The following is a 127,896-nucleotide window of genomic DNA, read 5'->3' as shown; positions in this document are numbered from 1 at the left end:
ATTGTATGGATAGACCACATTTTATTTATCCATCCATCATTTGTTGAACATTTGGGTTGTTTCTATATTTGGCTATAATTGATAATGTTACTATAAACCTAGTGTACATGTTTTTGTGTGGATATACATTTTCCATATGCCTGGGAGTGAAATTGCTGGATCATCTGGTAATGCTGTTTAACATTTTGAGGAACTGCCAGACTGTATTCCAAAGTGGCTGTACCATTTTTTTTTTTTTCCAATCCCACCAGCCATGTCTGAGCCTCTCCCAATCCTTACTTTTGCTGTGTGACTCTGGCAAGTTATTTCAATTCTCTGGGCCTTATTTTCCCATATCTGAAATGGGGATTCTCTGTTGTGAGGATTTAAAAGAAATCATGCATGTGAGATGTGGGCCACATCTGAGTTCTTGGCCTCAGTTCTCATCTGTGAAAGGGGGATAGCAAAAGCATTTCCCTCACAGAGTTTTGAGGGTGAAAGGGAACTCTGTGCCCCCGCCCCTCCAGAGGACAAACTCAATCAAAGATGGCTGTAGACCTAGTTATAATGTGATTCTCCTCTTTTCAAATGAACAAAACTTGCGTGAACATTTGTGTGCTATGCACCGACTGTGTCACATGTATTAATGCTCCCTTGGTTTTCAAGTTGGAATTCCTTTGCCTTGTGAAATTAAGGGAGAATAGTGGTCAAATTTTATGATGATCAGCTGACCCACAGTGTGGATCAGTGGTGTGACCTAATCTGCTGATGAATGACACATTCGCTGAAATGGGGAAACTGTGCCAAGCTTTAAGCAAGAGGGTGTGAAAACCCCATGACTGAGTCATGATCCTAAGGGAGTGGATGGGGGTGGGGAGAAGAGTTGGATAAAATCACAATTCCCTAAAGGCATCCTGACTTGCTCTCTGACCTCAATACTTCCTCTCCCTCCTTCTACAGGACCCATTCATTAGTCGAGTAAATCACTTGCATTTTCTGGAACAAGTAATGCTCTCTAGACCTTTGTACATGCTGTTCTCTCTGCTGGGAGCACCCTTTCTACTCACACTCTCCCTGTCACCTGGCATAGTCCAGTTCATCATCCTTGAGATTTCCACTTAGAGGTCAACTTCTCCAGGAAGCTTTCTCTAGTGGGGATCTTTTACCTGGCGTGTGCAACTCTTATTTCCTCTGGATCAGAAAACAGCGTCTTTGTTTTCCATTGGTGAACCACTGCCTCCCCCATTCTTATCCATGGGGTTCAGGTATGGGCTCCTGGCTTCATAGGTGAGCTTGGCCAATCAGCATATTCCATTATCCTGGCCACAGTGATTGTTTTTTGATGGGCGTGTTATTCCAGAGAGGCCAATGAGACTCATTCCTGGGACTTTGGTTGGAATTGTTGGGAAAGAGGATCTCCCTTACCACTGGGGTTGCCAGTTACAAAAACAAAGCAAACCTCGAGTGGCTGCTGGCCATTTTTGCCACTATGTGCAAAAAGCCTGTCTGAAAGGAAATCCAAAACAGAGGAAAGCAGAGCTGAAAGATAGATCGATAGATAGATTGACAGGTAGAAGAGAAGAGAAGAGAAGAGAAGAGAAGAGAAGAGAAGAGAAGAGAAGAGAAGGGAAGGGAAGGGAAGGGAAGGGAAGGGAAGGGAAGGGAAGGGAAGGGAAGGGAAGGGAAGGGAAGGGACGAGAAGAGAAGAGAAGAGAAGAGAAGAGAAGAGAAGAGAAGAGAAGAGAAGAGACAAATATTTCTTTTTTTTAAAAAAAAAATATGGAACGCTTCACGAATTTGCGTGTCATCCTTGCGCAGGGGCCATGCTAATCTTCTCTGTATCGTTCCAATTTTAGTATATGTGCTGCCGAAGCGAGCACGAGACAAATATTTCTTGACATCGGGATTCAGTCATGCCCGAAGGCAGTTTTACATGATTTTTCATAAACCATTAATCCCCCTACCCCTCTTTATTTATTTGGTGGGCATTCTATCACTTACAACCTAAATAAACCTAACTAATACTCCTTGACCATGGGCTGGGGTGGGTATCCTTTTTGGAATCTCACACAGCCCCTTTTCCTCTGTTTTTGTTACACTTACTGGATTGTATCATAATGATCTTTTGTTTGGTCATATCTCCCATTAAAGTCAAGGAGTAGTTGTACCTTGTTTACTGCTGTATCTCTAGCACTTAGACATGCCTGGCACATAATAGCACCTCAATAAATTCAATTTTAATTGCTTTTTAAAAAATTACAAATGAGCCCTAGCTGATCTGGCTCAGTGAATGGAGCATCGGCCTGTGGACTGAGGGGTCCCGGGTTCCATTCTGTTTAGAAGTGTGTGTCTGGGTTGCAGGCTCAGTCCCTGGTGGGGGGTTTGCAGGAGGCGGCCGATCAGTGGTTCTTTCTTGTCATTGATGTTTCTATCACTCCCTCTCCCTTCCACTCTGAAATAAATAAAAATATATTTTAAAAAATTACAAACTGATCCATGAAAGCATATATACAAATACACACAAAACAATTCTATAGCTTTTCAATACGTCCATATGGAAACATGCAAATACAGCCTGGAAAGATAGCACCTATGCATCATGGTGTACATTACCTTGCATCATGGTGGTTACAAGAAGAATGTGCCTATGTATCAGTCATTATTAAAAATTAGTTTAAAATGAAGCTTAACAAAAGCATCAGATGTGCTTTGTAATAGTGAATGTATACAGTTAAAAAAGTATAGTCACACATGAGCTAACTTGCCCCTTCCAATAAAGATTTGTTGATTGAAGAAATAAAAATCTTAAGTATAGTTGATGAATGATTGAATAAGAAAACAGTTTTATCCAAAGAGATCTCAATTTAAGGTAACCCTCTTCGCCCCATCCCTTCCCAGGGGCGAGCTGGTTTCCCAGAAAGCTTAGGTTTGGGCCAAGGTTTTATTCTTTCTGGGATCGGCCCCTATCTGGGAATCCTTTTTCCCTGGAGCCACAGAGAATGACTCACAGGGTTTTGCTTTGACAACGAGTCCCCTAGTGACCAGAGTGTCACCTCCTGTTCCTCAAACAGGTGGGTTCCATGTAGATTCCCCAGGGTTAGGGTGGGGAATGGAGGGCTCCTGTGTGGCTGTGTGGCCAGTGGCTGATAGCTGATTCCCAAGACACAGCCTTCAGTAGACACGCAGTCCCTAATTGTAACAGTGTGGAGAGTCTGTTGGCTCAGACAGTGGGCTCAAGGTCTGATCCTGCCTACTAACTTGCTGTGGGATCTCTCTCACCTATAAAATGAAAGAAGTCTGAAGCAGACCCTGCTGTTTGCTTACCTAACTAAGGTTCTTGTTTACAGAACCTTAGTTGTGGGCAAGGGGTGCATTGGAAGGCCATATGTTTAAGGGAAAGGTGGGCCTCTCCCCAACCCCAATGTTTCTGTGTCTAAGTGAGTACACACACGTGTGTATCTGTCTGTATACACATACACACACACACTCACACAAGTACACACACACACACACACACATACACACACACACACTCGCAATAACTCCAAAACATTCACTTGCCAGTAATGGGTTTAGGCATGTGATAACACTCTTCTCCCCTCCTATGTAGGTTGGGCAAGTCATTTAATCTCTTTGTGCCTCAGTTTATTCTTTAAAATGGGAATGATTCTTACATCCCAATGTTTGGGTCAGGATTGAGGCTGGGGCCTCTGTTCACAAGGGCCCCAGTGGATTTTATCAGCTAAACAAATTGGGAATGACCAGTTTGGGAGATTAATTCTAATCCCTGATTTTGCCCTTTGCCATCTGGGCAAGTTCTTCTACTTCCACAGCTCTAATTTCCTCATCTATGAAATGATGATATTACCAAACTCAGTAGATTGTAGCATGAATTAACAATGGTTCCCAACTGTGGGTGATTTTGTCCCTCAGAGGACATATGGCAATGTCTGGACCAGTGTTCCCAGCATCGGGCATGCCCCCCTCCACAGGGGGGCAGTTTGACTTTTAAGGGGGGCAATTCGAGAATGAGTTATTAACAGTGAATTTTTTGCATTTCTTATGGTTCTAGGGGCCTCATATACAGTATATAAATATATATTGTGACATATTTATGCATTTCAGTTCTCTAGTATATGTTTTGAAATTTTATTTGCTACTTTTTATATCACTTCATATTATTATTATTTTTTTAAACAATTTTCTTAGTGATTTCTTCCTCGGTACTTCAGCTGTCCTTTTATTCTTTTATTTTCCTCTTTCATGGATGCCATGTTCTTTGGAAGCTTGTTTAGATCAAGTTAATGGCCTTTTAGGCTTCCTCCACATGAATAGGAGTTCACTTTTTGAATAATAAGAATTATATGTCACAGGGGGCATCAGGATTTTAGAGATGCTTAGGTGGGGCATGGCACAAAAAAGGTTGGGAACCACTAGTCTAGACATTTTTGGCTGTTATAACTGGGGGCTGGACGTGAAAGGAGGGTGCTACTGTCGTTTAGTGAGTAGAGGCCAGAGATGCTGCTAAATATCCTACAGTGCACAGGATGGACCCCACTGTAGATAATTTATCTGGCCCCAAATGTCACTAGTGCCAAGATTGAAAAACTCAGGTTAAAGGTATTAACGTGTTATGTGTTCTAAGGAAGGTGGAAGGCAAGGATACTTTCCTACAAAGTTGCCCAAGACTAAAAGAGTTAAGTGAGGTGGTATGGAGAAGGTTGGAGAGTCAGAGAGAGGTATACTGTTCTGTGTAAGGGTGTAGGGAGAGTGGCCAGAATCTCTGTGTGACCCACTGGGAGAAGCCAACTGGGCTAACCCTGACAACCCCATTGGTCAGACAATAGTCACATGGTCACACCTAGTGTCCAGGGAGGCTGGGAAATGTAGTCTTTATTCTGGGTGCCCATGTGCCCAGGTAAACTTGGGGTTTCTATTACTCATGAAGAAGAAAATGGATTAGAGGGATGGGTAACTGGCAGTGTCTGCCACAATCAGCTACCATTTATTGAGCTACTGCTGTGTACCAGATGCTTAACATCCTTTGTTCATTTAATCCTCACAAGACTTATGACAAATAAGTTATGATCCCCATCTTATAGATGAGGAAGCCAAAGTTTGAAGAGGACAAAGGTCTACCCCAAAATTACAAAGCTAGGTATGCCCACACAAGATTGCAACTCAAGTTTCTGTATGTTACTCTGCCAATGCTTGGTTGATGGGCTCAGATTGAGTTGGCCACCCAGGTGGCTCCCTAGACGAACAACTCTTTGTTTGGTCTGCCTAACATCAGTGCATTCTTCTTATTACAGGGCCCCAGTTTTCTTTTGGAGAATATAGAAGATGCTAGCAGTGCCCTGGCCATTGTCATAATCTTCAATGCACACTGGCCCAACCTTTATCTCTTCGAGGACTTTCTTAGGTCACCAGAGAGCAGTTTGTTTTTGCATGCTGGAAGTTATGGGCAATTAACACTTCTGAGAGCAAGACAACTGACAGGAATTGGTAGATAAATACCTCAGTACCCCAATCCTAAAATGGGATAACTCTGAGGTGCCTGTTCTACACTGGCTCCCAGAGCTCCCTGATGGGAGTTAGCTCCAATGGCCTGCAGTGGTCACTTACTCAATTACACACCCTCTGTTCACTACCTTCCCTTTCCCGTCTCATTCCCTCAAGTCCCTAATGGTGCTGCCTGGGATCATCACCCAAATAATCTACTTGTATCTCAAGTCCTTGTTTGGGGTCTTCTTCTTGGCCAGCCCAAGCTAAGAGAGGAAACTATCCTTCCCATTCTCTGGTCTCTTTCTATGTAGTTAAAGTGGTTCTAACCCCACCCCCAACTCCAGGGATGGGCATGTGACTCAGATATGACCAACCACACCACCATAACTCTTTAACCACTGTGATTGGTTCAGAGATTTCCAAGTGACTCCAAGCAGGCCAATGACAACTTCTTCTTGGATTTCTGTTGGAACAATTGAGAAAGAGAATATTTTTCAGTTATGGTCCCTAAACTTTAGGATGTTGGCTTGGGGGGTCCACATTCTCTGAGAGTGAAGCCACCTCAGAGGATAGCAGTGTGGAGATGAAAAAGGGTAATCAGATCCTGATGGCTTTAAGTGCATCCCTGGTTCCAGGCAGTATATACATAATTTTAAATGTCATTTTTTAGGCTGAGACGTCCAGAGCTCTCCTGTTCGCCACAGGCAGGACTACTTCCTATTTATTGCCTCCCTACCTGACCCTTCAAAGCCACAGAATTTACAGTCTCTGGGTTTGGCTAGAAAAGAGTTCTTGCGTAAGTATCACAAGTTGCTTTAGAAACCTTGTGGAGCAAGGAGAGTTACCAAAGTTTAACGTTACCTTGCCGGTATTCGATTGAGAAATGAACTGCTTTCATTTCCTCAACTCAGTCATTAAGAAAGAATGAAAGGTATTTCCCTGAGTCCTTGCCAAGCAGCTAGCTGAAACTTGGTGATGGAAAGGTCTGAGTTTCTTTTACCTCCAGGTGCAATTAACTGGCACTTTTTCCCCCAAGGTCGCAGAGTCTTGTTGGGGTAAGCAAGACATTGTACTGGGGGACCTGGAGGGAAAGTTCCTGGAGGAGCCCAGGTGACTCAATCACAATCTTTGGGGACCAGACCTGGGAATTTGCCTTTCAAATATGCTTCTCCAAAAGTTGAGAAACTTGGGATTCTTTTATTTGTAAATGACAGAAAACTCATTTGAAACTGGTTTATGCAAAAAGGGTAATTTATTGGCTCTAGTAACTGAACACCCCGGCCGTGACTTAAATAACTGAAGAGTTCTGTCTGGCTTTAGGCCTGGCTGGATCCAGGAACCCAAATGAGGTTGCCAGACACTGTCTTGCCATCTCCTGGCTTTGCTCTTCAGTGAGTCGGCTCCATTCTCAGTCTCCACTTAACAAGATGGCAACCAGTAGCTCCATACCTGCATCCTACCAGGTACAGTAGTTCTCTCTTATCCACAGGGAATATGTTCTAAGACTCTCAGTGGGTGCCTGAAACCTTGGATTATACCAAACCCTATATACACTATGTTTTTTTTCCCCTCTACATGCATACCTTTTCATTTAAAGGAAGCAGTTTATGGATGGCACAACATTTAAATGACTCTCAGAATGGTACACAATTTAAAACTTAGAAAATGTTTCTTTCTGGAAATTTCCATTTAATATTTTTGGGCCACAGTTGACTGCAGGTAACTGAAACTGTGGAAAGCAAACCGCAGATAAGAGGGTACTAATTGTACAAGTCTGGTGGGAAAGAGAGAGTCATTTCCTGGAAACTCTGCTGAAGTTCTAGCATTTACTCTGATTGAACTAACTTAAGTCATCGTCCATCTCTGAACCAATCAATTGTCACTCAAGGTAGGCAATGCTCTGATGGTCCAGGCCTGGACACATACCTGTTGGAGTAGGAACAGCCTCACCTGAACTTCAGGGACTAAAAGTCAGTGAGGTGAAGTTCCCCTAGTATATACTGGGTGCTGTGAGTAAACATGGGGAATGAATGCTGGGCCGGCAAGGACAACTGATGTCCAGTGTAGAGTACCTGGTCTAGGCCATAAACCTGAGGGGCTCTGGGCTTCTTGGCACCCTTTTTGGGTCTTTGGTCCAGATCACAAAAGGAGAACCAAGGTCCCCACTCAAGAGACCACCAGAGCCATAAAGCAGACTCTGTTGATTGCTTAATTCCCCTTTTCCTTGCCAATGGAACCTAATTTTGGGTGGTAAGGAACAATATGCCAGGCCCAGGGAATGAATTCTGATTGGTAAAAGTCAGTTATGGCAAGCTTGTCTCCCTTTGTCTTCTTGTTGGGGTAACATGGGACCCAGTTCTGGCCCATTAGGTAGCTGGGGTAGTCTGCTGAGGGCTTCTGGGAAGCATTCTTCTCCCTGTTCAAAGAAAGAGAAGATTTCTCTGCCAAGCCCTTTTCTGTTGCACACACATTCTTCCACCCTTTGTAAAGACTGCTTCTGTTGTTTTAGGATGTGACATTTGGAGCTACAGCAGTCATTTTGAGACCATGAGGGAAAGGCCAAGGAATCCTTGAGAAACTAATATTAAGATGGTAAAATATCTGAAAAAGCCTACCTATTGATTTTTTTGTTACCTGAGATAAGAAGTGTCCTAGTCACTTAAGGCCCTCTTAAATGAGTACACAGTTACCTGCAGCCCAAAGCACCCTAACGGATCCACTCCAGACTGTAAAAGTTGAAGGCAGAGAGGGCAGAACAAAAAAGGCCGCCGCTTCTCAGAAATTATTCTGATTCTGAAGCTTGTCAGACCTCTTCTACTTTGCTCTGTGAATGTTCTATTATGAAGCTCTTGCACATGATAAACATTAATTATTCATCAGGACCCTACGACCATGGATTGAGCTTTGCAAACTCCCTTGTAAGTCAGAAAGTTGCCTGAAGCCCTGTGCAATCATTTACAACCCACAGGGTAAGGGGGGCTGGCCTAGGAGTCTGGTCTTGAAAATCTGTACCTTTGTTTTTTAAATGTTTTATTTGTTGATATCAAACTTACAGAAAAGTTGGACAAATAAAAAGAGGACAAAAAACACACACACACACACACAAACACACACACAAAACAACAACACACCTATATACCCTTCACCAGATGTATCTATAGTTAATATTTTATTTGATGTTATCATTCTGTATGTGTTTAATTTTGAACCGCTTGTGCATAAGTTACATATATCATGTCTCCTTACTATTAAATAGTTCAGTATGTATTTGCTAAGAATAGGAATATTACCTTATATGCCCCCAGTAGAGTTGCCAACCTCAGTACCTTTAACACTGATAAAATTATTTAATCTACCATTTCTACCACAGTATTCCAATTTTGTTAAATGATCCAATAATGTCCTAAAGTTGTTTTTTTTTTTTTTTCCTCAGGTACAGGATCCAGTTTAGGGTCAGACACTGCATTTAGTTGTCATGTCTCTTTAGTCTCCTATAATCTGGAATATTTTACAGCCTTTCTTTGTCTTTTATGACATTGACATGTTTGAATAGTACTCCCCCCTCCCACACCACCCCTTGTCTTTTTTTTTTTTATTTGAAATCACTGTTTCTCAGTTTGGATTTGTCTTCTATTTTCTCATGAGCAGGTTCAGTGTAGGCATTCTCAACCTGGCCACCGATTTTGATTCTAATAGAACTTAGCCATATGACCCTGAGTAAATTACACCTCCTCTTTGAGCCTCAGTTTCCCTATCTATAACAAAAAAAGGTTGGATTAAATGATTAAACTTTTCATATGTCACTAATCCTCTAATTTTTTTTCTTTTTTCTAAAAGGAAAAAATGAATAAAAGAAAGTAATAACAGAAGTAAAGCCCTAACTGGTTTGGCTTAGTGGATAGAGCGTCGGCCTGTGAACTGAAAGGTCCCAGGTTCGATGCCAGTCAAGGGCATGTACCTTGGTTGTGGGCACATCCCCAGTAGAAGGTGTGCAGGAGGCAGCTGATCGATGTTTCTCTCTCATCGATGTTTCTAACTCTCTATCTCTCTCCCTTCCTCTCTGTAAAAAATGAATAAAATATATTTAAAAAAAACACACAGAAGTAAAGTGCCACTGCCAGTTTTGGATCCATTCATTCAACAGGTATTTACTGTTCACCCATAGCAACCAGGATACTTTCAATAGGAAGGTCCAAAAATCCAACTCATACTCACTTGAGCTACAACAAGGAAAAGCCCAGAAGTAGGTTTAGCTTCAGGACAAGCTGGATGCAGATGCTCAAGTGATGTTACATGGACCCTGTGCCTCTCCTTTTCTTCTGCTTTCCTCCCTGTTGGCTTTCTTCTCAGGCAGGCCCATTACATATTGTGGCAAGATAATCTTCAGCAGTATCAGCAATACCAGTAGAAAGATTGCTTCTGTTTTCCTTTGTTCCAGCAAAAATCCTGGCTCAGTCTCCACCCCCAAAGCCAGGAGGTGGTGTCTGCTCCTGGACTGTGTACTGGTTAGGGCAGCAGTGTCACTGTGAATGACTATCCCACAGGGTAAGGGATTTATTATAGGAAGTAGACTTCCCACAATTATGGGAGGAGGGGGGAAGTGAAGGCTCGTAAGAGAACTTGGAAGAGCAGAGAAGAATCACCAGTCAAACTGAGAAACAAACTGTGCCCAGCTACAGAAATGAAACTGCAAAAGGGAATTGGTTCATGGAGAGTTCTATAGGAGCAGTTGCTTCTGTAAGTGTACAGACAAGCATCTGGTCAGGAGCCCAAGGCAGCTTTTGGTCAGCAGGGCCACTGGTTAAAAAAAAAGAGCTGGAAGTGGAATAGTTGAGAGCAAAGACAAATTCACCAGTCATGAAAAAGACAGACAATTACAATCTAGTTTGATAAGCATTTTAATAGAAACAAGCAAAAGGTGCAATGGGAGTCCCAAGGGTTAATTGAATCCAGTCTAGAAATCAAGGAAGGCTTCCTGGAGGAGACATTTGAACAGATCTAAAAAATGAAGAGAGAGCCAGATGAAATGAGGGAAGAAGAGAGGAGAGGAAATAGCACTGCAAAAATCTAGAGGTGAGACAGGGTATGTGAGAACTAGAAGTTCAGTCTGGTTGGGGGTCTAAGTAAGGATGGTCAGGGTTGATGCAAGGGGCCAGCAAGGGCCAGATTTCAGGTCTTTATAACAAGGAGTTTGGACCCTGCCCTAAGAGCAATGGGGAATCTTAGAAGGATGTGAAGCAAGGGAGAGGTAAGTGTTGTATTTAAGTGTTGACAATTTGGAGGTGGGTGGATTTTCTAAATGTCTCCCTTCTAGGAAAAGTCCAAATACTTCCACTGGACCAACAAAAAGACTGGAGGTTGGCAGCTTCAAAGTTGTTGCAATGGTTCATAGTTCTCAAGGACCCGGGCTCTTCTCATCTTTCCGCTCTGTCATCTCCAGCAGTCGGATTTTGGCCTCAGACTCAACACTTGTGACAGCTGCTTCAGTGCCACATATCATATGATCACAGAGTATTGATCAAAGAAAGAAGGAAGGGGCATGAGAAAAGGGCTTTCACCACATGAAGCTCTATGTATCTTATTAATAAAGTGAATCCGAGGGAGGAGAAACCAAGATGGTGGCATAGGTAAACACCTGAACTGCTGTCTCGCACAACAATTTCAAAACTACAACTAAAAGACAAAACAGACATCATCCAGAACCACAGGAAGGCTGGCTGAGTGGAAATTCTACAACTAGAAGGAAAGAGAAAAGCACACTGAGACTCACAGGAGCTGTGGAAGGCAGAGGTACAAAGGCGCGCACGTGGAGAGGCTGGCAACTGAGTACGTGGCTGGCTTTCTCAATCGGGAGGGAGACAAAAGCTCCTGACTGCTCTGAACTCCAGTTCCGGGCAAGACTCTGGGGACCCAGACTCATACGGGGAGAAACTGGACTGTCTGGCAGTGGGCGAAACTCGAGGGCGGCTTTCTCTCAGAGGTGCTTGCAGCAATTACCATGGGACACTGAGACCCAGGGGCTGCTTAGGGCAGGGCTGACGGGAAGCCATTGCTGTTTGCTCCACCCTGAGACTCCGCCCCATCCAAGCTGAGCGCAGAGGCTTTTGCATATGAATGGCCTGGTCCTTTGAATTCTAAACTTACCTAACAAACTGCAGCTGGGTCAGTGAGACCCAGAACATCCAAAAGAAGGCCCAAGGCCCCATAGCACCTTGCATTGTGTCACAGCTGGGCCTCATCTGGGCACCTCCAAACCCAAACAAAGAAGAGGAATCTGCAGATCTCTCCATAGCCCCTGCTGGGTGGCCTCAGGCAGAGGCTAAATTAGCACCTCCTTGGAGATCCAAGAGCCAGTGTACGCAGGGGTCAGAGTGGGACCATCCAGATTACAACTCCTCAGATCCATAAGGGACACACTCAGGGGGCAGACTCAGTGAGTAGCAAAGCCCCACTGAAGCAAGTCTTGCCCCATAAGGTGTCTCCAGCACGGAAGTTCTCCCAGCGTAGACACAGCTGATCCTCACAGCCAATGGGCCTGGAGGTCAATTCCTCCCAGTGATACCAACAACAATCAAGGCTTAAATACAACAAGACTGTGCACACAGCTCACAAAGGGGTGCACCAAGAGTGTCCACCTCAGGTAACTGGGGAGGCCGACCCACTGGGCCCTATAGGACACCTAGCACACAAAGCTACCCTACCAACTCAGGGAAGCAGCCAAAATGGTGGACACAAAGAAACAGGTCACAAATGAAAGAAATGGAGGAAAGCAAACTACTGGATATAGAGTTCAAAACCATGGTTATAAGGTTTTTCAAGAATTTTCTAGAAAAGGCCGATAAATTTAGTGAGACCCTCGAGGATATGAAAAAGGACAACTAGAAATTAAACATACACTGACTGAAATAAAAAAATAATATACAGAGATCCAACAGCAGACTAGAGGATCACAAGAATCAAGTCAAAGATTTGAAATACGAAGAAGCAAAAAACACCCAACCGGAAAAGCAAAAAGAAAAAGGAATCCAAAAATATGAAGATAGTGTAAGGAGCCTCTGGGGCAACTTCAAGCGTACCAACATCCGAATTATGGGGGTGCCAGAAGAAGAGAGAGAGCAAGATACTGAAAACCTATTTGAAGAAATAATGACTGAAAACTTCCCCCACCTGGTGAAAGAAATAGACTTACAAGTCCAGGAAGCGCACAGAACCCCAAACAAAAGGAATCCAAAGAGGACCACACCAAGACACATCATAATTAAAATGCCAAGAGCAAAAGACAAAGAGAGAATATTAAAAGCAGCAAGAGAAAAACAGTTAGTTACCTATAGGGGAGCACCCATATGATTGTCAGCTGATTTCTCAACAGATACTATGCAGGCCAGACGGGAGTGGCAAGAAATATTCAAAGTGATGAATAGCAAGAACCTACAACCAAGATTACTCTACCCAGCAAAGCTATCATTCAGAATTGAAGGGCAGATAAAGAGATTCACAGATAAGAAAAAGCTAAAGGAGTTCATCACCGCCAAACCAGTATTATATGAAATGCTGAAAGGTATTCTTTAAGAAGAGGAAGAAGAAGAAAAAGCTAAAGATAAAAATTATGAACAACAAAATGACAACAAATACATACCTACCAACAAGTGAATCTAAAAATCAAGTGAATAAAAAATCTGATAAACAGAATGGACTGATGAGTATAATAGAATCAGGGACATAGAAAGGGAGTGCACTGACAATTCTCAGGGGGGAGGGGGTTTGAGGGGTGGGAGAAGAGATTGGACAAAAATCTTACACCTATGGATGAAGACAGTGGCGGGAGTTAAGGGCATGAGGTCGGGTAGGGAATCAGGTGGAGGGGAGCTATGGGGGGAAAAAAAGAGGAACACCTATAATAATCTGAACAATAAAGATGTATTTTAAAAAAAAGAATAAAAGAAGCCACTTGTAGCATTCAAAAAAAAAATCGTACACCTATGGATGAGGACAGTGGTGGTGGGGGGGGGGGGCGGGTAAGGGGTGGGAACCGGGTGGAGGGGAGCTATGGGGGAAAAAAGAGGAACAATTGTAATAATCTGAACAATAAAGATTTATTAAAAAAAAAAATAAAGTGAACCCCCTGACTTCTCCTGACCTTTCATTGGATCATGTGCCCATTATGGACCAATCATTGCTGAAGGGGAATGGATTACTGCTCCTATGTAAGAGAGATCATTATTTATCTACTGGGACTGGAGAAAAATCCACCCTTAAAGGTCAAGGGATTTCTACCCCGTAAGCTGAGCCCTAAATCAAGGCTCTTTGGAGTGTTATGTTTGTGAAAAATATGGGAGGAAGCCAAATTGCTCAAGGAAGCCTTGGGCGGGAGTGCAGCTCTGACAAAGTCTTGATCAAGTCAATGCGGAGCTACCACAACATAGACTGTCCCTAACCCCCACTGTACTCAGTCATTGGCTGGAGGCTACTCAGGAAGACCGTGGTCTTGGCTTGAAAGTTGAGATAGATCTCAAAGATGCTGTAGCTGGAGGCTGTCAGCTAACAGCACTCTGCACAGGAGAATAGCAAGTTCTTCCTGGAAGCTGTGCCCCTCCAGGGCTGGCCAGTATCTGGCCATACGTGCCCAAGGGGGTCAACCTTGAGGTGACATATCCATTTTTGCCCTGACCAGCATCGGGTTTCACGGAAGGAGTCAGAAAACCTATTGAGAGACTAGGCTCAATTCAGAAATTCAGTTTCTTTCTTTCTTTTTTTTTTTAACACCCTCCCCCCCCCCACACACACATACACACAGAATATTTTTATTATAGTAAAATTAGAATAATTTTCCACCACTGAAAAGATGATATTAGCGCCAGCCGGTTTGGCTCAGCAGATAGAGCGTCAGCCTGTGGACCAAAAGGTCCCAGGTTTGATTCTGATCAAGGGCACGTATCTCAGTTGCAGGCTCCTCCCCAGCCTGAGCCCTGCTTGGGGCTCATGCAGGAGGCAATCAATCGATGTGTTTCTCTCACATCGATATTCCTCTCTGTCTTTCCCTCTCATTTCCACTCTCTCTAAAAATCAATGGAAAATTATCCTTGAATGAGGATATAAAAAAGAAAGAAACAAAAGATGATATTAATAAGATCATGATAGCTAACATTTATGGAGTGGTGATTGTGTGCTAGGCACTGTTATAGACAACTCATATCCATTACCTCATTTAATCCCAACACTACTGCTTTAGGAAGTTACTTAGTTCCTCTATGTTCTGGTTTGCTCGTATGCCTAATGGGGAGACACAATAAATTAACCACATGGGGTTGTTCTATGGATTCAAAGAGTTAATCCATGTGAGGTGCTTGGAACATTGCCTGGTTCAAATAAATGCTTAATAGAAAGTAACTTTTTTTGTTGTTGTTAATCCTCACCAGAGGATATTTTTTTCATTGCTTTTTAGAGAGAGTGGAAGAAGGGAGAGGGGAGGGAGGGAAAGACAGAGAAAGAAAGAAAAAAAAACATTGATGTGAAAAACACATTGATTGGTTGCCTCCTGAAGTCACCCGACAGGGCCGAGGATCAAACCTGCAACCCAGGTATGTTGCCCTTGACGAGGAATCAAACCAGTGACCCTTCCGTGCGGACCGATGCTCTAACAACTGAGCACACCTGCTAGGGCAAGAGTAACTATTATTTTCATTACATGTTTTCATTTCTTTATCTGCAATTTATTTTTAAAAGCTATGAAAACCAACAATTTCCCAAAAGTCTGGCACCAAAACTTATTTGGGAGCAAACCTTCACCTTTTCTGAGGCTCTTTATTGTCTTGTTGAACCCACTTAGTGTGAATATTCCTGTTTCATACCAATGTGTTTGATTATGAGATGCTATAACATATATGGCATATATCCCACATTACTTTTCTAAAATCTAAACATTTCTAAATTTGGAAACACTGATTCCTGATAAGAGACTGTGGACTCATGGCAACTCTCAGGTGGGTGCTGTTAAAATCCTTATTTTATTGAAGAGGAAACTGAAGCTCAGAGTCATTTTACCCTTAGTGCAGGGCCACCTAGCTAAGGGGTGGGAGAGAGAGGTTGTGAGCCCAAGGCAGACAGATTCCAGAGCTGCTGTTGTGGGGGAAATTTGTTCTTAAAATAGTTTCCTTTATTGCAAGACTTTCCAGAGCCTCTAACCTGCTAACATGCTCTGTAAATCTCCGGGAGGGGGTTAGAAAATGCAGCACTCTCCAGACTTACAGACTGTGGATGTCAAGGTCGTTTTCCAGAGGGGATCTTCCAGTGCTAACACCGAGAACCAGGGAGGCCCCTTGGAGGAGATAAGGACCCCTGGGCAGACCAGGAGCATAACCGGGCCAAACTAAGCACACACAGGCAGACAGGGAAATCCCTGGCGACTCCCACCCTGTCACCAATCGACTTCATGTGACTTTGAAAAAAATCCTACCTCCAGACTTGTAAAACAAATGGCAAAACCATCTTTGAGGTCCCTTAGCTCGCCAACAGCATTTTGAAGAAAAGCAGGCAGGCTGACACATCTGAAGTAGACATTCAGAGAAACTTCAAGAGGGTGCAGCTGGTGCCAGGTTCCTGGAAGTCCTTTGAAATGTCCCGGGGCTGGCTGATGGGAAACGTCAGGCGGGGCTGTTCAGTGGCGGGAAAACAGGCTGGAAAAATTCTGACTGTCCCTCAAGCTCTACAATGCTGTCCCAGATCACCTTCCAACTCTTTAGTAACCAAACTTATCAACAACCTTTCTTTTTTCTCTGTCCCAACAGCCTCTCTGAGACTTTCAGCAAGGGCCAGGCTTGCCATATTCAATTTATTTCATGCACTTAAAAGAAATGTAAAACTCAATTATTCCGCTGACTTTGGAAATCTTGCCTTCTAATTTTTGAAATGGTGAAAGCTGATCCAAGATAAGCAAAATTCAGACAAAATAGAAATATCCAGAAAACATAAGTCTTCCTCTCATTATTACTAGTTTTGCATCTCTCCTTCCAGGTGAACTTTAGACATACATCAGCATATACTGTTGTATCTGTTGCAATGCTTTTGGCTGCAAGTAAACAATAGCCAATCTACACATATGACTTACATAGAAGATATTTGCATGTAGCCTTTTCAACGTTGGTTCATTTAAGGGAGCAGTATCATCAAGGGTCCAGATTCTTCCCCTCTCTCTATTCTGGTCTCCATGACCTCTGAGCCTTCACCTTTGTGTCTCAATATTGGGTCAGTCAGTAGTGTAGGCAGGAGAAATATCCAGGAAGCCACTCCCATGCCAGGATAGCAGGCAGCACCTTCACTGGGCAGAGAAGAGATTGTGAGTGCCATGGTGACAGCCACTAAGCCCAAAATGAATGGATTCCCCAATTTAGCTTCTCTTTAGCTCTTGCCCTGGCTTCCCAATGCTACCTGCTGCCAGGGCAGGGAATGCGGGGAGTTGATGTTTTTGGTGGTTGCAATTAAAATACCTTAATATTGCTGTTCTAGTCAAGTAATCATGTGACTCTGTGGGCATATTCAAAAGTCTGGACAATTGAGGAGCCCTGAACTCTTGTTTCATTCTTGTCACAGTAGAGCTACCTCCAGATTTAAGGAAAGCAGGACCAGACTGGGCCATGGAATGGATGTGAAAAGTGAGTTTAAGAGAGAAGTCGAGAGTGATTCTAATGAGCTTTTGGGCTTGAGCAACCAAGGGTTCAGTAAGGAAGAAAAGATTCTGGGGCAGGAATCCCAAGTTCAATTCTTTTTTTTTTTTTTTTTTTAAATATATGTTATTTATTTTTTTAGAGAGGAAGAGAGAGGGATAGAGAGTTAGAAACATCGATGAGAGAGAAACATCAATCAGCTGCCTCCTGCACACCTTCTACTGGGGATGTGCCCGCAACCAAGGTACATGCCCTTGACCGGAATCGAACCTGGGACCCTTCAGTCCACAGGCTGACGCTCTATCCACTGAGCAAAACCGGCTAGGGCCCAAGGTCAGTTCTAACCATGTTAAAATTGAGATTTCTATTAGACATCAATAAGTAACAGGCATTTATTACCTCCAGAATTCTTGATGAATAATTCATACATTTGTAAGTTGTTGTACCTATAGCTAAAAGTACCCCAACAGATACACTATGCATATATATATATATATATATATATATATATATATATATATATATATATTATGCATATATATATATGTATCTATCTATCTACCTACCTATTTATCTGTGATGCATGCATTCAGGGGATGGAGAGACTAGCAGCTGTGGAATGGGAGTGGGGGAAACTGAAAGACTTACTTTTTCTGGATAATTTTATTTTACTTAAACAAGGAAATGGAGGCTCAGATGTAAGTTGCCTGAGATCATACAGTGAGTGGGTGACAGAGCTGCCATTTGAAAGGAGGTTGGCCTGGCCTCAGAGTCCAACTCCTGTTCTAACAGACTCTCCTAATGGAGCTAGAAAGGGAAATTAGTTCTTCCAGGAAAAGCGCTGGTCTTCTCGCAGGTCTCTCCCTGGGCTGGCTCCTCAGAGTGCTCACTGTGGCATCTCCTGTGGTTGAACATCAATAACTGCCTGAAGGGATTCCTGTCTGTGGCTAGAAAAGGCTGTGTGTACTCTCCTTCCCTCTAATATAAAACCCGCAAAGACTGTGGCTACAGCTGCAGTGAAATTGGTCCCGGAAGGTCCCCAGACTACCCACCTGTCCCAGAATGGATGGATTTCTCCTGCCTTCCTTTACTTAAGGATTAGAGCTGCTTGGGATTCCTGTTGGAGAAGCCCAGTTCTATCAACACCGATGGAGCTATGTGTTCTTGGACGAGTTACTTGCCTTCTCTGTGCCTCAGTTTCCTCATCTGCAAAGTAATATTAAAAGCAGTAGCTGTCTCAAAGGATTGTCATGAAGGTTCAGTGAGTCAGCAGATGGAAAGTATGGGGTTCTCTATCTACCTGGCTCATCATTAGTCTACCTGCATCGCTCCTATTTACACATTCCCTCCCTCTAGAAGGTCTTAGCACATGCTGGTCCCTCTACCTGGAATGTTTTTCAGGTCTTCCAGAAACAGCACCTTGATTTCCCCTCTCTCCTACTTTCTGTCCATGGTGCTCAGCAAAGCTGATTCCATCTCCAGCTGGCTCTTTGCCAGCCCAACCACAGCATTTTACGGTATATTCTGAGCGTGATAAGTGATTGGTTCAGAAATGGACACATGACCCTGTTAGAACCAATGGGACTTCATTCTACGATGTTTTGTTGACAGCAGTGAGAAGAGATTCTCTTTGCCCTGTAGTTGCTGAGAGGGCTGGAACCACTGGTGCCATCTTGTCCCCAGAAGGAGAGAATCACTGCTGAGAGAGAGAGAGAGAGAATGTATCTGGGGCAGTATTTTAGCCCTTGGATCCAGCTATGCTTGAAGCAGAGACCTGAAGCTATTCTTTTCAATTAAATTAGCCAATCAACTTTTTTTGCTTAAACCAATTTTAGTTGGCTTTCTGTCACTACGCTCTTATTAATACTCCTCACAGTGAGATCCTCCTTTTCACTTGAGCAAGTTTGAATGGGTTCTGTCACTTATGATCTAAAGATCTTGGACTAGAATTAAGGATTGAGCCTCTGTTCTGAAGACCACACTTCCACTCAATTTCCAATGACTATGTAGGTTCCAAGTTTTTGGCTTTACTTCCTTTTCCTGACTTGCTCTTTTGAGAACTTGCCTGAGAAAACGAGAAGTGGAACCTCCCATTCATCAAGTGATTACAATACGAATAATCACAGCTGTCCTGTGAGGAAGTTAATATAATCAGCAAGAAGTGAAAAGAGGATCAATGAAGGTAAGGCTGTACAGATGAGGAAACTGAGGCCCAAGTCACTGGTAAAGTGACTTGCCCAATATTATCCACCTAGTAAATCAGTGAGCTGGGATTTGAACGCTGATCTGTATGACTTCAAACTGGCCTTTAACCACCACCTCGACTGCTCAGCAACTAAAGCTTGCCTAGGCACAACCACCTGTCTAAATGATAAGCATCTAATGTCCCCAAGTTTACGTTCTTCAACCTGCAAATTCCAGGTCTAGGTGTTTATCTTAAGAAGCTGAAGTTGTGCTTCACAACATGGAAAGTGAAAAACTGGAGACAACCTAAATGTCTTTAAATGGGGATTAGATAAAGTATGATATGGTAAATTGTGCTAGGAAAAGCTATATATGTTACAGGTTAATGGTGAAAGTCATAGGCTCTAAAATCAGACTGTCTTGAGTTCAAATTCTGACTCTGCTGTTTACTAGCTGTATGCTCTTAGTTATTTACTTGACCACTATGAACTCTACTTTCTTCTTCTGTAAAATGGGCATAATATTAGTCCCCACCACAGAACATTCTTAGGAATATTAAATGAGTGAAAACATAAAGTGCTTAAAAATATCACATGAGCCCTAGCCGGTATGGGTCAGTGGATAGGGACTGAAGGGTCTTCGGTTCAATTCCGGTCAAGGGCACAAGCCCAAGTTGTCGGCTCCATCCCCAGTAGGGGGCGTGCAGGAGGCAGCCGATCAATGATGCTCTCTCATCATTGATGTTTCTATCGCTCTCTCCCTCTACCTTCCTCTCTGAAATTAATAAAAAATATATATTAAATAACATATAGAGCCCTGACTGGTTTGGCTCAGTGCATAGAGCGTCGGCCTGCGGACTGAAAGGTCCCAGGTTCGATTTCGGTCAAGGGCATGTACCTTGGTAGTGGGCACATCCCCTGTAGGGGGTGTGCGGGAGGCAGCTGATTGATGTTTCTCTCTCATTGATATTTCTAACTCTCTATCCCTCTCCCTTCCTCTCTCTGTAAAAAAAATAAAAAATATATATATATATAAAAAAGACTCAGAGTCCCTTAAAGGTGGCTTAAAAAAAAACACACCATATATAGAGGAAGGGAGAGAGATAGAAACATCAGTGATGAGAGAGCATCATTGATTGGCTGCCTCGTGCATGCCCCCTACTGGGAATCGAGCCCGAAACCCCAGCATGTGCCCTTGAATGGAATCGAGCCAGGGACCCTTCAGTCTGTAGGCCAAAGCTCTATCCACTGAGCCAAATTGGCTAGACTCTCGATTCCAATAATTATGGGCTGTTGTTTTTCCTTGTGATTAAGCCCCTATCCTAGTGGTCGGCAAACTCATTAGTCAACAGAGCGGCAAACCGCGGCTCGCGAGCCGCACTTTGCCGACCACTGGGCTAGGGCAATAAAAATATATTTTTTAAAAATCACATGAGTGGTAGTAAATGTGGGCTCTGGAATTAGATTCTCTGGGTGAGGGTCCTCTTCCTGCTGTTTACTTAACCTCTCTCTGCCTTTTCTTTCCTTATCTGTAAAATGCGCTTAAGAATAGGATTATTGTGATCAGTTAACACATACATACAAATAAAGTGCTTAGGACAGGGTCTGGCACATAGCAAGGACTTAATAAATGTTAGTTTTTATTATTTAAGCTGCTGAAATCTTACGGGGTCACTCAATTATCCTAACCTTTTTCCAAATTCTGTGAGTTTTCTTCAATATGAAAATTGCTAATGGTTTAGAGCTCATATATGAGCAAGGTATTGTGCTAAGCCCACTGGTTCTATTTTGTTTTTGTTTTTACCTTGGGAGATTCATATTTTATTTTTCCAGTGACATTTCTACAGTTGAATATAAATTAAAAGCTTGTTTGCATACCAAAGCCAGGTCCCTTGGGTGAACACCACCTTGTATGGATGGCTCTCAGGCTAAGACTGTTTTTTACATTTGTAAATAAATGGTTTTTTAAAAATCGAAGAATGATACTTTGTGACATGCAAAAATTATATGAAATTCAGATTTCAGTGCACAAAAAATAGTTTTATTGGCACATGGCCACATTGATTTATTTTTGTTTTGTTTTTTTGTTGTTGTTAATCCTCACCTGAGGATATTTTTTCCATTGATTTTTAGAGAGAGTGGAAGGGAGGGAAGGAGAGGAGGAGAGAGAGAGGGGGAGAGAGAGGGAGAGAGAGAGGGAGAGAGAGAAAAACATCAATGTGAAAGAGACACATCGATTGGTTGCCTCCTACAGGCACCCGACTGGGGCCGGGGATCAAACCTGCAACCCTTCAGTGCTCTACTACTGAGCAACACCAACCAGGGTTCAACTTGTTTTCTTATTGAATCTGGTTGCTTTGGCCTATAACAGCAGAGTTGAATTGTGACAGAGACCCTATGGCCCACAAAGGCTAGGCTATTTGCAAGGTTTGTGAACCCCTGTCTTATTTAATTTTTATAACATTTTTATCCCTTTGTACTAATGAGAAGACTGGGAGGTTATGCCACACCCAGGGTCACACAGCAGGAAAAGCTTGTCTTGAAATCCATGTATCCTGGCTTCTGAATTCGAGGCATGACCCTCCTTGCTAGCTATCTCTGTTCCTGGGAATCCCCTAGCTTATGGCCCATCAGCCCTGTTACAGCAGAGGCCGGTCCAGTGTGAGAGTGGTAATGTCTCCTCAGATGGCCTTGCAGGGCAACTTGCCAGGCCCTTTCTTTCCTCTGGAGCCCAGCCTAGCTCACACAGGCCACTCTGTGAGGCTGTGGGCAGGAGGCCTCTCTCGCCAGCAGTGTTCAGTTACCCCAGTGACATTCAATTGTTCCTAAGAGAGGAGGCCCATTTTTGGCAGCTAGTAGACCTGGATTCCAGGAAGCTCTGCCTGACTCCTTTTCTGTTTGTTTCCAATCAGCCAGTCCCTCTGTATCACTTTCCACTGGGTTGCATAAATCCGCCTGCTGCTCTCTCTCACTATCTATCTTGCTGTCATCTCTATACCACTCTGAACTCATCATCGGCCAGGGAGGAAGACATGTGACCTACAAGGGAAAGGGGCAAGATAGAGGGCATGTCAGCAGGCGTTTATTGCTGCCCACATAGACCCAAAGGGCCGCTTGGCCCAGCTCCAAAGTTCCCAGGGATGGGTGTCTTACACTAGACTTAGGCTCCCAGGGTCTCAGCCCTGTGGATGAAAGACCCATGTCTGTGTGTATGTATACACACACACACACACACACACACACACACGCGCGCGCGCGCGCACACACACACACACACACACACACACACACACACACACACTGGCATAACCTCCTGACCCTCTGCAGCGTAGTTCGGCAGGAGCTAGGAAAATTGAAATTAAACAAGCAACTCTGGAGGCAACTGCCTGAGTTCAAATCCTGACTCTGCCCCTTACTGGCTGTGTGATTTGGGGCAAATTACTGAGTCTCTGTGTGCCTCAGTTTCTGCATTCGTACTATAGAGATAATAATAAAACTTCCCTTATTAGACTGTAATAAGAATGGAATCATTGTAAAAGGCATAGTACAATGTCTGGCACATAATAAAGGCTCAATAAATATAAGTGATTATGATTCTAATAATAACTTTATTATTGATATTCACCAGAGAGAAAAGGTCATATATGTGTCCAAGAAGATGTGAATAGTAATATTCATTATAGCACTATTTTCAATAGTGACAGGTTGAAAGCCATCTAAATGTCTCTCAATAGAGAATAGCTAAGCAAATTATGGCATATCTACACCATGGAATTCCAGGCAGCAGTTATAAAGGATGAAGCAGATCTACCTGGCCTGATATAAAAAGACTTCCAAAATACAGTGTTCAGTGAAAAATAAGCAAGAAGCAGAAGCATACACAAAGCATGAAAATTTATGTAAAACATAAAAATGCAAAACAGTCTCTGAGTAATGTATACAGCACCGTCGGATACAGCTGTCACATTTAAATGTAAATTAATTGAAATGAAATAAAAATTAAAATCCAGCTTCTTGGTGGCATCAGCCATACTTCAGGTGTCCAATAGCCACACATGGCTGGTGGCTAGTGGGTGGACAGTGCAGATATAGAGTCTCTTCATCACTGTGGAACTTTTTACTGGGTGGTGCTGGTGCAGATGGATAAAAATGCCAAATGATAAAAAGCACTTATTCTGTTTCAGGAACTATCTTCACACTGGGACCACAATTATGAATAAAAAATGGCACAAATCCCTGCCCTGTTAGCGTTCTGCATCCAGTGGGTGGTGTGTCAAGTGGAAACGAGTGCTTTGGTGAAAAATAGAGCCAGGGCTATGGGTAAAGAATGTTGGCAGATGGCACAAGGGTGATCATTAAAGACATTTTTTTCACTTACCTGTATATTTTTTTATTTTTATTTTTTATGAAGAGACTGCCTTTCTTGTGTAATTAAACATTTATAGAAGGAAATAGAAATACCTCAACCCTAGAGAGAGAAAACCTGGATTCCTGCCCCGGTTCTGTCCCTAACTCGTGTGCCCTGTGCCTTAACCTTTCTGGTCCCCCATTTATTTATCCCAACGTGCATTAGACATGGGCTCTGGGGCCCCTCTGTCCTGTGGTTGGACGCTTCCACAAGTCTCTGCACCTGTCCAGGAAGCCCAGGGATCATTGGAGCCCTCTGGGGGTGTTAACAGGTAAAGGTTCTGCAGAGGGGCATGGGGGGAGGAGAGGTGGTGGGGAGAACCCCTCTCCCCTAGTCAGCAAAGACTGGAATTTCCAGCAAAGTTTGCCTGAGGGCTCTCTGTGCACCCAGGCGAAACCAACACAGAATTCCTGAGAAATTCCTGTTAACAGTAGTGCAGATAGACACTTTGTAATAATAAGTAGTATTGAGTGGGTATTCTTTCTGTGGAATAATTCATTTAATGCTCATGACAACTCTATGGAGGTGGGTATAATTTATCAAGTCCATTTTACAGATGATTAAAACCCTGAGATTCCAACAAACTAAATAACCAGATTATTAGGTAAAGAGGCTGGGCTACAACCCAGAGGCCAGCCTCCAGAGCCCTCGGTCTTTCCACCATGCTTCAGTGCCTGCTGTTTACAGTCAATTAGAATATAAACAGATGACATAAAGGCTCGTGCTTGTTTAAATCAGTCCATGCATGAGTTCTGGGTTGTGAGTGTCCCCCCACGTCCCGCATGGTTCAGGGTTCAGGTTCAGGGTTCGGGCTCTGGAGGAGGCCGCACACAAATGAAAGAGACTAGAAAATATTAATTTGGAAATATTGGGGGCCAGGCGGGAGCCCAGCTCAAGAGGAAGGACTCCGCTTTGCTCTGGCCTTGCGATCCCTTTTATTCGGGTTTGGGATCCACCCATAGCTCTTGGCAGGCAATTCCAGTAATAGCTCCATGATAGCCCAACAGCAAGGATTTACATAAGACTAAAAAGTGGAAGTTGCTTCAGCTCCCTTTGTCTCAACTAGACAGTGGGTGCTTGGCTCTGACCTTTCAGAGCCTTCAAGGTTAACCAGCCTTCCGGGTTCCTTGGCCACACCTCTCTGCTAGTGAAGGCAATGGGCGGCTTCCGACACTGGGTGCACAGGCCAAGTGAGGATTAATTGTGATTGAGGATGTTGGGTTTTCTTGCTTCTGTCCTATTCAGCTACTCCCCAGAAACCAAAAGAATCCTCAGTCAGACCAAAAACCTGCTCCTGGCTCCAAGCTCATTCTTTGTAATAGCCTTACTAGAATCAACAAAGCTGTCTGTGATGGCCACCACCCACTTACCTCTGCTCTCCTTCCTCCTACTCCCTCTCACTCCCCTACAGCCAATTGTTCACCCAGCTGCTCCACCTTGACAGCTCAGAACCTCCCCGGGGTGCTTATGTGAGCTGTAACCCAGACGACTGAAGCTTCCTGGTGGAGGTGAGGTCTGAGTGAGTGGGAAATGTCTCATTCAAGGGACATAAAGGATAGCAGTGAGGTGCATACTCCCGAGAAAAGGAACTGAGTGGAAAATGGTGAGGAAGAGTGAGAGAGGTGGGCAGAGATCACTTCATGCAGGGCCTGGAGCACAACATGTAAGGATATCTGGATTTTTTCTTGAGAGCAATAGGGACCCATGGAAGAGTGTTGAGCAAAGGAAGGACATGTTTGGATATGCTTTTTCCCAGCCCACTCTTGTCTTTTCTGGGTGCACTTTGCTGGTCATGGATTGCGATTTGTTTTAGTTATAGGTGACCCTCAGTCTCAACTCCATCACTAATTCACCCAATAATTTAAAAAGATGTTTTTATTTATTTTAGAGAGAGAGAGAGGATGTGCGCAGGAGAGAGAGATAGAGACATCGATAAGAGAGAAACATCAACATTGACAGGCTGCCACCCACACGCTCCCCATCAGGGATCAAGTCAGCAACCCAGGTTTGTGCTCTGACCAGAAATCAAACTGGTGACCTCCTGGTGCATGGGTCAGCACTCAGTCACTGAGCCACACTGGCCAGACCCAATAATTTTTTTTAAAAATTACTAAGTTGTCCCTCTTGAGGTGTGTGTGTTTAGAGCAATTTTAGGTTTACAACAAAATTCAGAGGAAGGTATAGAGATTTCCCCCATATTCCTTGTCCTACACCTCCACAGTCTCCCTCATTATCAACATGTACCATTCCTCATGGTACATTTTTTACTGAGGATGAACCTATGTTGACACATCATTATCACCCAAAGTCTATAGTTTGCCTTAGGGTTGTACATTCATTCTTGGTTGTACATTCTATAGGTTTTTTTTTCTTTTGTTTGTTTTTTTGCTATTATGTCCCATGCAAAAATTAATTGCATACAAATGTCATCCCACACATATACAGGGTTATTCTAAGGACAAATTTTCAGAAAAGGAATATGTATTTATCATTTTGATAGATTTTGCCAAACTGCCACTAGAAAGGTTGGGGCAATTTATACCCCTCCAGGAATTGTGAAGGTGCCCATTGCCTCAAACTCATATCACCCAGCATGTTATCAAGCTTCTAGGACTTTGCCAATGTGATGGCTAGACGGGACATGTTGGTTCCTGTAATTTTCATTTCTTAGAATTACAGAGGCTGCACAACTCAACTTTACATATGCTTAGCAGCCAGTTGATTTCCCTTTTCTATGAACTGTCTGTTTGCATCCTTTGTTCATTTTTCTATTGGGTTGCTGTCCATTTTCCTCATCTGTCTCTCAGAGCTCTTCCTGCATGAGGAAGAGTAGCTAGCTCTTTGTGGTATGAATTACAAGAATTTTTTCCTTGTTTGTCATTTTGTGTTTTGACTTTGCACAGGGTGGTTTTTCTCTCCATCTCCTCTCACACGCTCTCTTTTTGCCATTATTTTTTGTTAAGGTAGTCAAATATATCAATCTTTTATGGCTTGTGGACTTTGAATCATAGAAAGTCTTCTTTCATATTTTCTTATAATTTCATTGTTTGTATGTTTCACAATACAGCCAAGTGTTAGCCTACGTTGTGTCTCATGCTGTTGCTTGCTGTTAACTACTGCATCCTATGACATCATGTGACTGATAAAAACCCATTTGATTAGCCTGTTCCTCTCACAATGGAATTGAGGCTGCTTGTAACTTTTCCCTGTTATACTCAGTGCTGCAATGATCAGCCTAATGAATATCTCCTTCTGCTCACTTGCCAGAATTTCTTTGGAGCACACATCCAGAAGTAGGATTTCTGTCCATCTCTGAATGTAAAACAGCATCTGATTCTGGTCTTAATTTGCATTTTCTTGATTAATCGTGAGACTGGGGTTTTTTCCACTTGTTTATGGACCCTCTGGGTTTTCTCTTCTCACAGAAATGCTTTTTTAAACCGTTTAGTCCCTTTTCATTGGGGTGATTGTCATTTTCTTTCCTTATTGGTCTATGAGAGTTCTTTATAAATCCTGGGTTTAATTCCTTGTATATTGGTTGTGAATATATTCTCAGCTTGTCACTTGTCTTTTCATTTTGTGGGGTCTTTTGTCATATAGGATTATTCAATTTTGATATAGTTCAATATATTAATAACTGCCTTTATAGTTTATGCTTTTTGTGCCTGGCTTAGGAAACCCTTTTCTCTCCAAGGTCATAAAGATATTCTTTTATATGTTCCTTTAATCATTTAAGAGTTTTTGAAGAAAAATTCTTTTGAAATCTAAAGTAGTGCCAAAGTAGACAGAAATGCTTTTATGTTCATTGAAATGGGGTATGGGTTAAGAAAATTGAGAAACATAGCTATAACCTCTGCCATTCTGTGCCCTGTAGCTCAAGGCAATATTACATTTGCTGTCACGTGGGTTGATTCATTATGTCTGGGTTTTGGGATGTTAAGACCCTAGACTCAGATTTTCTCCCATCTCCTTTGATCAACACTCCTGCCTGTGGCCCTGGGGCTTAGCTGTGGCTACAGCTCTTCTCTGGCCCCCATTACTCTGCTTAAAGTAATGCTGCTGGCTCAAAGCCCTCCCCTGGGACTCAGGGGATGCATGCAGGATGAGAGGAGGGAGAAGCAGAAACAGCTGTTTTTCTTTTTTGAGATCATGACAATATCTGATTCCTCCAGACACCTGCCACAACATAATGTCCTTGGCTAATTGGCCTTCCCAGTTGCCGACATGGGCAGCCTTCCTTCCAATCAGTGGGTGATATTTGGAGCCCTGTCCGTCTTTGGGAGTTGGAATATTTTCTCATCCCAACAGTGAATGAACTGAGCCCAGCTTTGGAATGCCAGCTTTCTGTTCAGGAGCTGGACTGGATGGGAGCAACATGGGCTTGGATATGAGAGTTCTCTGACCTACCCATGGGAACTTTCCAGTTTCCAGGGCCTTTTAAAAAATCTTCCTGGGCCTCTAGCATTGTAACTTTTAAATACATATATTTTTATTGATTTCAGAGAGGAAGGGAGAGGGATAAAAACATCAATGATGAGGCCATCTCCTGCATGCCCCCTACGGGGCATCGAGCCCACAACCCAGGCATGTGCCCTAACCAGGAATTGAAACGTGATTTTCTGGTTCATAGGTCAACGCTCAACCACAGAGCCATGCAAGCTGGGCATATATTTGTAGACATTTTTATTAAACATTGATTAATTTCAATTTTTGCAGCTTCCGTTTTATATTTTGGAGTAATTATTTTTAAAGTGTCAACTATCTTTATGTGCACTTGAAATATTTGGAGACTCTGGGCTCTGCTCTATGGTGTCCATTGCTAAAACTGTCACCCAGTCCCCAAGTTTCCTTCATAGACCAGATTTGCCAAGCTACAACTCACAGACTCTTCACACACTTGCCAAGCACCTTCCTGTGCATTAAATCAAGACCTGCTTTAAAATCTTCATCTAATATGTGACATTGAGGGATATTTACAGAGAATTTTGGTTCTGTCGGCAGAATCAAGGAGTATTTGCTGGACCCCTTCATCTGTGTGAAATCTGGAGTGTATTCTGAATCCTCTACATATAAAATCACAAGATATTTGCAGAATACCATATTGTGTGTATAGTCACGGCCTGTTTGTACTGTCCCCTCCTCTGTGTAAAATCAAGGAATATTTATAGAACACCTTTCTATCTGTAGACTCATAAACTGACAGTTTCCCATGTTTAGTACCATGGAATATTTATAAAGCACCCCTGTTCTAGGTAGAATCAAGGTAATGAATACCTTCCTCTGAGTAGGATCATTAATTGTTTGCAGTGCCCTCCCTAGGATCACCAACTGTTTGCACAGCACATTGAAAAACCAAGGAAGATCTACACAGCCCTTTTCTATCTATAGAATTATATAGTATCTGTCAAGTCTTCTCCTAGGTGTAAAACAAAATGTTTACAGGATATTCCCTGTGTATAGAATTTTAGGGTGTATGAACAACTGTATAAAGAATTATGAACTGTTTGTGAGGAACACTATCATATATACAGAATCATGGAGTGTTTTCAGAACCCTTCTTGTGGCCAGAATTTTGCACCATTTGCAGAACGCCTGTATATAAAACAATTAAATGTTTGCAGAGCCTCTTTGCTTATCAATATGGAATATCTACAAAGCTTCCTCATCTGGAAGAATTTTACATTCAAGGAATGTTAGCTGAACACCTTCTTCTGTGTAATTGACTGAGCTCCCTATCCTATATAATAAAGAGGTAATATGCAAATTGACCCTCACACCCTCACAAGATGGCTGCCTACAACCAGGCCGGCAGGGGGGTTAGTGAGGGACGACCAAACGACTGAACAGCAGGCTGCGTGGGGCGACCAGGCTGGCAGGGGGGTTAGTGAGGGACAACCAAACAAATGAACAAGCAGGCTGCATGGGGCGACCAGGCCAGCAGGGGGCCAGTTAGGGATGACCATTCCAGTGGGGGGTTGCAGTTGGGGGGCAACCAGGCCGGCGGGGGGGGGGGGGCAGTTGGGGGTGATCAGGCTGGCAGGGGGAGGCAGTTAGGGGCAATCAGGCCAGCAGAGGGGAGCAGTTAAGAGTGACCAGGTCGGCAGGGAGGGGGCAGTTGGGGGTGAACTGGCTGGCAGCGGGGGGCAGTTAGGGGCAATCAGGCCAGCACACAGAGGCAGTGAGGGGCAATCAGGCCAGCTGGGGGGGGGTAGTTAGGGGCAACCAGGCAGGCAGGTAGGTGAGCAATTAGAAGCCAGCAGTCCGGGATTGTGAGAGGGTTGTCTGACTGCCGGTTTAGGCCCAATCCCCAGGATAGGGCCTAAACTGGCAGTCGGACATCCCCCAAGGGGTCCAGGATTGGAGAGGGTGCGGGCTGGGCTGAGGGGACTCCCCGCCTGTGCACGAATTTTGTGTACTGGGCCTCTAGTGTATAGAATAATGAGATATTGGCTGTATGGAATCATAAAATGTTAATTAGCCTCCTGTGGTATAGAATCATGGAATGTTGGCTGTATGGACTCATGGAATGCTGACTGAGCCCCTGCTGGAATAGAATCATGGAATGTTGGCTGTATGGACCAGGAATCAAACCTAAGACCCTTCTGTGCTCAGGTTGACACTCTGACCATTGAACAACACTGGCCAGGGCCTGACCTGAACCTCTTTAATGTCAAAACTGGACCTTGGTAGACAGAAAGCTATCTGTAATCTTTGCTGCACTTATTGTGAATATACATAAGCTGGAGAAAATATTCAGATTTTTTGCTTACAGAGTGTTCCATCCTTCTCAAGGAGTGTTTTGTAAATATTCAATGTGTGTACCATATTATCTGCAAAATTCTGAGATTTTCTAAATTTCAAAACACATCTGGCCCTAAGGGGTTTGGATAAGGATAGTGGCCCAGTACAAACTATCTGCAATAGTTCACTGCAGTGAACACTGGTGGCAGAATCTTTTCCCACATTGGCTCCTGGTCAAGAGCACGTATCTGGGTTTCAGGTTTGATCCCTGCCCCGGTCAGGGTGTGTGCAGGAGGCAACCGGTTGTTGTGAGAGAGACACATGCTCTGGAGAAACTCTTGCCCCAATGCAAAGGATACACACAGAAGGGCGCTGTTCCAGTTATTATTGTTGTGTAACATCCGCTCTGAACTAAGTGGTATAAACCATAACCATTTTGTTATGCTCATGGATTTGGAGAGGGCGCAGTGGAGACAGCTGCTCTGGACCTTTTGCTGTGGAGACTTGAAGGCTGAGGATGACTTGGCAGTTGGGATCTCTGCTGGGGCCACTGACCAGAGCACCTGGGCTTCCTCACAGCATGGTGGCTAAAGGACTATCAACAAGTCAGAAGCTGCATTACTTCAGAATGTGTGTAGTGCCATTTCCACTTCTTTTTATTGACTATGAGTGATTCGCAATCCCACCCAGATTCAAATGTAGGGACATTAAAGAAAGTTCTAGAAGAGCATGGAGTTGGGAAATATTGTTGAGGCCAACGTGGGAAAAGATTCTGCCACAGGTGTTCATTGCAGTGAACTACTGCAGATAGTTTGTACTGGGCCACCATCCCTGTATCCAAACCCCTTAGGTTTGACACTAAAGAGGTTCAGGTCAGGCCCTGACCGGTGTTGCTCAATGGTCAGAATGAGCACAGAAGGGTCTTAGGTTTGATTCCTGGTCAAGAGCACATTTCTGGGTTTCGGGTTTGATCCCTGCCCCCAGTCAGGGTGTGTGCAGGAGGCAACCAGTTGATGTGAGAGAGACACATAGGTGTTTTTCTCTCTCTCTCTTTCTCTCCCCGCCTCCCTACATTCTACTCTCTCTGAAAAGCCCTGGAAAAAATATCCTCATGTGAGGATTAACAACAACAACAACAAAAAGTTCAGGTCAGGTCAGGTCAGGTCTTAGTGCCAAATAAATTATGAAAAAACTTTTAGGTTTCAGATTTTTTAGATTTCAAATTGTGGCTAAGGATCTATGTAGCAGTAGTAGTGAAATATTGGATATAACCTAATTAGACATCATCAGGAGAAAAGGAATTTAAAAAGTATGGCCTAATTATATGCTGAAGTACTATCCAGGAGGGAAAATGAATAAACTTAAGCTACATGTTTTATTGTGGATATATCTTATAAAAATAATGTCAAGCCGAAACCGGTTTGGCTCAGTGGATAGAGCGTCGGCCTGCGGACTGAAAGGTCCCGGGTTCGATTCCGGTCAAGGGCATGTGCCTTGGTTGCGGGCACATCCCAGTGGGAGGTGTGCAGGAGGCAGCTGATCGATGTTTCTAGCTCTCTATCCCTCTCCCTTCCTCTCTGTGAAATATCAATAAAATATATTTTAAAAAAAATAATGTCAAGAGAAAGCAAGTTGCAGAAGAGTATATTTGTGATCAGTCAGGATAAGCCAGGTTATGCAGTATTGACAAACAGCCCCTATATCTTAGAGGCTTAAAACAGAACATACTACATGTTCATCACTGGCCAGATAGAGTTGGGCGAGTTTCCTCTCACTCTGGAACCCAGCAGTTGAGGCAGCTGCTCTTCAGGAAATTGATGATTATCATGGTCGAGAGAAAAGAATGGCAAAGGACACACTGGTTCTTTTCTTTCTTTCTTTCTTTCTTTCTTTTTTTTTTTTTTTTTGGACACACTGGTTTTTAAAGCTGCTGGCAGATAGTGATGCCTGTCACTTCCGCTCTGAGCATCAGTTTCCTCGGCGGTGCTTAACCACTGCCTGCCTGGAGGTTAGAAGGATGAACCTCATAGTCAATGCACAGTCAATTGGCATTTCTGGCATGGAAGCACTTAATGCTAAGTAAGGCTCCTGGGACCTGGAGAGCAGTTATACTCATGTCAATGATCTTTATCTGCTGACTGCCTCTGGGAGTTTGAACTGAGGTAGTCATTGCTCTGTGATGTTATCACACTACTGGTGATTAGTATTTATGGATTGTGCAATGGCTTCCTCAAGACCGGTGCCTGGAAACTTCTCCAGTAGAGTTTGAAAGGGTGGGCAGGACACACAAGGCCCAACTTGTGCTCTCCTGGCATTTCTCCAAGGGACCTCTTGGACTTGCTTTAGACTACTCCCCTCCTCTAAAACCTTTAAGTGCTCCCTGTGGTTCACAGGAATATGTGTCAGAATAGAGAAAGCTCCCATTGATTGAGCACCTGTTACATGGCGGACACTTTATAGATACTATCTCAAATCCTCACAGCAATCCCAGGAGAAAGGAAGTGTATGATCCCTATTTTACAGATGTAGAAATGGAGGCGCAGAGGGGTGAAATAACCAGCCAAGATCACAGAGGCAGGACTGGTTAGTCACCAGATCTTTCTGACTTTGGGGCCTTGGCTGAACCACAGGGTCAGGCCCTCCCACCGCTGCCTCACCCCTCCCCTTTTCCTTTTCCTTGGGGGGACCTGCTGCTCCAGCCAGGCCGGACTCCTCTCAGTGCTCTTGAGCAAGCCTGTTTCAAAGACCATCTAGAATCTCATTGGACACCTTCCCTGACTGCCTGCCACATGAGTCCTGCCCTCATGGCACTGTACCAGTTACTCACTTTCCTGTTCATCCTGTCACTGACTGTGAGAACCACCTTTGCATTCGCTATGCCCTGCCTATGCTTGGGCACACCTAACATTATTTTGGCATTCCTTCAACAATTATTGAGCACATGTTGGGTGCTAGGCACAGTGCTAGATGCAAAGATGCAGTAGCAAATGAAACAAAATCCCTGACCTCATGAACTTATGTTCTGATATGGGAGACAGAAAACGAACAAAGAAACATACATATATAATATAAATGTCAGGATGAAAAATGCTCTGGAAAAAAAACAAAACACCTGGGTAAGGGAATAGATTGTTCTTAGATGGGAAGAAGGAAGATATTTTAGAGAAAATGTCTCTTAGAAGAAATAACGTTTGGGTAGAGATAAAAGTGCAGTGAGCTTGTTTGACTAATGAACTGAATAGTAAATGAATAAATGAACAAACGCATAAATGCAGGCTTGAGTGAGTTGGAAATGGAATGTGGAAGGAAGACACTCACCTCCAACATCTTTTTGCCCTCCTTCCATTAAGAAAACAACAACTATCTTTTCCAATGCCTTGTTATTTCAAATGGGACATGAGTAGAGATTGGTCAGCAATATATAGTCCAGATGTGGGAAGGCCTGCCCATCTCTTTTCTTAGGGCAGTGGTCGGCAAACTGTGGCTTGCGAGCCACATGTGGCTCTTTGTCCCCTTGAGTGTGGCTCTTCCACAAAATACCACGGCCTGGGCGAGTCTATTTCGAAGAAGTGGTGTTAGAAGAAGTTTAAGTTTAAAAAATTTGGCTCTCAAAAGAAATTTCAATCGTTGTACTATTGATATTTGGCTCTGTTGACTAATGAGTTTGCCGACCACTGTCTTAGGGGAACAGATGAATTCCTTGCCCACCTAGGCTAAGAGGTCGATGGTGAGGGAATCCAATTGTAGAGGACATTGGTTGTTTTGAGTTGGCTAGATCCTCACCACTCCCTTCCTAATTGGAGCCCATTTTATATCAACCAAAGGGACCAGATCTTTTCCCCTGTCCCAGCATAGGCAGAGGTACACAAGTCCCTGAGATCTTTCCACCTCCCAGCATGTTGTAGAAGTCAGTCCAGTGAGTGTCACTTCACAGATGTGCAAGTGATGGAGTGAGGGCTTCCAGGACATGCATCCAAGGCCAGTGGCGAGCCACCTTTGGCTTATTTACAAAAAGCATCTCTTCCCTGCGCTCCCAGAGCAACAGCTTTCTGGCTTTGCCCCCTTCCCCTGTGTCTTCCTGGCAGAGTCACACTCTCTACCCTGCCATTCAAAGTTGGACTTCCTCAAGGCTCAGTCCCAAGTGCCCCACCTTTTTCTCAAAACCAGCTGACAATGGATGGTATTGAGGTGTGGTTTTTATTTGTATTTTTCAAAAGATGTAAGCATCTTTTCATATGCTATTGGCCATTTGGATATCCTCTTTTATGAAATGCGTATTTGTCTTTTGCTTGCTTTCCCCCCTCTTTTCCTTATTGGATTGTTGCTCTTTATAATATTTTGGCTATGAGTTCTTTTTTACCTCTCTCTATATTTCTATTTCTTCTCCTACTTTGCCACCCATTTTTCCCCTTAATTGTGTCTTTTGATGAAGAGAAATTCTTAATTTGAATATAGCCCAATCTATCAAATCTTTTCCGTTTGGTTTGTGTTTGTGTTCTCTGACAAGTCTTTGCCCTATTCCCAGGGCATTAAGATATTCTATGTTTTTGTCTAAGAGCTTTTGTATTTGATAGTTCATATTTAGAGTTACAATGCACCTTGAATTGCTTTTGTGGAAAGTGGGAGGTAGCAGTGAAGAGTCTTTTTTTTTTCCACATGGAAGTCCAATTGACCTGTTACTAGCTCAATTAAACAAAGCAACATTGCATGGTGGTTAGATGGGTGTTCATTGTACCATACTTGCAACTTCCCTATAGGTTTAAAACGTTTTAAATAAAGTGTTGGGAGGAAATTATGAAAATAAAGACAGCGGGACTGTTGTAGATAAACAAATAGTAGAAATAATTCCAAATGCATGTGTAAACTTTGATTTGATACTGTTGAAAAATAAACAGTCATAAAAGACATTCTTTTTAAAAATGGGGAAATTTGGGATGAACTATATTTTATAGGATATTATGACATGATTGTTAATTTTCTTAGGTGTGATGATATTATGTTTATTTAGGAGAATGCAATTTTTCTTAGGATTTTTGAAGCATTGAGACATGAAATACCAGTAAGGCAGCAACTTACTTTTAAATAACTCAGAAAAAAATTGTACATATAAACATAGATAGATAAAACTAGAAAAATGTTAACGATTGTTGAATCCAGATGGAGAGTGTTCCTTGTACTATTATTTAAAGTTTTCTGTATGTTTGGAAATGTTTATTGAAGTGATGGTAGGGGAGAGGCCGATATGTGGGCCAAACAAAAAGTGGTTCAGGTCAGCTTATTTCAAGTCTAGGGCCTTGTCTCTGCTGTCTCGCTTATTCCACACCATTTCACAGATAACAAATAGAAATTCAGAGGGGCCCTAACCGGTTTGGCTCAGTGGATAGAGCGTCAGCCTGCGGACTGCAAGGTCCCAGGTTCGATTCCGGTCAAGGGCATGTACCTTGGTTGCGGGCACATTCCCAGTAGGAGGTGTGCAGGAGGCAGCTGATCGATGTTTCTCTCCCATCGATGTTTCTGACTATCCCTCTCCCTTCCTCTTTGTAAAAAAGCAATAAAAGCGAAACAAAACAAAACAAAAAAAAAGAAACCCAGAGGGGTTAGTGATTTACTCAAGGTCATACAGCCATTTGAGATCAAGCCAAGATTTGAACCCACATCTGTCTGAGTCAACCCACATCTGCTTTTCTTTTTCGTTGTTTAAGCCTCTTCTCTCCCATCTCATTCCCCAGGGTTGTTGGAGCTGGCGAGAGCTATGTGCATTTACTACATGTGCCAGGCTTTGCATATATTACTCAAATCCTCACAACAACCTGATGTAGTTGTTACTAATAACATCCCCCATTTTACTGAGAGGCACAGAGAGGTTAAGTTACCTGCCTAAGGTCATTCAGGTAAGCATGGAAGAGCTGGGAGTCAGAGAACCTGGGCAGTCTGGTTCTACAGCCCTCACTTAAAGGATCAAAGAAACACTGTGAAAAGTATAAATCAACTTTAGGAATATAATGCAGGCTATCGTTGGTTCTCACAGAATACCTGCAAAATCCTCTCTACTCCTGACTGCTTCTGGCATTCCAAGACAGTCCCCCCAGGTTCAGATGTGTCTACACAGGGAACACTTGCCTCCTCAATTCAGCTGTCAGATTCTTGAAGCTGGGGCTGGTTCTACTGACCCTGGCCATGAGTTTCTCTACCTTTGAGATCTTCTGGCCTGGGCTGATTGAAAAGTGATGTTTTGAATATGGTCTCACACTATCTTATCGAGTAGGATGCAAATTTGCCTGCAGAATGAGAATTAGGGGCCAGATGGAATGCTGAGGCAGTTACAACCTAGTGATCAAGGATATGCCTTGGGAGACAGGTCAATTTTGATTTGAGCCCTTAAGGTTAGGTGAATTGCTCCTCCCTCTAGGAGTCCCCCTCCCCCCTTCTTCTTCATCTCCTTCTCTTTCTCCTTCTTCTTCTTTAACCATCTATATATATAAAAGCCTAAGTGACCGTCTGACCATTCTATCGTCTGACTGGCAGTTATAACCTGCAATGACCACCAGGGGGCAGACGCTGAACGCAGGAGCTGCTGAGCTGTGGTGACTTGGGAGCTGAGGTTCTCGGGTGATGCACCAGGAACCAGAGAGGAAGGAGTCTGATTCCAGGGTGCATCACCCGAGAACTGCCCTCTTGCAAATCCAGGACCCCTCAGGGGATGTCGGAGAGCCGGTTTTGGCCTGATCCCCGCAGGCCAGGCTGAGGGACTCCACCAGTGCACGAATTCATGCACCAGGCCTCTAGTAGGAATAATAAGAGTACATACCTTAGGGATGTTGGGGGGATGTAATGAGATAAGTAAAACCAAATATCTCTCAGCATGTCTTCATATTGATCACTGTTATCATTACACTTCTTATGATATTGTGGGATGTGAACCCTGCTTAGAATTCCAGCTTCATCCCTGCGCTCTCCCTATCTTACTAGAGTCAACCTGGGGACAGATCAGGCTTTTTAACCTCAGGCCTTTGCACCTGCTATTCACTCTTTTATGTCTCAGTTCATGTCACCTGCTCAGTTTGGCCTTCCTTGACTCCACTGGCCTGTCTCCTGTTTTCTTGCGTTCATATCACTTATCAGTACCAGATATTATGAATTGATCTGTTTTTTTCCCCTCCTGCCATTTGAATGTAAGTTCCAAGAAGACACAGATTTTGTCTGTTTTGTTCTTTGTAGCCTCCCCAGCATCAAGAACGGTGTCTGGCATTCCATAAATGGAGAATTGAATGAATGAGTGAATGGGTGAATGAATGAAAGTGTATAGCGAGCTCCCCATCTACAATCCCAGATCTTGTGCGGCACTTGGCAACCAGCCGCTTCAGACATTGCAGATGGCCCCTCGGGCTCCCGAGTTGGGGGTGCCCAAGCGCGGAGCCAACGCGCACTTGAGCGACGCTCCCCGAAAGCCTGGGCGGTGGCCGCGCCTGGGGAGGGGCTGTCGCCATTTGGCAACGTTCCCCGCGTGCCGCCGATCAGCGGACCCGCCGGGCGTGGGCGCGCGCGCGGGTCTTTGGCTTCGGGGCCGGGCCGCGCTAGCCCCGCCCCGTCCCCGCCGCCCGCCCCGCCCCACCCCCGCTGCCCGCTCCGCCCCTGCCGCTGCGCTCCCTCCGGGCCGCTCCGGCCCCTGCTCGCTTCATGTGTCCCGGCCCGCGGCGGCCGGCGGCTGGGAGCGGCGAGGCGGCGGCCAGTGGCGGCCGGCGAGACCCGGGAGGTGGTGGCCGAGGCCCAGGCGGCGGCGGAGGCCGGGGAGGCGGCGGACGGGAAGCGGCGGGAGCAGGCCCGGCCCGGCCCTCAGGCGGCCGCCGGCTGCAGCATGCGCGTCCGCCGGGGACTGCTGCGGCTGCCGCGCCGCTCGCTGCTCGCCGCGCTCTTCTTCTTCTCGCTCTCGTCCTCGCTGCTCTACTTCGTCTATGTGGCGCCGGGCATAGGTAAGACGGGGGTCGGGGGGTGCCGCTGTGGCCTCGAAGGGACCCCGGGAACCCCCACCTCGTTCTGAGAGGACCCCGGTCCTCGCTGGATCCCCGGCCCGGAGGCGACCCCGAGCCTGGAAAACAGAAAGCTACGGGGACCCCGGCCTGGCCCTCGGGAGACTCCAGGACGTTCCCGCCCTTTGCGCCCCGAAACTCCCTCCCACCCCCGCCGCCTGCTGCCCTGCTAACCCCATCCCCGTGCGAGCGCGACGCTCTTTCACGCAGCCCTCTTTCGTGCCGGGACGCCCCCTTTCCCGCCCTCACCTCCCTAGAACCCTCACTTCCCGCTTCTCGGCTTGAGAACTCCCGCGCCTCCTGCCCCGGGGTCCCCTCAAGCCCCCGTTCCTGGCATTCCGTGCACCCCAACCTCTCCGGCCCGCCCGCGGGTACTCGTCGAGCCGCGAGACCCCGTGCCCGGGTCTGGAGGCGCCCCACCTTCCTGGTAGCCAATCCATCCTCCCCCTCCTGCCTCCCCGTGACTAAACCGTTTTCTGCTCATCACCCTACCCTTTCTTCCCTCCACTTTCCCCTTTACATCCACCTCCAGTCCTCCTCTCAACACACACATTCTCTTCTAAGTGACCGGATCGCTTTTCTCGCCCGGTGGCACCCCCCTTCCTGTATGGACGTCCACTCCCCATTCAATCCACTAACCGCGTGAGCGTCCTGGCCGGCTCCCTATTTTTGCCCCCCCCCGCCCCGTCCCGTCCCCCCCCCCCCCCACAAGGGCACACTTGTCACTACCTCCCCCGCCCTCTTCCGCCTTAACACCCCTCACTACCCACCACCGGGTCTCAAAACCTCATACCCTTCTTCGGTCCTCTGCCACAGTTTCCTCCTGAGTGAAGACTTAAGATGCTGTGGACGCTTTTCCTTTTTCTTTCACTTCTGCCCACTCCTAGCCTTGATGGCAGAAGGTGGCCCTTCAGGATTCTATGGTGCCTGCTCTGGGGTCAGAGGAGACATTTAAATTGGCCTTAGAGAATGAGATATGATAAGGGCCTTGGGGAAGTGGTGTCAGGTGGGAAGGAGGAGAATGGAGAAAAGATGGGATGGTTACTCATTCTTCTCAAAGGCATGTCCTTTAAAGGAAAGACAGCCACTGAAAAAGCTGAACCCTGCCCAAGACTTTATAAGACCACAGAGCAGACATCCAGGACATGACCAGAGATTAGAAAGAACTATAGCAAGAGGGTTAAGGTCAGAGGACATTGAGGTCAGACTTGGATTTGAGTCCCTGGCCTGTATGACCTTGGGTTAGTTATTAAACCTCAGTTTTTCTCCTCTGTAAAATGGGATGCTGATCCTAAACGAATAGTGTTTTAAGGATGGAAGTAGATAAGTTTCCTTTTAAAACACTTATCACTGTACCTGATGCATAGTTTTCATTAAAAAAAAAAAAAACAACTTTAGAAAGAAGGGAGTAGATGAAAGGTTTCAGGAATGTGTTTGCCTGACTTGGCATCACCTTGGGGCGCTAGAGAAAAACTTCAGTTTAGGGTGAAAATGATCAGGAGATGTTGAGGGTGGGGCAAGGAGAGTAAATTCTGCTAGAAAAAGTGGATTATTTGGATGTTAGGAAAAGGTTGATGGTTTAATTAATTATAGAGAAATGCACTGTAGGATTGTAGTAGTGACTAGTGCCTGTTGACTTATCAACACACTGAACTAGCTAAATAGAGAAGAATCTAGATGGAGCAGGAGATTCTCTCCTGATTTTTTTTAAAAGCATATTTCACTTGATGGTTTGTACTATAACTAGGTCTAGGAAGATAGAACAGGCAACATCAGATTGCCCTAGCAGTTTATGAGGTGTCTTAGGAAAAGCATCCAGTAGATAGGAGTTTTGGCAGAACAGGAACAGGTTGAGTAATTAATAGAATTGAGAATAGTTCATTAGCATATTGGATATTAGACTCTGATAAAAATGGGTGTGAAATGATGGATTTGGACCTAGAGGCAGTCTTGAAGCCATAACCCCTTTTGTGAAAGTGACAGGTTATTTCTGCTGTGGGTGCATAAATCAGCCATATCTAAATGGAAAAATGTATCCCACTGGGATAGCAGTCCCCCTTTTGATTAGAAGAATTAGAAGCCAAATTCTCCAACAGAAATGGAACTTATCAACTTAATTAAAATTCTTTAGTGGTAGATTTTTGGGTCAGTGGAACCCCAGTGAAAAGTGATGGGCTTTTACCATGCTTAGATTCCTTTATTACTAATAGGCTGCCAAGCACTTAAATTTTTCCGTGTATCTCCTTAAATGTAAGTCTTCTAAAAGGCAGGTCTGCTTAGGATTTAAATTCTGTTAGTGGAAGAGGATGTGGCGTGGTTTTAGGTTTCATGAAAGCATGGTTACGTTCAGCCAGTTTGGTGGTTTTTACTTCGCTTTCTTGTTAATGAGCTTAATTTTTCAAATGACCAGGTTTGGACAGTGGCGCGGCAAAACTTTTCAAAAGGTTAAGGCAGTCTAGAAAACTAGAAGGTTTTATGTGCTTTGGGATATGAAGACCTTATTTGAGATAATTATTAAAATGAGCTTAGAAAATAACATTAGGTCAAACCATATGAAATTTCTGTTTTGCAGGGAAAATACAGTTGTATATAATGGCAGTTTGGTATGGCTCAACCTAATATACTTCCAAGTAATGACAATTGTTTTCTGGCAGAATGGAAAGTGTCAGACTTGTATTTCCTTCCAGGTTTAATTTTTTTCCAGTCCTCGCTTTTGATTTGCTTTATATACCCTGTGGCCACATTTTGCTCAAGGGCTAAAGAGAAACCAGCACTCCAAGAGTGTTTTATAACTGTATTCAGAAATAGGTAGACTTGAATTTGAGATGAGAAAAATCATTGTTGGTTATAAAAGTTTTAAAGTTGTTCATATAATATAACCCAGCCACGATTTCAACCTAGCCATTAACTTAGTACTTTTGAGATCTAATGTCAGCTTTTAATATCAGTGACTCATAGTTTCAGAGCAAAGGGAAATTTTCCTGGACCTGAGGTCATCTGAAATGGGGTGATGGTACTATTTGACTGAGGAGATTGGATGTGAGGAAAATTACTAAATATGACTATAGTGTATTTGTAACAAATACAAAGTACTCTTAGCTACTTTAATATCCCCATCCCAATCCAAATAGTATTTTTTAAAACATGGCTTCATTGGACATTATGTTTTTGTTGTTAATTCAAAAGTAATGTGTTTTTTTTTTTTTTTTTTTATCAGCTTAGAAATGAAAAGGATGGGACAGAAAGTGTGATGGAAATGGTGGATTTGAAAAAGGAAGAGGAAGGTGATAGGGTGATAAAAATGCCTCCTTTTTCTAGTCCTCTCAGCCCCACAGCATGAGTGATTCTTGTTTATTTAATCACTAATTTTACCTGCACTGTTGAAATCTCCCTGTTCCTTTCAGGGTTCTGAAGAAAACTTTGAACTTATTTATGATCCTTTACCTTCGAAAAGACCTAAGAGCTCAGAGTACTTCCATATTCCAGTCTGACCGGGTCTTTTAGAAGATACGTGAACTATTTATAGATGCATATATGAAGTGCTGATTTAAAAAAACTTTAATTAGTCTATGATGCCATCATGTGGGAAGGTTATATAGAGGTTACTGACCTTTGCAAATTGTTAAATGTTGCCAATTTTGAGAGACTTGCCTGTGCATGGTAAGAGGTAATACTTTATGCATTGATGAAATTTTATTAATTGCAGCTCTACCATTTAGACTAATTTTTCTTTTGTCCTTTGATTATTGAAGAAAGGAAATGGAGAATAGTTTTTCCCTTTTGGCCTGCTTAGTTCCAAGAAAAGTTTGATTTATGGCTGGCTTTTGGAAAGCAGGAACCAGTAATTCTAATCCCACCTGACTTGACCAGATGACCTTGAGCAAGTCACTTGGTTCTCTGATCTTATACTTGGCACAAAAAACAAAGCTGCTTGAAAAACTAGAACTACATCTTAGTCAAAGTTTTAATGAGTTGTTTTTATGTTTGTCCAGTGTGAGAAATAGTATAGAAAGTTGTTTAAATATAGAAAGTTGAGAATTCATTCACACTCTGTACAAATATTTGACCTAAGATTTTAGATAAGATACATGTTTTATATAATCAAATGCAACTTTTTCTAATAACCACAGAAAATTTCAGATTCCCCTCAGTTTAATATTGTATGAAAATAGCCTTTTGTCATTGTTTCTCACATGGAAATGCGCTCTAAATGCCTCAATGCACTTAGTTCCTGAGCTTTTCTGGAATGAAATAAATGTGGTGAAATTTTATTTTAGAAAATTAAGAAGCCTCACCCTGTTAAGGACACCCCTTCTCTCCATATGTGCCTGCATATGCACACTCACATATTTTCTTTGAGTATTGCATCATGTCATTCTTCTTAGAAGGCTGAAGTTATAAATCTGAACAGTACCCTTTTGACCAGGACTTTGGTCATGTTTTATGTTCTCTTTTGCTATGTTGGAAACAAGGTCATGGATTTGGAGTTGAAATGTCTTTAACAGTGAAAATCTGCTAGACTTGGACAATCTTTGGAGGCAGCCGTTCAGACAGTATCAGTTACTTTTCCAGGCCATCAATATTCAAGCCAGTAGACAGTTCTGCTCCAATCCAGTTTCCTATCCTGTGCTTGACAGGCCAGAGGGAGCAGTGTAAAATAAATCACCAGGAAGGAAGGTCTCTTTGTGTTGCCATGACTCTTTTTTTTTTTTAATATATATTTTATTGATTTTTTACAGAGAGGAAGGGGGAGGGATAGAGAGTTAGAAACATTGATGAGAGAGAAACATCGATCAGCTGCCTCCTGCACACCCCCTACTGGGGACGTGCCCGCAACCAAGGTACATGCCCTTGACCGGAATCGAACCTGGGACCTTTCAGTCCGCAGGCTGACGCTCTATCCACTGAGCCAAACCGGTTTTGGCAGCCATGACTCTTTAGAGCTCTCAAGGGAGTAGGAATTCCAAAGCCATAGAAGCCAAAATGCTACTGACCTACTTGCCCCAATTTTACAGTTTCTCAGATCATGGAAGATATGTTGAACACATGGAACCATAAAAAGCAAGCAAAACTTTAGCAAGCAGTAAGTGAGGAATATGATGCTGCTGAGGCCTGTCAAAGAAATAGAGAAAATTGGAGGTTAACGTTGGTTATGATAAAAGATAATCTGAAGCAAACAGATGGGGTGTTGGCTTAAAAGAAATTAATGGCGCTATCATGAGAAGAGGGAGGCTTGTGTGTACTGTTAGTGAAAGGGCAGTTATTCTTTAGTTTCTATTACTAGCCAAATAAAAGAATGCGTTTCTTTACACACTGGTGTTGTGCCTTTTTGGTAGAAGGTTGTGAGAATATTAAAGGAATTTAAGATCTGTGGGTCAATAATACAGTATTTAATACAGTATTTGAAAGTCTACCTATCACATTGCCAACATGGGAGTTATTTGAATTCTAGACTTCTGACTGCTTTTTAAAAATAGATGATCATATAAACCCATGTCAAGTCATTAACTTGCCCAAGCAGAAAATTATAAGATTACTAGACAAGATTACTCACAAGAAACAACTGCAAAAAAATAGAAGATAGTATGTAATAAACTGCTTATTGAATGATACTGACCCTAATGACACAGGTATTCATTCCTTTATTCAACAATTTTTTTTTAGTGTCTCCTTTTATCAGGTACTCTTTTGTGTATTGGGCAGTCTAGAAATGAATATGGTGGAACATTTCTGGAAGTTTTTGTCCTTGTGGTACTTTTATTCTAATGGGAGACAGCCAGTATACAAGATAATTTCAGATAGTGGTGGGAGTGACTGAGGGACTGTTTTAGATTGAGTGGTTAGGGAAAACCTGGTTGAAGAGGTGATATTTGACTTGAAAGGGTAGAACCAGTCACTCACAGGTCTGGGGGTGGTGGTTGGGGTGGGTTTGGGGGTCACTCAGCACATGTAAAGGGCCCTGAGGCCCTGAGGGATGAGCTTGAGTGACTGTGACTGGATTTTGTGAGTGGTAGGATATGAGGTTAGAATGGTAGGAGGGGTCAGGACCCTGTGTAGGCCATGATAGAATAAGACTGAACTTTAATTTAGAAATCAGCCAGACCTAGGTTTGAATCAGCCCTGAGTGGGCAAATCATTTTCAATTTTATCTTCCAAATAGAGTATTACTCTTGTTCTGAGTGTTGTAAGAATTAAATGTAATATGCATGTAAAATGGCTTAACATAGAACTTGACACAAAGCTCCATATTTTTAATTATTATTTATAACATAGGAGATGACCTACTAGATGTAATACTAGTACTACACTGAGAGTTAGGAGGGTTGGGCTCCAGTCTGACTTTACCAGTAAAGATACAAACCTTTACTTATTTTCTCATCTCTGAACTTAGGTAATTGGACAGATTCTAGGGCCCCTTCTAGATCTGATATTAACATGATTCTGAGCAAGTGTGAGTTGAACCTTGAAGTATAAAAAGGAATAGTGACTTCTGTCACTATTAAAAGACACCCCATTAAAAAATAAATTCAGATTTCTCATTCACTTAGTCTCCCACCTCTAATAAAATACTGAGCTGTAGATTCTGTGGTACTGCTGGAATAGTGCAGTGCTTGTAATCATCAGATTTCACAGTTTCACTTTTTGGGGTGAATGGCAAAGTTCATACTGCAATGCTATTGTTTTAGGACATATGAATTTCTATACTGAAGTCTATCTTTGAAATTGTTGTGACAAAGAAAGGAAGGGGAAAAGAAAATTGTGTTGTCTTGGTCAAAGGAAAAAATTAAAAGAATTTTATGGAAATATGTTTTGGATGTTAAGATCCCCCCTCCCCTTTTATCTTCTGGGTAATCCTTCTAAGTTTCAGTTTGCTAAGTCAGTCCTTTCTTCTAGCATCACTCTTTTTCTTTTAAGAATGAAATAGAGCCCTCGACTCAGCTCCTGCCCCATCCTCAGTCCTCTTCTAGTAGGTAACTGGGTGTTACATGAAAATGAATTTTACATTTTGACCTAGTAACTCTTCTTATATTGTGGCTTTATACTGGAGAACATTCATACCTCCTGCGGATCCCATGAATTCAGTGTTTTCCCAAGCATGGGAATCACACTGAATAATTTAAAGTGCTGTCTCTTCTCGAATTCCCCCTTTGCCTCCCTTCTTTTGTTAGTTTGAGTAAGCAATTATTAGACTCTAGGTATTGTTCCTCCTCCTTCCCAGGTTACAGAAATATGCAGGTACTTTGCAGCTATCAGAAGGAAACCTGGTCATTGTTTCTGAGGTACCTTAGTTACTGTCATCAATTATAAACAGTGCTCTGAGGCAATTAGTGGCCTCATTACGAAGATGAAAAACGTTGTGTAGCATCAGGTACAGGAAAGTATACATTGTTGGAAAGCTCAGTGTTCTGTTTCAAAACTTAACCTAGGGTCTACTAGTGAGCACAACTGTTTATTATTATTAAAGAGCTGTAAAACATTTAAATACCAGTAAGAAGGGAACTTTTCTTTACTCTCCAGGTGGTCCTCAAAGTATGATTAATAGACATGTAATCTTTTGCCTAATTCTCATGTTGAACACCCTTAAACTTTGAAAGATGGAAAAACGGGACTATTTTTTTCTCAGAGAACTGCTAATTGACCCATTTTGAGAAGTTCTGCTTTTAGGTGCCAAGACTAAATTGTATTCATGATTGTGATGTTTATATTTTCTGATCAGTAGACTGTTGGCTGATGAAGGTCAGAAAATAGTGTTTTTCTAAATGTGTTGTGATCATGTTTGTGTATCATCTTTTATTCCAGTACAAAAAAATGACAAAATTGCCGATTTAAGGAAGTTAAACCAGATGGAGCAAAGATGATAGTAGACTGGCTTTAGGATTCTTGATGTACTTATTTTGAATCTGTATTTTAAATAAAAGCATTTATTCTTCAAAATTTTTTTACTCTTTTAATTATTTAATAAAAGCTAATTTTATCCATATCCTCATAATTTATAGAGTAATGATAGGGAAGTTTTCTGGATTGTAATTTCTTTGTGCCTAGGATAGTGTCTACTATATTATATGCACTTAAATTATTCAGTGATGTGAGTGAATAGACTGTTTGCCTGGGCAAGTTAGCCTCTTCATTGTTAGATTGCATTTACAATGGGGGAAGGAATGCTTCCTGTATTAATTCTGATTTTGAAGTGACTTGGAATTCATTTTGCCCCAAACTACTTTGCACTTTTATTTTCCTTGCTGTGTGTGTGTGAGAGAGAGAGAGAAAGAGAGAGAGACAAAATCTATATAACATAAAGTTTGCCATGTATTTTGATAATTTAAGTGTGCGATTCAGTGGCATTAATTACATTCACAATGTAATACAACCATCACCACTATTTTCATCACCCTAAACAGAAACTCTGGTACCATTAAGCAATATCTCTCCCCCACCCCCAGCCAATCTAGTTTCTTTCTCTATGAATTTGTCTTTTCTGGATAGTTCATATAAGTGAATCTATACTATTTGTCCTTTTGTGTCTGGCTTATTCCACTTAGCATGATGATTTCAAGGTTCATTTATGTGGTAGCATTAGCATATGTCAGAACTGCATTCTTTATGGCTGAATAATATCCCATTGTATGTACTCATCTGTTGATGAACACTTGAATTGTTTTTACCTTTTGTCTATTGTGAATAATGCTGCTATGAATTTTGGTGTACAAGTATGTGTTTGAGTCCCTGTTTTCACTTCTTTTGGGTATATACCTTGGAGTGGAATTGCTGGGTCACATAGTAATTCTATTTAATTTTTTGCAGACCTGCTAGGCTTCTGCACAGTGGTGGCACCAATTTACATTCCCAACAGCAATGTATGAGAGTTCCAGTTTGTCTACATTCTGGCCGACACTGTTATTTTCTTTTTTTGAGTATAGGCATCCTAGTATGTGTAAAGTTATAGCTCATTGTGATTTTGCTTTGCATTTCCTTAATGACCAATACTCTTGAGCATCTTTCCATGTGTTTATTGGCCATTTGGTATGTCTTGTTTGGAGAAATGTCTATTCTGGTTCTTTGGTATTAAGTATATTTTTTCCTTCTGGTTCTTTGAACACCAGCTGATAATTCTTTATTCACCAGAGCCTTCTGTTTCCCCATGCCTCCTCAGTCCATAGCACAGGCACAAGATGATAGGTAGTGATGAGAAATGGGCTGCCAAGATGGCCCCTCGATGACTAGGAGGTGTGTGAAGTGAGGAGAGGATTTTCTCCTCACCCTCTCCCCCCCTGCCCGATTCCTTCAAAACATTATCAGAAAATGAAGAGAATGCTAAAGAATGAGGAAATAGAAAAATATAACATGTAAAACCTGCTGGACTCCTGCAACTCGCGTGATAAAATTTGGCAATTTGACTTTTTTTCCTGGTATCAGTGGAACTTCAAAAGTATTTATCTAAATGTGAGTGATGTAGTGATTAAAGACAGGTAGGTACTTAGAAAAATTTTATATTTGGGGGCCTGTGATAAAAGAAAAACAGTTACAACTTGGCTTTGCATTTGCCTGATTTGGCTATTTTCTTAGAGTTTTGAGTGATTTTATGCTCCTGGATGGATATGTTCAATTGGGAGTCAGTTCAACTGGTGTTCAGTTGGTGTTAACATCCCTTAATTACCAGGAATAATAGCATTTAAGACAGCAAAAAAAATTTTAAAGAAATTTTTGAAAGGACATTTAGTTTAATGTCTTACCCCATTGGGCCCATTGGTTGTGCCTGTTCTTGGCAGGGATTAGTGGTAGTGGTGGTGTTCATATTTATAGGGAATGTTTCTGTTGTTTATCTCCTGAACAGAGTCATATTGATGGTGATGAACAATGACCTGAGTTTCTTAATAACAGATGCTCTTGGGACCAATGGAGGAGGGATGCATTTATTTACATGCTGAGGTCTCTTCCCTTACATCTTGAAGAGTGTCAGACTTAGAAGACTGGCACTTAGTAGGTGCTCAGGAAGTATTTGTCTGACAAGATGAACCTTGTCTCCTACTCTTCAGTGGCTCTCATTGCTCTTTTTTTTTTTTTAAATAAATCTTTATTCAGATTATTACAATTATTTCTCCTTTTCCCCCCATAGCTCCCCTCCACCCATTTCCCACCCCACCTTCTGCCCTTACCTCCCCGCCACTGTCCTCATCCATAGGTGTATGATTTTTGTCCATTCTCTTCATGAACCCCCCATACCCCTTTCCCCCTGAGAATTATCAGTCCACTCCCTTTCTATGCCCCTGATTCTATTATATTCACCAGATTATTCTGTTCCTCAGGTTTTTAATTCAATTGATTTTTAGGTTCGCTTGTTGATAGATATGTATTTGTTGTTCATAATTTTTCTCTTTACTTTTTTCTTCTTCCTCTTCTTTAAGAATACCTTTCAGCATTTCATATAATACTGGTTTGGTGGTGATGAACTCCTTCAGCTTTTTCTTATCTGTGAAGCTCTTTATCTGCCCTTCAATTCTGAATGATAGCTTTGCTGGGTAGAGTAATCTTGGTTGTAGGTTCTTGCTATTCATCACATTGAAAATTTCTTGCCACTCCCGTCTGGCCTGCATAGTTTCTGTTGAGAAGTCAGCTGACAGCCGTATGGGTGCTCCCTTGTAGGTAATTAACTGTTTTTCTCTTGCTTTTAATATTCTCTCTTTGTCTTTTGCTCTTGGCATTTTAATTATGATGTGTCTTGGTGTGGTCCTCTTTGGATTCCTTTTGTTTGGGGTTCTGTGGGCTTCCTGGACTTGTAAGTCTATTTCTTTCACCAGGTGGGGGAAGTTTTCAGTCATTATTTCTTCAAATAGGTTTTCAGTATCTTGCTCTCTCTCTTCTTCTGGCACCCCCATAATTCTGATGTTGGTACGCTTGAAGTTGTCCCAGAGTCTTCTTACATTATCTTCAACTTTTTGGATTTTTTTTTTTTGCTTTTTGCTTTTTCGGTTGAGTGTTTTTTGCTTCTTTGTATTTCAATTCTTTGACTTGATTCTTGGGTTCCTCTATTCTGTTTCTGGGTCTCTGTATAATATTTTTTATTTCAGTCAGTGTATGTTTAATTTCTAGTTGGTCCTTTTTCATATCTTCGAGGGTCTCGTTATATTTATCGGCCTTTTCTAGGATATTCTTAAAAAGTCTTATAACCGTGGTTTTGAATTCTATATCCAGTCGTTTGTTTTCCTCCATTTCTTTCGTTTGTGATCTGATTCTTTGACCCCGCATTTTCACTGCTTCCCTGAGTTGGAAAGGTAGATATTTGTGCTAGGTTTCCAATATGGCCCAGTGGGTCTGCTTCCCCAGTTAACCTGAGGTGGACACTCTTGGTGCACCCCTTTGTGGACTGTGTGTACAGCCTTGTTGTAATTAAGTCTTTATTGTTGTTGGTATCACTGGGAAGAATTGACCTCCGGGCCAGTTGGCTGTAAGGATCAGCTGTGTCTATGCTGGGAGAATTTCGGTGATGGAGACAGCCTTATAGGATTAGACTTGCCAAATTGCAATAGCCTCTGTGCTCAGCTTGGATGGGGTGGAGTCTCAGTCTTGGCTTCCTGTCAGCCTTGCTCTTGCGCGCATGTGTGCTTTCAGTCCTCCGCCTTCCCCAGCTCGAGTCTCCGCCTGAGAGTCCAGACTCCCCCCACAAGAGCGTGGGTCCCCAGGGGCTCGCCTGGAACTGGGGTTCACTGCAGTCAGAACTGGGGCTCAGTGCCGTCAGGAGCCTCTGACTCCCTTTCACTAGGGAAAGCCTGTGGCAACCTCCGCAGCCTTTGTGCGCACTGGCACGCGCGCGTGCGCACTTTCAGTCCTCCGCCTTCCCCGGCTCCCGAGTCTCCGCCCGAGAGTCCAGACTCCCCCCACAAGAGCGTGGGTCCCCAGGGGCTCGCCTGGAACTGGGGTTCACTGCAGTCAGAACTGGGGCTCAGTGCAGTCAGGATCCTCTGACTCCCTTCCACTAGGGAAAGCCTGTGGCAACCTCCGCAGCCTTTGTGCGCACTGGCCCGCGTGTGCCTTCAGACTTCTGCCTTTCCCAGCTCGAGTCTCCTCCGCCTTCCCCGGCTCCCGAGTCTCCGCCCGAGAGTCCAGACTCCCCCCGTAAGAGCGTGGGTCCCCAGGGGCTCGCCTGGAACTGAGGTTCAGTGCAGTCAGAACTGGGGTTCAGTGCGGTCGGGGGCTTCTTTCCCCCTTCCGCCAGAGAAAGTCAGCCAGGCTCTCAGCCGCCCTTCCTCTCTGCGCGCATAAAGCCCCTTTGCCGTACCTACAATTCTCTGTGAGTTTTTCTCTTTCCTTCTAGTTGTAGAATTTTCACTCAGCCAGCTTTCCTGTGGTTCTGGATGGTGTCCGTTCTGTCTTTTAGTTGTAGTTTTGAAATTGTTGTGCGAGGCAGCAGTTTAGGTGTTTACCTATGCCGCCATCTTGGTTTCTCCTCTCATTGCTCTTAAGATAAAATTCAGCCCTGGCTGGGTTGGATCAGTGGGTAGAGTGTCGGCCTGCAGACTGGAGGGTCTCGGGTTCAATTCCCATCAAGGGCACATGCCCAGGTTGCCGGCTCGATCCCCCATGGGGGCGTGCAGGAGGCAACTGATCAATGATCCTTTCTCATCATCGATCTTTCTATCTCTTTCTCCCTCTCCCTTCCTCTCTGAAATCAATAAAAATATATTTTAAAAAAAGATAAAATTCAAACTCCTTATTTTACCTTATAAGGCCTTTCTTTAGTGATCTGGTCTCCGCCTCCCTCTCCAGCTTCATTGTGCTATTCCTCTCCCTTCCCTCCAGCCTTGTGGGCCTTCATCTGGTTTCCAGCACAGACTAGAGTAGACTCTGTCCTTTTCTTTTTCACTGGCTAACTCCTAGTTAGCGGCCCATCCTCAGACCTCTCATTCATTGTAAAATCCGTGGGCCATGTCTCTCTCTCTCCTTTTAATCCTTATCCGAGGATATTTTCCCCCATTGATTTTTAGAGAGAGTGGAAGGGAGGGAGGTGTGGGAAAGGAGAGAGAGAGAGAGAGAGAGAGAGATATGAGAGAGACATTGATATGAGAGAGACACATTGATTGGTTGCATTCACATGCACCCCAATGGGGGGTCGGCTGGGGTGGGGGAGGAGGGAGGAGGGAGGGAATGGTGATCAAACCTGTAACCGAGGTACACCAGGAATTGAACCTGAGATCCCTCTAACACAGTGGTGGGCAAACTACGGCCCGCGGGCCGGATCCGGCTGTTCTATCCAGTTCTCTTGCTCTCCCCTCCGCTCCTTTACTTTGAATTTATATTAGTTCACACAAACACTCCATCCATGTTTTTGTTCTGGCCCTCCGGTCCAGTTTAAGAACCCATTGTGGCCCTCGAGTCAAAAAGTTTGCCCACCCCTGCTCTAACCACTGAGCAAAACTGGTTAGGGCATGCCATGTCTTGTCTCTCTTGTTCATTGTTGTAGCTCTAGTGCCTAGAACACTGTTTTGGCACACAGTAGATGCTCAATAAATATTTTGTTAAGTCAGTGAAGTAAAGTTGAGGCAGGAAATCTGAGGTCCTAAAAGGTACAACTAGCCAGTCCCCTGCTCATTTGGCTAAGTTAAAGGTTGATGTACTATTAAGACTTCTAGATGAGAAACGAAAAGGATTAAATAAAAACCTGATGGATTTGTAAAAATGTTAATTATAATTGAAAATATGATGCATAGAATAGTTTCAGATCAATTAATCCCAGTGCAATCAGATGTTTGGTTATAGGGGGGCCTGGTTTGTGGGCAGATGACAAGAAGGAGTTTTAAGTTTTATCCATTTAGGATTCAGCATGGACTTTAACCCTTTTAAGTACTTTATATCTTATATAGTATGGGTATGATAATCCTTTAAATTGAAAAAAATCACAAATAAATGTACTAATGATTTATCTTGTATCTAAGCTTGAAATTTAGGTTAAAAAAATGGGTAAATGTAGGAAAACAATCAGTCCTCATTTGGGAAGGGACAGATATAAGAAATCTTATACATTGCTAGGAACCTGGTTTCTGATTTTTACAAAAGTGTTTAGGTTAATGGCTTTGGTATTTTCAAATTTATGATAATAGCTATACCTTTATGTCTTGAATATGCTTGTCTTATCTTTAATTTGAGTGGTAGTTTTTGACTAGGAAATGAGAAATTGTTTTATAGTATACTTCTTTCAAGGATAGATGAGGAAGAAACACTTTATGAAATTGGAAGTGCATATGGATAGTATAGAAAGTAAGTCTGTTATTCATAAATAGCTATATTTAGTGCTCCATATTATAGGATGGAAGATGGAAATAATCTTGCCTCTATTGCTAAGATTATCTATATATATAAAAAGGCAGCTACCGTAACGGCCATAATGACCTAACAGTCACTATGACACCCACCGGACCCGCCGGATAGGGGGTGGGGCCTGAGGCCAACCTCGAGGCCCCTCCCCCCTGCCGGCCTGCCCCTGATTGGACTCTCCCACCTGGATCAAGAGCCGGGCCTGTCCACCAAACGCCCCCTCCCCCTCCCCCGCCGCCAGCCACGCCCCCATCAGCCCACCCCACCACGATAGGCCCACAGCCCCTCCCTCTGATTACCCCCCCTACCCCAGTAGGGGGCAGGGCTGCCCAGCCAACCTCCTGCAACCCCTGATGGGCCCCCACCATCCTGATCGGCCCCGCAGCCCCTCCCTCCAGCTGGCCCCACCCTAGATTGGCCCCCCCCCCACCCCAATCAGGGGCAGGGCTGGCTGGCCAACCACCCATGGTCCTTCCCCCAGACCTCTGGCCCCTGATCGGCCCACCGCCCACAGCCCCTCCCCATGGCCAGCCCTGCCCCCATTCGGCCCCCCAACACCAATCAGGGGCGGGCCTGCTGGCCAATTGCCTGTGGCCCCTTCCCCAGCCGGCCCGGCCCTGATCAGGGGCCCTGATTGGGCCCTGATCTAGGCAGTCTGGCTGGCCAACCTCCTGCCATCTCCTCCTCCCAACAGGCCCAGCCCCGATCCCGAAATCGTGCATGGGGCCTCTGGTTTTTCAATAAAAGCTTGAGCTTGACTAGTGTCAGGCTGGCACCCATAAGTTGCTTTATCTGAAAGGGACAGGTGGAATCTTTCATTGTGAAGTGTGCAGTGTGCAGTGTGTGTGTGTATATGTGCGTGTGTGTGTGTTGTGTGTCTGTGTGTGTGTTGTGTGTCTGTGTCTGGAATCTGAATGTGTCTGAATGTGAGAGTGGCAGGAATATGAAATGTTTTGACTTTGGTGTTGGTTTGATTTTCTGTTTCATTGTTGGCTTGGCATGCCTGGCTTTTTCATTCTGGCTTTAAATATCCAGAAATCTTAAGATTTGTGTGAATTAAAAGATTTGAATTTCATTTGTCACTAGCGATAAGAGGTATTTTTTTGGTTGGCTTTATGTTTAAGATAATGTTTTTCCTTAATATTTTTTTGTTATAGAAAATTGAAACTTACAAAAGTAGAATGAATAGTGTAATGGACCCCCATGAACAGAGGTAATTTTTTTTTTTTACATATTTTATTGATTTTTCATAGAGAGGAAGGGAGAGGGATAGAGAGTTAGAAACATTGATGAGAGAGAAACATCGATCAGCTGCCTCCTGCACACACCCCACTGTACATGCCCTTGACTGGAATTGAACCTGGGACCCTTCAGTCCCACATGCCGATGCTGTATCCACTGAGCCAAACCAGTTAGGGCCAGAGGTAACTTTTTGATGGGACCTTTATATTTATAAAAAATATAAAGGTGATAGGGCCCAAAGGATCCCCCCAAAAAACAACAACAAAGCAAAACAAAAGTACAAGCTTTGGCTGATTTATCTGGATTTTAAAGCTTTTGGATGATTGGAATTCATTTTTGTTCAGATGTCTTATTGATCCAGTTACTGGAATGAGTATTTCTTAATATGTAAAAAGGGAAGACAGTCTATGAACACATGATTACTGTGATGTTTATTTTATTTGTTAAAATTTTTATTTATTGATTTGAGAGAGAGAGAGATTGACCTGTTCCACCCTTACCCACACTCATTGATTGATTCTTGTATGTGCTCTGACTAGGGATTGAACCCACAATCTTGGCATATCTGGATGATGCTCTAACCAACTGAGTTACCTGGCCAGGGCTACTGTGAGGTTTAAAGAAGAGGATATTTGTCAGATATTTGCAAGTCTTTGTACTAGATACGTAATTCAACAGATAAATGCCTCCTTCCCCATTTACATTTCCTTATCACAGTGCTTAGTTGGAACAGAGAGAAAAGGGGAAGAAAAGATACTTCCTGCTAGTGTTAGCAATTCTGATGAATTGGTACTTGGGAGAGCAGGGCTGAAACAGTTAATTACAACACATTTTTTTCCATTACCCTGTCCTTCGTATGAACCCTGGAAACGTAGATCTGGAAGAACAAGCAAGGGTCAGCATGTTTGTGAAGGATAAGCCCTCCCATGCTGTGGTGGTACCTGTGCTGAGCTGGAGGAGCAGGTGCTATAGCTGAGGATGCTGAAGGCTCTCAGGTGTTCTGGGAGCAGAGGATTACTGCTGGTGTGTGTACCACCTGTGTTCTTTTGGTTCCCTTGGGCTTTTTTTTTCTGAGAATATATTGCTAATTTCTGTAGCTATTTACACCAGCTTTGACCAAAGCTAAGTGCAAAGCTTGCAACAGAAAGAATGGCAAAAATACCTCTTTTAGGACTTGTTTTGGCATAGCTTTTGTGGTGTATGTTTAGTAACATTCCCCAGTAGCCACAAATTAAACACTACTACCAGTTTGAGTATTGTTAGTTCTATTAATTTAATAGATCTGTTATTAAAATAGCAAAACAGTCTGCATGGATTGAAATTACTGTTTTAGGTTGTGTATTGTATGTGTGAAAAACTGAGTCTTTTCATTGTGATACTATTTTTTTTTTTTAATCCTCACCAAGGATATTTTTCCATTGATTTTTAGGGAGAGTGGAAGGGGGAGAGACAGAGAGAGAGAAACATCAGTGTGAGAGAGACATATCAATTGGTTGCCTCCTGCATGCGCCCAGACGAGGGCCTGGGCCAGGAGGCTGCAACCAAGGTACGTGCCCTATACTGGAATCAAACCCCAGATCCTTCAGTCCGCAGGCAGACGCTCTATCCACTGAGTCAAACCAGCTAGGGCTCATTGTGATATTTGAACAAACACAGATTATTTACGTAAGCTTGTGTCATCAGAAATATCTCAGAATCATGTTTAATTGGGATCTAACAAATGTTGCCACCCTGTTCTGTTGAACAATTTTTAAAACTATAAATCAACTTGAAGAATGATAAAAGGAAATTAAATAATTTATTCATAATCTTTTAATCACAAGTGTTTTCTGTCTCATCTTTATACACACAGATATTTGAAAAATTTGCACCTTAGGAATTGCTAAGCTGAGAGAACTGATTTTAGAAGGGTAGTAGTAATCTAGTGTTTGTGCTAGTATAACCTTTTACAATTTCTTTGCGATTACATTTTTTCCTGGTTAATTCTGCTTGCCCACTAGAACTCAGCATAGTGCCTTGATATAAGGTTATTTTTGGCAAGAAATTCTTGAAAGGAAAGCTATAAAGAAAATGTACTTGCTGTTTTTACCAACATATGGAAAACTTGGTGGGAAATTCTAGCCCCTTTGGTACAAGTTGATTAAATCTCATTCCTAAATATTATTAATAAAATTAAATAGAATTTCCAAATGTCTTTAAATGTTCTAACAATATGGCTACTTTAATATGAATGTATAATATTTTCTCTGTCTCTCTTTTGATTGGATTCTACAAAGTAGAAATAAAGGCTTTTTCAGAAACCTATTTGTACTTAGTGCTTATTTTTCCCCAGTCTGGTATTTTTTTTTGCCCCACTGTAAAGTATATCTATCAGTATGTACCCATACTTTTTAATTTTTAAAGCTTACTTATTTTTATCACTATGGGCTTGTGACTTTAATGTTATTATCATTATTTATGTTCATGCTCAATTGTCCTGATTAGGCCAATAGGAACCTCTTTGCCCTGACATCTGTCCTTTTTACACATATCCACATTCTTTAACATTTCCTTACTTCCTGACATAACAAGATGTTATAGGCACATTTGTGCTTTCCTTATCCCAGACCTAGAATCGCCTATTTCTCCACAGAACTGATTCTTTTTAGTGGAGAATGGGTATTTAGAAGTCAAGATCCGGGTGCCAGGTGCACTCAATGCTATTGGAGTGTTGTGGCTTCTAGGCTATCTCAGTGTATGGAGCTATGGAATATATCCATGCATACAAATGCACATATTGGCATCTATATTTAATTCTACCACATATATATGGAAATTGTGAGTTCACACCAATACCTACTATTTAAATCCTACACCTCGGGGTTCATTCTCGCTTTCTTCCTTTCCATATTTGTAATTTCTCTCTTTGACAGTGAGAATCCTAACTCCTATTTTCCTTAATATATTTGATCAATCCCTGTATGTAACCATGCTACTCTATTCTCAGTCCCTTTTTGGACATTCTTCTCACCCCAAACATATTTCAGTTCTCTTTGCTGGGCTGTCCTTCCTCCTCACTCCTCTTGACCTCCCACACTCTGCACCAGGCCATCTACCAGCATGGGTGCCCTCCTTACCCCACGTGGGCTCTGACACCCTGTGCAAGGCTGCTCCTTCTTCCCTCTGGGACACTCTTCTGAGCCCTGCTTGTACTCTGGTACCCCACCCTGACTCCCTCCTCTTCCCTGCTGGATGTTCTCCTCACTCTTCTTGGCTGTGACACCTCATGCATTATGCAGCCTTCCTCATCCTGCTATGCGTAGACATCCCACTGTGGCGCATTGGTTTTTCCCTGGCTGTCCCTGGCACAGACACATTGTTTTGGGAAGAAAAGGTAAAGGTGAAGGGGTTTAGAAATCTTTTTGATTAGTAAATTCCCTTTTTTTTTTGGGAGGGGGTATTATTTTTCCTAACGATGTCACCTAGTTTTGCATTCTGAAAATATAGTCACCATACCTTTCTGAAAAAATTTTTAGACTGCTTCTCTGTCTCTCGATGCACAGGATAATCTTGATTTCTTCCTATAAACTGCACATTTTTAGCTAACCAGAGTGTGACAAAGTGAAACATTTAGCTCACATCATTACAGTGAGTCTTTTTCCTCCTCTTCAATCTGTCCTATGACTTAGATAGGGACTGTGGTGTGTGAGAAAGCCTATTTCCCAGAAGTGACTAATACTGGTCATTAGTTTCCATTTCTGTTTCTCCCTTTCCACATCTTCAGTCCATCTTCCTGTCTCCCAACATGGCAGTAGCAGCAGGTGCTGCTTCCATTTGTTGAGCCCGTTCTATAGGTGTTTTGCATCTATTATCCTATTATTCATTAACCCCTAGCCCTGAAATGTAGTGTTTACAGATGGGGAGACCAGGCTTGTAGAGCTTAATAATTTATTCAAGGTCACATAACTTGTGAGGGGTGTAATTTGAATACAAGCGCTTGCTTTTTTTTCTTTTTTCTAGAGCCTAAACTCTTTTTTTTCTTTTAATCTTTATTGTTGAAAGTGTTACATAGGCCCTTCTTTTTCCACCATTAACCTCTTCCAGCCCACTCCCATCCTCCCCTAGAACCTAAACTCTTGAATAAGTCTATGCTGCCTCTATAGGATCAGGATACATTTGATTAGATCGAGTTTTTCACTCACTGTTTTCTATTCCTTTTAATTTAAGAAGAGGAAATGGAAACTCTTGGAAGTTATAGTTAGAGGAAGAAAAATAGATGCTATTAGCTGCCTAGAAACAATGACCCTTAAATGACTATATTACTGGATTAGGCTGTAAGGAGTGGTAGTAGGTGTGAAGCCTAGATAAGTCTTTTTTTTTTTTTTTCTGATTTGGGGACAATTTCTGCCTTTATACAGAAAGGGCACTTTGAATTATGAGGATCAAAACTTTTCTAACTTCCCTTTGGAAATGTGAAAATTAAGGTCTTAAAGTATACTTAAGCTCTTCGATGCTTTCTAAGAAAGAGCAGCTTAGACTTCTGCTGAGCTTACTTTATCAGCCTATCTCAGGTCTGTTATTTTTGTGTGTGAATGGAGTGATGTGGCTCCTTGTTAGGTTGAAAGCGGGTGTCCATCATGTGGTTTTGACATACTTTCTAGGTGCAAAGATTTTGTCCCCCTTCACATCAGCTCTCCCTTGTGTCTGGTGTTAGCCATTTGGGAGGGAGCTGTATGTAATTGGGGAACTTCCCCCCAGGCTACTCCTTAGCACAGAGTTGTTCTCTAGGCAAAGCTGCAGGCCTGTCCTGGAGTCACTGCTCTAACTATGGAGCTGAGCTAATCATATCTGAGCATAAACACACTGTCAGCCAGGCTTTTGGAAGTAAGCTTGTTTCTTAATGATGTATAACTGTGAGATAGTAAGTATATCTATATTCATTTCTCAGTCTCCTAGATATAAGAGTAATAGACTTTCTATCTATCAACTAGTGGCCCAGTGCATGGATTCGTGCACATTGAAAGGAAATTAATTAGAAAAAAGATTCGTGTGGTAATTACGTTACTGTAAAAAATTACATGTCAAAATAGTATATATAACATAGTATTATAAAATTAAAATACGCATGTGATTGGCACCAGCGAGAGCTTTACATGTATCGTGCATGTGCAAGTCAACGTTTATTTTTAAATTGCCAGTGCGTGTCATATGTACCAGTCGGTCGGTCGGTCGGATGGTTGGACGGACGTACAGTTGGTCACTTAGCCTTTTATATCTCTCTATCACTCATCTGTGTTGTGTTCTGTTTAGGACAAAGGGAATTTGCCTGTACCTGGGAGATATAAACCTCAATGAGCTCTGGCCCTGGCTGAAGTTGCTCAGTGGTTAGTGTCAGCCTGTGTACCAAAGGGTCTCAGGTTCAATTCCCGGTCAAGGGCACATATCTAGGCTGCAAGTTGATTCTGGCCGTGGTCAGGGTGCATGCTGAGGAGGCAACCAATTGATGTGTCTTTCACGTCGATGTTTCCCTTCCTTCCTCCCTCCTTCCCTTCCTTCCACTCTCTCTAAAAATCAATGGAAAAACAAAACAAAAAAACGAAAGAAAAAGAAATAAACCTTAATGAGCTCTGGAGCCACATCTTCTGAGCTCATGTCCCAGCTCTCTAATTTGTGACTCTGGGCAAGTTTCTGAGCCATTCTGTTCCTGTATCAGGTTTTTCATGGGATGGTAATAATTCCTACTTCATAGTGAAGTGGTTAGCAAGGTCCCTGGCAATGGTGAGCATATCAAATAAGTGATAGTTGCACCTGTGATTGATATTCTGCCTGTTGGGAGACTGTAATCGTAGGTGTGTTTTCGGGACTAAGTCCATATATAGAATATAACAGGATCTGAAGAATTACAACATAAAAGAATGGGAGAGGATAATCAAGATTACTGGAACAACTGTGTTTTACAGATGGGGAAATGGAAACTTAGAGGTGGTAAAGGATTTACTCAGTCTTCCAGGCAATATCAAGACTAGAAATGATTCCCAGTGAGTTATTAAACCAAGGATTTTCATAAAGTTGGCATTGGGTAATGATAGTGATGATGATGATGATGACAACAACGACGATGACATCAGGATTCTTTTTTGATTGGGGGTGAGGCAGAGAGAGGTTTGTGTGTAAATAGAAAAAGCACTCTTAACATACTTATTGGTTTTGTAATGTAGATTACAGTGAATAAGTTAAAAAAAACTTGGCAGATAGGAATACACTGAAGATAATAAGAAAGCATGATTATAGGGGGCTTGGGTTAAAACAGTTGAATTATTTACTGTCTGTTATCCTTACAAACGTGTGGTAAGTGGAATGTCAAGGTGTTTTGTTGCTTGAAAAACCAGGTTATATGTATCTTTGGGGTGAGCAGCAAGATTAAAATAGGTACAAAGGGCTTTGTAGCTCCTTAATCAGAGTACGATGGGGATCATTGTAGGATGGTATGGCTAGTGTTTTGTTTTTGTTTTTTCCCATGGTAGTTTTTATTTATTTTGGGTTGTAAATATAATATATTCAATGTATGAAATTTGGAAAATACAGCAAAGCATAAAGAAAATAAAGACAGCCTAAAAATCTCATAACCCCAAAACAGTTAATTCACTATTAACATTTGGGTGCTATTTCTTTCTCGGTATATGAAATTTTTCAGAAACATAATTGAGCTCAAGTTATATGCCAACTTAAAATGTTAAAAGTGGTCCGTGAGGTCCGAAAGGTTGGCGACCGGTGTTCTAGAGGCAGAATGACTATCAAGTTTTCAGTCCTAAGAGAATGTGGACTTGACCATATGCCATAGAAGAACATCCTTTTGAGTGTATTTTATGTAGTAGTAACGTCTAAAGCAGACTGATTGTGCTACACCTTAGTTTTTATCAGAATGACTCATTTTCCCATCAATAGGTAGTCTCAGAAATGAAAATAATAAATTACTTGATCCTTAAGGAAGTTTTGCCTGGTTCGACAAGCACCATTTTGATCACATAAAACTCTTTTCTGCTGAGTAATATTCTAGGACCAGTATACAGGCACAGTCTGCTAATTTATGTTAAATTAACTGATTTCCAGATAAAGCCAGGTAACTACAGTTCACAGCTGAGAGAGCAATCCATTTTTGCCAAGAAAGATTCGGTTTGGTCTTACGCAGAAAGGAAAGCCAAATATTCAAGGAATATATAGTATAGAATTCAGGGGTCCTCAAACTACGGCCCGCAGGCCACATGCGGCCCGCCGGGTGCCGCTGCCTGTCCTGCTTAGCAGCCGACTCGTCCCGGGCCCACAGTGCGCATAGGAATTTGTTCATAGTTTTTTTTAAAAAACTATAGTCCGGCCCTCCAACGGTCTGAGGGACAGTGAACTGGCCCCCTGTTTAAAAAGTTTGAGGACCCCTGGAATCCAAACATGAGGATTCTTCATTATTTTTCTAAGATTGACTCCTTCTCACCAGAGACTTAAAGATTGTTCAAAATACAGCTTTGAAAAATAGTGGGTTAAAAATAGCACTTGTTTTTGGAGGGGGAAATGAGCATGGGGATTGACTGGGAAGGGGCTTGAAACTTTCAGGGTTGATGGGAGTGTTTCCCATCTTGATAGGGATTTGGGCTACACATGTGTGCATTCTTTTTTTTTTTTTTTTTTTAAATATATTTTATTGATATTTTACAGAGAGGAAGGGAGAGGGATAGAGAGTTAGAAACATCGATGAGAGAGAAACATCGATCAGCTGCCTCCTGCACACCTCCTACTGGGGATGTGCCTGCAACCAAGGTACGTGCCCTTGACCGGAATCGAACCTGGGACCCTTCAGTCCGCAGGCCGACGCTCTATCCACTGAGCCAAACTGGTTTCGGCCATGTGTGCATTCTTTAAAACTCAGCAATGTACTAGTATACTTACTCATTTTATGAAATTTTATACCAAAAAGTTAAAAATGTATCCAAATATTGATCTTTTATTAATGATGTGTACTTAGATCTCTGCAATTTACTTGGAAATGCATGAAAAAATAAGATGAATTAATGAATGTGATAAGAAAATTAAGAGCATATAGCTGTTCACTAAAATTCTTTCAACTTTGCTGTACATTTGAAAATTTTTATAATAAAACTAGTGGCCCGGTGCACGAAATTCATGCACATTAAAAGGGGATTAATTAGAGGAAGTAATTTAATATTGCTATTTGCCCTTTCTCTATAATAGAAGTGTCAGAGATGAAAGAAAATTAGTAAAATGTATATGAAAACCTTCCTACTGTCAGAGTCTGGGGCACACCACGGGACCCAGAGTCAAGTCCCCGCCCACCCACATGCGCCTCAAAATCACGTGAGACCCAGACCCGGCCACACCCCCCCATTGGGCTAGATCCAGACCTGGCCAGTCCCACCCTTGTCAGTCCCCGCCGGGCAGGGTATGTAGCCTCAGGTCCCCTGGCCTGGTGCCAGGATGGGGGGCATGGCCTGAGGCCCCCTGTCAAGCCCCACTGGCAGGGGGGCGCAGCCTCAGGTCCCCCGGCCCGGCACTGGGAGGGGGCACAGCCTCAGGTCCCCCGTCAAGCCCTGCTGGGCAGGGGGCGCAGCCTGAGTTCCCCTGACCCAGCACTGGGAGTGCACCTTGAGGTCCCCCGTCAAGCCCTGCTGGGTGGGGAGCATGGACTGAGGTCCCCTGTCAAGCCCAGCCAGGCAGGGGGACACAGCCTCAGGTCCCCCAGCCCGGTGCTGGGGTGGGGAGTGGCCTGAGGTCCCCAGTCAAGCCCCGCTTTGCGGGGGGGGTGCAGTCTGAGGTCCCCCGCCTGGTGTTGGGGTGGGGGGCGCGGTCTGAGTTCCCCCGACCCAGCGCTGGTGGTGCACCTTGAGGTCCCCTGTCAAGCCCTGCCGGGTGGGGGGGCGCAGCCTGAGGTCCCCTGTCAAGCCCTGCCAGGTGGAGGATGTGGCCTGGCGCCCCCCCCCCCCCCCCCAGTCAAGCCCCACGGGGGCGGGGGAGGGCGTAGCCACAGGTCCCTGCTGATTGCTCTTTAAGGCTCCTTATGGGAACTTGGCTTCAGCTGTGGGTGCAGCCATCTTTGTGATGGAGTGATGGTCAATTAGCATATTCCCTTTTTATTAGATAGGATGTTGGTTAAAAGGATGTTATACATTAGTACCTTTAAGGTTCTAGTTACAATTATTGGGCAGAAATGGAGCCATTTGAATCTGATACTGCCTTGATCATTTTAACTTTGAGATTGCTCGAGAAAGAGCTAAGAATTGTTGGATTCTTCATCTTTACTATGTTAAAGATCTCTCCGTTTCTTTCTCATTGAGTCCAAAGATTATTTTTGTGATTATTGTACTGTCCTGGAAATGACCAAGTGGCATAAACCTTATATTATTGTCAAATCGGTAGCACCTGTGTTCATTTCTACATAGAAGATCTATGGATACATAAACACTATTTTGCCAAGACACTTTCCAAGGCTGGCACTCAGTACAAATCTATACTTTTCTGTTCATCTCCCTTACTCTCCATATTTTAGTCTAGGTATTTTCTATTGTCCTGTCTTCTAGTTCACTAATTCTCCTTTTTTTGCTGTGTCTAATCCAGTATTAAATTCATCTATTAAATTAATTGCAATTATTGTATTTCTCAGTTCTAGAATTTTTATTTGAAACTTTTTCTAGATTCCAGTTTTATAGTGAAGTTCTCCATACCCCTGCCCCCATCTTTTTCTTTATTTTTTTCCTGAATGTAGTTATTTTTAAAGCTCATGAGTAATGGCTCCAATATCTATATCACCTGTGGATCTTTTTCTGTTGTCTGGTTCTTTTGCTATTCAGTCATTTGGTCCCATCTCTTGGCATGCCTGATAATACCAGGTGTACCGGTTAATAATGCGGATTTTGTAATCAAAGAAAACACGATAATTTCAAGAGAAACATCAAAAGTGCTTTATTCAAAGTAATGTCCATTGCTAGCTACACATTTCCCTCATCTTTCAGGTAATTTGTGGATACCGTCCCAATAGAACTTTTCTGGTTTTGAGGCAAACCATTCAGAGACCCAATTTTCCACTTTTTCGTACGTTTTGAAGTGCTGCTCAGAAACTGCGTGTGCCGTCGATCAGAACAAGTGGTGATGTGAAGGAGCAAGGTCTGGTGAATACGGCTGGTGGGTTAATACTTCCCAGGCAAGATCTTTTAACGTGTCTTTAACTGGTTTTGAAGTGTGTGATGGTGTGTCATCATGGCAAAATTACTTTGCCGTGTCTTCTGGCCCATTCTGGTTGTTTTACGATCAAAGCGTGATTCAGATTGATTATTTGTTGTTGGTAGCGATCAGTATTAACGGTTTCACCTGGTTTTAGAAGCTCATAATACACCACACCTTCCTGATCCCACCAAACGCAGAGCATTGTCTTTCTGAAGCGATTTGGCCTTGCAGTCGATGTTGATGGTTGACCTGGATCAACCCATGATTTTGTGTGTTTGGGATTCTCAAAATAAATCCACTTTTCATCGCCAGTTATAATTCATGCAAAAAAGACTTTCTTTTTTGCCATTGAAGCAACATTTTACTGATGACTATTCGCTTTTCCATTTGTCTTTCGTTCAGTTGATGTGGCACCCATTATCCTTCCTTTAAAATCTTCCCATTGCTTGTAAATGATCGGAAATTGTTTGCTGAGCAACATTTAATCTTTCTGCAAGTTGTTTTTGAGTTTGACATGCATCTTCATCCAATAATTCTTGTAATTGTTGGTCTTCAAACTTTTTTGGTTGACCTAGACGTTCTTAGTCTTTCACATAGAAATCATCACTTTTAAAGTGTTTAAACCAGCATTCACAAGTATCTTGAGATGGAGCATGTTCACCATAAGCTTCCCGAAGTATATGATAACTTTCAGCACTTTTCTTCAAAATAAAGTAATGAATCAAAACTTCCCGTAAATGCTCTTTTTTTTTGGCACGAAATTGGACATTTTTAAGCGTAAAAATATCTATGATATTGAAACCTTCAGAAAATTTGACATATGAAGTTTAGAAGCTTGCTATCAATACAACAAAATAACATACATATCAAATCGCATAAATATCAACATTGTATAACTCCATCTATTGAAAAAAAAATCCACATTATTAACCAGTACACCTGGTATTGATTGAAAACTGGAAGTTGTGTACAAAAAATTGTAGCAACTGTAGATTATTTTAGCCTCCTCTAAAGAAGGCTCACTCCATTTACTAGGCAAATAGAATGAGGACTGGTTCCATTTATCCTATTAGGGATCGAGTTGACCAAAGCTAGTGTGTGGTTTTGGTGAGGACCCATTTACTTCTGGTTTCCCTGTAGTCTTAGGGAGTAGCCCTCCAGGAGTTCCAGTTGAGAACCTTAGTTGTTCATCGAGACCCTTCTCCCATGGTGTGTCTTGAGCTTTAATCTTTTTCTCCTCAGCACTTGGGATGGCTGAAAACTCTGCTGCACTCTTCAGAGGCTTTCTGTTTGGTCCTTAGCCTCCTTACCTGTGCAGCTTTAGGATTTAACAAATCTCTAAAGGGGAAAACTCCCTCAAATCTTTTCATAGGGATCCTGGGCCCTTAAGTCTCTATTTTTGTTTCTTCAGACCTGAGATACTGACAAAAGTTCTGTTGGTTTCTCTGCCTCTTAGTAGTGGCTCCAGTCCTGTGCCCAAAGTGTTCGGCTGCTTCCTCAGAGTTGTTCTTGGTACCCAGAATTGGCAAATGTTTTGAGGGACAAACCAAATGCAGTATGTTGGTACACTCCTAAGGGGGTTCATCCTTCTCCAGGATTTTGTTCCCTTAACTCCTTGTATGCTCAAAAACTTTCAGTCTCTCTCTCTCTCTCTCTCTCTCTCTCTCTCTCTCTCTCTCTCTCTCTCTCTCTCCCCCTCCCTCCCTCGCTCCCTCCCTCCCCTTCTCTCCTCCTCCCTCCCTTCTCTCCTCCTCCCTCCCTCCCTCCCTCCCTCCCTTTCTCTCTCTCTCTCTCTCTCCCTCTCTCCCTTTCTCCCTCTCTTACATTTTACCTGGCTTTTCTGGTTATTCTGTAAGGGATCCCATGTCTACAGCAAGGTATTTAATCATAGTCAGAAGCAGAAGCTGCTTTACATAAATCTTGCTCATGTGTTTTATTCCTTATGTCATAGAAAAGATGTTAATCTGTGCTCCATATATTAAGGAAGACGTGTCCAATTTAAAGGGAATTAAAAAGAAATATCTGTTTAATAATCTAAAAGTGAACCAACCAGGCCTGATCAGCATGGCTCAGTGGTTGAGCGTCGACCTATGAACCAGGAGGTCATGGTCCGATTCCCCGTCAAGGCACATGCCCGGGTTGCTGGCTCAATCCCCAGTGGAGGGTGTGCAGGAGGCAGCCGATCAATGATTCTCTCTCATCATTGATGTTTCTATCTCTCTCTCCCTCTCCCTTTCTCTCTGAAATAAATAAAAACATATATAGAAAAAGAACCAGCCAGTACAAGATTTATTAATACTATGTGTTTTGTCTAACAATATCAGTGGTAAGTATTAGCATAAGGAAGTTAAATGGTTTAAACACGAGTTTCTCAGTCCCAGCACTAATGACATTTTGGGCTGGATCATTCTTTGTTGTTGGGGGCTGTCCTGTGCAGTGTAGTGTTTGGTAGCATCTCTAGCCTTTTACCTACTAGATCCAGTGGCTCCCTCTCCCCCAGCTTGTGATAACCAAAAATGTCTCCAGATATTGCTAAATGTCTGCTAGGGAGCAAAATGACCCCTGGTTGAGAACCGCTGGTCTCATTTGATATCTTACCAGAGATACAGGATTAAGTTCTGAGTTACTGAAGTCATCGTCTTTCTTTCCTGATCACTTGATGGCAGATTTGGGGGTCCTAAAATGGTTATAAGAGTAAATGGAGTTTTGCACCATTAGCTTGCCTGCAGTGATTTGGGAACTTATGCCACATGTTTACATGTTCTAGGATTGAGAAGACTAGGTGATGTGAACTGTTCTAGGTCATGTGCGGAATCTCCTTGGGCTTCTGCAGAGCAGTATTGTTGCAGTCTGTATTCATTGTGATCTAACACATGTACAGCCTTTAAGCTGACAGGAGCAAATTAATACAAGAGAAGTATACTCAGAATGTAAATAACCATTTGAAATTTAAGGTAGAAAGGACATAAAGAGATCAGAATTAGGCCTAAAACTAAAGGTTAAAAGAGAAAAATACCACTTAGAATAACAATGACTCAGAAGGGACATTTCTGAATGGTATGACACTGTCAAAAATTTAAGCTGTTTGCTACTCTTCCTTTTATTCTGTGGACTTTTTCCTGTTTTCCAAATCATTCTGCTTTGATGCCAAGTCTTTTATTAATAATGCACGGCCTTTTTATGGTACTAGCTTCCCATCATGCCTTTTAGGTGCTGAGTCAGAGAAGATTGTTATAGCAGCAGCTCAGCACAAGCAAAGAGGAGAGATCCCTCTGCAATGCTCATGCTGCCATTTTTCTTGCACATCTATCTCGTAGCAAACATTTCACCTTGATTACTGTAAAGCTCCAATTCAGGGGATGCTTTTTCCTTACTTTTAAGGAATAAAGCTTTTAAAATTATCCAAAAATGTCTATGACATGAGGTGTTTGAGAGCTCTTAAAGGTGGGGTCTGAAAAAAAGAAAAAAGTTCTGAATGTTAGTGAATATTAGTGTGAATTGCATTGCATCTCTGGGACAGTAGCTGTTCCCCTGTACTTCCCCTCCCCCAATTCTAGCTGTTGTCTGTTGTGAGTCTCTGCTTTTCTATTTTGTAAAATTTAAACTGATATTTTCACATTACCTTTACTATAGGCAGCTGCTAGGAGTCAGACAGATATGAAGGAGTGGGACAAGAGATTGATTGATTGTTGGGTGAGCACTGGGATCCAGGCTTGGAGCCAGCATTTTCCTTCCTTCCTTTGCCAGCCCACAGCATTCTGGATGGCCGCTCAGAGTCTGACCTTTGAGAGCGCAGCAGCTGTTGTCCATGCTGCTTTCAAATGCAGGTCTGTCTGGGCCACAGTTTTTCATTTCCTGGTTGGTTAGGGCATGTTGTGTTGTGATGGGTCCTGGGGCAGAAAAGAAAAATTTGAAGCTATTGAGTATGAGTTGGGTGGATACCCACTGCACCTGCTGAAGCTTCTGTTGGAGATGGTAACATGGAGAAGGTGTTGCTGGTTTGGCTCAGAGGATAGAGCATCAGCCTGCGGACTGAAGATTCACGGGTTTGGTTCTGGTCAAGGGCACGTGCCCAGGTTGCGGGCTCAATCTCCAGTGGGGGGCGTGCAGGAGGCAGCCAATCACTGATTCTCTCTCATCATTGATATTTCTATCACTCTCTCCCTCACCCTTCCTCCCTGAAATCAATAAAAATATATTACCAAAAAAATGGTATTCTGTTAAAAGGAGACAACCACCAGGCTACTCAGCACCTCATCATTGCATCAAGGTGGGACTTGTATGTCCATTTTTACCAGATCTTTCAATATTTCAAGAGAATCTAGAAATTTGGATTTTTATGTGAATAATAATAGCAAACATTTAAGTAAATGTAGTGCTTATTATGTTCCAGGCTTTCTTCTTAGTGTTTACAAATATTAACTCATTTATTTCTAAATGAGGTAGGGATATTGTTATCCCCATTTTATGGATGAAGAAACTGAGGCACAGACTAGTTAGGTAATTTGCCCAAGGTCATTCAGCCTGTAGGATTTATCACTAGGTGATTCTCCAAAGTTGATACTTATAATTACCAAGCTATTTATCTGCAATTCACAGTTTAAAGATGAAAGGAAAACTAGAAGACACCTGATAGGCCAAATAAAACACATTTGTGTGCAGATAGTTTGTTAACTTCTCATCTGATTATTAACTGTGAGGTTGAAACAATTTATTTCTAACCTAAGTGCTTCATTAATGATTTTCAGTTGAGAACTTTTGTTTGGGGTATACAGCTTATTTCACTCTAGTATATAATTTCTCTATATTTTCATCTTACAAAGGAATATAGAGTTATGAAATTCAAACATTATAGTAATACTAGAGGCTCGAAGCATGAAATTCATGCAAGGGGCTTGGCCCTCGCAGCTGCGATGGCTTGCCTTGCCCCCGAGCCGGCCGTGGCGACTTGCCTTGGCTCTTGTAGCCCAGGCTTCGTCCGGCTTTGTTCGGCTGTCTGGTCTAATTAGCATATTATGCTTTTATTATTATAGATGTAATCTTAAAAAGTCAAAGGTCCTGCATAATCTTACCTGTTCGTCCAAATAACCACTATGAAATAGCCTAGGCTTTTTTCTAAACATAAACTGTGTTTTTAGTTTCTGAGTTCATTTCAGGTATATTAGTGTTGTTAAATATCAAAAGGCTGGCTTATTACTTTATTTGATAAATTCAAAACCTAGAGTTCTTACACATTGGCCTTTCAAATTTCCTTAATGTTCTTGATTGTGGGGCAAAGAATTTACTATCCTTCCATCTTTGACTTTGTTTGCATGATACAGTATTTTTTCTTTTAAATATTGTTTATAAAAATTAGAGTTGCCAGTTTTGTTAGCACAGGGTTGGTTTAGGTTTTGCGTATTCTTTACTTTTATTCTTTTTTTTTTTTTTTTTAAATATATATATTTTATTGCTTTTTTACAGAGAGGAAGGGAGAGGGATAGAGAGTCAGAAACATCGATGAGAGAGAAACATTGATCAGCTGCCTCCTGCACACCTCCCACCGGGGATGTGCCCACAACCAAGGCACATGCCCCCGACCAGAACCGAACCCGGGACCCCTCAGTCCGCAAGCCAACGCTCTATCCACTGAGCTAAACCGGTCAGGGCTACTTTTATTCTTTAAAAAAAAATTTTTTTTTGTTAATCCTCACCCAAGTATACTTTTCCATTGATTTTTGGAGAGTGGAAGGGAAAGGGAGAGACAGAGAGAGAAACATTGATGTGAGAGAGACACATCGATTGGTTGCCTCCCACACATGCCCCGACCAGGGCCGGGGATTGAGCCTGCAACCAAGGTATGTGCCCTTGACAGGAATCAAACCCAGGACCCTTCAGTCCTCAGACTGACTCTCTATCCACTGAGCCAAACTGGCTAGGCCTGCTCTCTCTCTCTCTCTCTCTCTCTCTCTCTCTCCCTTTCTTTTTTTTTTTTGGGAGGGGGGCTTTATTTTATTTTATTTGTTGTTAATCCTTATCTGAGGATTTTTTCCCATTGATTTTGTTTTGTTTTGTTTTTTAGAGAAAGTAGAAGGTGGAAGGGAGGGAGAGAGGGGAGGTGGGTGGGGAGGGGGAGAGGAGAGAGAGAGAGAGACTGGTTGCCTCCCGCACAGCCCTGACCCAGGGATCGAACCTGCAACCCAGGTACGTGCCCTTGACTGGGAATCGAACCCGCGACCTTTCTGTGTGCAGGGTCGTGCTCTAACTACTGAGAAACATTGGCCAGGGCCATACCTTATTTTTCTAGTGTTGGTCATTTCACCTAAGAAGATAGATATTGGAATAGAATAATAGAATATGTATAAATTAAGATATAGACTTCTGAAGATTAAAAATAAAGTTAAGTAGGATATAAATTGGAGAGCTATAGCTTGAAATAGGTTTCAAATTGTGAACACATGTGGCATTTATTACTTAATTGGAATTCTAGACTGGTGTTGGATTTTTTAAATCAAGAAACTTATCTTTAACTTTGTATCTGAAATGTGTTGTAAGCCAAGATGGTGTTTTCAGATTCTTTTAAGGTACAGATCCTAATTTCCCCAACCTTTTTTGTTAATCATTTAACTTCTTTTTTTTTTTTTACCTTCTACAATTAGAATAGGAATCTTGACATTTTGCCTTTGGCTCACTAACTATGCCATGCATACTCTTTGAGCTATATTTAACAAATATTTATTGGGTTGCTACTATATTCTAGGCCAGCCGTGGGCAAACTACAGCCCACGGGCCGGATCCGGCCCCTTCGGCTGTTCTGTCCGGCCCACGGAGCCGAAAGAGCGGAGGGTTCTCTTGCTCTCCCCTCTGCTCCTTCACCACCAGCAGCAGTGTTAACATGGCAACGTCGGGAAACACGGCCGCAGCTCCTTCTTCTGAGTGGGAGGATTTATATCCACCCATTCAGTAGAAGGAACAACCTCTCAATCTTCCAGAGGTTCCTTGTAATGCCCGCGGACGCGTCCCCCGACATCACCCTGGGAATGCGTAGACACGTTATCGTGGTGATGTAGGGAGACACGCCCCTGGAGAGCACAGTATCAGAGCCTTTCTGAGGTAAGATTAAGAGCTCTACTCAAACACAATTTTTTCCTGTTCCCACATTCTGTACATCACAATGACTTGTTAATAAAACAACAAAGACTTTCAGCTTTTAGTCACTTCAACTGGTGGCCTGTCCTTTGTCACAAAACCCTGAAACAGCACCAGAAGAGGTGCAACTGGAACTCATCGATCTTCAGTCTGACTTTGTCCTAAAGGAGAAATTCAGCTCTCTTGAACTAAGAGACTTTTATGCTTCACTTAATGAAGCCACTTTTCCAAACATCCGGAGTATGGCACAGAAGATACTGGTGCTGTTTGGGTCAACCTATGTTTGTGAGCAGACATTTAGCGTCATGAACATCAACAAAGCCCCTCACAGATCCAGCTTAACTGACGAACACCTCAGATCTATCCTGAGAATAGCCACAACAAAACTAACTCTAGACTTTGATGCATTAGCTAAAAAAGGAGACCAACAACACTGTTCCCACTGAAGTTGATGTTTTAAAGACCAAAAACCTTTCAACCCAGTCTACATTGCCATCTACATCTACGTCCTGGGCATAATTTGGAAGTTGCACTAAAGAAAATGTTTAATTTACTGTTTACACATTTTGTTCTTTTCTATTTGTTTTAGTTTTAAATTATTTTATTATATTTAAGTTTAATTTGAAAGGCTTTTGTACCTTTCCTTTGTTAGGCAATTTTATTTTGCCTTTGCCATCTTCAATATAAGGTATGTTATTGTGCTATGATTCCTCCATTTTTTGAAGTTTCAAATTATAATAATTAGTGTTTACATTCTTCTTGTTAAAATGTTTGAAATGAATAAAACTATTGAAATAAAAAAAAAGACTGTACCCCTTTATGTAATGATGTTTACTTTGAATTTATATTAGTTCACACAAACACTCCATCCATGCTTTTGTTCCAGCCCTCCGGTCCAGTTTAAGAACCCATTGTGGCCCTTGAGTCAAAAAGTTTGCCCACCCCTGTTCTAGGCACTGTTCTAGGCTCTGGATACACAACTAAAACACACAAAGATCTGCCCTCATGGAACTAATAATCTAGTGTGTAGAGGTCAAGTCAGACAACAAGAAAATTATGTATCATATTTGACAGTGCTATGGAGAAAGATAAGCAGAGAAGGGGAAAAGTATGGATAAGTGGATTTTTGGTGTGCAGGGGTTGCAGTTTTAGCTGGAGTGTGGTTGGGGAAGGTCTCCCTGAAGTGACAACTAAATGAAGACTTCCAGTAGTTGCACAAGCAAGCCTTGCAGTTGGTGGTGGGGGTGGGGGTTGCAGCCCAGCAGAGAAAGCAGCATGGGCAGTGACCTTGAGGTGGGAACTTGCCTGAGCATGGGCAGTGACCTTGAGTAGGAGCTTGCCTGGGGCATCTTGGAACTGCCAGGAGGCTCTTGTGGCTGGAGCAGAGCCAGTGAGGCAGAGTAAACAGAGAGGTGAGGATGAGGTACAAGTCATTTAGAGCAGAGGTGGGTAGGCTTAAATGGCCAGGAGTAAATGATTTTGGCTTGCAATACTCAACTCCGCCTTGTAGCTTGTAGCACTGAAGCATTCATAGACAATACTGTACATAAACAAATAGGTGTGGCAGTGTTCCAATAATACTTTGTTTATAAAAATAGGCAGTAGGCAGGATTTGGCCTCTAAAGTTTGCTGACTCCTGATTCAGAGACTTGTAGGCCATTTTCCAGAGTTCGGCTTTTACTCTGAGTGAGATGAGGTTTTTGAATAGAGAGGAGTGAGATCTTTTGATTTCTATTTTAAAAAGATGCTGCTGGCTGCCTGGTTGAGAAGACTGTCAAGGGCTGAAGGTGAAAGGGTAGAGTTACCATTAACCAGGACAGAAAGACAACAGGTGGAGCAAGTTTGTGGGCTGGAAGGACAGTGTTTGGACAAGTTAAGTGAGGGAGGTCTGTTGCATGTTGAGGATACAGTTGGTATACAGACCAGGTGTTCAAGATAGAAATTAATGCTGGACTTATAAATCTGGGAATCTTCAGCATACACATGGCATTTAAAGTCACGAGACTGGATAAGAGAAGAATGAGACTGACTAGCTTTGTCTGGACTGTTTTGACACTTTGGGAGTGTTGATTCTTTTGACTCTTAAATATATTTTAAGTTCAGAGCCTTCATGCCCCTTGGGTTAGGTTTATTATTTACCACCTTTAATTTTACTAAGTTACAACTCTGGTTTTTATATACAGCTTTTTTATTGTGTAAAATGAATATAAAATTTATCATTGTATCCATTTTAAGTGTACAATCTAGTGGCATTAAGTACATTCACAATATTGTGCAACCATTACCACTGTCCATTTCCCTAACTTATCATCCCAGATGGAAACTTCACACCCATTAAACAATTTCTCAGTTCCCCTTCCCCTGGCTCTGGGTAATGGTAATCACAGTTCTACTTTCTGTCTCTATGAATTTGATTCTTCTAGGTACCTCATGTAAGTGGAATTGTTCAATATTTGTGCTTTTGTGTTTGGCTTATTTCACTTAGTACAATGTTTTCAGTGTTCATCCATGTTGTAGCATGTGTCAGTGCTTTTATTGTCTTTTAAAACTTCTTTGAATGATTAATATGAACCTCTTGTATTGAGTCTTACTTGTAAGAGGAATTCTTTGCTACAGAGAGGTCTCAATAACTTTAGCCTTGTGTTCCAAAGAAGTGTCTCTTTAGCCTATGAAGCTCTCTTTCTTATTTGTGCTCTGGTAAAATAATGACAATGATATTACGTAACTGGATGATTTACTCTCTGGCTAACGTGATATGATGGATTTTCTGATATTATGTGGCATTTTTAATTAAAGATAAGCTTGTCTCATTTGAAATAGAAAAACTGAAAAAGTGACAGCTTAAAAGTAGCAATCAAATCAGAATAGGTTCCTTCTGGAAATGGGCTGAGAGATATTTTGGAGGTCATAATTTTTAGCTTGCTCATTTGACAAACTGCTGAGCTTGGGGTTAAATCCTATAATGTTTGCCTCTTGCTTGAGGCAGTTGTAGAGTTATTTGCAACATCTCCTAAATAATCTCTTCACTCTTTGCTTGATAACAGCAGTATTTATGGCAGTGAATGCATTGAAGGAAAACCTGGCTCTTCTGTGGAGTTCAGAAATTAAGGCCACTGAAAGCTCCGTTGACATGTGAACAAGGCGTTGTTTGTTTAACCAACATTTGGTCTCATAGTCAAGTCTCAGTAATGCTCTTGACAGAGGTGGCAGAGAAGATGAAGGCTAGAATGAAAATTAAGTTTTAGTTTAACTTCAGGACTGGCAATTGCAAAAAAACAACTTTGTTAGTTAAAACAATTTTTGAGAAGAAAATTAGAGGCAAGAGGTTATTTCTAAGACAGCCTCAGTTTAGTCCTTTCCAGTAGACCTTTCAGGTCATTTCCCATAATTCATTGAGTCATCCAACCCGTGCAGAAACCATCAGCTGTAATGAAAGTTGAAAAGGAAGATCAAAGTATCCATTGTTCTCTCCTTTTGAATTGTGGTTAGCTTTGGGTCTTGGCCCTAGATTTTCTTTTTTTTTATGTAATTATCTAATGGGCAAAGAATTAAATTAATATATCAGAGAAGTTGGAGTGGACTTTGCTTTGGGCTCTAGGAACCCTGAGAACTTTTCACTTTGCTCGTTAGCAGTAACAGCAAAAACAGTGTCTGTATTGAAGAACATATGGAGGCCAAGGATCTCCAAGGTCTTGGGAGCAAACTTATTGGGAGGTTTTAAGCCAGATCAAGGCAGTGATTGACTCTAGGCTTGTTAGTTATATAATTGAAATAATACTTATTTCATCTAAATTAAATGAAACCCTTCACTCTTTATTTATTTATTTATTTATTTATTTATTTATTTATTTATTTATTTATTTTGAATAAGGCTTGAGCAAGGAGGAAGTTTGAGAACAGTATGTTCTTGTTACATATCCTATCTCACTTCGTTCTCACAAAGACTGAGTTACTGGATGGCTTCCAGGGCTCAGTGATAGTGTATCTTATCAAGCATGCCTTGGTAGGCTTCTTTTCAAGACCTCATGGCCAGCTGATTATAAGTCTTGCCCTTCAGAGGCAGTGCCCACACCAGTGGTATATCCACCTAAGGACTCAAGGCTGGTGCTTAGCTGTGGCTGCAATAGGAAGGCATCTGCATTCTTTGAACAGCAGGTGAATAAACTTGGGAAAGGGCCTAAACTATTGTCTAGCCAAATTTTATCCACCTGTCCTGGACTATAAACAATGCTATGACATGCATTCAGTCCTGTTTGATTTCCAGGATTGGTTCTGCTTTTCTACCTTGATTCCCTTGTGCTGTCTTTGGGAAATTAATAACCGAGCTGACCTTCAACTTTTAATTTAGCCCAGGAGCCCTAGGCTGTATCTGATTGGCATATCAGGAGGGGTGAGATATAGACTCACTTCCAATGTCATCTTATTCTCTCCCTTGCCATTCTCTTGTGCTCTGAAGAAATAAAATTTGTTTACTCTGTGTCCTGAGGTAGAAAATGTCTTTGAGATCACATGCCGACATACAACTTAAAAGATATTTTACCTATCACATTAGATAAATTCATATGTAATTTTGGAGGGTGTGACTTATTTTGTATTACATTCTGGTTATATTTAATTTTTGTTTCATCCATTCAGATGCATAATAAAATTTCTACTCTTTCTCCATGTAGACAGTTCCACTTCAGAAATCAGAAATAGATTCTATAGAATCAAAGAAGCCTTCCTTACTTTAACAAGATCACCATCAGTATTTGCACTCAGCATTTGGGATCAGAGATCAGTGTGTTTAGCCTAAATGGTGTGAAATGAGATTAAAAAATGGAAATAATAGTACACTTTAGCCAATGTTGAAGTTGTCAGTAGATTCAAGATAGTGCTGTTCTGGAGATATTGTTTTGGAGAAACTGTAGTAAGGGTATGGTGCTGAGAGGGATCACGGGGTGGAAAATGATTTAGGAACATTTTACCAGACTTAATATCTGGAGTGTTTTCTTAGGGCCAGACTTTTGGGAGGGAGATTACTTGAAGATATCACATACTCAAGATGAGCTTGTAATATAGTTGCATGTGGCTCACTTTTGCGCAATAGGTAGTCTAGTTGTGGTTATCCTACCTTTGAAATCTTATGGTTCTCTTTCTAGTCCAGGCTCTCCAGATGACATCAGAAAGTTACAGTGCTCTCTGACTAATTCTCGAAGTTTTTTTTCTGAAAAGGCTGTAAAAATACTGCAGGGAACAAAGAAGTCAGCAAAGCTATAATACCTTTTAAAAGATAGGCACGCATACCTCATAGGGTGGTATTGGAATGCCCCAAATCCATAATTTTTGAAAGATTGTGCCTAGTAGGTAGAAGTAATTCTCTGCTTCTCAGGATGACTCCTCTTCATTCATTACTCAGGAGAAAGCAGCAGGTACTAGTCGAACATAGTGTATGAATGCTGTTTCACCTGTTCTTTTCAAGAGTGAAAACTGTTGCTGTGTAGTTTTTCCCTCTCCTTTCACCATCATGGGCCAGGACAGGCCATTTCACCGTTTTCTATCTGGTTGTGCCTCTCCTCCATTCAGTTTTGTGTGTGCTTGCACTAGCCCTGCGACCATGAAGCATTCATTGATTTCACAGACACCACACAACTGCCAAGTGCAGAAAGTGTTGCCCATAGTGACAATGAACTTTTTAGAAGGAAGAGGTTAACTTTTGTGCTGGGTCTAGAAGGTATTTACTCATTCATCCTCACTTTTTAAAAAAATATATATTGATTTTTTTTTACAGAGAGGAAGGGAGAGGGATAGAGAGTTAGAAACATCGATGAGGGAGAAACATCGATCAGCCGCCTCCGGCACACCTCCTACTGGGGATGTGCCCACAACCAAGGTACATGCCCTTGACCGGAAACGAACCCGGGACCTCTCAGTACACAGGCTGACACTGTATCCACTGGGCCAAACCAGCCAGGGCTCATCCTCACTTTTTTGGGGACAAAGTTAGTACAATCTTCAGTCAATAGCTTAGTTTCATTTTGGCTTTTATTAATATTCCCAGCATAAATTACTTAGCACAAATGCGGACATAATCTCATAAAATTACTTAATATTATTGTCCTGCTGCGAGCATCATTTTCTTGAGTGTGTTGTTCTCTAACCACAAGTTAGCAAAGACACTTTAAGAAAAATCTTTCTGTAGCTTTATTTAGAGGAGTTGTTTAGGTGGAAAGTTATAATTGTTGCTACCTGATCTTTATTTTTCTTTAGGTGAATTTTTATTTTATTCTTATATAGTTCACAGCTTTTTTAGAACAATATTTTTTAAAAATGTTTTTATTGATTTTAGAGAGAGAGGAAGGGAGAGGGAGAGAGAAACATTGATAGGTTGCCTCCCAAATGCACCCCAACCCCCGCCCCTGGGACCAAACCGGCAACTTGGGCTTGTGCCCTGACTGGGAATCAAACTGGCAACCTTTTGGAACACAGGACGATGCTCAACCAACTAAACCACACCGGCCAGAGCTAGAACAATATTTTTTTTTAATTCACTTTTTACCTGATGATATTTTAATCCCTTAAAAATTTGTCAGTTACCTTATCAGTGGACTGAGTCATTTTGTGAGCAAAGACTCAGAAACTGCCAAGCTATGTTGGGGGAGTTGGGGAAGAGGCAGTAATAAAACTAACCTGAAGACTCAGGGTGTATAGTTGTGTGAGTTTAAGAATTAGGTTTGGTTTAGGGTGGTCTCATAGTACAGTGATCCTGCTTGATAGATGAAGTCATACTCTCACCTCTTTAAAGATTTGCAAGATTGTTGAAGTAAAGTCTAGAGCTGAAAATTTTGCTCCTTTTTAACAGTGTTCTAATTGTGAAAAGCACAGATGGCCACCGACAGTTTACAAATGGTAGGCATTTGCTGATTTTAAAAATAACTGTGAGAAGGGAAAACCAAGGTGAGAAGACAGACTAAAAATCAAATAGCCACATTAGGTTTGGGATTCAGACTGCAGAAGAAGCAAAACAAAATACAGGCATACTAAATTTGCTCAGGTGGTTATACACTGAATCCCTAATGCATTGATTGTAATAGGTTATTGGGCTGAGGCCTCTGCTGACAAACCCACAGGGTCTTAACCTTGAACCCTAGAGACTCTAGTTGTTAGGTGTGGTGGGAAATGTTAATTGGCCTCTGAGTGAGTACTGCTAGGATTCTTATCCCTTGATAAACTTACTCCCTCTGGCAGTCTTGTTAATATTTAAAAACAAAGTGCTAAATCTATTACAAAGCAACATAATTTAATTTTTGCAGCATTTCAGTGCTACATGGTTGCCTGCAGAGGGTCAGTATCTTAAGGTCATTGGGCACACTGAGTTGTATTCATCACTTAACCTTTGCAGTTTTTTTGTTTTGTTTTGTTTTTTGTTTTTTATTGTGGGGTATACAAGCCTAGGAATTGATTTTAGTCTGAGAGTAAGGCCAATCTAAGGAATTAGTGATTTTTCTTTTGGTAAACCTACTGTCAACATGAGATGCCCAAACCTGTAGAGAATTTTTATGAGTTTATTTCAATCAAACTGATGACAATTCCTGGAAGCAAAATCTCAACGGATTGAGAAAATGCCCCAGAAAATGGTGGTTTTACCACTTATTTTACACATCAGAATTAAAGGAGGAGACGTAAGGGGGTTACATGAAATCCATTGGTGATAGAGTTAGGGAAATGGGAGAAAGCAAAGTGGGGAAATCTGAGATTGTATAAAAAGTAAAATAGACACAATATTTATAGCATATAGAGCTGTAAGTGGGAGAACAGATAACAACGAGTGGTTCTGTGGTCTCCTGGTGGGAGATTGTGCCCTGATAACATTCCAAAGGTATGTTATCATAGATGCAATAGATAGGCTCAGTTAAGGTAAAGACTGACCTTTGTCAAGGAAGCTACAGGCCTAGGATATGACTATCAGCAGTGACTCACTTTTAGTTAAGGTGTTAAGTTCAGATCATCCTATGTGGTTACTTTAGGTCTCTGAGTTGGTAAGGTCTGCTCTGCAGGCCTCCCCTGAGCTTGCCCTCCCCTGAGCTTGTGGTCCCTTTGTTATCCACACTATGAATGTAATTTATCAGGTCCACAAACAAGCCAACTTTAGGAATTCTACATGGTAAAGGCAAGGGATGTAAAGATGGGTTTGGACTTCACTAGAATTTTTCCCCTTCTCCACCTTTTCATCCTGAGCTCATGCTGTTGTTATGATAGTTGATTTTTCCTGGGATTTTTTTCTTATCTTCATCTTGAGTTTTGTGTCTTTAATTGTTGGACAATATGAGCACATTGTCTGATACCTTGGCTGGTTTTAGAGAATTGCTGATGCCCATTGTGGTTGGGATTGGGGAGTGGCAGGATCTGAGAGAGGAGCCAAGGTTTTATGGATTCTTCTAAGGCAGCCGTGGGCAAACTACAGCCCGCGGGCCGGATCCGGCCCCTTCGGCTGTTCTATCCGGCCCACGGAGCCGAAAGAGCGGAGGGTTCTCTTGCTCTCCCCTCTGCTCCTTCACCACCAGCAGCAGTGTTAACATGGCAACGTCGGGAAACACGGCTGCAGCTCCTTCTTCTGAGTGGGAGGATTTATATCCGCCCATTCAGTAGAAGGAACAACCTCTCAATCTTCCAGAGGCTCCTTGTAATGCCCGCGGACGCGTCCCCGACATCACCCTGGGAATGCGTAGACACGTTATCGTGGTGATGTAGGGAGACACGCCCCTGGAGAGCACAGTATCAGAGCATTAGCTAAATGTTTAATTTACTGTTTACACATTTTGTTCTTTTCTATTTGTTTTAGTTTTAAATTATTTTATTATATTTAAGTTTAATTTGAAAGGCTTTTGTACCTTTCCTTTGTTAGGCAATTTTATTTTGCCTTTGCCATCTTCAATATAAGGTATGTTATTGTGCTATGATTCCTCCATTTTTTGAAGTTTCAAATTATAATAATCAGTGTTTACATTCTTCTTGTTAAAATGTTTGAAATGAATAAAACTATTGAAATAATAAAAAAAAAAGACCGTACCCTTTTATGTAATGAATTTATATTAGTTCACACAAACACTCCATCCATGCTTTTGTTCCGGCCCTCCGGTCCAGTTTAAGAACCCATTGTGGCCCTCGAGTCAAAAAGTTTGCCCACCCCTGTTCTAAGGCATGCTAATAACCATGAGGAATTTGAACTTGACTGTGAAGGCAGTGGAAAGCCATTCAAAGATTAAGTGAGAGAGTAACAGAAATATTTATCATTTCTGTTCAGCTCTTCTATGAAATTATAGCTATAGAGTAAATGCAATTCTTGGTTCCAATAACAAAACAAAGAAGGGGGAGGGGCATAGAATAGCTGAAGCTTTAACTTATGATGTGAACATTTCTAAGGTATTTGCTCCCTGTATTATAATTTTGGACACATTTACAGGATTCTTAGTATGATTATGATATTAGTGTACTTTATTTTAGTTGGCAATTTACATACATCCAAAATAAAACTTCTCCAGCCTTTTATTTTGAAAAAAAGTTAAACATACAGAGCAGTTAAAAGAACACAATGAATACATAATCCTCCACCTAGAGTCAACAATTATTTCCATTTTGCTTTATTTTAACTCTGGCTTTCTTTTTACCCCCCTAAACCATGTGAAATTAAATTGTAAAGTGTTATCAATATACTTAAACTCTAAATACATCAGCATACATCTTTTTTAAAAAATGAGGCTAGTATTCTCTTATATAATCACAATATTATTGTAAGTAACCACTAAGAAAATTAAGAGTACTTTTCCTAATATCTTCTAATATCCAGTACGTAGCCAAATTTCCCCAGTGGTGTTCAAAATGTTATTTATAGTTGCTCTCCCCCAAAGTCACATATTTGATTATATCTCTTTGGTCTCAGTCTTAGCCACCTTCTCAACCCTATTCCCCCATTATAGTAACTTTTTTGAGTCCATGCCAGTGTTTTATAGACTGTTTACATTCTTTAATTACCAGGTATCACTCTGATGTGTTTGTTAATCCCCTGTATTTTTGTAAACAGGAAGATAGCTTAAAATCTTGGTTAGATTTAGGTTAAAAGTTTTTGGCGAGAATACTTTGAAGGTCATGTTGGCTTGTTCCAATGTTAGTGAGGTCCAGTTTGATCCCTTGGGCAAATGATGCTTGTCTTATCTCTCCATTGTAAATGTGCATTTTCCCCTTTGCAATCAAGTCATCTCTGGGAAGAATTCGTTTTTAATGTAAGAGTCATCTTACAAGTTTTGATCATGCATTGTGCTTTTCAACATTCCCTTGTAGAGTAGGTTGGGCCTTCTGTTTCTGAGGACTTGGTGGGTCTTGCATTACTTTATCAGGTGAGCTAAAGAAAAAAAGTTAATGTCTGATCATTCTGGATCCAGTGAAAGACAATATGATAGATGACAGCAAATGAGTGTTCTGCATGGCTCAGAGGACTCCTTTCTAGGACTATCATTTGATGTTTGAAAAAGTCAAGCCCTCTGGTCTGGAGGAAAGATTTCATACCTACAGGGTATGTTTTCCTATGTGTTTTTGCCTTATAGTCAAGACATTTTCTCGTGCTTTCTCTGATAATTTTACCCTTTCTATGGAAATCATGGCTCTGATTTCATGTGTCTGACAATTTGGGTGTTAATATTGGCTAGAATGATGCCTTCTGGAAACACTTAAATTCCCAAAGAGTAGATAACCCTTTTAGTCTGTTATGGTCTTTCAGGCTAACAGTAATATGATTATAATATATTATCCCCATGACACAGAGAATAATCTCCTTTCTAAAAGAGGATCAGGAGGGAGACTAAAGAACTGCCAATAGAAGAATACTTTAGGATTGTCAGCTAGACAGAGGAAACTTGCTTGTGAAGTTATAATGAGAAGCACCAGAGGTTTTAGGATAATTATAAATCATTGGGGGTAGGTGAGGTGGAATAATAGTTTGGGATTGGGGAAATCATTTGTGCGTTGTTAAAAAGCAAAACTCAGTGGAGTAAACTTGATCTATTTGGCTTTATTAAGCAATTCATGAATCAGGCAGCATTTCATACAGCAACTAAAAGGCTGCTCTGAGGGGTTGTATAAAATGGAAGGTTTCTATGGGCAAGGGAGCTATAAACATAAGAAAATAAAAGACATCTTGCGGGGGTGGGGGTGGGGGTTGAGAACCGAAAAGGTTTTTATCATGCAGATTGCCTCTTTCTATGGGGGTGGACAGGTTCCTCATTGGTGTTGATCAGAAAATTCAGACTGTTTGATTAAGATGATAATTCTGGGAGAGGTTTAAACTGCAGTTTGATCAGCCATTAAATCTAGGTTTGGTATCATGGGCTTTTAGCACTGGTGCCACCTGTGGTTTTCTCTTTAACAGTCTGGAGCAGTAAAAAGGGGAACTCTCATAAGACAAAAGTTTGGTTGTGTGTGTGTGTGTGTGTGTTTTTTGTACCCTCCAATTAAAAATGTAAAAAACGAAAAGAAAGAAAAAGAGGATGTCCTAAGGCAGCATTCATTAAAATGTTCATAGATATTAAACACGGACTGTATAAAAAAGGCATTCTCAGTAACTCTGGAAACTTGCAATTTGAAGTCAATTCAAACAGATTTGGTTACTGCAAGAATTTTCACTGTTGGAACCGAGAATCTCTTTATCATACAAGAGTTTTTCTGACAGTCATGGAAATGCTACATAGTAACAAAGAAAAGAAAGTGCAGATGACCCATAATTCTAAGCAGAAATGACACTGAACATTTAAATGTACAATTTCTAAAATTGTTTTGTGCATATGTTTTCTTGTGTCTTTTTCTTTAACACAAATATGATATACTATATACATTGTTATACAATATGATTTAAAATATTTTAATTGATTTTTAGAGAGAGTAGAAGGGAGAAAGAGAAACACCTGAGAGAAACATTGATTAGCTGCCTCTGGAACACCCCCTACTGGGGATTAAGGCTGACACCTGGGCAGGTACCCTGACCTGGAATTGAACTGGCAACCCTCTGGTGCCTAGGACTATGCCCAGCAACTGAGCCAACACCAGCCAGGGCTACCTGGTACATATGATTTTGTTGTTGCTAAACCTCACTGAGGTGATTTTCTCCATTCATTCTATTGATTTTCAAAGAGTGAAAGAGGCGGGGGGGGGGGGGGGGGAGAAGAGGAGGGGGGAGAGATATCTCTGAGATATCTCTGAGAGAGACATTGATTGGTTGCCTTCTACACTCCTCCAACCAGGCTGGGGATTGAACCTGCAACCCAGGTACGAGCCCTTGACTGGGAATTGAACCCGAGACCCCTCAGTGTGCCGGCTGACTTCTTCACCAGTGAGGCACACTGGCCAGGCATGCAATATGATCTTTTAAAAAATGAAATAATGATTGCTTAGTTTTCCATGGGGTGACTTTGACATAATTTTTCCCCCTAGTTCCTTTTGTTGCACATTTAGGTAGGTGTGTGGTTTTGCTTTGTTGGGGAAGGAACCAAACTTTCCTCTACCTTCAAGCTGATCTAATAATCAAATAGACATGAGGCAAATTAGCAAGAGAAAATAACCAAATTTACTATATACATATGTAAGGGAGCCCTGCATCCCTGAGAGAGTCAGAGACCCCACATGCAGGAGAGGTTCAGAGATAGAAAGGGAGATTGAGGTATTTGACATCCTGAGGTAGGGATGTGGTAATTGGGGGCTTCAGAGGGTCTTTGCATAAAGAACGGACATTTAGTAAATCGAAGCTCATCCTGCCCTGTAGATAGGTCAAAAGAAGTTATCTCTGATAGTCTCTTCTTATGGGCAAGACCCCTAATTCAAGTTTTTCTAGGTAGTTAAAGGGAGGGGCAGAAGTTTCTTTTGGGCCTGAAGCTAAAATTGCCTTTTGCTCAAAGTAATCTGCACACCACTGAGGCACATCTTCAGGTGGGTCATTCTGAACCCCCACGGCTTTTTATTAATACTGAGATAGACATCCTGAACATCTTGTTTGTCCAGTTGCTTCTTTAGGGTGAATACCTGAAAGTGGGAACTGTTGGGTTAGAGTATGAGCATTTCACTTTGATATCTATTGCCAGGTTGCTCTCTATGTGATATGCCAATTTATGTTCCTTCCTACAAGGTACGAGGTACCTATTTTCCCAGTTCTTACCAACATTCATTATGATCACTCTTTTGAATCAATTTAGGTAAGTAATTTCTAGCTTCATTTTAAAATCTTGCCTTACACATTTGCAAAGGTATAGAAGAAACTTAGTTGCAGGTGGAGAGCATTTCAGAATTCAGTTCTTTGTTGTAGAATTGTATTCTTTTAAATCATCTCTAAAATGCAAATTTTTCAGCATGTTAAGAGAGGAAGAAAGGAAATATAAAGAGTTAGACCCATGTCCACTCTAGGTAACTCCAGTACAATCTCCTGACCAGTATGTATGAAGGAGGAGGTGGCTATGGAAATGTGCTTTTCCATCTAATTCAGGTACTACTCCCCAGCTTTATCACAACGAGGGCTAGAGCATCATTGTTCTGGAAAGGAAAGCCAACCGTGTAGGACAGTCACACTCTAATCCTCTATGGAAAGGGAGAAGAGGGAAGACAGACGGATGTAAATCTGAGGTGTATGTAAACCAGATTTTCCAAAATGAAGGGAGGAGGAAAAAATGAAATTATAACTATGGGATTTTATTTTAATATTGATTTTTTAATTATAGTTGACATACACTATTATATTAGTTTCAGATGTACAACATAGTGATTCCACATTTATAAAACTTACAAAATGGTTGACCACATAAGTCTAGTAACATCTGGCACAGTACATAATTACACTATATTATTGACTCTGTTCCTTATGCTGTACTTTTAAATTGTGGGATTTTAAGTTGAGAGAGACTTTGCAGTCTAGTGATTCTCAAGGTCCAAAGAGAAGGGAGAAGAATCAGAATTTACAGGGGTTTGTGTAATTTGTAAAAGCATAGTCAATATTATATAATTTATATTTTGAAAACATTCAGTGTAAATACAAACTAAGGTTTTTATTTGCAAAACACCTCTGTATGAATGTGCTCTGGTGACATTAAAGCTCTAACTAATCTTTCATGGCTCTTTTCATAGCTTTTCAGTGTATCAGTGATGGGGGTTGGGGCTTGGTTGAAAAGACTGAGAAAGCCTTATCTAGTTCAATAAAACCATCTTCTAGATGTGATTGGCTGAGGTCCAGAGAGGACCATAAAGCCATCCAGGGACAGAACTCACACCAATGTTATTGGCCTCCTTAGTCCAGGAGTTTCCCCTCCACCTTTCTTCCTGAGAAGGAAGATTTTTATAAGAGAGTAAGAGTATGATAGTCTATGCTAGGTGTTCTACATTTGTTCTATTTATAAGGTTTCATTGCTGTTCCTTTTAAAGCTATATAAGATTCTTCCCTAGCTGGTTTGGCTCAGTGGATAGAGTGTTGGCTGGCAGACTGAAAGGTCCTGGCTTTGATTCTGGTCAAGGGCACTTGCCTGGGTTGCAGGCTCGATCCCCAGTAGGGGGCGTGCAGGAGGCAGCCAATCAATGATTCTCTCTCATCATTGATATTTCTATCTCTCTCTCCCTCTCTGAAATCAATAAAAATATATTTAAAAAATAAAAATAAAGCTATATAAGATTCTATCAAGTGTATGTATCAGTTAACTTACCTGTTATTTTGTTGTTGCTTTTGAGTTGTTTTCCAAGTTCTTTTAGAAATAATTTAATAATAAGCTGTGCACAGAATGTCCTCATATTTGGGATAATTTATGTGAAATTGCTAGATTAGAGGGTGTGTCTCTTTGTAGAATGTGCAAATAGTTTTCCCAAAGGGTTGTACCGATTCACACTTACACCAGCAAAGCTAGTCGAGTATCAGTTTCACTCTGCCCTTTTCTGGCTTATAGAATCTTTATTCTGTGGTTGCAGAAAAATCATTTTACTTCTAACTTGAGAAAACACGGTACCTTCACCAAGTGGCCACAGCATGCTGCACACTAAGCTGTAATTTGTTAATTTAATCAATTAGCTGAGTGTTTACTATTTATCAGACATTGTAGATGAATAAAAGGATAAGACCGTCTGTACTCTTAAGAAGTTACAGCCTGCTGGAAGAGACATGCTCAGATTTCTAGGAGTTATGGACGGAAGTTTGCGTATCAGTTGGGAAGGAGCCAAGACACTTCTAATCGTGGAGGTGGGATGCTGTCAGGAAAAGCTATGAAAAGAGCCATTAAAGCTAGGTATGACAGTTGTCACCAGAGCACAGTCATGTAGAGGAGAGGTGTCAGAAGGGGCAGCAGGCATGGTTCTGTCTGGTCAGTGGGATAGAAAGGGGGAGAGGTTAGGCCAAAGAGGTGGGCAGAGCCTTTGTTTAGAGTCAGCTCCAGAGAACATTGTTGCTCTGCTGGTCTGTGTCTCTTCTAGCACATTCCCATCGGGGACATCTGTACTCAGTCTGAAACTTTACCCCCGGGCAGGCCAAAGTAGATACAGGCATCAATGCAGACGGCACCACAAAGGTAATTTATAGTTTCCTCTGACCCAGGGTTACATTTAGGTTATACAGTGCAAGATTTGGGCATCCTTGTTTGCTGAGCCCCTCTCTACTTCTGGATGTTGGTAAATTGATCATGCTATTAAGAATTTGGGGAGAAACAAAGCTGAATCAGTTAAGTGATTACCATAGACCAGCGATTTTCAACTTTTTTAATCTCACGGCACACATAGATTAATTACTAAAATTCTGCAGCACAGCAAAAAATATGTTATATATTTCGCTGATCTGACCTAAAAGATAGGTATAATTTTTATTCGTTCACACTGGACGGCTATTGTTGTGTTGGTTCTTGTTATTATTTTATTTGACAATCTAAGGGGAAAGAGGTCAGTGCTCCTGACTAAAATAGTCAGGTATTGCATGCTTTAACAATTCTGTGGCACACCTGCTGAAAATCACTGCTATAGACTACACAGCTAGTTAGTATCTGTGTAGGCAGCATTTTCATTTCTAATCTCAAGTACAGTTTAATAATTTAACAGAACATAGACTAACAGGTCAGCGGAAATGTTTACAGGGTATTTCATAGCTGTTAATTTTTACCACTTGGGTTTTTGTTTTTTTTAATAGCTGGGGATAAAATCTAGAGAGAGGGTGGAAAACATAACCTATGATCGACTTGGTGGTTTTTCTGCCTCAAATGGGAAGGAGGAGGAAAGCAAAAGATTCATCAAATGAAATGTTCCCCAAAAAGTAATTGTTGGGATTCCTTACTCTTAATTCCTCCTCACATCCCAACACACAGTTTTCTTTAAATATTTTTTTGCATGAAAATTGTCACACAATTGCTCCAGAACATTAAAATAGATGTGTCAACGGGTGAAATTTTATTGTAAAAAAATGTCTTGCCTCATTAAAAAAAAAAAAGTTATTTTTTCTTTCTCAAATATATCACCCACAACCTTGGACCTATCTCTCAGTGTAGAGTATGAGTATCATTGGGTATTATTTTAATTAAATCTCAAATATAAAAATTCTAGGGTTCACATTAGAGCTTCAAACTTACAAAAAATTCTTACAGAACTTATTAAAAATTTTAAGGATGCAACCTATTTTATTGTGAGCATTGGAATCCACTACTGACGTGAAATATTGGGACAATCATATATAAAATATCAACAGTAAAGAGCCAGGTAAAAGGAACCAATAAGCAAAATGTGGGAGTGATAGCTGTGGATTCGGGGGATTTCTGGGCATTGGGAAACTGAGAGACGGTAGCACATGATTGTTCAACACTTGACTCTGGGGACAAAGGCTTCTTGTGAAATCTGGGCTCCACATAGTCCTTTCTTATTTAAACCTCATTCCCCTCGTTTACAAAATGAGGGCAATAACCTACCTCTCAGTTTCTTGTGAGGATGAAATGAGATAATGTATACAGGTATTTAGAGAAGCACTGGTTCATAGGGACTCAGTAAGTATATACTTTTTACAGGAATCCATCTCTGTAAGTAGAATAAGTGGATTTATTCTTTACACAACATCTGTTGTGCAGAGCAATGAACACTGATCATCTCTGATTTTGGGGCTAGAGATCAATTATTTTTCAGGTTCTGGTTTTTCTCAGAAAATATTGGTCAGAAAAGGTAGTGCAGGTTTTGCAGATTTTCTAGCATGGCAAAATCAAGTTTCAACAGTCCCCGGACACATTTCTGTTTTTTCATCTTAATTTTTATTATATCTTTAATGTATATCATATACTAGAGGCCCGTTGCACGAAGAGATTCGTGCAATAGGCCTTCCTTTCCTTGGCTTCCAGCACCGGTTTTCCTCCGGCATCCGGGACCCAGGCCTTCGCTCCAGCCGGAGTCTGCCTTCTTCATCTTTGCTGCAGACTCAGGCTGGAGTCTGCCATCTTTTTTTTTTTTTTTTTTTTAATATGTTTTATTGATTTTCTACAGAGAGGAAGGGAGAGAGATAGAGAGTTAGAAACATGGATGAGAGAGAAACATCGATCAGCTGCCTTCTGCACATTCCCCCACTGGGGATGCACCCGCAACCAAGGCACATGCCCTTGACCGGCATTGAACCTGGAACCCTTCAGTCTGCAGGCCGACGCTCTATCCATTGAGCCAAACCAGTTAGGGCCGGAGTCTGCCATCTTCGTCTTCGCTGCAGACTCCGGAGTCTGCAATCTTGTCTTCGCTGCGGTACTCTGCTCCTGTAGATCCCTTCGCCTCCCGCCCTCCCTCTCATAGTAGGCGTCCTGCCTGACCTGGCCACTCCACGCCTGGAGCAGCTGGGCGGCCGCCATCTTTGGCCTTCTAATTTGCATACTCACTCTGATAGGCTGTGGGCGTAGCGGAGGTGCGGTCAATTTACATGTTTGTCTATTATTAGGTAAGACTAGAGGCCCGGTGCATGAAATTTGTGCATGGGGGAGGGGGTTGTCCCTCAGCCCAGCCTGCACCCTCTCCAATCTGGGACCCCTCGAGGGATGTCCGACCAAACGGGCAGTCGGACATCCCTCTCACAATCCAGGACTGCTGGCTCCCAACTGCTCACCTGCCTGCCTTCCTGATTGCCCCTAACCGCTTCTGCCTGCCAGCCTGATCACCCCCTAATCACTCCCCTGCAGCCTAACTGCTCCCCTGCCAGCCTGTTTGCCCCTAACTACCCTCCCCTGAAGGCCTGGTCACCCCTAACTGCCCTCCCCTGCAGGCCTGGTACCCCCCAACTGCTCTCCCCTGCAGGCCTGGGTCCCCCACAACTACCCTTCCCTGAAGGCCTGGTCACCCCTAACTACCCTCCCCTGCAGGCTTGATTGCCCCCAACTGCCCTCCTCTGCTGGCCTGGTCCCTCCCAACTGCCCTCCCCTGCTGGCTTGATTGCCCACAACTGCCCTCCCTTGCAGACCTGGTCCCTCCCAACTGCCCTCCCCTGCTGGCCATCTTGTGGCAGCCATCTTGTGTGTTGGAGTGATGGTCAATTTGCATATTACTCCTTTATTAGATAGGATGGGAGGAGGGAAACAGTGAGAAACTTCCTTTTCTTTTCTTTTTTTTTCTATTTATTCCTTTTCTGCTTCTGTTCCCTTTTCTCTCTTTCCCCTGTCCTTTATTTTGAAAGCAGGGACCTACAAATTGGGGTATAACCCCTGGTCCATAGATTTGTTCTAGTGTTTTCATGGACTGTACTTGACTCTGTTATAAATCACACATCGTGTGGTCTGTAAGGGGTTTTCAGAACAAAGATGCATGATGTGAGTAAATCCAGGGAAAGAATACCTAGTCTGACAGGCCCACCCTAACACTAAGCAGCACCTTTTCTGACTGCCAAATGCCTGCTTCCTGCCCCAGCTGTCCCTGGCCTTGGTTACTATTAGTGGTACCCGGCTTTATATCTTGACATCATCACTCCATCTTCTTGCTCCAAGATTTGGCAGATAGCGTATTATTCCTCCTGCTAATTCATGTAGAAAATAAAAACACAACCTTTGATAAGATTTGGACACCCAACTTTCAGTAACCAAATGGGATTCTACATACAGAACCTATTCAATTCATCCAAAGATTTCCTCCTCCCTTTAAGCAATTTGTATGGATACTAAAAAGCTCAGTCTTTTATCTGGAGCCATAAGTTTGAGTTGGGGTGAATTTATTCGTTTTGATTGATACCGCCTAGTTGGCACACCTGAAATCTGATCCGGGACCATTTCTTCAATGTCAAGCCCCTAAGCATAGCACATTAAGCCCTTTGTGATCTTGCTCCCTCTGTTTTTCTAGCCTCCTCTCAAGTTTTTGCCGTACATACCCTTCATTCCAGCTATACCGAACTGCTTTTAGTTTCTCAAATGTATTTTCTCCCTTTATGCCCCTTTGTCTTCATTTTGTGCCCTTCACTTTCCTATTTCAGAGCTGTTCTTTCAAGGCCTTATCCTAGGCAGGGGTGGGCAAACTTTTTGACTCGAGGGCCACAATGGGTTCTTAAACTGGACCAGAGGGCTGGAACAAAAGCATGGATGGAGTGTTTGTGTGAACTAATATAAATTCAAAGTAAAGGAGCGGAGGGGAGAGCAAGAGAACCGGATAGAACAGCCGGATCTGGCCCGTGGGCTGTAGTTTGCCCACGGCTGTCCTAGAGTCACCTCTTGAATATTTTCCTGACCCTGCCCTCACAGCATGATTTAGTAGCTGTACTCCTGTGCTCCCTTATTAACGTATAACATATATAAAGATGTGCTCAAATAAGTGAATACCTTGATGAATTTTTACAAAATGAGTATACTTATGTAACCAGTACCCAGGTCAAGAAATAAAAGATAACCAGAATCCCCTTCAGTCCCCCTACCCCCATACCTATACTCTTGACTTCTAACACTATAGTTTTGTTGTGCTTGTGTTTGGGTTTCTGTACATGGAATTATACCATATGTGCTCTTTGGTGTCATTTTACATAATATATGAGAGATTCATCTGTGAGGTTGCATATAGTCGTAGTTTGCTTATTCTAATCATGCTGAAATTAAATAGGCTACACATTTTTAATCTGCTCTATTGATGGACTTCTGAGCTCTTTTCAGATTGGGCTATTTTGAATGGTTCCTCATATTACAAATAATGTTGCACAAGGTTTTGAATAAATTTGTGCCTTATATTAAGGAACATTACAAAACCAAACAATTTCATGAGGAGTGAGAGTACCAGAGAACTTTTTTTGGGGAGGGGTGGGGGGGTGGTGAGCTCTGCTCAATTGGTAAAAAGGAATTGCTGAAATTTTCTTAGGAACAGGTTAGTGCAGTGAAGCTGGTTAACACAACATTTTGGGTTCTTCTCATAAAGGAGTAGGGAGGTAATATAAGAGAAAGGCTTAAATACCATTATCCAGGCCTCCTTAGGCACAGCTGAGTTCAGAAGATTCATTTGTTTATTGTCCCAACTTAAATCCTAATTTATTTAAATGTTTATTATGCATCTTCTGTGTTTCAGACACACCGTTCTAGCCACCAGGGAGGGCATAGCATCTTGCCCTCATGGAGCTCACAATCTATTGAGGGAGATAACAGTAGACAAGACAAATAAAAAAAATATGTACTATGTTAAATAGAAACACAGAGCAGGGAAAGTAGAGAGAGAGAGAGAGAGAGTGTGTGTGTGTGTGTGTGTGTGTTGGGGTGTTTGGGCACTGAGAGTAAGACACAGATTTTAAAGAGTGATCAGGAAAGAAATGGCCTTCTTTTTCTACTTCTTTTTCAGCTTACCAAGCCAGATGTAACAAACATTAAGGATACACACGTTTAGGATAAAAAATTATAGACTCCTAAGTATATAGAGTCTTGTGATTCTCTCTTTTCCTCTTGGGTTCATTTTGCTCCTAATCTGAAACAACAGATTTCATTATCTTGTGAGGAATTGTTATGAGTCAGTGGTTTATTAATGTGTGTGTTCAAGTGACAGTCGTGTTACCTGATTCATAGGCTATGGAAGTTGACTGGAATTCCAATGGAGAGGGGAAGAGTATGTCTTCCTGTTAGGAGACCAGTGCTTTGCTCCTGGAAACTTCAGTTAAAGCCATCACCCAAGGCTCTTACATTTGCATCTGGCTGGCATTTCCCATTAGGTAAACCTGAATGGGGCTTATTTTTCTCAACCAAATTGTGGTCATCAGAGATCCCTCCATATGGGGCTGGATAACTATTACAGTTTCTCATCAAAGTGTAAAAAAGTTATTAGTATTCCTGAATTTGTAGTAAATGTTATTTTAGCACGTATCATACTGTATTATAATTATTTAATTGTGTCTACCTTATCCTGTGTTGTCTTACTCATCCTTGTCCCCCAGTGGCCTAGTACTGTGTGTGGAAAGCACTCAGTCAAGTAGCTACTCAGTAGATACTGAAACAATGGAGGATTTAAAAGCTGTGTGTCAATTCAGAAAAAATGTTTTTAAGCTGTGATTCAGCCACTGTTGATCAGGACCATATTATTGGAAAGTACTGGGTTTTTTTTTTCAGAGTAAAGCTCATCAAAATGTTGCGGAACCTCACTTCTCTCTGTTTTTGACTTCACTAACCTTGTGACCTTGGGTAAATGACTTCTGGAGGACTTGACTTTCTTATCTAAACTAAAAAATCAAGATGTTACCTGCTTCACAAACACGTGAATTTCAAATGAGATAATTTAGATTGAAAGTAGTGTGTGTACATATACATTTCCTAGTTTAGGCCAGAGCCATGGGCTAAATTTAGCAATAAGACTTTTAATAGGGACACTTGTAAGCTCTTACAGTTGGGTCTATATAACCAACTGCATGGGCACAGAACAGGAGAAGGTAACTTAGCAGCAGCATATCTAAAAAGATTGAGGATTTGCGTCCAGCAAGCTTAATATGAATCAATAATATGGTGTGACTATTTTCCAACAACAGTATTAATTATCTACTGATTAACTACCATGTAATGGAAGTTTTAAATGCTATGAACAGAAATATCCAAAACAGAATTTCCCATTGTGAGTTCTATAGAGAATCACTTGGTGTTACTAATTATTCCATGGGGGTGGAGGGTGGCGCTGGTTTGGGAAATGGTGGGTTGGTTAGATCATTGAACATCTATGTCGGAGAATTTCTTTGGTCTTGAGTTATTGTGAATTGTGGGTCTCCATGAGGGAGCTTGAGTTGACAGAGCTTCGGTAACAGATGGAACAGGGCTGCTGGTAATTTTGCTTGTTTCTGGACCCATCAGACTGCACCTGGGCTACTCTGCCAGCATGGGCACTGCCCTTTGTCAAGTGTAGACTATAGGGCCAGTATCCATAGGAGAGCAGCCAGGATGGGGAGGGAAGTGTGATGATACCATGGGAGGGGCACATGGCGGGGGAGAGGGAACTGGACAGTTAGGGTAGAAGTAAGGGTGATTGGTTGGGTGTGAGGGAGATTGAAAATATCTGAAATGCAGGAAAGGGATTTGACTGTTTTGTCAAGGGGCAGAATGAGAACCAGTAGGTAAAAGGGACTGGGAGATATTTTGGACCCAACCCAAAGTAAAATTTTCTTTACTTTGGCTGTATTTTACATGCTGACTCTGTTCTTGGAAGGCATCGTTTTGGGGTGGTGTGAAAGCATTAGGTGTTTTTGAAAAGTGCTCTTTAAAATCCCATCCAGTCCCAAATCTGTAAATTTGTGATTTTTTTCTTTTGTTTTGCAAAATTTATTTCCTCAGCATTTTATTTTTTCAGCATTGTGCTCATTCCTGTGGATAATTAGGAAAAGCATTAATAAGATGTGGTTTAAGTTTATTGGTTGGATGACAATACTGACACATGAGACAGTTCTTTGCAAACTAAGAAAACAAAACAAAAGGCTCATTTTGCTAATCTGTAACAGAACCATAGAGATTTGAGAAGGGGGAGAGAGAAGTATGTGAACGGGTTTGAAGGATTAATAAGGTTTGCCTGGCAGAACAGAAGCACTGCAGGTCAGCAGAAGCCCAGGGATGAAGGCAAGAGACATAGAAGGCTTTGAGCTGTAGCAGTGTGGTAAATCTGTAATTAAGAAAGATCCATCTGGCAGCTTGGTGTAAGAGATAAAGATTGAGAGCTGTCTCCTTAAGAGTAATTATTTAAAGCATCAGGGTACTTGAAATCTTTGAGGAGATTGTGGCTAGAACGTGGATGAGCAAGGTCTTAAGCTTAGTGGTTAGAGCATAAGTTCTAGTCCTGGTTCAAGTCCATTTCGCTGTTGACCTACGTGGAGAAACTGAAGCCTAGAAGTTGACTGTAAATTGGATTGTTTACTTTCCTATTAAGATAATTATGAGGATTAAATGAGATAAAGAATTATGTAACTAATTGCTCAGTAAATGTTACTTGCTATTATTTATTATGTAGCTGAAGTTCCCTAGAACTGTGGTTCCAGAAATGTGGTTCTCTGATCAACCACATCTATCACTCGTAAACTTGTTATGAGTGCAAGTCTTCGCTACCCCTCTCTGACACACTGAATCAGAGTCTCTGGGGGTGGGGCCTAGGAAGCAAGCTTTAAAAAGCTGCTCAGGAGAGAGGCAGGGCAAAGTTTGAGAACTGCTTTAACTTTTGGGGTCCTAGAACTAAGAAAGGGAGAGAATTTAAAAGGGGCTTAACTAAAGTGTCCTTTGCAGAGAAGAGAGTGAAATTTGTGGGGAAGGAGGTAGTGTATTTTTGGCAGTGCCTAACAGTTTTACACATAATGTTCAACGAATACATGTTTTTATGCTATTGAAGACAACTGGTTTCATAGTAGGTTGGGAATGAAAGGAGGATTTCAGGGCAGTTATATATAATATACTGTATGCGATGTTCATATTCTGTAGCCCAAAGGATAAAAAATACCATAGAACCACTTTAGAAATTTGATATTGAAGTTTAAATCTTATGTTTAACATATATTTATGGACTGCCTACCACTGTGACCAGGCACTGTGCTATCTGCTGTAAATAGGAAATGAAATATAACTCTTTGTTTTCAGAGGCTTCACAGAATTACATTTTTTTTTAAAAGGATTTGAAGCTATCTTTTTTGTAACATTTTCCAGCTACAGAGAATAAACACTATCTGATCTATTCTCAGCCAAAGCCAGAAATTAAGCAGGTGCTTGCCTTGCAGTCAACACAAGACCTACTTTGAGAATGCTACCTCATTTCTGAAAGCATTCTGAATATTGACTTCTTTTGTTTATTATTTTATGGCTCGGCATATACCTTAGAGATGATTTGAAATATTTTATGCTCCTGTTTAATGTGGGCCACCTGAGGTTTTCAATATTGAGAGTTATGAAGTTGGTGGGTCCCCATGTCCACCCCTATCGCCAGCACAAGCACCAAACACAATAGCTTGGAATAAAGTAATTTGACCTCTAAACTTCACCCGTTTAGTTATTTACTGCCCATTAGGTACAGGACACTGTGATGGTAATGATGTCTAGTTGAAGAGCCAGGGCAGCTGCAGGCCATGTATATTCAATCTGGAGGAGTGGCTCTAGCTCTGCATTGAGTACCTGCCTGGGGCTTGGTTGGAGTTCGACCAAGTGTTCAGAGGATCGAATACACCAGAGTTTAGGTTTATAAATGTGCTACCCTGTGAGACATCCCTCTTTCACAGTGGTGTGGGGAAAGCGAGTAAACTAGATTGACTAGTTAAGAAGTATGTTTTTAGACCTCTCGATTTCTTGAAAACAGATGGTATGGTATTTGAGATGGCAAGTGGAATACCAGAATTATATTCACTCGTATTTGTGATGTCTGAGTTTCATATCATAGAGAGACTTAAAGAAAACCCAGTGGAACTCACTTTTCCAAAATGACAGTGATTGGGAAGTTAATCAGAATAATCATTTGTTACATTTTTTGTTCTGTTCTGATTTTTATCCATATATATAAAGAGCCAGGGGCCGTCACGACCGGATGGAAAACTGAACAGGCAGGCTGTGTGGGGTGACCAGGCTGGCAGGGGGGGCAGTGAGGGACGACCAAAGGCGACAACCAAAATGACCAAACAACCAGTCACCATGAGGTGCATGGAGCACCTTGTGGGCCCTCCCCCATGGCCCACAGGCTCCGATCGCAGCAAGGCTGGCAGCCGGAGGGTGAGCAGTGAGGGGGCATGAGGCTGCAAAGGGCTAAGGCGCAGGCAGCCGCGGGCGACTGTGAAGATCCCAGGCTTAGGCAGCCGCGGGTGGCTGCGAAGGGCCAAGGCGCGGCTGCGAAGGGCCCAGGCTCATGCTGTCAGTGGCAGCAGGAGCAGTGGGGTAATGGGGGCGGCGCTTTCCCCTGATCCACCAGGTCACCTCCTGCAGAGTGAGGCCAGACTGCGGCTTAGGCCGGGAGCCGAGGCAGAGGCGGTTAGGGGTGATCAGGCCGACAGGGGAGCAAGTTAGGGTCGATCAGGCTGGCAGGGGGCAAGTTAGGGGCAATCAGGCCGGCAGGGGGGCAAGTTAGGGTCCGATCAGGCCAGCAGGGGGCAAGGTAGGGGTGATCAGGCTGGCGGGGGGCAAGGTAGGGGTGATCAGGCCGGCAGGCAGAGGCAATTAGGGGTGATCAGGCAGGCAAGCGGTTAGGAGCCAGTGGTCCCGGATTGCGAGAGGGATGTCCCAGATTGGAGAGGGTGCAGGCCGGGCTGAGGGACACCCCCCCCCCATGCACGAATTTCGTGCACCGGGCCTCTAGTTAATATATAATTGATATATAACATTATATTAGCGTTGGTTGTACAGTATCATGATTTTATATTTGTACATATTGCAAAGCAAATATGTTTCAATTGACACTTGAACTTAGCCCCTTCTTTTTCCCCATTACTTAGGACTTTAGGGCTGAGGTGGGTGGGTAGTGAATACTGATTACATTCTTCCATTATTTTCTTTTTCTCTCCAAATACCCCAAAGAAAAGTAGCTGGAGTCTTAGTCCACCATTTTCATAAGGTTGCCAAGACCAGACCTAGATCTGAGTGTTTCATTAAGCACAGCAGTCAGTGGTTTCCATTCTCTGCATATAGTCATTGAGTGTTGAGAAAGTGAATTAAAGAGATCAGAGAACTTATTTTTTTTAAAGATGCTTTTATTTACACTTTACACAAGGTTGAGAAACGTTATACTGTCCCTCTGGCCATCACCAACACTGTTGTCTGTTTCTGTGGTTATGCATACATGTGAGATCAGAGATCTTTTTTAAAAGGTTTTAATTGATTCATAAAGGTCTTTCTGATCGTCCCCTTGCTAGAATACAGATTGAATATTTGAAGACCTGGTGGAGTATAATTTTGTAAATGTATGGTTTTTCTGCAACTGCTGAATATTGACAGAAATTCCCCCTAAGTCCTGCTAGCTACCCAAGGAATGTTAGTGTCCTGAAAACATTGAACCCAGTGTGGAAAACAAGAGTTATGGCATTTTTAGGGTTTTAGAGCTGAAAGAGTTTTTAAAAAAGTAAAGAAACCAAGGTTATATATGTTTTTTGTTTTGTTTTAATGGTTGCTTTTGAATTCACCCTCTTTTTCCTCTCCCTTCTTTTTTCTGCAGTGAACACCTACCTCTTCATGATGCAAGCTCAAGGCATTCTGATCCGGGACAACATGAGGACAATAGGTGCTCAGGTTTATGAGCAGGTGGTTCGGAGCGCTTATGCCAAGAGGAATAGCAGCGTAAATGACTCAGGTATATTTTTAGTAAAGACATGGTCTGCTTAGAATGTCTCCTCCCAGGAGAGGGAAAATTGGTGAGAATAATTGTCTTTGATGAGACAAAGTGCATTGTAAAAGAGGGAAGGTTTGGCCGAGTCTTACCTTATTACTAAAAAGAAGCTCTTGCAAAATGAATCCTTGTTTGTTTTGCTAATAGTATGTTAAGCTCAACTAAATGACTCCATTTTCTGTTCCTAATAACTTACCAGGGACAGGGAGGTAAAGAGTGTCTTTCAAGACACCGTTTTCAGTGTAGTTGCCCCAAGTAGGCAGATTAAGCACAGATTAGGACACCAGCAAAACAGGAGCACCAAAGGCTGTTTCTGAAAGTAATTTCAAAAAATGTATCTGTACTGGCAATGAGTAAAAACAGAAATGGGTTGGACTTCCTGATACTTATTTTATGGCTTCACATGTGGGATTTTGTAAGTTTTGTTTTTTGAGTTACACAGGGTGATGACAATGTTCCATATTGTTTTCAAAGCTAATCTAGCCTGGTTCCCACACAGGAACAGTCACTCCAACTCTGTTCTTCCTATTGGACTCTACTCGAATTTGTTCTACCCAGTAGAACACATTGTCCATGAATGCTTATTAATAACTTCATTTCATAATAATCTTGTCATCTGGGACAGTTTCCACAAATTAAAAAAGCAGCTTCTGAAAGAAGTTTACTAGGTCACCTGGTTTACCTTTCCCAGTCAGGTGTGGTTTACATCCTGTGGTTTAATTCCAACTCTGTGGCCTAGCCTGATGGTCAGATTCATTCAGCCTTAATGAAAGCTTTTCATACTATTCACTTAAACATTGCTGTGGTGGACACAAAAGTGAACATTTCTGCTCCAATCTTTGGAACTTATACCTGTGACTTTTATTACCTTATTAGAGGCCCGGTGCATGAATTCGTGCACTGGTGGGAGGCGTGGCCTGCGGGGATCGGCCCACTGTGGGAGCTCTGCTCATCCTGGTCAGCTGAGCAGCTGTGGACCTGCCCTCTGAGCGGCTACTGAATGAGGAAGTTAGTCTGAGTTGATATTTCGGGGTAATGTCTTGGGTAAAAGCGTGTTCTGTGTCCTGGAGGAACCTGGTGGAGAGCTTTGTACCCCAAAGTCACTTGGTGAATGTCTTTTTTTTTTTTTTTATTAAATATATTTTATTGATATTTCACAGAGAGGAAGAGAGAGGGATAGAGAGCCAGAAACATCGATGAGAGAGAAACATCGATCAGCTGCCTCCTGCACACCTCCCACTGGGGATGTGCCCGCAACCAAGGTACATGCCCTTGACCGGAATCGAACCCGGGACCCTTCAGTCCGCAGGCCGACGCTCTATCCACTGAGCCAAACCGGTTTCGGCCACTTGGTGAATGTCTTGATGTGTGATGCCAGGTTGGTGACACCATTGGGGGATGTTCAGGACAGCCGTGCTCCAGGATCCTCAGCCATCAGGACAGCCTCCCCGGGGGGTCCACAGTCACGTCCCCTCTTGCCATCTGCCTATGCCAGCTCCCCGCACTCTTTCTAGAACACACCTTAGAGGGCCTGCATCAGCTGGTGGGGTCAGACCAGAGTCTGGATTGTCTCAGGTATTTGATAGGTGCAGAGACTCGGCCTCATCCTTGGCCTGCTAGCGGCTGCTCCTACTGTGGGAGCAGCCACTCATCCTGGTCAGCCAAACGGCATTCCCACTGTGGGAGCGGACTGACCACCAGGGGACAGTTCCTGCGTTGAGCGTCTGCCCCCTGGTGGTCAGTGCACGTCATAGCGACTGGTCGACCAGTTATTCTGGTCGTTCCACCATTTGGTCGCTGAGCTTTTATATATATTAGTGGCCCGGTGCATGACATTCATGCATGGCGGGGGGAGGGTGTCCCTCAGCCCAGCCTGCACCCTCTCCAATCTGGGACCCCTCAGGAGATGTCCAACTGCCTGTTTAGGCCCGATCCTTGTGGGCATCCCTCTCGCAATCTGGGACCGCTGGCTACTTCATAACTGTAATTTTGCTACTGTTATGAATCATAATATAAATATCTGTGTTTTCTGATGGTCTTAAGCGACCCTGCTAGCGGTTCTCAACCCGTGGGTCGTGACCCACGGGTTGAGAACCGTTGCTGTAGAGCCTAAGACCATCGGAAAACACAGGTATTTATTTATTTATTTATTTATTTATTTATTTATTTATTTATTTTCAGATATTTACATTACGATTCATTAACAGTAGCAAAATTACAGTTATGAAGTAGCAATGAAAATAGTTTTATGGTTGGGGGTCACCACAACATGAGGAACTGTATTAAAGGGTCGCGGCTTTAGAAAGGTTGAGAACCACTGGTATAGATAGAGGCCTGGTGCACGGGTGGGGGCCGGCTGGTCTGCCCTGAAGGGGGTCCTGGATCAGGGTGGGGGTCCACTTGGGGAGCAGGGCTGGCCTGGGTGAGGGGCCTGGGTGGTTTGCAGGCCGGCCACACCCCATGGGGGTGGGGGTTCCTGCTAGGGGGCATGGCCAGCCTGGGTGAGGGGGTGAGGGGCTGAGGGCCATTTTCAGGCTGGCCACACCCCCTTCAGGGTGGAGGTCCCTGCTGGGGGGCATGGCCATCCTGGCTGAGGGGCTGAGGGCCGTTTGCAGGCTGGCCATGCCCCCATTGGGGTGAGGGTCCCTGTGGGGGGCATGGCCAGCTTGGGCAATGGGCTGAGGGCCATTTTGGGGTGGTTTGCAGGCCGACCAAGCCCCAGGCTTTGTCCTGAAGGACGTCCGGAAGGTCTCTGGAAGGTCTCCAGGTCTAATTAGCATATTACTCTTTTATTAGTATAGACTAGTCCAGCCGTGGGCAAACTACAGCCCACGAGCCGGATCCGGCCCGTTCGGCTGTTCTATCCAGCCCGCGGAGCCAAAAGAGCGGAGGGTTCTCTTGCTCTCCCCTCCGCTCCTTTACTTTGAATTTATATTAGTTCACACATACACTCCATCCATGCTTTTGTTCCGGCCCTCCGGTCCATTTTAAGAACCCATTGTGGCCCTCGAGTCAAAAAGTTTGCCCACCCCTGGACTAGTATATAGATAAGCACTAATTATATAAAGAGGAGAAAAGAACACAGGTTAGATAGCTTGCCTAAAATAATATTCTAAGAACCTGTTCCTGACTATTTTTGTAAAAGACAATATACATTAGGCAGTTCTTTACCTTTGAGAGAAAGCTGACTTTTTTATGTCTCTCTTTTTTAACGCTTCCAAAAATTGAACAAAGAAGTATTTCCAGATGGTTAAGTGGGACTGTTGTGAGGCTTGTCCAGTTGAGCCAGGAATGATTTTCATTTTAAAAATAGATTCTGAGATTTTATTCTGCTAAGCATTCATGATTTGCCTTCTCTAACTAAGGACTAATTTGCTTTCCTGTGGCTTCTTACTGATTTCACTCAAGCCTAGTATTATAAAATATGTATATTTAAGTTTTTTTTTTCTTTCCTTCAAATCAGTCCTCCCTTCTTCTGCAGCTCAATGTAGAAATGAGATTGTCTTTGCAGGCATTGCTAATGAGAATTATCCTGTGTGCTTGGGATCTCAAGAGAAAGCGTTGCCTCTCGAAGGGAGTTAAATCTTTAAAATTGACCACATTCTAATTTATCAGTCTGTCCTGCTGGCCAACTTGGCAGCAACAAAGGACTATAGTTTGCAAACCAGATAAGCGTTGGTAATTCCTTTTTGTTTGCAGAGAGCAAGTGATGACTTTCAGACTTTTTTAGCCCAACTGTGGTCTCAGGACAAATTGCCTGAGTTCTGAACCATACCTGGGAGAGGAATCCCTGCAGTTCCCAAAGTCATGGAAGAAGGCTGAGCACATTTTTGTGCCCTAATTCATCTTGTGTGGCATTAGGTTTTGCTAATGATGCCACACACTTTGTGTGATTTGATTAGAACATGGCTCAGTCAGATGGACAGGATTTTATGTTACTGCCATTTTTCACAGGTAGTACAAATCGTCTTGGGGGGTGTTGAAGTGCCTTGGTCATGTGACATTCCCTGAACCCTGCCCCAAACATGCTTTAGGTTGTGTGGTAAAATTAGGGAGTTCTTTGACGGTCATTCCAGAGTTCTTTGCCCTGTTTCACTCTGGATAAAGGAACATTTGTGCCATTGTGACATTTATCCAGTCAAAGTGATCATGCCACTCCACGGTTAGGTGATGCTAGGACTTCTTTCTGGGCATTTAGTGAGGTGGTCTGTTCTCTGAGAAGTTATAGGGTCGCATGGCAGGACTCTCCCTACACCACTGCTGGTCTTGAACACAGGTTCTCACTCATCCCCTGAGGATTATTGTCCTTGAAAACAGTGCAGGAGTGACTTGCACCCTTGGAAGACATATCCAGGAACTCATTTGGTTTTGCATGTATTTCTCAAATTGTCATACACCAAAATAATTCTTTGCATCATCCTTGTGGTTAAAATGGTTAATCATCCATTTTGTGTTTAATTTGTGCTATTTCCCTTATAAATTGGAAGTCTTTGCTGTTGGGGGCTCTGTGATTATGCTATGCACTTTACTTGCATTACCCCCATGGAATCCTCACAAGGACTCAGTAAGGTAACTTGCCTGTCCCCATTTAGGAGTGAAGGGGTCAAAGCATACAGGAGTGAGAAGACTCGAGGCAGCAGTGGAGTTGGGATTGACTGGTCTCTGAGTCCCAGCAGTGCCCTCACAGCCTCTGTCATCTTTGTATCCCCAGTTCCTTGTACACTGCCTAGACCAGGGGTGGGCAAACTTTTTGACTCGAGGGCCAAAATGGGTTCTTAAACTGGACCGGAGGGCCGGAACAAAAGCATGGATGTAGTGTTTGTGTAAACTAATATAAATTCAAAGTAAAGGAGCGGAGGGGAGAGCAAGAGAACCGGATAGAACAGCCGGATCCGACCCGCGGGCCGTAGTTTGCCCAAGGCTGGCCTAGACCATAGGAGACTCTCAGTAAATGAGTTTTTTGAATGCAAGGGAATAGATTTAATAAGAAAACACAGGTAAGTGTTGTCGCCTAATTCTGAGATTACCATCTTGATTGGCTTCTATGTTATTGGCACATCCTTAGTGAGTTAGTATTAAAGAAAAAATACCATTTCATTTAATGTGTATCCAGTGAAAAGCTATCAATTTTATTCATTTCAAAGCAGTTCTCTGCCTAGCACAGTCAGAGGGCATTCTGGATCTAAAGCTGCTGAGATAGCCAGATGACTGTCACCTCTGACCCAGCCACTCCCACTAGGAGTGCTATGGGCTTGAGGACAGTAGCCTGGACTATGGTTGTCTGCCAGTTCCTGCCCTACCCTGTAAGTAGTGCCATGCCACACACACACATTAAAAGGCCTTTATTAGCCAAGTGTAGCTAAAAAGCATCGTGTGACATTTAAGTAGTGCTAGCTTTCTTTATCCTTAAAAGCTTAAGTGATTGTCTAATAAGAATGTTCTTTTGGGGGTAGGACTATGAGCCTGGAATGAGCCTGAATTAATGACCTGGAGAAGCTTCTTGTTATCACTGAAAGCCATAGGAAGGGGAGACTAGGAGTAGTAGGAGAGACAAGCAAGATAATATTGACATCAGAAGAGAATTCTCTGGGTTCATCCAGTCTAGCTATTTAGTTTTATAGATGAGGTGAGGAGTTGGATGGCCTAGCATTTCTCATACTTAAATATGAATTTCCAGGTGCTATCCTATCTAGTAACATTTAAAAATATTTATTTATTTATTTATTTATTTATTTATTTATTTATTTATTTATTTCCTAGAGGAAGGGAAAGGGAGAGAAAGATAGAAACATCAATGATGAGAGAGAATCATTGATCGGCTGCCTCCTGCAAGTCCCACACTGGGGATCAAGCCCGCAATCTGGGCATGTGCCCTGACCGGGAATTGAACTGTGACCTTCTGTTTCATAGATCGATGCTCAACCACTGAGCCATGCCAGCCGGGCCTATCTAGAAACTTTTAACCAGAGGGAGATTTCTTACTTCTGTACACACACATGCACACAAACCTCTCATACTTATGGCCCTAATCCCCTCCTAGTCACACACTCAGAAAAATGTTCTATTAACCACATCACTCAAAACCGGTCTGTTGCCCTGGCTTGTTTGGCTCAGTGGATAGAGCATCAGCCTGTGGACTGAAGGGTCCTGGATTTGATTACCAGTCAAGGGCGTATGCCCAGGTTGGGGGCTTGATCCCCAGTAGGGGGCGTGCAGGAGGCAGCCGATCAATGATTCTCTCTCATCATTGATGTTTCTTTCTCTCTCTTCCTCTCCCTTCTTCTCTGAAATCAATAAAAAATATATTTAAAAAAAACACACACAAACAAAAAAACCCAGATCTGTTACCACACAAACTGCGGCTCTGTTGACTAATGAGTTTGCCGACCACTGGGATAGGGGCTTAATCATAAGGAACAACAACAGCCTTTAATTATTGGAATCGAGAGTCTAGGTCAGTGGTCGGCAAACTCATTAGTCAACAGAGCGGCAAACCGCGGCTCGCGAGCCGCAGTTTGCTGACCACTGCCATAGGCAAATAAAATGAGTGAATTCATCGCCAGTGTACTCTGTGATATATTCAGTGAGGTAGATATTCATACCTCTTTCTCTCTAGTCTTTAGATGCTCAGTCCATAGTCTTCTGTATGTCTGCTCTCTGCAGGTAGTCAGCCTTAAGCATGCTAACTCTTGAAGAATGCTAATTCTTTATGTTCCACAGATATTGTCCCCATGACATCTTCCTAGCATATATACATGTCCACATTTTTAAGCAGAGAGGCAAGTGTTTGTTTTTTTCTCAAAGGGAGAAGAAAGTGGTGGTTCTTTCTGGAATCTTTTGGTGAGCACTTTCCAGACCCTACTCAACTAAATTTGGTAATATAAGGCAGAAAGCAGATTTTTGCCACACCTCATATTGGGGTAGCCATGTCAGTCATGACTGTACTTTGGAATCCCCCGGGGTGGGGTGGGGGATTGGAAAAATACTGATGCCTGCACCATGCCCCCAGAGGTTCTTATTTAATTAGCCTGGGCATAGCCTGGGCATAGCCTGGGCATTAGGGGGTTTAAAGCTTCTAGATGATTCTAACGTGCACCCAAAGCTGCCGAACCACTGGTATAGAATAAAATTGAATAAACAGGCCATTTGGATCTGTAGGTAGGAAGGATGTGTGTTGTTTTCCCATTTTATAAATGTAAAAACAGCTGCCTTCTTTGCCCTTCCACTCCCTTGCTGGAAGAATGAAATGAAATAGATTTAAATGAAAAGGTAAAACCGTGGCCATGGACATTCAGCAAGCTTGTTCTTTTTTCTTTCAGTAGTTCCCTCATTCAGTAAATACCTGCTTTAGAAGAGCCATTGATGGTTGGTTCCCCTGAGAAGCACCTGCAGTATAACCCACCCATTACCAGGTCGGACAGGAGAACCAGGGCCCCACAGTAACCATGCAGTTTCACCAGGCCATGAGCAATTCATGTCCTCTGCCTCTTCCACTTCTATACGATTTTTATCTATAGAACGTAAAATTAGAAAAGAGGAAATTAAGGGTTTGTGGGGGGGGGGGGTCCCCCCAAGATGTAGGGCCAAGTTATGGAGGACTTCCATGTAGGAGTTGTGTATTTGAGGGTTGTTGTTTTTTTTTTAAATGACACTATTTAGTAACCAGAAGAAAAAATATGTGGGGTTTTGTCCTGTTTTGTTCCATGCTAATTGCTAGCAGGCTTATTACATCAATGTTTGAAGGAAGTAGAAAGGAACTGATCTGTGTCTTTAAACTCCCAAAAGTAGGATCAAGGTTAGAAAGTGTCTTTTCTCCTCTCCTACATGTTTATTGTTGTTATTGTTTTTACTTAATTCCTTTTTAGGTTGTAGCTCCAACGTTTAGTTCTATCATTGCCCGGAATAATTATTCACTTCTGTTTTTTGTTGATTTGCTTATGAAAATGCTTATTATAATACCTCTGAGAATTTCTTTGCCTTCTAGGAAAATATAATTACTGTGATGCTGTTTTAAAAAGAAGTATGTGTATAATTAAGCAAAATCAGAACCATCTATTAGTATAGGAGGTTCTTGACAAAGCTTTTGAAATGTTAATACCTTCAGAAAAGGCTCAACAACTTAGGACAGGTTTGCATGTGTAAACTAAGGACTTTGGGCTAATTTCTATGTAAATGTAATTTTACCTTTGGGGTTAATGCTGACTTGGTTTATGTCTTTGTATAATTGCAGGCTTAGTGTTTTGGTTTTTTTAAAAACATATTTTATTGATTTTTACAGAGAGGAAGGGAGATGGATAGAGAGTTAGAAACATCGATGAGAGAGAAACATCAGCTGCCTCCTGCACACCTCCCACTGGGGATCGAGCCTGCAACCAAGGTACATGCCCTTGACCGGAATCGAACCCGGGACCCTTCAATCCGCATGCCGACGTACTATCCACTGAGCCAAACCGGATAGTGCCAGGCTTAGTGTTTTTCAAGAAAGCTACAACTTAAAAGGACAGAAAGTATCTGTTTCTTCCTTCCCCTGTTAAGTGACTGTTAAAATTCTCTCCCAGTTGCCTCTCGTTGAGTTTTGTCCTCTGAGTACTTGTAGAGTAGGCAGTCATGTGCCTATATTAAAGGATTCACTATATTAGAAGTTTAATTCTTGGAAACTATCTCATAGTGCTTTTTAAAAAATATCTCAGCCCAGCTGGTGTGGCTCAGTGGTTGAGCATCAATCTATGAACCAGGAGGTCACAGTTCGATTCCCTGTAAGGGCATATGCCTGGGTTGTGGGCTCAATTCCCGGGAGGGGGTGTGCAGGAGTCGGCCAATCAATGATTCTTTCTCATCATTGATATTTCTATTTCTCCCTCTTCCTTCCTCTCTGAAATCAATAAAAACATTTAAAAAATAATAAAATAAAAATATTTGAATTGAAGATTCTGGAATTTCAGGTTGCAAAGTGAATTTGAATAGGAAGTTTTAATGTTCATAGAATCAGTATGAGTCCAAAAAGATTGGTGAGAAAGATTTTAATACTCTGAAAAAATAGTACAGTCTAATGGAAAGATCTCTGACCCAGAGTTTAGTCAGATTTTTGTCATGTACTAGCCAAGTCTCCTTGTACGAGTTGTCTATATGGTGTCTCAGTTTCCTTATCTGTAAAAAAATAAGAGGTTGGAGTGGCTTCCTTCTTAGAATCCCCTAGGACCGTGGTTGGCAAACTGTGGCTCGTGAGCCACATGCGGCTCTTTGGCCCCTTGAGTGTGGCTCTTCCACAAAATACCACGGCCTGGGCGAGTCTATTTTGAAGAAGGGGTGTTAGAAGAAGTTTAAGTTTAAAAAATTTGGCTCTCAAAAGAAATTTCAATCGTTGTACTGTTGATATTTAGCTCTGTTGACTAATGAGTTTGCCAACCACTGCCCTAGGAAAAAGGCGTCTGCTTCACACACTTAAAACCCCACTAAATGACAGTAAAAAAGTGTGTGTGTGTGTGTGTGTGTGTGTGCGCGCGCGCGCGTGTGTGTGCATGCTGCATGTGTGTATGCATACATAATGTTATAAACCCTTAAGAATGAAGAGAACAAGAAAGCAGACCACAGCAAAAATTTTTGGAAGTTGGAAAACATATAAAAGGATTTAATAGACCCCCCCCAAAAAAAACCTGACTGCTAATGTGGCAGCAAGGAAAGTCATCAACCACCTCAGTTTATACCCCAGAATCTTCTAGAAACTCAGGAATGCACAATATCAAGTACTTTTGGAGATAAAAATAAAGGTGGCACTTGGCCAGTGTGTCTCAGTGGTTGAGTGTTGACCTGTGAACCAGAAGGTCATGGTTTGATTCCCGGTCAGGGGACCTGCCCAGGTTGTGGGCTCAAGCCCAGTGGGGGGTGTGCAGGAGACAGCTAATCAGTGATTCTCTCTTATCATTGATGTTTCTATCTCTCTCCCTTCCTCTATGAAATCAACAAAAATATATTTAAAAAATATATAAAGGTGGCAACTTAGATAACTTTGGTTGAAAGCTGTTTGAAAAGCAATCAGAGGCCCAGATCCCTTTCCCCATCTTGGCAAAGAATTGGAGACTTGTTAACATTCAAAGATGGTAAAACAGAGGGTCCATCAACTTGGGTCATCTCAACTTAGTGTCCTTAGTTCCAGGATGCTTATAGCCAGGACTGCAATTCTGGCAGGAGATTAGAATAGACTTCTATGGGGAATGTGACGGGACCAAGAGGAAAGACCCAACGATACTGATGCTGGAAGTTTCTAAACCAAACTTCTGGCTAGAATACCCTATCATGAAGAACCTTGGTTCACACCCTTTCAGTTAGCTAATTAGTGCCCCACTCAAATATCAGCAGATGACCGAGGATGGTTGTGCTAGGGATCAAAACAGACAAGAAGCAGCAAATTAGAAGAAACAGACTATTCTGGGAGAAGAATATTAAAACCAATAATTTATATTCTCAAGGGTAAGAGAAAAAAGGATATCAAACATGAAACAAGAATATATAATATGAAATGAACATTCAGAAAATAAAAAGGACTCTGAAATAAAAAATATAGTAGCAGAAATGATCATTAAAAGTAGGGCTGGGTAAAATTGAGAAAATTTGTAGAGTAGCAAAATAGCTAGGTATGGTCAACACAATGGCTAAGAATAGATCCCCTAGCAAGGCACACCACTGTGACATTTTCTGAACAAAGAGAAAGTTCTTTACACTTCCAGAAAGACATTACTGGTCACCTTGACAAAAATCTGGGATTGGAATGGCTTTGGACTTAGCAGACACAGTGGAATCTAGAAAGTAATGGGACAGCACCTTCACAATTCTAAAGGAAAATTATTTCCAGCCCAGAATTCTATAAGCCCAACCAACCGATAAGTCAAGGGAGGAAGAATAAAAACAATCAGATGTACAGGTTTCAAAATCACTTCCCATTTTCCCTTCGTAAGAGCTGCTTTGAGGATGTGCTCCATTAAGCGAGAAAAAGGGAGAAATTGAACTTGGGGAAAATGAGGAGCAATTCTGTAAAGCGATGAAAGGACTCTCCAGGACATTGAGGGAGGGAGATCCCAGGATAGCATCTGTACGTCAGGCACAGAGAAAAGCCAGTCCAAATTGGAGTGGGTCAGAGGCACTGGACCTTCTTTGAGCCATGAAATGGAGAGAATACCTGATACCTGTGAATGCAGTGATAAAGGCTCTACTAGGGCATGGTGTTGAGCCAGTCATTGGTCTACGATAAAACTTGGCAAACAGCCCTAGCTGATTTGGCTCAGTGGTTAGAACATTGCCCCTCGGACTGAAGGGTCCCAGGTTTGATTCCAGTCAAGGTCACATACATGGTTGCAGACTCAATCCCTGGTCCTGGTCCAACCGTGTGGGCAGCAACCAATCAATGTGTCTCTCTCACATCAATGTTTCTCTCTCTTTCCCCCTCCCTTTTACTCTGTCTAAAAATCAATGGAGTTCAGAAATTCCTGTTGTGTTAAGGACATAGTTGATTTCATCATCTCATGTCCCTTTACATGGGCCTGGGAGGAGTTTCTGCTTCGTAGGACAAGTAGTGACTGTGTTCTTTCAAGCAGCCAATTTGTTTGGACCTTGATGACCACGCTTTAAAGAGACAAAGTTTGGGGGGAAAAAATGGCGGAATAGACAGACATGTCCCGAGCTTTGTCCTGGAACAGATAGAAAGAACAGCTGAGGGTCGCACGGGGAGTGTCTGTTGGTGAATTAAGGGACAGCTATACTCCAGGAGAAGGTGGGGGACTGCTGGACGGGGCTCCCCTGACCGGGCAGCCCCCACTGCTGCTGGGTTCCCTCCCAGAGCCACCGGTTCGGATGCGGAGACCGTGCCATCTTGAAGGGGAAAGTGGATGTTATCAGAAGCCTGAAAATCCACAACTGCAGCACCCACCAAACAGCTGCGAACCCCAGAGCACCGGTCCCCAATTGGCACAAACACGCGGATTCGGGGGAGCTCTACACTCCACTACAGGAAGGTCAGATTTCGCCTGGGATAAGGAGAGAGAGAACTACATAACCAGACACCCAGAGAAGAGAGTGCATGGGGAGATAAAGAAACAGCCCGCATATGAAAGAAAAGCAGGCATCACCAGAAAAGGAAGTAAACGAAATGGAAGCAAGCAACCTGTCAGAGAAAGAATTCAGAGAAATGGTCATAAGGTGGCTGAAAAGAATGGAAGACAAATTCGACAAATTGAGTAAGAACCAAGAGGAAATGAAGAAGAACCAAGAAGAAATGAAAAATGACATCGCTGCTGTAAAGAACTCAATAGAAAGCATCAAGAGTAGACTAGAAGAAGCTGAGGACCGCATCAGTGAACTAGAAGACAAGATAGGAAAAAATACCCAAGTAGAGCAGCTTCTAGAAAAAAAAAAAATTAAAAAGCAGGAGGAGAGCCTAAGGGAACTTTGGGACAACACAAAACAAAACAACATCCGCATAATAGGGGTTCCAGAAGGAGAGGAAACTGAGCAAGGAATAGAAAACCTGTTTGAAGAAATAATGACAGAAAATTTCCCTGATATAGGGAAGAAAAAACCCACACAAATCCAAGAAGCTCACAGAGTCCCAAGCAAAATGAAACCCAAAAGACCGACGCCAAGGCACATTATAATTAAATTGGCAAACACCAACGACAAAGTAAGAATCTTAAAAGTGGCCAGAGAGAGACAGAAAGTTAACTACAAAGGAACCCCCATCAGACTAGCGACTGATTTCTCAACAGATACTCATCAGGCCAAAAGGGAATGGAATGAAATATACAAAGTCATGCAAAGGAAGGGTCTGAATCCAAGAATACTGTACCCAGCAAGGCTATCAATCAAAATTGAAGGTGAAATCAGGAGCTTCACAGACAAAAAAGGACTAAGGGAATTTATTACCACCAAACCAGCAATGCAAGAAATGCTAAAGGGTCTGCTGTAAAAAAAAAAAAAAAAAGAAAGAAATAGGAAGCAAAGAGGGAACACAGGAGTAAAGAATAAAAATGGCGACAAATAAGTACCTATCAATAATAACTTTAAATGTAAGTGGATTAAATGCCCCAATCAAAAGACATAGGGTAACAGATTGGATAAGAAAACATGACCCATATATCTGCTGTCTACAAGAAACCCACCTCAGAAAAAAAGATGCATACAGACTGAGGGTGAAGGGATAGAAAAAGATTTTTCAGGAGAATGGAAATGAAAAAAGAGCTGGGGTAGCAATACTTATATCTGACAAATTAGATCTCAAAGTGAAGAACATAACAAGAGATAAGGAAGGCCACTTCATAATACTAAAGGGAGCAATCCAACAAGAAGAAATAACTCTGGTAAACATATATGCACCCAATACAGGAGCACCCAAATAATTAAAAAAAACTCCTGGTGGATATCAAAGGAGAGATTGACAGCAATACAATCATAGTAGGAGACTTTAATACCCCACTATCACCATTGGACAAAACCTCTAAACAAAAAATCAGCAAAGAAACATCAATCCTAAATGACTCACTAGACCAGATGGAATTAATTGACATCTTCAGAACATTTCACTGAAAGCCACAGAATATACATTCTTCTCAAGTGCACATGGGTCATTTTCAAAGATAGACCATATGTTGGGACATAGGCAAAGTCTCTTCAAATTCAAGAAGATAGAAATCATATCAAGCATCTTCTCAGACCACAATGGCATAAAACTGGAAATCAACTACAATAAAAACAATCCAAAGAAATCAAACACATGGAGACTAAACAGCATGCTATTCAACAATGACTGGGTTACCAGAGAGATCAAGGAAGAAATAAAAAACATCATGGCAACAAATGACAATGAAGACACAACAATCCAAAATCTATGGGACACAGCGAAAGCAGTCTTGAGAGGGAAGTTCATAGCGCTACAAGCCTACAGCAAAAAATAAGAAACAATGGTAATAAATTACCTAACCCTACAACTCAAAGAATTAGAAAGAGAGCAACAGGAAAAGCCCAGTGTAAGCAGAAGGAAGGAAATAATAAAGATCAGAGCGGAGATAAACAACATTGAGACCAAAAAAACAATAGGAAAGATCAACAAAACCAAGAGCTGGTTCTTTAAAAGGATAAACAAGATGATGAACCTCTAGCCAGGCTCACCAAGAAGCAAAGAGAGAGAACCCAAATAAACAAAATCAGAAATGAAAGAGGTGAAATAACAACAGACCCCAATACAAGGATTGTTAAAAAATATTATGAACAACTCTATTCCAACAAACTGGACAACCTGGAGGAAATGGACATATTCCTAGAAAAATATAACCTTCTAAAACTCAATCAGGAAGAATCTAAACATCTCAATAGGCCAATAACTATGGGGGAAATTGAATCAGTCATCAAAAAGCTTCCAGCAGCCGAAACCGGTTTGGCTCAGTGGATAGAGCGTCGGCCTGCGGACTGAAGGGTCCCGGGTTCGATTCTGGTCAAGGGCATGTACCTTGGTTGCGGGCACATCCCCAGTGGGAGGTGTGCAGGAGGCAGCTGATCGATGTTTCTCTCTCATCGATGTTTCTAGCTCTCTATCCTTCTCCCTTCCTCTCTGTAAAATATCAATAAAATATATTTTTTTAAAAAAAAGCTTCCAGCAAACTAAAGCCCGGGGCCAGACGGCTTCACAGGGGAGTTTTACCAAACATTCAAGGAAGAACTAAAACCTATCCTCCTCAGACTATTCCAGAAAATTCAAGAGGAACACTTACAAGCTCCTTCTATGAAGCCAGCATCACCCTAATACGAAAACCAGATAAAGACAACACAATGAAGGAGAATTACAGGCCAATATCCCTCATGAATGTAGATGCCAAAATCCTCAACAAAATTCTAGCAAATCGGATCCAGCAGTATATCAGAAAGATCATACACCATGACTAAGTAGGATTTATCCCAGGAATGCAAGGATGGTACAATATCTGCAAATCAATAAACGTGATACATCACATAAGCAAATTGAGAGATAAAAATCACAGTCATATCAATTGATGCAGTAAAAGCATTTGACAAAATCCAACACCCTTTCTTGATGAAAACTCTCAACAAGGTGGGAATAGAAGGATCATACCTCAACATAATAAAAGCTATATATGATAAACCCACAGCTAACATCATACTCACTGGGCAAAAACTAAAACCATTTCCCCTAAGAACAGGAACAAGACAGGGATGCCTACTCTCCCCACTCCTGTTCGACATAGTACTGGAAGTATTAGCCATTGCAATTAGACAAGAAGAAGAAATGAAAGGCATCCAAATTGGAAAAGAAGAACTAAAGCTGTCCTTATTTGCAGATGACATGATATTGTACATAAAAAACCCGAAAGACTCCATCAAAAAACTAATAGACTTAATAAATGAATTTGGCAAGGTAGCAGGATACAAAATTAACGCCAAGAAATCTATGGCATTTCTATACACCAACAGTGAACTTACAGAAAGAGAGACTAAAAAAGCAATCCCATTTACCATCGCACCAAAAAGTTAAGATACCTAGGAATAAACTTAACTAAGGAGGTAAAAGACCTATATGTGGAAAACTACAGGACACTGAAAAAAGAGATAGAGGAAGATGTAAACAGATGGACGAACATACCATGTTCATGGATTGGGAGAATCAACATCATTAAAATGTCCATACTACCCAAAGCAATCTGTAGATTCAACACACTCCCCATTAAAATACCAATGGCATATTTCACAGACCTAGAAAGAACTCTCCAAAAATTCATCTGGAATAAAAAAAGACCCCGAATAGCCACAGCAATGCTGAGAAAGAAGAACAAAGTAGGTGGGATTTCAATACCAGATTTCAAGCTGTATTACAAAGCCACTGTTCTCAAAACTGCCTGGTACTGGCACAAGAACAGACATATAGATCAATGGAATAGAATAGAGAACCCAGAAATCGACCCAAATCACTATGCTCAATTAATATTTGACAAAGGAGGCATGAACATACAATGGAGTCAAGACAGTCTCTTCAATAAATGGTGTTGGGAAAATTGGACAGATACATGCAAAAAATGAAACTAGACCACCAACTTACACCATACACAAAAATAAATTCAAAATGGATCAAGGACTTAAACATATGATGAGAAACCATATAAATACTAGAGGAATCCACAGCCAGAAAAATCTCTGACATATGCCGAAGCAATTGCTTCACTGATACTGCTCCTGGGGCAATGGAAACTAAATAGAAAATAAACAAATGGGACTACATCAAAATTAAAAGCTTTTGCACAGCAAAGGGGACCATCAATAAAACAACAAGAAAGCCCACTGCATGGGAGAACATATTTGCCAATGATATCAACGATAAGGGTTTAATCTCCAACATTTACAGGGAACTCATGCAGCTTAACAAAAAGAAGATAACCCAATCAAAATGTGGGCAACTGATCTAAATAGACACTTTTCAAAAGAAGACAGAAGGAAGGCCAAGAGACATATGAAAAGCTGCTCAAAGTCACTAATCATCAGAGAGATGCAAATCAAAACAACAATGCGGTATCATCTCACACCTGTTAGAATGGCTATCATCAACAAATCAACAAACGACAAGTGTTGGTGAGGATGCGGAGAAAAAGGAACTCTTTTGCACTGCTGGTGGGAATGCAGACTGGTGCAGCCACTGTGGAGAACAGTATGGAGTTTCCTCAAAAAACTAAAAATGGAGCTCCCATTTGACCCAGTGATCCCACTTCTAGGAATATATCCCAAGAAACTAGAAACACCAATCAGAAAGGATATATGCACCCCTATGTTCATAGCAGCACAATTCACCATAGCTAAGATTTGGAAACAGCCTAAGTGCCCATCAGCAGATGAGTGGATTAAAAAACAGTGATACTGCCAAAACCGGTTTGGCTCAGTGGATAGAGCGTCGGCCTGCGGACTGAAAGGTCCCAGGTTCGATTCCGGTCAAGGGCATGTAACTTGGTTGCGGGCACATCCCCAGTGGGAGGTGTGCGGGAGGCAGCTGATCGATGTTTCTCTCTCATCGATGTTTCTGACTATCTGTCCCTCTTCCTTCCTTTCTGTAAAAAAAAAAAAAAAAAAAATCAATAAAATATATTTAAAAAAAAACAAAAAAACAACAACAGTGGTACATCTACACAATGGAATACTACGCTGCAGTTAAAAAGAAGGAGTTCTTACCATTTGGAACAACATGGATGGAGATGGAGAGCATTATGCTAAGTGAAATAAGCCAGGCAGAGAAAGATAAATATCACATGATCTCACTCATTTGCGGAATATAATGAACAACATAAACTGATGAACAAAAATAGATCCAGAGACAGAGAAACATCAATCAGAACGTCAAACCTCAGGGAAGGTAGGGGAGGGTGTGGGTAAGGGGGAGAGATCAACCAAAGGACTTATATGCATGCATGTAAGCCTAATCAATGGACACAGACAACAGGGGGTTGGGGGCATGAATGGGAGGTGGGGGGTAATGGGCGAATAAGGACACATATGTAATACCTTAATCAATAAAGAAATTAAAAATAATAATAAAAATTTAAAAAAATTTTAAAAAGAGACAAAGTTTAATGAATACAATAAAAAAAATCAATGGAAAAAAATATCCTTAACAAAAAACCCTCACAAAAACAAACAAACAAAAAATCTTGGCAAGCACAAAAACAAGACAGTCACTCAGGAAAAAAAAAAATTCAGGAAAGGAAGGAAAAGTAATCATAACTCTCCACATTTCTCAGCTATGAATAGTATCTATAACCACAGTTATCATATATGTTTGTTAGGAGACTGGAGGATGGGAATGGCATGTGTGTGGTGGGGCAGGGGAAGAAAGGGAGGGAAATCCTGTCCCCATAGTGGGAAGTCAGCAGGTCAGACCTAAAACAGAAGCATCACAATGAACTGTGTAAGCGAAAGGAGGTAACTAGTAAAATAGTTGGCTAACAGAAGTGAGAGTAGTTCCTTTAGAGCAGGGGTGGGGAATGTCTTGCCCGAAATCATTTGGTCTGACCCTGCCAAGGCATTAGGGGTGAGTTTATTAAATGTTTAACCAAATATAGCAGGCTAATTTTTAAGTTGATAATTTTGTCTGGCCTGTGGATGATGTGATAAATACCCAAATGGCCTTTGGCAGAAAAAAGGTTCCTCACTCCTGCTTTAGAGAATAAGGTACAGGGTGTGTGTGCTGTTTTTATAATTACATTGTGGAGTAATTTGACAGTAATCTGAGTGCATATAAAGCTGTGATATCAATCAGAATAGAAACAGTGGTTAAAATGGTGTCATCTGGTTAACATTTTTATTGATGGGTTCAAATTTATAGCTGCAGTGAAGAGTTAGTCCAGAATCCTGCTTCACAAAAAATGATGTCTAAGAAAAAAAATTCTTTGGTAAACATCTGAGAATTGCAGAATTGATCACATGTACGTACCAGTCTGAGTTGCCTTTTTTTCTTACCTTTCTAGATTACCCTCTTGACTTGAACCACAGTGAGACCTTCCTACAAACCACAACTTTTCTTCCTGAAGACTTCACCTACTTTGCAAACCATACCTGTCCCGAAAGGCTCCCTTCCATGAGTGAGTAGAGCTCTCGCTTATCTTCCTCCACTTTTGAAACTGCTGTCTTTTTATTTGATTAAAATAAGAGGGAGGCTGCTCTTGTTCTCTGTATGCGTCTCCCTGCGTAGAAAACATAAACATCCCCCTGGCATTGGAAACAGGGACTGTGAAACTTACTTGTGCCCCGACTCTTCCTTAACCCCCCTGCAAGGGTGCCCGTGTTCTGAGTGCCATTTCTACATTGTTCCCTCTGCCCTTTGCACACGCACCCTCGTTGTAACTTGGGGCCTGATAGGATGTCTTTTATTATGAATCTTACACTGATTATAGCTTGTTTGATATGAGAGAAGTTATTTTCTTAACAAAGTGTTGGTTTAAAAAATTATTGGCTCTTTTTTTCTTGAAATCCCAGGCTTACTCTAAAGCAATGACAACAAAGCATTACACCTTTTCTGTATCTTGGACAATTCCGCATCTTAACTTACATTAGAGATGGGTGTTCTGAGTTTGGGCATGACCAGTCAGGGTCACTGGTGAATGAATTGGGACAATGTGTCTGCACTTGCCTCGGGAGCACACAGAGATGGCTCCAAACTCAGCTGCTTTTCTCCTTCCTCTTTGAGAAGTTCAGTTGCTGTCTTACTTGGGTTTAACTTCTCGCTACACCCTGGGCTGAAGCAGAACTCTACGTCTTGGTTTGGCTGCAGTAATAGTGACGACCTGAAATGCAATGAGTTGGAAAGCCGAGGAAGGGACTCCCACTCCTATTAGAAACACAATTAGCTGAAAAAGCATTGACCTTCTCCAGAGAGTAAAACCCTGGACATAGGGGAAAGAATCTACCATTTTATGGCCTTAATTTTTTTTTTCTCTCTCTGTTCAGAGGGCCCAATAGACATAAACATGAGTGAAATTGGAATGGATACCATTCATGAACTCTTCTCCAAAGACCCTGCCATCAAGCTCGGAGGTCACTGGGCACCTTCCGATTGCGTGCCCCGATGGAAGGTAGGGTGTGGAGTCAGACCTGAAGTGCTCAGACCTGCCATTGTTTCAGATCACCATGGGGTTCACTCACCAGGACATTTTGTAATTTGCTTCCTGCTGCCCAGTGAGAAGTATTTGCATGTGATGGAAATACGTTGGAGAAGTGGGTTTTCCCTAAGGACTTTTGTATAGCCAGAAATTTACATTGTTCTGGTGACTGAGCAGGACTCTTTTGTCTCCTTAAAGGACTATTGGCTAAGCAGCGGGGAGGGTTGGTAGGTCTCTTAGGACACATTTACAGAGGCCATCTTCACAAATTCAGTGCTTCCTGCCCCATTCGCCATTGTTACTATAAGTTTAGTGGAGTAAAAACTGGAGGTAGCTCGCCAGACACTGAGAATTTTGAAGTACTTGTTCTATGCCAGCCCTGGGAGACGGCTGGGTGCAGCAGTGACCCAGGAGGGTCTGGAACAGATCAGTGTTTCCAGCCCGTTGCTAGAATGTAAAATCAGTGTAATGACCATCATTAAATAAATCTATCTATGTTATAGTGCCTTGCACGTTGTAAGGGGACGTATTCTTTTGTGAAGCGTATTTTAGTTGTAATGTTTATATATCTATGGATATATCCGCGTACTGGGTCACCATGTAGGATGTGTGTCTTCCTCTGGGCTGTGGTCTAGAATGACTCCATTCAGCAGGCCCACCATGTGTACAGTATGGCACATGTAAGAACAAGGTCCATTTACTCCAAAGGTTTGACTTGCCAAAGTAGTTCTTCCTTTAAAGGAAGTTGAGGACAAGGCAGCCTCCAGCCCGACTCCCCAAGAGCTGGTCACTGATTCTGCTGAAGTTGAGGGGACTAACAGGACGGCCTCTTTCTTTTCGCTGTGACCCACTCTAGGTGGCAATCCTTATCCCCTTCCGGAACCGCCACGAGCACCTCCCAGTCCTGCTCAGACACCTGATTCCCATGCTTCAGCGCCAGCGCCTGCGGTTTGCATTTTATGTCATTGAGCAAGTGAGTGGTCGGTCCTTTCTCTCCTCTCCTTTCTCTTCTGAGGCAGCAGTTAGAGTGCTTCAAGCTAATCAATCCATCTTCGGTGTGAAGAGCTGGTAAAACGGAAATCTTGTGACTGAGTCACCCTGAGCTGGGAAGGGGAACAGAGAGCAATTCTTTGCTCCTCTGTGAAATGTTGCTCAGTCAGGACCACAGATTTGCGTCCAGGGTGGAGCTTTGTTTACCCTTGAACAAAGGCCTCTTGTGTGGCGGTTTTGCTAGAGTTGCTTTGGGTGGTGTCTTCAGGCTCCAGGAAATTCCCCTTATGATAAGGAGCTGTAAGTAAAAGGGCAGAGTGTTCTTCCTTCCTTTATGGGCTGGGTAATCTAAGCGCTGTCCACCACAGCCTTGAAGAGAGCAGCTCGGGTTTATCATTCCCACCCCTTTTATTTCTGAGGAAACGGAGGCTGGCGGTCAGGTGAGTCAGTGGTGGGGGTGCTGGGCCTGTCTCACTTCCGGCCCAGCAATCTTTCCCAGTGGGTTTCAGTACACTTTCCTTTAGGCAGGACGGAGGCAGCAGCGACTTTGCTTCAAGTGTCCTTTTAAAAATAAAGTTCTGCTCCTTTTAGGTTGGCACCCAGCCCTTCAATCGAGCCATGCTTTTCAATGTCGGCTTTCAAGAAGCAATGAAGGACTTGGACTGGGACTGTCTTATTTTTCATGATGTGGATCACATACCTGAAAGTGATCGTAACTACTATGGATGTGGACAGATGCCAAGGCATTTTGCAACTAAATTGGATAAGTATATGTATCTGTGAGTATCATTTCCTCTTAATTAAAGAAGTTAAATCTGTACCACATGATCTCACTCATTTGTGGAATATAAAGAACATTATAAACTGGTGAACAAAAATAGATACAGAGGCAAAGAAGCATCGAACAGACTGTCAAACTTCAGCGGGAAGGCAGGGGAGGGTTGGGGGGGGTGGTAAGAGATCAACCGAAGGACTTGTATGCATGCATATAAGCATAACCAATGGACACAAGACACTGTGCGGGGGAGGTGAGGGCAAGTGCCAGGGTGTAGGGGAGGCCAGGGGGAGGTCAATGGGGGGAAAAAGGAGACATATGTACTACTATTTGTAATACCTTAAACAATAAAATAAAATAAATTAATGGAAAAAACAAAAAGAAGTTAAATCTGAAAGGATGATGAGAGATGCAAAGATGGCAAATCCAATTAGCTTCAACCCAAATGCCCATCAACTGATGAATGGATAAACGAAACATAGTAGATCCACACAGTGGAATACTGTTTGTCAGTATAAAGGAATAAAGTACTGCTAGATGCAACAACATGGATGAAAACATGCTAAGTGAAAGAAACTAGTTACAGAAGACAACATATTATATGATTTCACTTATATGAAATGTCCAGAATGGGCAAATCTATAGAAACAGAAAGGAGAATAGTGGTTGCATGAGGGAATGGGGGGAAATGTAGAGTACCTGCTAATAGATACAAGGCTTCTTTTGGGGGGTAATAAAATGTATTAAAATTGACTGTGGCCCTGACTGGTTTGGCTCAGTGGATAGAGCGTCGGCCTGCGGACTGAAAGGTCCCAGGTTCGATTCCGGTCAAGGGCATGTACCTTGGTTGCGGGCACATCCCCAGTAGGAGGTGTGCAGGAGGCAGCTGATTGATGTTTCTCTCTCATCGATGTTTCTAACTCTCTATCCCTCTCTCTTCCTCTCTGTAAAAAATCAATAAAATATATTTTTAAAAAAAAATTGACTGTGGGCATGGTTGCTCAACTCTGTGAATATACTAAACGTCTTTGAATTATGCTCTTGAAATGGGTGAGTTATATGGCTTGTCAATTATGTCTCAGAAAAGCTGGTATGAAAAATGTTCAATGAGCTACTCACGTTGATGCATCTCAGCGAGAGGAAACAATTTCGGATAGTTCAGGGCAGTAGCACAGAGAGGTACTGTAGACAGTTTTCCAGCGAGATGGCCTGTTCTAGGGGGAAGAAATCACCTTTCGTGCACAGGTGATTGATGCTCTACATCTCCTTTTAGGCTTCCTTATACTGAGTTCTTCGGCGGAGTGAGTGGCTTAACAGTGGAACAATTTCGGAAAATCAATGGCTTCCCTAATGCTTTCTGGGGTTGGGGTGGAGAAGACGACGACCTGTGGAACAGGTACGGCCCTTCTTCCCGTGTCTTCCAGCAATGCTCCTTTAGGCTCTCCAGGCCAGTGCTGTCCAGTACGAATAGAATGCGAGCCATGTATGCAATCTAAAAATGTTCCAGCAGCCACATTCCCAATGGTTAAGAAAGAAAAAGAGGTCAGATTAATTTTAGTATGGAAATAAAATATGCTAGCAATGTATTTATCACAGTGTATCCAAATAATAATATTTCAACATGTAATCAATATAAAATGTTAATGAAATACTTTACATTCCTTGTTTCTTACTAAATCTTCAAAATCTGGTGTGTGTTTTCCACTCATAGCACATTTCACTGAAACCTCCCCAAGCCAGAGGTTGAATGTTAGTGATGTGCACAGATTTATCTGTGCTATCAGTCAAGGCTTGTGTTATACAAGTTTGTGTGAACAGTTCTGACTGGTGTAGTAATTTAATAAGGCATGAATAAGCAAAAGAATTGCCACCTCTGTTTACTTTTAGGTTGGCTTTAAAAAAGAAAGTATCTGTTGGCTGTTATTAACAAAGTAATATTTGTTGGTAAGAATTCATGGGATACAAAAGCACATAAACCAAAGCGTGTAAGTCTTACTTCCCTTTGCCATCCTGTTTCATTCCCAGGAAGTAGCCATTTTAACAGTTTCTTTCTGCTTCTTCCTATTCATATGTAAGCAACTCTGACACATCCCTTCTCCCCTCCCACCACGTTCATATAGTGAGTACCACTTCATTATTTTAATAATCGCATAGTATTCCTTTATGCAGTACCAGTACACAGTAATTTATTTTTTTAAAATATATTTTTATTGATTTCAGAGAGGAAGAAAGGGGGAGAGAGATAGAAACATCACTGATGAGAGAAAATCATTGATCCGCTGCCTCCTGCACACCCCACACTGGGGATCGAACCTGCAACCTAGGCATGTGCCCTGACACGGAATCAACCAAGACCTCCTGGTTCATATGTCGATGCTTAATCACTGAGCCACACTGGCCAGGCCACAGTAATTTATTTTAATGCTCTCCTGTTGTTTACGATTTTGAACATCCTTTGTTCACATGTGCAACTATTTCTTTCCATTAAATCCCTAGTTGTGGAATTACAGAGTTAAGAAGTAAATGCACTTTAAATTTTTATAATTATTGCCAAATTTTCTTTCAAAAAGATTTTAGTCAGTGGTGCCCATTTTCTTACACCACTGCCAACAATGGAGATAAACGACCTTTTAAATTTTGGCCACATTTTAGCCTTTAAGTAGCCACAAGTGGCTCATGGCTACTACACTGGACAAAGCAGCTCCGGACAATTCTTGCTCAATCTACTAGGTAAAAATGGCATCTCATCCTTTTAATTTGAGTTTCTTAGGAACCTAGGGAGGATGAAGAGCTTTTCCATACACTTAACTGGTTTGGCTGGTCCTTAAATCCAGTTGATCTCTCCCAGAACATCTATCATAATTCTCCTCTCTCTCTTTTTTTCTTTCTCTCCCCCCACCCCCAGCTCAGGGGAGCGGGGGCAGTTTCTGTGCAGGAACTGTGGTTGGTTCGTTCCCCAGCACCCTGCACAATTCCAGGCACACAGTAGGCATTAATGTATACTTATCAAATGAGAGTATAATTTGGAGTAAGGAGGATATTGAAATAATATGAAAATGACCGTAAATTTTCCATACAAGACAAAGTCTATTAATGATTTCTTAGAGTCCTTTAATAGTCCTTTAAACTTAATGTTTCCAGTAAACCCAGCTTGGGAAATCTTATCTTTATGTCAGGATAATATCCTGAACACCTTCTCTAAATTCTGCCTCCCTCGCGGTGACTTTCCATAAAGTTTTACATCGAGAGTTTGTCATGTAAATTTGTTCATCTCCGTAGTGATGGGGGAGGTGAGCGGAGACATAATTTAGACCTAAGCAGAGAAAACCCATAGCAACTCTGACTTTGCTGACTTGCTTTGTGGGAGCTTGTGGAAGGGAAAGGTTCTTTCCACCCATGAGAAAGGTGTCTGATAGGACCCCAGTGAGCTGGCAAGAGGGAGTGGGTGTGCACTTGTCTGCCAGGGACATCACTGTTGGACCTACTACCCAGGACCCGTGTCAACCTTACCCTCAAGAATTTTGAACTTCATTTTGAATTTATTTCATTTTTTCAAAACTTTTTTGTAGATTTCTTTTATAAAACCATGAACTTATCCAGAGAGTATAGGTAATTTGAATATTTAGATGCAGAGAAAGTTCTGTTGTTCAACTTGGGTTTCTCAGCCTCGGCCTAGGTCACCTCTAGGACTTGATCACTTATCTAAATGCCCATTCTCTTTGTCTTGGGCAGAGTACAGAATGCAGGCTATTCTGTGAGCCGGCCGGAAGGTGACACAGGGAAGTACAAGTCCATTCCTCATCACCATCGAGGAGAAGTCCAATTTCTTGGAAGGTTGGTGCCTTTTACTCATTCCTCTTATGACTCTCCTCGGCTTTGCATTTCCAGGTGCCCCAGGGCATATAGCAGCCCCTCGTCTGACTCCCCAGCCTCTCTCCCAGGTCCTGTTCTGACAGCTGATTATAGGTCCCAAATATACTTTAACTGTGAGGCCAGCGTTTGAGGGTGAAGTCAGACTATTGATTGTAAGATCCTTTAAGAGAGTCACTCATTCTACATCGTAAGCTTTACAGTCTCCTCTGTAGCTGCAGAGAGTTGGGGCAGAGTCACTCGGGTAAAGGTCTTGGACTTGCACTGATGTGACAGAGCAGAGTTGGCACCTCCCTGCAAACTCTGGTCTGGAGGGGTGGCTCTGAGCTTCTGTCTGTGTGGTTGCAGTTGCTTTAACACCTCTCTGCTTTCAACACGTAAATCCTAGGTTGGACTCTTGGGGCGTGTGGACGGAGTGACATCTCTGCATTTTCAAGGGCAGCTCTCTGTCTTTGTTCATGGGGGAGGATGGGCTCTGGAGAGCCAATTCTGATCGCATGAACTCTGTCTTCATGGGAATTACAGGGCCCTGAATATAGACTCTGAACTTCCCCATCTGATGTATTAGTATCTCACCTCCCGCTTCCTCATTCTGTGACCTTGGGCACATCATTTAACATCATGAGCCTTGGTTTCCTCCTTTGTTAAGGGGTGGGTGCCTTAAATGAAATCTGTAATAAAGCACCTGGCATGAAACAGGAGGTGTTTCTAATAATAAGAGCATCTGGCGTGGAGTAGCTGAATGGCCGGTCACCCGCCATGTGTCCTCCCCTGTGGGCTGCCCTGCTCCATCGTCTGTCCTGAGGGGGTCGGACCCCTCTCAGAGCCACCTCTGTTCTCTGCATCAACAGGTATGCTCTGCTGAGGAGGTCCAAAGAGCGGCAAGGGCTGGACGGCCTCAACAACTTGAACTACTTTGCAAACATCACATATGACGCCTTGTATAAAAACATTACTGTCAACTTGACACCTGAGCTGGCTCAGGTGACTGAGTATTGAATGAGGAGGGAATGTGTGTTGCTTTACCTACCACCACCAAAAAAGCAGCCTGATGTGTGGACATGTCTTGGGGCTCCACACGGGATGGGAATTAGAAAAACGGTGTCTAATGAAGGATCACAGGGTTCAAGGAAAACTGTGAACAGAGTACACGCACAAAACGCCTTCGCTGTTTGGACCCGCTGGGATCGAGGGAGTCCGCTCGGGAACTCCTTTCATCAGGACTGCTTTCTATTTTCACAAGACAGACGTCTGTCCTGCTGCTCTTCTCCCTGTCTCCTCCCCAGCGTCCCATCTTAGCCACAATCTCCAGAACCGGAACTGTGATCCGCCGTGGACCTGCCCCAGAGCCTGCCCTACGAATGGCCTTTGGAGCTTCTTGGCCTTCAGAGCAAAGAGGCAACACCACAGGGCAGCTGTGTTTTAGGAAGAGCAAATGAAACTCCGCACACCATCATCTCTGGTGTTCTCTTAGTTTCATTTTTTTTTTAAATTACCTGCTTTGGGTGGGGATTGAGGGTAGAGGGGAGGGATTGGGGAAGATAAATAGACATGTAACAATCACTTCTTGAAGAAGTATAATTGTAAATAAGCCATGTAAAATGCCTTTTTTAAATTTAATTTTATAGCTGGCTTTGATTCAAACTGAGGATTTATCTTATAAGATCACTTATTTGGTTGGCAAATGCAGGAACTCAGTTAAAATGCTGTAGAAGAATATATCTCCCAAATTGCTGTCAGCTTGGAAGGGAGTGGATTTAGGGCACGTCACAAAAGAACAAAACAGTCCAGTCTTTGTCACTGGCACCTACTTCTGCCCCCGCCCAGCCCCTTCTCCCAAGGTCTTGCTCTTGACTTTTGCTCTGGATTCCCTCCCCTGTTGGGCACGGACATGCTCTTCCCAATCTTTTGCTAAACAGGAGGTTCCTGTTTTACAGCAGGCGCTCCCTCTGCTCAAAGCAAGCCCTTCGGAGGGCGGGGGGGGGGGGGGGGGGGGCGCTCTCCAGGCACACGCCCACCCATGGGTCCCTGCACTTTGTTTCGTCCTTTCACCATCATCAAGAGAGAGGAAGCATGGTGTCTCTCGGCCTCCCCCCCCCCCCCCCCCCGCATCTCTTAAAATTTTTTTTCTCCCTCTTGTGGAACACGGCCACAAATTCTGAAATCTGTGCCTAAATTACCAACTAGCGACTAACTAGTGATCCCTCTGAATATTTCCTTTTCTGATTTCTGGAAAGATTCCTTGTCAACATTATTAACTAGTACATAGAACTAACAAGGAATTGAATGATGAAGAACTCAGGCAGGAGCAGTGGCACTTGTGTGTCGTGGGTCAGCTGGGATCCAGGTTAGACCAAATCAGAGCTTTAAATTAGACTAGCAAAGCTAGGGTGCAGGAGCCACGTGGTCTGTTCACACCCCATGTGCTTTTGGAAGTCAGATTCTAAATTGCATTTGAATTTGTGCCTCCCTGTTTTTGCCCTGAGCCAGATCCCTCAATTCTTAGTCCCCATTGACTTCTGTAGAATTTTGAAAAATGCCAGTTTTCCCCCTCCCTTTCCATAAAACATATTTATATATCGTGATTGGGAGTACTTTCTAAAGAGTACTTCATATTTTTTTTAATTGCCTTGTTTGCCTTCAACTTCCTTAATTTCATGGTTTACATGGATGTGTGTGTAGGGGTATATTTGTATACACGTGTGGGTTGGGGTTTTCTCCATTGCATGTGTTGGTTCCATGGACGTATGATCCCCACAAGCTGTGGGAGTGATTGGCCAGGCCTTGCTTTTGTTCATGTTTTTCTTCTTTTGAAGAATAGAGTGGTATTTAGAAAATCAATTGTTCTTATCGGCTCGTATGAGAGAGCAGGCTGCTGCCCTTGAAAATGCTGGTAAGTTGTATCATATGTTTTAAAAGAATTTGAGAATTTCATGCTTTAAAAGACCTTCACGAGGGAACATTACACACAGAAGTTCATTGGGTTTTCCTTTGATGGATGGTGCATATAGCAATAAAGACTACTTTCCCCTCTCACACACCCCAGCCCCCTCCCCGAGACCTCTGTGCTGGCCTTGGCTCCTCACCCTTCTCATTCCTCTTCCCTCCTTCGTCACTGAAGGCCGCGCTGCTTTCAGTGTGACAAAACTAGGATGCCATTCGGCAGAATTGGCCAGGACAGACTGCTTGGTAGGTGGCAGTGTTCTAAAGTGGTCTTCTTTGAAGCTTTTTTCATTAATATAGTTACAGCCAGGAACCAAATGTTGGCAAAAGGCTGACACCTGACTTAAAGAAAATGCTGGATTGAGGACAAAAAGGAAAGGTCTCATGAAGTGGGGTCACTTAAATTATCTTGCAATCATGTGTGAGTTTGTATTATTAGTGTGAACTCTTACTGTGTGCTGTTAGTCATTTATCCACCACGTTGAGTATTGTGTGGGAAACTAAAATGTTAAAAACATAGAGCCAGGCCTGAGTGCTATTAATGGTGTGAAATTCTCATGTCAAAAAAGAAAAGGAACAATAAGAACCAAATGTGACCTTGCGCATATTTTGGCAGCTGAAATTATTTAAGGCTACTGATGGGTGACCCCTTACATCATTCTTGTCTTTGATTATTGAGTACAGGGAAAGGTTTTCCTTTCACACTCTGTGTGTTTCTTTTTGGGGGTGGGGGAGGGTGTTCTTTGCAAAAATATTCATTTTGACATTACAGGGACTCTAGTTAGAGCTCCTCTATCGCAGACATTAATAGCTGAGCAACAGCCACATGTATTGATTGTATCCACTCACCATTGACAATGACATCAAACGTAGCTAGCTTATTCCCATCACTACGTTTTTTTGAGCTTGCTCTTATGTTTTAAGAGGTGCCAGGGGTACATTTTTGCACTGAAATCTAAAGATGTTTTAAAAAACACTTTTCACAAAGATAGTCCTTTGTCATTACATTATTTACTCATGTGTTTGTACATTTTTGTATGTTAATTTATGAATGATTTTTCAGTAAAAAATACATATTCAATAACCAAACCTTGGTGGTCGTCTCTCTTTGCCTAGGACCCTGTGGCTTCTTGGGCCTTTCCTTTCTTATGCAAGTTCAGCTCCTCCATGTGCTTCTTCAAGCGGCTCCTTTGCTCCGCTCACCACTGGGGGTTCCTCAGAGAAGCACTGCCCACCTGACCCTCGCAACCAGACCAGTTGAGTGAAAAACTCAGCCAGTGTAGCAAAAGCACCGAGCCCCACTGTACTATCCAGACCTCCTGCCACACCTGGGTTTTCTTTAAGAATTGGCCCAGGTGATGCCCAAGTCGAATAAGACCCCTGAGCAAGGGGAGGGGGAGGGTTGACAGTTTAGGTCCAGAAGGTCCACTGGATCACTCCAGAGTTTGCCGTCTGCCTGATTCTGCTCAGAGATTCTAATCATATGAATGCTGGCCACTCACTAATATTTAGTGAGTATAAAGTTTTGTGCCAGGAGTTGG

The 127,896-nt window shown here is 42.3% G+C and overlaps 1 protein-coding gene across 1 annotated transcript; it reads left to right on the top strand.

Annotated features, from left to right (window-relative positions):
• Nucleotides 1-38,131: 38,131 nt before the first annotated feature.
• On the top strand, nt 38,132-127,441 carry B4GALT5 (beta-1,4-galactosyltransferase 5). Its single transcript, XM_080682974.1, has 9 exons — nt 38,132-38,446; nt 97,973-98,107; nt 116,647-116,760; nt 117,626-117,750; nt 118,634-118,750; nt 119,359-119,546; nt 120,816-120,938; nt 123,275-123,376; nt 124,264-127,441. Exons 1-9 carry the CDS (start codon nt 38,332-38,334, stop codon nt 124,409-124,411), a joined length of 1,167 nt encoding a protein of 388 aa, XP_080539100.1. The 5' UTR covers nt 38,132-38,331; the 3' UTR covers nt 124,412-127,441.
• The last annotated feature ends 455 nt before the right edge of the window (nt 127,442-127,896 follow it).

This window comes from Plecotus auritus (genome assembly GCF_963455305.1).
Source record: "Plecotus auritus genome assembly, chromosome: 8".
NCBI classification, from domain to species: domain Eukaryota; kingdom Metazoa; phylum Chordata; class Mammalia; order Chiroptera; family Vespertilionidae; genus Plecotus; species Plecotus auritus.
Note: the sequence above shows the minus strand (reverse complement) of the source record. Positions and strands in the feature narration are given on the sequence as shown.

Bases quoted from the DNA above. Each gene is read 5' to 3' on its own strand.
- B4GALT5 (XM_080682974.1), top strand. From the start codon at position 38,332: ATGCGCGTCCGCCGGGGACTGCTGCGGCTGCCGCGCCGCTCGCTGCTC. The intron at 116,761-117,625 runs GTGAGTAGAGCT...CTCTCTGTTCAG, and splicing joins CGAAAGGCTCCCTTCCATGA to AGGGCCCAATAGACATAAAC. The intron at 118,751-119,358 runs GTGAGTGGTCGG...TGCTCCTTTTAG, and splicing joins CATTTTATGTCATTGAGCAA to GTTGGCACCCAGCCCTTCAA.